Here is a 144,179-nt window from a genome sequence, read left to right on the forward strand (position 1 = left end):
TCACTTCCATATGAGTTGATTGTGTTGAGTTGATTTTAACAACTAGATACGAGATGAACCAGTTCAGAGCAGATGACTTAATTCCACAATCAATAAGTTTAGATATAAGGAATTTGTGATCAAAAGTGTCAAATGTTTTTTTAAATCAATGAAGATGGCAGCAGTTGCTTTACCTACATTTAAGTTATTTAGGATATAATCTGACACACCTGTTAGGTTTGTTGAGTGGTTTTTCCTAAAGCCAGATTGTAATTCATTCAAAATATTTTGTTTACAGTACTGTAGTCATATAATTACTGGTATACAGCACGTTTGATAATTTTAGTTACTGATGGTAGGACTCATATTGGTCTGTAATTATTGGGGTCAGCTTTGTCACCATCTTTGTATATAGGTTTGGTTTGTTTCCATTCTAGAATTTATAGAATATTCTTTTATATTTCAAAGGCTCTGGCAAGATGTTCGATCTGTTGTTGTTCAATACTCATTGTTCTCATGTTAAAGGCAGTATGGGCGTGCCATACGTACATTCCGCCCTCTGGTGATAAGTGATGTACCGATGTTTTGACTGTTGCCAATTCAAAAATTAAATCATGATGTACTGATGGAATATTAGTTTCAATAAAAAAGAAACTTTGTTATCCAACACATAACATTAATCATTCTGAAATACTCTCTCTAAACTTATTAATAAAACCATCAAAAAGACATTTTTATGAAAAGCAATTTAATAATCATATGGAAAATAATATATAAAATAATTCAACCATTTAGAAAAACCAGAACCAAAGTCACAATTTCTATACCGGGTCCAGGTCTGATTTGATCTGAACTTACATATGCAAAGCAGGAATAATTTCAAGGTTTTATTTCTCAACAAATAAGCAAGCAGTATGCATCACAGTACTGTATTATTACTTTATTCTGATTAAATATTTCAGCTTTACTGTCCTGTATATACAGGATTTATACATTGCACATAGAGGTACTTTCTTTCACAACTCAATCGGGTTGATACAGAAAGGGGAAACCCAGGGACTTTTAATATGTTGTTTAAGACAATATTAAGGACTTATCATGAAAAATTCAGCTTTAGCAAATTTATTTCTATCGTTGGCCCTTTTTTGTCTAATTGACTTTTCATTACAAAGTATATCTTTAAAAAAAACAAAACACACTCATACTATTACAAATCAATTCAAATTAACTTGAAGTACATTAATGAAAAGAAATGTACACATTTTAATGTTAAGAATATCTGAAAAAGGCAATACAAAATGACAAATGTCACTGTCAGTATCTTTGACTATCTTTGATCACATAATATAGGAAATATACTCATCAAGGAGCATCAAGTGGAACTAAGTTGGTATTATGTTTTTCAATTCTACTTATTAGCTGTGTTGCTACAGGATAGAAATCAGTCAACCAGTAATACTTCATAACATCAATTGTGTCCTCATACCAATCAGCTGCTTCTGTCACTTCAAGGGGTGCTTCTTCATCTGTAAAAAATAATGTTGTGTTAATGTTGTCAATGTGCTAAACATTACATAATAAAAAATATAAATGGTACAACTTCAAATGTTTGTAATAGTGTGTGTATGATAGTTATATATATATATATACTGTAGTTGGCAAATGGTAGAGTAGGTCAAGGATCATCGATCCATACAAATTTTTGGACAAAAATAAATAGGTCAATAGTGGGATTCTTTAGCTTTAAAAAAAGGGTCGATACTTGGGTTAGAAGCATGAAATTTGATATGGTAACTCGAAAATTTGCAACTTTTATGTTTTGAGGCCATTTAAAATTTGACCTTTGACCTCAGATAATGTCCGATTCCTCAGAATAAAAACTCAAAAATCAAAAGGCCGTGCTCAGTTTAGTCAGTGCAAAAGTGAAACAATTTTAACAACTGAAGAAAGGTGTAAAAAAGTAAATGACAAACAATGCCATATGCCTATATCATTTCCAAACTTGTTGTGTTTTTGGTCAAGTATAAGTGGTGATACCCATTAATACTTTTTAGTTTTCGTTTAGTAAAGTTATTTGTAGAAGCTTGCCATCCTTATTTGACCAGAGAAGAAAATAACACATAAATGTTTTTATACTACAGTATAACATTTTCAATGCAGTGCTGCATTGTGCAAGCTAACTGCTCAAACCATTCTAGATATCATAATTTTAATTACATTTAATTTTACAGTTTTTTTTTTGGTAGCTGCAAAAATTACTACATGGTAACTTTGACTTAAAAACACTTGCACCAACCATGACACTCTGTATTACCATCAGCATAGATCTGTTTAAAACTGCCGAGAGCTCTCCAGTGGAAGCCCTTAGCAATTTTAGGTTATTTCAATCGGTTTAAAAGAACATCAATATAATCATGTCGAAGAATTTAATTGATAGGAGTTTCAATTTATCATGTGATCCTGAAATGCTTGACTTTTTCACAACTTGTTATTTCGTCTTTAATTTAAAGTTATAAACATATTAATTCCAAGTAATTTGAGACCAAAACTATCACTTTGTGACCTGGTTGCTAAATATTTGTATGGCCATTTTCGTGACCAGTGGTCTTTTGGCACTTGTTCATTAGGGTGATATCAATACTAGTGTATTTTGATATTAAGCAAGCCAATTATTATTCGCTATAGTTATTAAAAATGTATATATATTCATGTATTTTTCACAATTTTCTTAGCACCACCTAACCAACTATGGCAGGCTGGTCCTGTAGACTTATAATTTTGTTTCATTTATCAATAGGGGCCTATTTAAGTGCAATTTTCAGGGACCTATTTTAGGGATCCAGTTCTATTTTTCACAATGTTCGTAACAGTTCAGCCCTAATGGTAGGGCTGGTCCTGGAGACTATATATATAAATATATATATTTTGTTTCATATTTCGAAGTATAATCCAATTTCCAGGGACCTAGCAACTCTATTTTTCTAAATGTTCTTAGCTCCATCATAACCTTGGTGGGCTGGTTCTCGGGTAAACTTGTAATTTCGTTTCACACACCAATGTACAATTGCAATTTCTGGAGACCTAGGAGCTCTGTTTTTTAAAAATGTTCTTACAGATCAGCACATGTTCTGCCCGTGGGTACATTTTACGTTCATTTTTGATAGGCATATTGAAGGTCAGTTCATTTTTAAAATTGAAAGAATGGATTTACACAAAGTCATCGCATATCGGACCTTGTGCAATGTGTTTCACACAGTATTTTGTTTATGTACCATAAAAAATGGAAACAGTTGGCTACCCTAAATCTGATTAAAACGGCCTCAAATTACGGTAGAACGTGTTGCTTCAGGAGGCTTCCAGAAGCTCACCTCGCTCGCATAGCCACCCCCATCGGGGAATTTAGCCCCTGCGTCGGAAAGATCCTGGCGCCACTGCTCGAACTATGGAATGCTGCTATACTAATTTATCAAAATCAATCTACTTTGTCATGAAGTTATTGTACTCACCAAGATAATGTATAAGGAGTCCAATAAGATCACTAGTCTCCTCTTCACCAAGGCATTCTGGAGAACATGTAATATTCTCACTGTAATTGCACAATATCATACACACCATACCAGCAAGTTGCCAATCAAGCGGTCCAAAGTCATGCAATACATCAATCAACCTACAAAATGTACACATATGACAGACACTAATTTCTCATTTAAAAGATGGTTGAAACATGGTATGAAAATACTACATAGGAAATACTAGATAGGTAGACACAATGAGGGCTGTTCATCTGAATGGCTTGATTACTTCCTTTGGGTCTCTTTTTCTTCAATTTATTAATTACTGATTTTTGTTTTATTCCAACTTTTTATAATTTTTTAGTGTTTGCTGATGACATTAAACTCTTAAATCTTTATTTTTTCTATTAAAAACGTGTAATACAAGATTTGTTGTTTGTTTACTATTTGAAACGAAACAAAATTGGAAAAATGCTCAAGGTAAAAGAACCTTTAAATACAGATCAACAAAAGAATGGAATCTTTTACCAACTGAAACTAGAACAAAAGTAACTGGGAAAAATGATCAAATTATGGAACAAACTTTCAAATGACACAAAAACAAGTAGGCCAAGTAGCGAGCGTGAATTAATTTGAAAACAAACTTGGCCCATCTGTAATTTCACCTCACTCACGCTTACCTTTCCGAAGTTGTTACAATTTCGGCAGTAATAAAGAACGTGCAAAATCGATGATATTTATTAAGGTTTTAATTATTTTATTTTTAGGTTTTAAAACACATGATTTTAACTATAAAAATCTCATCTTGTTTGAAAATGGAGTAAGTATTTACACAAACAAACAGGACATTTTATCAAAGACCCTGACTTAAAGAACACATACTTGCGTATACCACCCTCTGATTTTAGCATTGGACGCCTTGATTTGTCCACCATTAGATTGATGAGCACACCACATGCGGTGTAAACAATCTCACGATTTCCAGAATCCAGTAGTGTCACCATCATTTCATCAACTACAAAATATAAATAAATTCTAAAGTATAGTTTTGAGGACAGCTATATGTTGTATCAATGTGTGTGATGAATTACACAAAAAACAAAAGGAATGTTGGTGGGAGGACTGGTGGCCAATATGTTAATCTTTTATTATACTGTACTACTTCAGCTTAGCACAATTAATAAAATACTACTAATAATATAATATTCACAGGTTTACGACATGGTTATTTTTGTTTTTATTTGTCTAGGTACTCACGTAACTAAGAATACCTAAGTTATGTATTACCCAGTCTGTGCACCTTAACTGTACTGGTAAATGGAATGCAGTTGAGCACTTTGGTGAATGTGCGCTTAACAAATCATATTATCGATTATTATTTTTCATCCCTAACACAATCGAAGCATAGTAGTGTCCATAAATCCACAGGATATGTACATGATTTATCAACCCAGTGAATATATAAATCCATCCATTTTCTGGACTATCCAAACACTAGTCTGTGTACTTGCATTTCAATCATTAACATTATTTTAAAATAGATTAGCTCTAACTTCAGTTGTAGAGTGCATGATTCACAACTTTCAGACACTATGCTGTGAAGATGTTGGTCTGTCTAGTTATGCAAAAATGTTTTGAAAGTTAGATTATCTCTATATGTGATGGCCAGGATTTGACTACCAGGATTGATTCCCGATTCCTCTTTCGAAAAAAGGCAGAGACATAATAATTTCTAGTGAACACTATCATTCATTCAATAAGCATTGTCTTTTTCTCGTTTGGTTTCAGTTTTTGTGGCTAAACTCATCGTTTTTAACATAAATTCGGACGATTTCTGCTATAAAAGTTGGGTTTTTATAATTAATTAACAATTATCTATTCTCGTTTGGTAGGTATTGCTTCCTGAGTCTCGTTTTTGTTTCCATTCAGTGTTTAGTAGGACTGCGCTCGCTCGGTGGGAAGGGGCCTTATGACATAATAATTATCCTAGGCGATTGGGGCGCTGCACGACCCTCCTCATGTTATTGAAGTCACCATGAGAATTAATGTTATTAACGATGGAAAGTAGGCTTTAAAAAAAAAACAAAACTTGTAGACCTGGAGACAACATTTTATTATTTTAACATCACCCACGTGTGTACTGACGTCGATGTAAACAGCCAACTTCCGTCTGGGCGCATTGCATTTTGGGTAATGATGACGTTTTGGGTCGACTACTACCCACTGATTTAACCGGTTATTTCGGACTACAAATTGAGCAGCAACACGTTCTTGTTATTTTTATTTTGTGTTATGCAGCAGAAACAGACCCAATGTGATTACAATTACCTTTATTTGTAGATATGTAATCTCTGACCTCAAATGATCTTGATAAATTACCAAACACACGAGTAGCTTCGACCATGCCCTCCTGATTATCCATCATCAAAAGTTTTGTTAACACTGAAAAAGAATAATAAATAATTAAAAAAAAATTAAATTAAAAACATCAATTAATCTATTATCAAAATATAATATTGGGTGGTAATTCGAAAAAGTGATGGAGCACAGACAACAAAAGTAACTATTACAATTAATCAATATACCAATAAATAAATAAAATACTATAATAATCATATTACACTTCTGTGATGAAATGGCAGAAAATGTGAAGATTTATAACCATACAACATTGCATTCATTGGATTGTTACCATATTACAAAAAAAATACCACCCTTGAATAGTGAACATCCCCCCACCCGCAATTTAAAAACATCCGGAACAATAAACACCGTGGTGGGATGTTTACTCAAATAAATACAGTATACATTATTATATAAGATGATAGAAAATGAATGAAGAAAAAAAAATAAAACCTACTTTCACAAACGTCTATCTGTTTTTCTACAACCATGCTACCTGGCATATTATAATAAGCTAGGTTGTTTATTGTTACTACAGTGTTCAGTACTAACTCCTCACTTTGATTTACATCTTTCAAATCTAGAAAAAAAAGATTAGCTTTATTAAAACAATATTAATATAACCACATTTCATTAAATTCAAGATTCTTTGGAACCAATACAATTGCCAATGGAAATGTGGAGTTGATCTAGAATTTTTGAGGTCATAAACATGGACTCCATTTAATTGTTGACAGGATTCGGATTGGATGCGTTTTCTGCAAGTGTTCACATAGGTGAATTGAAAGTGACATGAAGGCAAATTTTATTACGATTATCAAGGATCATAATCTCATACAGTATATCTATACACTATGCCTATATCATCATAAGAATGTTAAATGAAGCTCAACCGTAATTCTTAGGGTCTGTTTCTGCTGAAAAAATAAAAATGATATATTATTCTGAAGTACCACAAACCACAAAATTGTCCAACGTTAAACGCTTTTTAAAAATCATGTCATCACTAATGTAAGATTTGATATCAAACTTGTAATTGGTTAAGCAAATGTATAGCGCCACCAATGGTGTTAGGTACAGCCAAACCCTACCTGCCTATATTTACAGTTCCGGTAATTATCGAACGAGGAAGAGTACGTCCCACATACACCGGACTCTTGATCTTAGAGGGAAAGGTTTACTCTTTGCTATCTTGCTTAAATGTGGTGATATTTCTCCAAACCCGGAATCCATCTCAATATGGAGGAAGATGTTAGAAACAACTCTTGAAACTTTTAGCTTTACCCATCTGATAAAGGAACCAACTCGAATTACTAAGTATACAGTTTTAGATATTATCATATGTAACCATTCGCAAAAATATATCACAATCGGGTGTCATTCATGTAGGCATTAGTGACCACAGCCTAACGTTTTGTACTCGTAAATCTTTAAAATATAAATTAAACCAACATAAAACTATCAAAATTCATTCAATTAAGAACTACGATGTTAATAATTTTAATGAGAAATTAACACAATCTGATTGGTTGCCTGTTCTCGACTCATCAGATGTGGACTTTGCCTGGTGCTCTTTTAAAAAAATATTTTTGTCTCTTATATTATAAACAGATTGGCTCCTCTCAAACAGGTGCGCCTAGAACAAAAATCTGAAGAGTGGATGACACCGGAAATATTAAGTGCCATAAAAGAAAGAAACTCACTATTAAATAAGTTCAAGAATAACCCAAATAGGCCAGACCTTTATGATGCATTTTGTAAGTTGCATAATCGCATACAAAAGAACATAAATAAAGCAAAATCTGAATGTTTTTTAAATAAGGTAAAAGGTAAAAAAAATAATCCCAATAAACTCTGGAAATGCCTCAAAGATTTGGGATATAAAAATAAACCACAAAAGGGTAGCACTATTTCGTTAGATGTTAATGGGAATCTTTGCCATAATGAAAGAGAAGTTTCAAATTATTTTAATAAATACTTTATTTAATGAAGAAATTGCCTTCTCCCAGTAACCTTTTTAGTGTAGGTTGGAATGCCTTTAAAAACTACTATAATAGCAAAATCAAACACGTTTCTGGTTTTTCTCTCGAAGAAATTGACGAGAGCCTTATCGAAGAGGAATTGAGAAAACTCAACTCATCTAAAAGTGTAGGCCTTGATCAGATTCCTGCTAAATTCCTTAGAGACGGTGCTCCTAATATTAAAATACCAATAACACACATAATTAACCTTTCCATTAAATACGAACGTATTCCCTCGGATTTTAAACTCGAAAAAGTCACGTCCCTTCATAAAAAGAATTCTAGAACTGAGGCTAACAATTACAGACCTATAAGCATTCTCTCCTCAGTTTCGAAAATTCTGGAGAAGGTGGTATATATACAAGTTTCCGATTACCTTGAAAGGAATCAACTAATTTACGATCATCAATCCGGTTTTTCGTAGATCATTTTCTACCGATACATGTCTTATTCATCTTAGAGTTCAAATGTCAAATGGTTTATTTACGGGAATGGTTTTACTCGATGTCCAAAAGGCCTTTGACTCGGTCAATCATGATTTTTTGTGTAAAAAACTTAAGTATCTAGGATGCCGGTCTATCGGTTGGTTTCAAGCGTATCTACTTTAACTTTTATTGCCAAAAAAAGAAAAATATATATATATATATATATAAATATATCTGTCTGGGCGAAATCAGATTGTCGATATTGTACCAAATCGGACTCTATTGAGATTGGATGTGGGTTCCCCCAGGGTAGCCTTTTGGGTCCTCTCTTGTTTCTTTATTTTTTTGCTGTTCTCCCTTTCTGGTTCCAGTTTGTACGGTTCCTTTTTTTTTTCTGTTAAATTCTTTCAAAGGACCTCATTGGAAAAAAGTCCGTAGAGGACTTTTATGAGTTATCCTTTGGCATCCTTCTTGTTTTATTCAGTCTTATGTCTCATGGTTTTTTATATATGCTATTTTTAATTGTATGTCTGTGATTTTTTATGTCAAAAATCAAGTAGAGAATTGATCCTGCAACCCCCTGGGCAATACCCTCAATACAAGCCCACTGAGCCATCCAGCTCGTTGATCTAATTGGGTTTTTATGAATGAATAAAACATATATTATAGGTAAGCATTTTAACCGACCAATCAGCATATTCATTTTGAACTTTGTTTAGGTGATATTTCCGAACATCCCAATGCTTCCGAAGACGTTGCTTCCGAAGACATGCTGAAGATGACGTTTTTTGTGACGTCACAGGTATTTTAAATAAAATCATAAAATTCACTTTTTGGCTCAGATATATACAGTTTCGTATGTTTTTCAGCGTTTCCAACCCTCTTGAAACCATTCTAAGTTGTTCCATGTGATACAATGTCAAAACGTTGGCTACAACACACATATCTGGGCCATTTTAGGTGATTACCTGATTTTTTACTACGAAACTATAGAATGTGTCCTGTTAAAGCTTTAGTCGTGTACAGCGCCACCTACTGGTGGTTCTGGGGACATTGCGTCTAGCTCAAAATGTGGTCAATAATTCGTGTTGCATCTAAAAACGGCTAAAACATAATCGGTTAAAACATGCAATCGATTGAGTGTTTTTAATCAGTTATGTCATTTTGCACCGTTTCTGCTGGCCAAAAATAATCGCCTAAAAAAATAATCGGTTAATAAGAATAGGATTATTCTTGCTCAGCAGAAACAGGCCCTTAAAATAATAATGTTGCATAAATTGAAAGTTGTAGAACAGAAAGGAATTGAAGAATTGTTAAAATTCTTACAAAATAACTTACCTAGTATTTGCAACAAAAGGTCAATACAATTTAGGTTTGCCGCTATTAGTGGTCCAATATCTTGATTTATCGACAAGTTAGCAATCACACGAACTAATTTAATAAATATATCCTCATACTTTTGTCCTTTTAACAATTGAAGACTTTTTGTTTCATCAGATCTTTGATTCTAAAAAAAAAATATTGACAAGCAAATGTTACTTCAATCTGTCAATTTTTCCATAATTAAATGAAGGCGACCTTTCTATATCCATGTTGGATATGATACATCAATAGTGGCATTAAATTTCACATTTCCATTATTCAGATTGATTATTCTTTCTGGAAATGTATTTCTATGATTTGAGTGATTTATCCGGCCATATTTGGATAAGAAATTCATAGACTCTTTTCACCAATGGGGAACTTTTGACGAGTTCGGGTTATCCGCGCAAACGCAACAGGCACATAATTTTAAAATATATGAACGCCGACAATTATTATGCCATCCTATGACATGAATTAAATATGTTTACAGTGCTGAATTGTTCCTGTTTTGTGTCATACAGTATTTACGGAATACACTGTATATGTTAAATACAGTGTAGCATAGACCCATCTTTTAAATCCAATTTAATTTGATGACGTCATCAAATTGACATATAAAGATAACTATTTTAGAAGATAATTATCTAAATAATTACATTAATACAAATTTGAAGAAACCAGCCATCCTGAGAAGCTATAACTTATTAAAAATAGGTATGTTTTTCCACAAATTTGCATTAAATTACCTATTCTTTAGCACACGATTATTAAAGTTTAACGTACACGTGCGTCGTTATTTTGCATTAAAGTTCATCAAAATGAATGAAATCTGCTACAGAAGGTATGAAAAGCAAAAATCAATTTCAAAAACCATTTTTCTACTCTTTGTACAAGCTGTGCGCACAAGTGCGTGCGCAAAACGCAAACAAATTTGAAAATACTTAAAATTGCCTGAAATGTATGCAAAATTGCTAAGAAATTAATTTTGCGCATTTTAAAATTTCAAATACACGTACTCGCGTAATTTTTTGTGTAGCACGCCATTTTTATCATGTCAAAAGTTGCTCCATATTATGAAATACACTTTTGTAAAGTTTCATTGAAAAATAATTTGTTTTCCCGAATTTATGAGCAACTATAAGATTTCATAAAATCGCGCGTAACTTGTATTGCACGACTCTAACGTCATATAACGAAGTTTCTTGCACATCTACAGGTCACTCTTATGACAAAGTTATACAATATTATGATAACAAGAATTAGACAATAACAAAGGGTTATCCGCCAAGTGCGGATAACCAAAAAAAAAACCTACCACAATATCTAACTCCAAGTAGGTTCGAAACACAGACAGTAGTGTTTCCATGGCATTTTCTGTGTTAAATAAACAATAGCGACAGTCATTGTTCTTTGCTGTTAAGTTTCCCATAATAAAACAAAGCCGAACTATCAACTCCATGTTGGATAGATGCTTGTTCATTAGCATCAGAAATGAGGAGAATGTTGTTGGGTGATTTTTAAGAATAGTACAACATTCTTGATTTAGAGTTAATTTACTGCAAAAAAAAAAATGTTATTGTTAACCCACAGTACAAATACATATATACTGAAGTGAAAAGTGGTACAAATTCCTGTGGTACATCAAACAAATAAAAAACCATTGAATGCATTTCAGTTCAGCATTTCTAAAATATAATTATATTAAAAATGCAGTAAATCATTTTAAAAGTTTATTTTTATGTTTATTGCATACATAAGTATAAACATAATCTTAATCAACTGATGTGTTTTCCTAAAAAAGAGAGGTGTTAATCCTTTCACTGCGCAGCATTAGTCCCACATACTCTAGTAGCTAGATCAACTTTCGTATGCACTTTGAGATCCAGAGAATTTGACTTCAGAAATTGGTTTAGGGTGGTCAAACAATCATTTTTGGCTTGGTTACACATTTTGAAAATGTGGCAAAAGGTCAGAGTGAAAGGTTATAAGACCAAACACCAATAATAGGTCCTTAAATCTCGACAACTACTGGTCACAGCGAGGTAATTTTGGTCTCAAATTGATCAGAAAGTATACATTTATATTCAGTCTAATGGGACATTTTAGTCAAAAATGACCGGAAATGTCATTTCTGACCTTTGACACTCAACCCAGGGCATGTATGTATCTCCGTAATTACTGATCGTAGACACTTGAATTTGGTCTTAAATTGTTACATTTTGTTACACATTTTGAAAAGTGTTACAAAAGGTCAAATGGTCAAGGGTTATAAGAACAAATATAAATAGGTACTTGTATCTTCGGCAATCACTGGTAGCAGCAAGTCAATTTTGGTCTATAAATGTTCAGAAGGCATGCATTCATATTCAGTCTAATGGGGCATTTTAGTCAAAAATGATCAGAAATGCCATTTCTGACCTTTGACCCACATACCAGGGCATCCTCATATCTCTGTAAGTACTGGTCATAGAAACTTAAATTTGTTATCAAATTGTTGAAAATATACATATTTACATTCATTCTAATAGAAAATTTGGTTAAAAAGATGACCAGAAATACCATTAATTACTAACGTGATTGTTTCAAACATGAAATTTGGTATGGTAACTCGTATAAAAAATTCGCAACTTTTAAGATTTGAGGCCATTTCAAATTTGACCTTTGACCTCAGATAATGTCTGATTCCTCAGAACTCGTAAACCGTACATCCTAGAAACACTAAAATAATGGCAAATGATGCAGAAGTACTACTTTCTATTCATGTTTAATATAAACATATGCATTTAATCCAATACTGTGTGAATTATTGAAAAATAATAGATCTGGGCCTATCGAGCGAACATTCAAAATGGTAAAAAGATGCACTAATGTGACATTTGACCGTGTTGACACCGTATTGGTGATCATATAACTATAGAAATTATGTCATAGAATTATTAAAAAGGAAACTTTTTCATTAATATGTTGTCCAGCACAGAAGGAATATAAATTAAAATAGATACTGTATAACATTTGGTACATAAATCAAATACTGTATGTGTAACAAAAATCATGCTTCCATACATGTTTGATACGAAAAAATTACTGGGGTGATAATGTAAAGCTGTTAAACACATTGTGCAATAAGCGCTATATAAGAATGAATATTATTATTTATTATTAACTTTAAATTACAGCTACATGTTAATTACTGGTAGCTGGTCATAATCTATACCATGCATGGGCAACTGCATAGGCTACTACATGGTAACTTTGACTTAAAACACTTGCATCGACCATGACACTCAGTGTTACATCCACATTTTTTTAACTCTTTGCACATGGAAGCTATGAGTGAATGATCAGACCAATGTATGACACATTTACTGTCTACTTCTTTCCATCCCCATCCAGATGGACTTGGAATTGTTGGGCATTTGATTAGAGCGTTGGCCCAAAAACAACCAGCTTGATAGGCAGACCGTTTAACATGTTGTTCCAGGGCTGCTTTAGTTGGTGGTATGTTGTCGTATGATCGCTGTTTTTTTGTGAAGAGGTTATATCTAGCATCATCTACTAACTTAATATCGGTCGCTTTGTCATACACACAGCATATGAAATGTTCAATCTGGTTTAAGTCATGTTGCAGTACCATGTTACCCTTGCTCAGTCTTGAAAATGTATCAGAAATCTAAGGGTGGTCATTCCATGTGTTCCAAAATGTTTTTTTTCCCCTTTCCTTGGAAAGCGGATGTTGTGTCACACCCTGAAAATGTGTGAAAAAACATCAAACCAGCACACTTTAGTTTTCCTAGTTTATTAGCAATTTGGTGTACAGGAATGTACCTTGAATTTTTCCCATGACCAAACAACAACCATAGTTTATCAAGACCACCATAATTAAGTTGTTCAACCATTGAAATTGCAATAACTAAGATGTCTGTATCATTTGCTTTAATTACCACTTTCTTTAGCTCCTGAGATTAACATGTGCTGGACATGGACAAAATATCCTGGTATCTGCTTCTTCGTGAGTACATGGGGTAATTAAAGTAAGATCTACATCATCATTACGTCAGTTTGTCGTATCTGTCACATGTGTGAAGAAGACTAGATCGACCCAGGAGGTCACCATAGTCATAGATGGTTCAGCTCTCATAAACACTCTTCCCCCATGTAATGGAAAAACCTTTGGAGACTATGCCATGAAGGATGTTCTTCCACATGTGAACCGTGTCTGTCGCCAATATAGAAGAGCTGATATTGTCTTTGATGTGTACAAAGAAAATAGTTTAAAGTGTTTTGAAAGGGAGAAGAGAGAAAAGGGTGTGCGTCGAGGTTCACACGTATTTGTATTGTCATATGATGAAATATGACCTGACCTGACATCGATTCCTGGCCATAAGGAATATACTCTGAAAAATTGACGTAGCTAAATGAAATTGATCAAGATAATTGACAGACAAAGTAGTGCTAAGGAAGACATAAATAAAGATTCTGACAGAAAAAATAAACACAGACTTGGGGCATGTCTATCTTTTGTTATGCAACACAACAAAACAAATGGGGTCAATGCATAAAATTAAAGATATGATTTAAGTTTTAGGTATACCCAATTCCTTACCTGAGTATTCTTGAGATATTAAACATCAGATCTCCATCCAATGGGAATGTGTCAATAATTTTACAAAGTTCTGGAATGATTTGACATGATATAAATGTTGCATGTGTGGCTGGTTTGTCAGCTAAATTTCTCAATGTACCTGTGACTTGAAGTAGAAGGTTTGGCACTCCATGAGCAACAGGCAATCCTTCCATTGCCTACAAAATATTAAAAATTTATAATTTCACTGAAATTTAAATTTAAAAAACATGCACATACGTTAAAATATGATCCTAAAAAGTTGATGTATGCAATCCTTTGACCTGATGCATATAGTTCTATGCATATATAGCGGAGTTGAGTCTATTATGTGACATATATTCTAATTTGTTATATATATACATTCAAATATACAGTGTAGTTAAAATCACACGACCAATGTTATTCAACCTTTTAGGCATGATGACATCATCAAAATAAAAATGGTGGCAACTCATGAGAAAATATAATAATTGATAAGCAAGATGCGCAATGTTGAATATTATGGTCTAAGATAAAAGGGACAAAATCCAATTTTTAAAATTTAGGTGGCCATATGATGACGTCATAACATTTTGTACGTCAAATGTGTACATGAATTCATATCTACAACTCATTGGGTTACATAATAAGTTAAAAAGATTGGGGGTCATCATTCTTTCTGATGGGTATGTATTTACACAAATTTGCATTAAATTGCCCATTACAGAGTGCACAAATAAGTAAGTGTGTCGTTATTTGACATTTTGCAGTTCACAGAAATGAAAGCAATTTACAACATATGACATGAAGAGCAAAAACAAAAATGTGATAGCTGATATATGTATAGTGTAATTTGTGGAGTCTTTTACTTTCCTAAACTGGTCCAGGAACCTTTTCAATGCGACGGTGGTACATTAGGATGTTCCCACATGAGGGTGCGGATGTGGACTAGTCTATTATGGTACAAGGGTGCTCTAAAAACTTTTCACAGCAATTTTGGATTTAAAGCTTGTTAAGAAATTTATGTTTTATTATTTATACTTACAGCTGTATTGATATTAATAAGAAGTCTAGCCAATGATTCTGTACAGCCATAGTCAGCTAGGTCTTTAAGTACAGCATTATTTCCAGTGAGGAACTTGAGGGCTCCAATGCAGTAGATCAATGCATCTGAAACTTTCTGATAATTAGTTGAAGCTATCAACTTTACAATTAAATCTGTAAATGAATAATTCCGATATTAACAATAAATTGAAATTATGAAGCCTCCTACTACTAGTAATAAAACACTTGTGATCCTCTAGGGGTGCCGGTCAAGTCAGCCCTAAACCATCTCGGCTCACATCAAGTCAGCCTCACATCAACTAGGCCTGAAACTAATTGGTCAACTAAGCCTGAACCTAATTGGTCAACTTGGCCTCAAACTAATTGGTCATCTCAGCCCTAATAAAAGCATGAAACGCAACTAGTGGTAACTATTGAAATGGCAGAATTAGATAGGGTACACGTGGTAAAGGCAAACATTGATAGTAATTTTTTTAATATAGCCTCTATTATTTGTGATATACTAATAGTCTTGCTGCTTCAGATTATTTTAATTTTAACGCTAGAGTGTTCTTTGCTATATTTTGATACAAGAATTTATAGGCACGTCATTAACATTGTAAACATTAGTAATTACTTTTAATGTACTGTAGATGGCTAGTAATAAAGAAAGTTGGTAATATCATTCTTATTATTTTTTATAGATCAACTTTTGTATGCACTTTGAGGTCCATAGAATTTGACTTCAGAAATTGGTTTAGGTTGGTCTTAGAATGAATGTAAATATGTATATTTCTAACAATTTGATACCAAATTCAAGTTTCTACGACCAGTACTTGCATAGATATAAAGAGGCCCTAGTATGTGGGTCAATGGTCAGAAATGGCATTTCCAGTCATATTTGACTAAAATGTCCCATTAAACTGAATACAAATATATATCTTCTGATCAATTTGAGACCAGTGTTTGTCGAGATTTAAGGACCTATTGGTGTTTGGTCTTATAACCTTTCACCCTGACCTTTTGCCACATTTTCAAAATGTGTAACCAAGCCAAAATTGATTGTTTGACCACCCCAAACCAATTTCTGAAGTCAAATTCTCTGGACCTCAAAGTGCATACGAAAGTTGATCTATAGCTACTAGAGTACTACTTTATATTTGAATTTTATTCATTAAAAGTCTTTATGTGTAAAAGAAATATTTAATAGTTATTATCAGCCGAGTTGACTGGGCTTGAGAGGGTTTAAGGCAAAATTCCCGCTAGGACCAATAGCATAAATAAAGCAAAATACATTAAAAATAACACATGCTTACCTAAAATATTATTCTTTTGGAAAAGAATATCATTTTCTTTATTTTTACTAATCTTAAAGATTAGTTTGCACAATGATGTCAAATTTGAACCAGTTACTTCAAACTAAAAAGAACCAAAACAACAATTTAAAAATAGTATGATGTCTATGATGCCAGGAAATTGTTTCTGAATGAAATTTTCGTTTTTAAATATTTTACTTTGTTGAAGATAAGTATGGTTGTTCATCTTTCAACTTTTTAAAAATGCAACAAAATTGAAAATAATGTGAAAATGATAGATATTCAAATAAAAAAACATTGATGGATGAATACACACTGTACAGTAGACCTATAGAAAAAAAAACACAAAAAAAACAAACAAACAGATTACAAAGTTCAAGACTGTAAGGATTTCTTTACAAAATTCTGGCTTTTGGAGGGCTCTGTGTCATCAACAACAAATAACATGTCTTCTTCCCTTTGGATTTTCATGTTGGTTTACTCTGGTGAATCCAGCTTCGCATTTACCTATCTCCTTCTACGATAATTGTTTTTAATAGCTGAAATTGGTTAAACAAACGTATTGGTTGGCGATGAATGGAACATTCCAATCGCTCAGTCTTCCAGTATAATTATTTGGTATAACACAAATTTATGGGCCCTTGGGGGATAAACTTAAAAACTTTGACAATAAATACATTTAAAACCATATTTACTTACTGTGAGTGTGGGTACTGTTTAAACACATAATTATAATAAAAATAAACTTTATTACTGACGTTAATTGTATTAATTATTAATTACAAAAAATATAAACGTCGTAGTGGTGTATCGTTACATGTACTTTACTATTTCAATCAACTATATGACAGTGACAGTTTAATAATAGGTATATTTTTTCACAAATTTGCATTAAATTACCTATTCTTTAGCATTTTGCAACTAATTATTCATTATTTTGCAATTAAAATCACCTGAAATGTATGCGAAATTGATTAGAAATTAATTTTGCGCATTTTGAAATTTCAAATACGCGTACTTCTTTGCATAGCACGCCGTTTTTATCATGTCAAAAGTTGCTCCATATTATGAAATACACTTTCATAAAGTTTCATTGAAAAATATTTTTTTGCTCAGAATTTCACTAAAGAGATGAAAATGAACTGGCCATATGATGATGTCATGACATCAGATAAACAACATTTTTATATGAATTCATATCTACAATTCAATAGCTTCAATAATAATCATGCGGGTTACTTTTCATTCCGAGGAGCTATGACAGATTGAAATTGACTCTATATATATACTCTGAAATAATTTACTGCTTACCAAAAATTCACAAACCCGACTGGCCACTCAGACCAATTGTGGATAACATTAATTCTGTTTTCTATCACGTTTCCAAGTTCATCGCAAAGGAAATATTAAGTCCTTTGGTTGGTTTAAACGAATATCATGTTAATAACTTGAAAGAAATGGCAGACGATTTAAAACAGGTTACAATGATGGAGAATGAAGTGATTGTTTCATTTGAAGTTGTTTCCTTATTTACAAAAACTCCTAGAACCCAAGCTCTGGAAGTAGTGAGAACATACTTACACCAGAGAACGAAGCTCACAGTAGAAGATTTTATGGACCTCTTCCATCAACACATTGATGCGACATATTTCACATTTCAACAACAGATATATAAACAACATGAAGGAATTGCTAATAGCAAATATCTATCTAGAATGGTTAGAAGAGGAGCGCAGAGGAAAATATAAAACACTGATTTTGGAGACGCTATGTGGACGATATGTTTGCCATCGTACACAAAGATGCGCTCTCACTTATAAACCGACACTAAGATAACATCGACCCATCTAACAATATAAAGTTCACCACATAGATAATGTCATGTTTTTAGTCATCAGACATGTTAATAGAGTGTAGAAAACTAGAAATAACAAAAATAAGAGCAAAAAAAACCTTGACTGATTTAAAAAACAAATGTACTGTAACTATCATTCGTGTGAAGAAACCAACAAACAAGATAAAATTCTAAAGTTAGTTACATAGACATTTAAAGATATTTTCCAAATCATAAAGAGAAGCACGGCCAACTTTTGCAGTTTAAAGTACAAAAACTTATCAACCAATGTGAGTACTAAAGTAATAGTGCCATTTGTCGTCTCACAAGAATCAATCATAATTTTCTCATCAAAAACACGACCATTATCATTAAATCCTGCTAACATCACTGTCATTTCCTCAAAGACTGTAAAGGATCTGGATTTGGACTGTCACTAATAAATGCTCATCTGAAAACCATTGCCCGATTTGCATCTGCGTCATTAGATATATTGGCCAACTGTGAAAGTATCGATCAACAAATTACAGAGAAGCTTGTGCATGTATTTGTGGGATCCAGGCTTGACTACTGTAATGCAATGCTTGCAGATCTTCACTGGTTACCAGTGCAACAAAGAACACAGTATAAGGTCCTAATCCTTGCATACAAGGCAAAGCACAATTTGGCGTTTCACACTGTGAATGTCCAATTTAAACTCCTCGATTAAAACAGTCTTAAAATCCACTAGAAGACTCGAGCCGCATTAAGCTATTTTTAGTCGCGTGCAACACGACTCTACAGCTCACTATCTTGAGCATGCGACTGCAGCCATGCATATGGCCTTGTTTTGTTTAAATAAGACTGAATCCGCCGCTCAAATAATCATAGCACACAATTGCAAATTTTGCAATTTCTAGTTATTATTTTACACTATTATTGTATTGAAAATGGTGCTTTGCATCTTGTATCTTCTTCTTGTCTGCTTTGTTGGCAAATATGTAAAATTGACAGGGAATCTCTAAAAAATCATATTATTGTAGTTAACAACATTCATTTTGAAAAGAAGCCACCCTTAAAAAAATTTTACAATTCAAGGAATTATTAGTAAGATTTTAAATTGGTAGAAATATGACTCTATTACATTATTAAATAATTACTTACTGCCAAAACAATTCTTGAGGCCTTTAATGAAAGTTCTGCTGAGTCCAGGTCAATTAGTTTGTACACAATTTTAAGAGTTTCACTTCTTCTTATTGCTGTCCTTCCTAGCATGTTTAACTTTGATAACACACTGAACAACTGATCACATAATATGCACATCCTGTCTATTTCTTCAGTTTCTACAAATTAAAAATATTATTGATAATATAAAACAAACAAAAAAATATATTTGTTCATCTTCATTCCTGAAGATGAACAAATACAGTTCAAAATATTTAATAATAATTTTCAGAGTTTGTTTTATATTATGACTATGAGATATCAAAAATATTATTAGTTACAGAAACAATTCTTCTTACATTGTAACTAAAAATAACCCCTCTTATTGCTCAAATGATTTGAAAAAGCTGACCATGGATCAACCTTTGCATGATTTTATGGATGTTGTTCATTCTCCGTTCTTGAACCTCATGATTGGCCAATCGTTAAAACAAAATCGGTAGGTTTGCTGTATCAAGATATCTTTTGAATATCAGTCTGTTGCTAATGTCAAGTGTTTATATATGGGGCTAGTTAGCCACATCTGGTCTCCACAATATAGTAAAGATATCACTTTGTTGGAGAAGGTTTCGAGATGAGCTATAAAATACCTAAACGTATGAAGGAGTTAAGCTATGAGGAACGCTTGATTGTATTTGGTCTTTGGAGGAGAGAAGAACCAGAGGGGACCTTATTAAAATATATATTGGGTATATTTTTTCGTTAGCGGAAACATGACACCAATTTGGATTTGTTTTATTTTGTGTGTGTGTTTTTTTTGTTCATTTACATTTTTTTTTATTTCATGGTTTTTCATATTTTTTTGTGGGAGGTTTCGTATTTTTTTTGTAAGTTTTGTAATGACATTGTTGTCTAGTTTTGATTTTTAACTTTAAGCGGTGATACTCAATAATTACACCTGTCGAACTCAAACATACTAAGCATTGATATAAATGGCCACAACGTTTTACTCACTGATCCAAACCGTTTTATGAAGTCATTCTGTTCAAAGAATAGGTGTAGACCGCGTCATTTTTATTGCGCACCTTGAAAGATAATCAAATCGATTCCAGTCCATAATATACTCTGAAAAGTTTACTTAGCTAGATGAAATTGATCTCAAGATAATTAAATGACAAAATAGTGCTAAGGAAAGAAATAATAAAGATTCTGACAGAATCAATAAGGTTATAGGCATGATAATGCATATAACCTAATAAAAATGATTGTGTTAATTATGATTTTTAGTTTTGTGTTTTCAGCTTACATTCCAGTCATCATCTCAAATTCTCTGTTTACGCCGTCTGGAGAAAATGTACAAAGAAATCTTTTAAAAATTGGTACAAAAATACAAAGGAAAATGACTCACACAATTAATGAAGGCAATTTTTGCAAAACAAGGTATAATTGGATGCGAAGGCGAACATGACTTCCAAAAAATGTTGATGTTACTAAAGGAAAGAATCATTAAAGAAAATCCTTATTTTGTTAAAATACACTATTTTGACGCCGAAATCAAACACATGGTTGCTGTTTGATTGGAAGAAATATTCTGCCGAGAGCATTAACATTAACTGGAAAACATTAAAAGTACTTAGTCGACCTGATTGACAAGATAAAGGATCGTGAAACCAACAAGCAATTGATATTATATTTTATTTGTTTTATATATGTTATTTGTTATGTTATTGTTACTTTTGCCATACAAAACATGATAAAACAAAGACAAATGAAAGAAATCGTGCAATCGATTGGTGTTGTTTTTGTACCAATGTTTTGAAGATGTTTTCATACATTTTTCTCCAGATGGCGTAGACAGAAAATGTGAGATGAAAACACTTGACTAAAAATTACAATTAACACAATCATTTATAATTAATTTTGTTATTACATGACGGTAATAATTATTATTATTGTTGATTGCACATATAAAATACATGGTAATATCAAGTTAAAACTTTCTGTTCTTGCCACATCCCTATTCTATAATGATTTTTAACAAAAAGCATAACAAATTTTAAAATGATAATCGACTCGGAAGAATAATTATTAAACAAAATACCATCACTGACAGAGGGCCTGTCGGATTACTGGAATGACAGTAGCCAATTATATGGTTTTATTAAAAAAAATTTATAAAAAAAAATTTTTTTATATATGTCTAGCCTATTTGTTCATATTATAATGTATATTATTATAGAATCAATCGTAATAATACTGTAATAGCCATTTTTTAGATTTCGATTGGTTACTATTTGAATACTGATTATATTTTGCAGAGGATATATACATTGTAATGGAAGTGACTATATTTATAATCTTTATAACCTCAGCCAAGGATCTCACCACCAGAATTTGAATCCCTCTTAGCAGGCTTTTGAAACCCTGTGACCCACACAGATGAACCATACTTTAATATCAATGATTGTATGTACCTATGCACTTTGGTATGCTTGTTTTTTTCTTTTACCTTAAACACCAATGTATTCTTTATATTTGTCATACAAAATAAAAAATCATTATCACTATTAGTATTTGAACTGTTACTTGTTGAGTTTACAATTCTGCTGATCAAAGACAGCTCATGTCATGCATGTATCTTAAAAATTGGATTATACTTCGAAATATGAAACGAAATGTATAAGTATCCATGACCAGTTCTGTAGTTGGGGCTGAGCTAAGAGGCCTTTTATTTTGAGGGGAATGCGTCCGCAAGCGTAGACCATTTTCTGTCGGGGAAATCAGTTTATTTTCCAGATGTATGCATGCGTACCATCTGGACTTTCGATGTACGATGAGAAGTTCCGAGACACAACTGGTGCTCACCAGGGTTCAATTTAGACCGAATCCTGGTAACCGACAAGGGCGTATCTCCATACTTCGGTTTGGGTTAGTTTTTACTGTATGATCAGAGCGCTTAGCGAGTTTTCACAACATAAAGCGCTTTATTAATGCAGGATATTATAATATACACACTCTGCGTATTTGTTCTTAGACTCTAACAATGACATGCTATATCGATTTCTAGAAATGCATGTATGCATTTAATTTATCATGGTGCCTGTCCATTGGACGAGTACCTGCTAGTCAAATATATATATATATAATACTATAGCTAGTGATTTTTACATAGTAGAAAAACAATATGCCATACATCTTGTACTTTAATACTATTGACGCCATTATCACCAGTACATTTTACAGTATTGTACAGTATTGCATGGCTATGACTCAAAGTTTCTTTAAAATATATTATAGCAACTCATGTTGAATTGATATTCACTTATTAAATTTCTTTTATGTTGTGTGGAAATAAATATTACCTTGCCATAAAAAATAAACATGCTATATGCAACATAATATTTTTTGAATGGTGTTTAAAAAAAACCAATTTCATATCCTGTTATTAAAGTGGAGCTCCACCCAGAAAATTGCTATTTTTCATACATTTCAACTATTCTTTAAAAATATCATCCCTCATACTTCATATTTTTTTGAAATTTTTTTCAATGAGTATGATTTTCTTGAAAATCATGCCTTTTTGCGTTTTGGGGGGATACCTTGTAATTTCCTATTCTTTTACATGCAAAAGGGGGGTAAATTTGAATATTCCTAAAAAATTAATTTCTTCACTAAAAAAAAAAAGTAAAATGTTTTTATATGTAATTTTTCCAGATCTTTTTATTTCTGGTATTGTTATTGCGTATACATTGCGCAATTTCGCGTAAATATACACTTTCCCCCGTTGGGTCCAATTGGGTTTTTTACTTTGCTAGGGAGTATGATCACGTGACATTTCTCACGACATTTTTCACACTGCAGCTGGCGATCTGTTATTGTCGCGATGTTATTTTTGACGGGCGAAAAGTATATTAAAACATTCTGGATGTGACCCTATCATGTTTCACAGTGTAATAAGTGATTATGAGATTATTACTAAAATGTCAAATTTAACGAGATTTGAGAAAGACGTGGCTATATATTCAATAAAGCTAGGCCTAGGCCTACTAGAGTCTAGGTATGTAACGATGCTGCTTGGCCTCTAGCTGGCTGCCTGATAGCCTTACAGCAGTGAAGTTTGTTATGGCACCCAATCTCGGCCTACCCATGGGCCATGATAGGGTACCTGAATAGTTGCTTTTCAGTCAGACATAAGCTTCCACATCCGTTACTATTCTTTACTATTCTGAGCAATACCAGTCTTGTTTTGTAGAGAATTTTGTGTTTCACAATTCTTAATGTGCGAGAAAACCCAGGAACGATAAATGGGACGAAACGACCAAGCATTTTCGAACCCATGACTAAACAGTCCTACCTAGACATGAATTCAAGCCTAGCTAGCTAGGCTGAGCAGACGATTTAGCTAGGCCTAGCTTAAAATTAATAAGCAATTTGATTAAGATTATTATGCTGTTGTTGTACAGTGCAAGTCATGATGTTACATGTAAATTATGCTGACATTTTTATCGGAAATATTACTTGGGCCTAAACAAATCGTATTAATTGTGTGTATAAACAGGGAGTTGTAAAAATTATTTTACAACTCCCTTGTATAAAATTGATTCGCCATTTTCCAACACATAATTTACCAAAGGGGAGACATTTCACCAACGCGTTCACCGGCGACTAAAACGCGTCAGTTGCTAAGTGTAACGCGTTTTGCGACGTATTGTAAACTAATAACCCCTAAGTTACTGAAAAAGTGTAATGTAGTATAAAACACTATTTTCTGACCGATTTTTTAGAAATTAGTTTTTGGAAAATATTGCCATATCTTCCCTGTTTTTTGTATGTAATCACTTTCAATTAAACATACTTAAACATAATATAAGCTGAGAAAGTCTGAGTGTAGCTCCACTTTAAATGCAATATCAAACTAAAATTTATAAATTTTGTGATAATTATAACTTGTTATATAGTATTTATGTTACTAAGTCTTTAATAAATGTGATGAGTATAAATAAAGGTTGTCTATAGTAATTTACAATTATACTACAATACACTGACATTAATCATCTTTATGTTTCATAAAAAATGTTCATTTATTTATAATGTTTTGATACAAAATCAACACATTTCAATATAATATACAGTATTAATAGTAGTACTACTACCACTTTTTAGTATACTTTTCAGACCTACTAGTGTTAAAGGATAGGACAGAATTTTTCAAAAGCCGGCGAGCAGTCTTAAAGTAACAAGTAAACTGGAATTGCATTTTCTCGAGAACTAGGCTGTGTTTATACAACACCCTAAATTTGAACACGTCTTTAATTTTTGGCGTGTTGCACGGGCCGAGGTCAACCCCACAACAACCTTGCAGTTATACATTAAATCGTAATATCGTGTTATACCATAGTTCATAATCCTAAGTTGTATATATACTCGCATGCATTATGAATTAAAGGGGGGTTCCGGGTTTAAAATGAATAGTAAAAAATGTAAAATATATTTGTTTGTCTCTTGAACGGTAAAAGTTTCAATTTATATAAGCGCCCAGTGAAGCAGAACGAAGGCTGTGAAATGAGGCCAGATTACAAGTGCAGCTACGGCGATATGACACTGTGTTACAGAATAGGAAATTCGTGAAATGGTCAATCTTCCGACGACTCGTTATCATTAACCATATCAATTACTTTTGTAAAATTATACTTATCTGATGTAATTTTAGTCGGTCTTCCCATTTATGAAGTCAATTTTCTATGAAAATTTATCAAAACAGTGAAAACTTAGATATGTTTGCACTTTACGTTTGCCGATTTTCGCACTGACTTAGGGAAAGCCTTCAAAATCAATGAAGCGTAACGTATACATTCCTGCTGAGCGAGGAGAGCGAGACGATGATACACGTGCTCTCTCTGCCCATGCTTGGCATCGTCACGTGATAAGCAGATACAGTATACAATACCAAACTGGTCGGGTCGAGTATACCCCGTTTATAATCACAACATAAACGATGTACAGTATTTGATTGAAGGTCGACTCGACCTACCGGAATGGTATAGATAACATAGCTCGAATGAGAGAGTTGGAATATTTGTAAACATATTAGTATTGCTAATTTTAACAAGTGTAGCCTATAGTAAAAGGCCTGGTAGTATCAATTCGCATAGGGTCTACTACACTAGCTAGCTCAATTTTTAACTGGGCCGGATCGGCCAGGTCTCCTTCCTACTACCTGGTCTACTTGCTTGATGCAGTATCCGCTTTTTTGGAGAGTAAACTAGGCCTATTTTAGGCCTACTTAGACGATCGGGACACCATACGTGCGGACGGCGATCGGACCTTGTTTTGCCTCAATATTTACAGCCGATTTTGTAGAACGTTTTAGGTTTAGATTGTTTAGGAGTTTGGTTGATAGGATGGGTTTGGATCCACTGAGTTTTGTTATTTATGGGCCAATCGTTTAGTAATAGGCTAGCTAGGCCCATGATGGGCCCCAATGTTTTAAAACGTAGGGTAGCCATCGTGGCATGGAATCCCTAGTCAGAATGGCTCTCACCCATGACAAAAAATGATTTAGGCTAGGCCTAGCCTAGTACTTGAAGCCGATAATACGATCTGAACTATTCGAGGTATAAAAATAGTATAACTGTATACAATCTATATATAATCTGTACCATGGAGTAATCTGTACTAAATTTTGTATTTCATTAAATGTCAAATAAATATATGCTACTACTGTTATTATTACACTTTAGGCCTAGCTTAGAAAATCTACAAAAAATGTATTTCACAATGATCGGGTGGTCGTGGTTTGACAGGGGAGAGAGATGTAAATTAGTTGACAAACACAACGTACATGACGTCGCGAGTTTGGAATCCACTGATGACGTGATTTTGTGAATATCTCATGAATATTAATGAGCTTCCCTAAGCTGCTGAAAAACAGACTTTCCATGAATTTACCCTAAAATGTATATGAAATTTAATTTTTTAATTTCTCGTTATTACTTCTTCATTCTGACATGTCTATATTGTTATAATATTTTTTATTTAATAAATAAACGATATTTAAAAGCAATTTTAAACCCAGAATCCCCCTTTAATATTAGTTTATTAAGGATTTTAATAAAACGGATGATTTCGTTTAAAATTTAGTTTATTCAGTTATTGATTTTTTAAATCTGCTTTTGAAATTAAAAAAAAAATGTTTTAGAATTAGGATAAAACTATGCTACATTTTGCCAAATTATGCCAACATTAATTAGCGTTAATGTTAAGTGCTAAATCAGTTAAAATATGCAAAAAAAGCACAATCTACTAGATTTGGTCAACATTTTCACAGCACATACTTATATTTAACGAGAGGTCAAAACAATACCCTGAGGACACTTCCTACACGCCAACAGCAACCGGGAATCCACAAAATTTTAGGATTCAGCCAAGTAGCCTTTTTTGCAATTAAAATCTCATTACACGGAATCTCTTCGGTGTTATACAACACACTTTTCGTAGGCGTGTTGAATATGCGTGTAATAGCGTGTTGTATAAACGCGCCCCTACTTGTCCAAAAAACTTCATTTTTGTACAAGAGGCAAGAGTTATAATTGGTGATTTGTAATTTTATTTAAAAACATAATTTAATTTAATGTGCACGTTTTTTTTATGCGAGTAGTTTAAAAACACTATTTCTTTTCAAATTCACTCGTTTGATTTTCGCGTTGCTGTTCTATTGTTAGTCAACTGAAGCTATTGTTAATTGAAAGGCTTGTTACATAACCATTACACCAAACTCGCATACACATGCTTGTAGTGAAATTAGCCTAAATCACAAACAGCATTAAGTGGCTTTCTAGTTTAATTTGTAAAAATGCAAACATATTTTTTGTGTAATGCAAAAGAATAGGGATATTTAAATAATTTTGGCAAGAGAGCTCATGTTTTTAATTAATAATCCTAAAATCGATCTAATTAATTAATGTGCAACTTTTTTCACTGGCGAGTTGGGTTTTTATAATAAGATTCATATGTAGAACAATTCTACAAATGATAAGGTAGTTGCCAGAGGGGGACCACGAAACTAAAAAACTAAGCCATATTTCAGTGTTTGTCCCACGGCCAAGATAGGGAGCCTGTATTTAAAAGACGTTGCAAAGTCGTGATGCAAATAACAAATACCTCTTGGCCCGTGGGTACGTTTTACTTTTATTTGAATGTTAATTTTGTTAAAAAAAAAAATAGAAACATTGAAAACCTAAAAAAAAAAAGGAAAAAATGAATTTAAAATAAACTCTGGTATGCTTAAACAAAAAAGAGCATAGTTAACTGTCATTCATGATAAAATATACATTCTTCTGATATTTTATTCATAACAAGTTTACAAATTTATGAAATGTGGTGTCCTTTTTATTACTGTTTTTTTTACAGTGGGTATGCATATTCGACACCTGATAACATTTTATTCGTTTAGTATAAACAGAAAATAAATTTGTAGAATTTAAATCTAGAATGAATTGCCTGAATTAAAATGTATGTAAATTTCCATTATGGTAATTTTGAAATTTTGACATACAGTATGTCATACTTTATGACCCCACCCAAAATATCGTTTGTATTTAAAAATATTGTTTGTACTTTGTATTCAGTGCTGTTTTGTACATTTTATGTTTTTGTTTTTCTACAATATATACCTCAATATACCATGAAGAGATTAGTCATACCTTTGTTTTTAGGAACTAGCTGTTCAACTATTGGCAAAATGTTAGTGTTCCATAATAAACATTCTTCTGGGCTTTCTTTTTCTTTTCGGCTTCCAATACCTGTAAGCCAATTAAATAGAAGACCATCTTCATTGTATGTAGTGAACTTAATAATAATTTGCTAAATTATTTTATATAATAATAATAATAATGATGATAATGATAATAATAATGATGATAATAATGACGATAATTAGGCAGAAAAAAGCAAACACTTAAAAAAATACAGAGGGTCTGTTTCTACTAAACAGGAATAATCAATTATTCACCAATTATTTTTTTAATTGATTATTTTTGGGAAGCAGAAACGGCGCAAAATGATATTTAACCGATTAAAAACACTCAATCGATTGAATGTTTTAACAGATTATTACAGAGCAGTTTTTAGCTGCAACACAAATAGCACATGTTGACCTAGGTCAAAAGATTGACCCCCAACTGTAGATGTGCAGGAAACTTCATTATAGAGTCGCACAATGTAGGCCATAAGCAGTAGCTCAAAAAAGGCCTAGAAAATGGATTTCGTCCAACGTTCCGGGGTCTAGATTTTGAGAGTTGATATTTTGAAATAAACATATTTCCCACACTATTGTCAAAGGTTCTCCACAAAATATCCAGTCAATTTTGAGCAATTTTCCAGACCTCAAAAATAGCACTTTTTGAGGTCTGGACCAATTTTTAAGTAGTAATAACTTTACAAATACTTCACAAAGTGTTATTATATTTACAATGTGTGTGAACAAACATATGTAATTGAGAACTTCAAATAAATATAACTTTTGAACGGAAAATTAGAAATTAAAAGATTTTTTTTTAATGAATTGTCTCACGATAACTTTATAATTGAACAGCAAAGCAAAATAATTTCTACTATGCATGCTTAAAACACTTGTTCAAGAGAGGGCACATATTTATCGGAAAAGGACCCTCGGAACAAAAGACATAAAAATGGTTGATAGAACAAGGCTGGTCGTTGATTGGCTGTAGATCGGTTGATAAAATCGATGCCATTCCCTCTAATTACAACTCCCTGATTAATGAGTAATTTTGTAGCTATGTTGTATTTTTTAAATATTATTGTCTTTTTCTGTGTTACTAACCTTCAACTAATTTTGAGCAATTGTATTTCAACATGAATTTCCTTTTGGACAAATTAAATGAACTATGAACAATAATTTATATATAGATAATGGTGTAAATGGCCTTGTGCCTGTTTACATATGTGAACTAGACAGTAAATACAATTGTAGAAACATGTTCGAAACTTTTTGTTCCTCCTGTTCATCGATCAGCTTGGCCCGACTATTTGAAATAACCTTACAAAAACAATACAATAACTCATTGTTGGTGACAAAAGTTATCTTTTTAAAACACACCTTACTTTAAGTAATGTTCACCAGATGATCGGTTATTGTAAAGAGCTTTGAAATTGACATCATGTTTCCTCGTCTCAAAATAAATGACAATGTAAGGTAATATCGATCGATAATAGATTTTCTATAGCTGTATCATACATACTGTGAGTTCTGTATACTGTACTGTATGTTGAAAATTGTTTATGTTACCTGGTTTTGTGGTTCTGCCTGATGAGTACTTTCTCTCACTGGGTGTTAAACTAACATTACTGGTTCGCTGACTGGAAAAAAAATTATTTTAAGTTTATTAAAAAAATTCATAGGCATGGGTTGGAAAAGGTTTTTTTTGTAGAGGACGTCAACAAAGTCAACTAAAGAGTGACCAAAACTTAATGGATTCTTCATTAATGCTATCTACAGATATATTTGAAAACTTGTTTATACTTGTTAAACAAAAACTAAGTACACTACTAGGGTAGCTACAAGTATAAAGTATAAACTATAAATAAGTATTACTATACTTTAAAATAAACCTATCCATGTGCGACCCCAATTACTCTAGTAGCTTTAACTTTGAGGTCCAGAGAATTTGTCTTCAGAAATTGGTTTAGGGTGGTTAATCATTTTTTGCTTGGTTACACATTTTGAAAATGTAGCAAAAAGGTCAAAATTTCAGGGTGAAAGGTTATAAAGACCAAGACCAATATGTACATAAATCTCATAATCGAAAACATGACCGAAAAATGCCATTTCTGACCTATGATGTTTGTTTCTCCATAACTACTGGATGTAGAGACTTAGATTTGGTCTCAAATAGGTTGAAATATACATTTTATTTGAAACACATTTTCAACAATGTTACAAAAGGTTAGGGTCAAGGGTTATATGAACAAACACAAATAGGTACTTGTATCTCAGCAACCACTGGTAACAATTCTTATTTGGTCTCAAAATGTTCATAGGCCAAGAGCCTGTAACACATGATTTCACCCCATACCACACAGAAGGTTTGAGCCCAAATACCATTATCAGCGTGATCCACAGGGTTGGGTCTAATCTCCAGACCCCCTCAAAAACCACCCAAAAAACGCCATGGACCATAATTGGTACAAACTTAGAAGTGTGTCAGGACAAAACAAAAACACAAAAATAAAACGTGGTTCTGATTCGCTACTTTCGCACCTTCTTGCTACAAAACCAGGTAAAACGTATAGAATGATGTCATATTGTTCCAGAAGTTATTATCGTTCCAGAAGTTATTATCGTTCCAGAAGTTATTATCGTTTCAGAAGTTATTATCGTTCCAGAAGTTATTATCGTTCCAGAAGTTATTATCGTTCCAGAAGTTTATCGACTATGTCTTTAGCTAAATTTGGATTTACCTTGTCTAACAAACGGAAACGTAATGAAGAAAACCGACCACCAGCAACACCGGCTACCAAGAAATCTAAAGCCAACATTTATGTGCGGTAAAACTTGAACTGTTGGCCGAATCCAGTGACGACATTGGTAAAGTGATTCAACCAGAGGTTGCTAGCAATGCAATTACTTCTGCATTTAAATGCTTGTATTTTCTTGCCAAACGGAGAATTCCACATACAACAAACTTTGAACCTCTTCTTGACTTGTTAAAACAACTTGTGCATGCACTAAAACAACTGAAATGTTGGATGAAACAACCGATATTAGTGTGAGCAAACAATTGACTTTAAATTGCCGTTTTTTGGACGCATCTGGTAATCTCTGTGTTAGATTTTTTAAGCTAATTGAGCCACTAAAGCCAGTACTGGATAATAATACGGAAAACGTTACACTTAATGCCGAGACAATTACCAAGCACGTAACTGCGTATTTTGCTGCAAATGAACTGAATTTTGACAATATGTGCGGAATTGGGACAGATGGAGCAGCCGTGATGACCGGTAAACACAACGGAGTTGTAAAACGTCTCCAGAATCATGCAATTTCTGCAATTGGAATACACTGCTGCGGACATAGACTTCAATTGGCTACCTCTCAAGCAGCAGCCGCCGTTCCTTTTGTGAAAAAGTTTAACTCTATTTTATGTCAGTTGTATGACTTCTTTGACAATAGTGCTGTTCGTACCGCAGGTTTGCATTCTGTACAGGCAGCTCTGAACGAAAAGATCCTCAAACTAATTGAACCTTCTTCAACACGCTGGCTTAGTATTGAACATTCTGTGACGCGACTGAGGGACAGTTTCAAAAGTGTCTTAGTAAGCCTTGAGCGAGAAGGAGAAGAACGTGGTGACGCGAAAGCTGTTGGACTGTTTTATCTTAGCAGAACTTATCGTTTCATTGCTACGATGATGTTATTGTGCGACATTTTACCAATTGTAAGCAAATTATGCAAGGATTTTCAGGCACGGCAATTTGAATTTGGACTAATTAAGCCGCTGGTGAAATCTACGATTACAACAATTGAACAAATGAAGACTGTAAGCGGTGAAAATTTGAAAGCACTACAAAAGTTAATTGACAGTCTCAAAGCCGCTGACATCGATGTTAAAGAACGTTGTGACGACAAGGACTATTTTGAAAACCACATCTGTGCAAAATACATCGACACGCTAGTTTTGAACATTACCAATCGTTTTCACACTGCTGATGTTAGTATCCTGTCTAAATTTAGCATCTTTAATCCAGAACTTCTTGATTCAGCTGACCCAACCTACGGAAACGACAATATCACTGCTCTTAACGAACACTTTAAATCAACCGCCACTAATGCAGAAATTGTTAAAGAATGAACACTTTTCAAAAACTACGCACATGAAAGTCTCCTGAAGCAGCCAAATTTGAAAGTAGACGCTGTAGTGGAATACCTGTGCAAAACCAAACTGGCTCGGGAAATATTTCCAAATGTAGCAAAACTCGCAATGATTTACAGGACTTTACCTTGCCAGACAGCAGATTCAAAAAGAACATTCTCCCAATTGAAACTGATCAAAACTGTACATCGAAATAGACTTAGCCAAGCTAGCCTTGATGGATTAGTACGAATTGTAATTGACGGCCCTTCTGTGGAAGATTTTAACTACGAGGGCACTGTAAAACAATGGGCTCAAAAGAAACATAGAAGAATTCAAAACCGACTAGACTTTAATGAACTCCAAAAAAAAATGCCTTCAAGAAAAAAGGTTTTTGATTTCTCTAAAGTTAGTAATTTAAATAATAATGATGACTATTTTTGTATGTATATTGCAGTATATTGAATAAATTATTATTATATTGAAAATTGTTTCTCTGTTATTCAATCATTGTTTTTTATTTTTAGTTATTAAACAATGCGTCTCTCTGTGTTGATTGCGCGCTGAACTTTATTTAACCTTTAAGCCGATAGTCTCACACACTCTCATCAGCAGCGACCGGAGATGCGCATTTGTTTACACATGTAGCGATTATTCCGCGAAAACCATGTGTAACGTACGTTGCGTGTTATGATGATACGTGTACTGCTAGCCGTTTTGTAAACATTTCAAAAGTCCGCCGACAATACGATAGAAACGTTATCCTGTCTACATATATCTTCACTACACACTTAATGTTTTGTTTGGCACATCATTGATAATTAAGCCTGCTTTACTAAACTAAACAGTTGAGTACCGTACTACTAACTCTAGGCCAATACATACTAGTCTATTGAAACAAAACAAACATTTTTTAATCAATTTTATATTATGGGGGGGGGGGGGGGGAGGGAAGACTGAAGTCGTAACCCGCACTCCTGGCATGCTGGTGAGAACCCTGTCTTATTAAAAACAAAATCGACAACATGCTTGTTTCATTCAGGGACTTATGAATGAATACTCATATTTTTAGCGACCGCTTTTTTTTTAAATCTCATTCTCTGTTTAAAAAATGTCTTTAAATCATGATTGACTCCGCCCTGCACAAGTGGACTACTAGGCCTACTCTACAAAGAAATCAACAATCCCTTCCCAAGTGTGCACTAAACATGTGAGTTTGGCCTTTCATGCATCAGTGCACCTCATTAGCATACTTATATCACAATGTTAAATTCTATGTGAACGCTCTTCCTGCTAACGTGATATTCAATATCACAATACGAAAGCATGATACAATCTTATGTGAATGTGCCTATTGAGAAAAAGAACAAGTTTATAAAAAAATTAATTTAAAAAATAAATAAAATACTATAGCATCATAACACAATCTGATTTTACACCATTCTCTGAATTATGTGGTCAGTATACATCTTTTATGGGTAATAGTCTTCGCTCCAACTTAAAATTCCATATTTTCCTAGTCTCTGAATAAACCCAGACAGACAGGCAGACAGTGGGAAAGCCACTATGCGTTTTGACCGTTAATTCATGTAAAATCGACTTACTTCTGCATTGAAGATTTTGAAGTGCCCCCTATCATTGGAAACTGAAACCACGATTTTGTGTCGCCTAGCATAGCAAATAAGTGCTGCTTTATTTTAAGCTCTCAGACATTTAATTTTACATGACAATATATTAAAACCATTTATGAATATATTTAACTAATATTTTTCCGAAAGCTAAATTCAGAAACATTGTTTTTTTCTAACACCCTAAAATTAAGCAATTTTGAACTAAATTAGAAAAGTAGGGCGCCCTCTCCGAGTCAAAATTTGACACAATTTGTCGACTGGCTTTCCCACTGCAGAGATTTGGCGAATTATATTAAATGATTTTCTCTGAAATCGCCTAGGCCCCTATGTTATGTTTGTAACAAACAAAAATACTACTCTAAATACTCAGATAGTCATACCTTCTTTCTTGATTTATACAAGCCTCTGCAGAAAGAACCCTTATCTGTTCAGCTCCTTCCCCTTCACCTCGCTCTTCATAAAAGTTTTTGGTTCGTTCTTTTGGCCCACTATGCACCCTACGGGAATCAACTGGTGACTTGGTTGGTGGTGTGGGGTTTGAATTTCTTCTTTCCAGTGGTTGTGGAAGTAGTGGAACTAAAGTAATTTTTGTAAAATTATAAATATAAGTACAAAAAATCTACAATATGTGATTTCTATGACATGTGGTCTTTAAAAATCAAAACATCTAATGTCCCATTTTCGCTATTTGACGTGGATGTGTTTCGCGTTCGTTCACGATTTTTGGTAATGATGCAGCAGTTCAAAAGACCCATTCTACCACCATAACCATGGAGGATTGCACCACAAACCCATGTCGATATTATGGCAAGTGCGAGTCTAAAATAGTTATGTTACAGTAATACAGTTAGTACAGTATATTAGAAGTAACGTACTAACCATCTCTGTTAAATAATTTCAATCTTGACCTTGTGGTTGAAAGTTGTTCTCCAGGAGGTTTGGGTAATTTAGGTGGTGAAATCTGCAATATATCAGCTTGACTTGATGAACATATTTCCTGAAAGTAAATTTATGTAGTTTAATATTTGCTCAACAACAATTGTTTGGGGTTGTTTAGCAATTTATCCCTGTTTACACATTACAAGTTTATTTATTACCTACCTATTGCCAATTACTAGAAACTCATGATTACCTGATGTACCCCACATGATTGGCACTACATATTATGGTATTGTATTTCCCAATGACAACCCTGCTTCTGGGTGAATAAATGTGAGTCAAGCCCTATGAAATTAATTGACACACCAAAGTGTCTTATGTATCAAATCAGCATGACAGTGGTACTGTTAAGGCAATACTACTACTAGTACTAGTTGTTTATAGGATGGAAGTTAATAAAATAAATACAATTCTTATCTTACAGGAATATGGTTGATAGGTTGAAGCCTAGCACCACCTGAAGGCGGTCGACAACTTCTAGGTGGCAGTCTACTACTTCCAGAGGGAGCACGACTACTTCCAGATGGTCTACTACTTTCAGAATTTGGTTGTGAATCACTTCCAAGAAAATGAGCTGAATCCAAGCTATAATTACACACACACAAAAAATGGGTTTCTCATTTAAATTGGGGTACTAATACTAGGAAACTGTTCAAAAAAGGTTAGCAATGTTTACATGTTATGCACAAACTCAAAGGTGTATTGTCCCCTAAATCATGACAAATGAAGATTAATAAAATCAGATTTTGAATAGGGCATTTTGTAGTTTAATAAAGTTAATCACTTCTGTATAAAAAAACAAAGAAGAGAGATAACGTTTTCACTTATGACAAAATAAATGTTTAAATTCAAGCAAAGACATGTTGGCTAAGCCAATTTGACTATCTTTGCTTTAAATTACAGTTTTTTCAATAATTTTTTTTCCCTTTCAATTTCAAATTTTTAGTCAAACTATTATGAATATCAAAATGGCATATTCAACAAAAAAAGATCTCCAAATGTTTTTCGGAGCTATGGTTATAAGGGTGATTACTTTTTGTTTTGCTGTGTGAGGTAATTGCATGAGCGTAATTGATCTACAAAAAGTTATTAATAGAGCCAATAGAATATTGAATACTGTATTTATTCAAATAAACAGCCAGCCCTCTCTCCAACTCGAATAAATTCCCCTTTAGAACAGCATTTGGAATAAACGCCCCTTGATTTTTTCCTTAAATTAATGCCCCCACCATATGCATGTACACACAATATTGTATTTTAACATTTCTATTTTTGTACTGTATTGATATTAATTGTGTTGCATTTGTTTTTTATATTTAGAAGGAATTTATTTGATTATATATGTTGCCATATATTATTACACCCAAAAAACATGCCTTCCTCGAATAAACGCTTGCATCCTAAAAACCCTTGCTGAACAATCAACACCAATTATATAAGTTTTCTACAGTGATTCAGTACCGTAAGACAGTGTTTTTTTGTAACCATGAAAAGTTATAATACTGCAGAAATACCTAAACACAGAGGGAGGACGTTCATTTGATCTGCCGTATGTTGGAAAGAGTCTTCGATCATTATTTTGTGGTGTAAAAGGTCGTTCTGTATCTACAGGTCTCAGTGATACTCTGGCTTGTTTGATGATATCAGAGCTGGTTTCTTTGTCTGTCTGTTTCTCATAGAATGGACGTTCACCTTGTTTTTTTCCGGGTTTGCTACCCTTTGTTGATGTACTCATTTTGTTAGAACAGTTATTCCAATCTGTATTTGCTCACTGCAATAAAAGACAAAATGCCTAGAATATCAATATGGCCACATCAAGTTTTAATAATGGACGTTGGCCAATTTCACAATCACATTTCACAATTTTTCAAATATAACAAGTTGAACGAATTCATGCATGTGAATTAATAATAATCAATTATCAAAAATTTACAATGGCTGAAATGATGAAATCAACAGTTATCTAACAATAAGGCCAAAAAAAAATAAATTATTGTGTTAGCCACGCCCGACCGACCCTAAACTGACAAAAATGAAGGTTGGCTTTTTTTTTTTTTGGGAGCCAAACGGCAATGAAACGAAATGGTGAAAAATATTGTCTTATTTGCCAAATTGGCGAACATATTTCACCTCCGTCGGACGTGTGAAAAAGAAGCGTGCAACCAACCGTGAATCAATCACATGATAACCAGAATACGTGATTATCAATTTTGGGGGGATCCAAGTTTTAATTAAATAAACGCTTTGATTACACAGTGGTTGAGACAGGTTTTTAATAGCTATCACATTTTTAAACACCCTCTTAATTAATGAACTCTACCAATGTTGATCTGCAGCATGCAAAGAACAACAGATCGTACATCGCACGAGGTTGTTGATGCGGTGATTTTTGGTTTCACTGTACAGTACCCTGATCCGATTACGAACTTGTTAAATGATGTAAAAGGCATAGATTCGCCAAGCAAGTAGGCCTATATACGTTTAATAAAAATTTACCTAAGATTGTCGTAAGCTCTTTTGTTCAAGCTTGTTATTTATATAGCGATAATTCATCTGTTCCGGCATGTACATAGCCTAGGCCTCTAGCCGGCGGACCTCTAAGCCTATGCCTACTCCTCGATCGATCGATGTCTCTGGTTGGGGGAATTTCCCCACGATAAGAAATCGCCGAAATATATGGCTCATAACGGCCTACATTTTAATGTTATATTTAATGCCAGTGTAATTACGTATGGATAAAACAATATAAAACTCAATATTTTTCATCTAAAATAATATAAAAGGTAGGCTATGTTAACTTGCCGCTTGCGTATTAAATGCAGCATTAACACGGCAATAGTTTATTTCGACCTTGATTGTTTTTGTTGGAAATGGTAGCTAGAGCCTAGGGCTAGCCTAGGCCTTTTTGCCTAAAAAAGCTAGGCCTACGTTTATTTAATAAACATTTTAAAAACTTTTGTTGAAACAATTATATACTAGCGTAAGCCTATGGTGCTATGAAAAGTGTTTAAAAAGTCTTTTAGTATCATTTGTGTAAATTGTTTATTATTTTGGCCTAATATACTCATTTTCTATCTTAAGACCTAAAAAATGTTCAGTGTATTATATTCAATCAGGTTTAAAAAAAGCAGAAATGGAGTGTGACAAGTTTTAAGTGGCCCAAATCGCTGCCGGCTGTATTTAGTGGCGCACAAGGGCTATTTAATGTTACATGATACTATTGAGGTAATAACTTTGTTAAATTTAAAATTCGTCTGTTTCTTCCTGATATTTCTTCGGCGAAATTTAGCTTTAGGCTTTTAGGCCTATATATAACTTAACTTGTAGGCGCGGCCGAGTCTACGTCCGGCCCGGCGCCCGAAATGGAATCGAACACATAATAAGCACAGGCTTAATTCTTATTTTTGGCGGTTCGAAAATCAATTAAAATAATATATGATTATAATTATAAATACTAGAATTATAAAAAAAAATTATACTTACAAAAAATAATATTTAATGAAAAGAAACTATACCCACAGTTTTTTAACACAATATATATTTTATGTTGTATTTCAGAATTATCTACCTATCAATATAAATAACCTTACTAAAATACATATTACATTCTATGCAATGCAAAAAAAAAGAAGTCAATTCACACACTGGTTCAAAGTTATGAATCATTTAAAGATGGGAACTTTTTGGACATTTTTGAGACATTGGGAAAAATACGCGCAAAAAGCCCTCGGAGTTATTAATATAAAAGTTATAACCCTTTCAAAATGGTTCCAAATATAATTAGAAAAAATGCCATTTTCAAGCAAAAATCATTGTTTTTTGGGCACTTTAACAGACCATAACTTTTGAATTGATAATCCGATTTCAATCATTTAAATTGCAAAAGTTTATGTTCAGAAAGTTCCTTTTGATTAACATAAAGAAAAAATACCATCATTAAATTTAATTTTTACATTGGAATACCTATTTAAAGACGAAAAAAGTTATCGCAATAGTATTATTTTTACATTAAATATAGTTTGTGATCTTAAATTAGATCTAAAAAACGTAGGGAAGGGGTCTTTAAGAATAATAATACATAAAAATGTGTTTACCAATCGGACGAATTGTCGCGTCAATGACATAGCGTGCATGGTTACGTACGCGGAGTTGAATCGTGGCAATGACAATGGAGTCAACTCTTGGTATTAACCCTACCCAAATCGTACAGTCATTCGTTTTTTCTGAATAGGCAATCAGAGTTCGTAAATTCGTTCGCAAGTTGACCCTTTTAAACAGTGTAAGTAAGGGTCACACTTTTCTATTCCCTTGAAATATCTGCTGCCCTCTAGCGGTTTTGCTAATCGCTCCCGCAGCCCTAAAGCCTAGCTTAGTTAGGCCTCTAAAAAAAGTCTAGGCCTACCTAGTAGGCTAGGCCTAAGCTGGGCCCTGGCTGGGGGCCTAGGTATTATTTATTGGTCACAAATAATTTGCAAAGAATTTGAATACCAGGCCTACTAGTACTATAAAATAAGCCCACATAAACCAGTTAAAATATTCATTTATTTTACCTTTTCTGTAGTTGTGGGCTAGGCCTACTAGCCTAACTACAGCAACCTTGTCCCTTCTAATATTATTTGTGTGATGTCACCATGATGATGTGATGCTGCATGCTGGCATGGTGGCTACAAAGATTGTGTATAGCGCCGCTTCTTTAGCTACGATAGTAGCGGCGCTATACAATCTTTGCCTGAATTACGTTTGTGTGTTGTGATCGAGTGACGGTGATCCGGCCTTTCTAGGCTCTCTCTCCCCAAGGCGTGAAGTGTAACTTTTCGGTAGTGTCTAATCGGGCTCATCCGACACAAACGCTTTGTTTTTTTAAAAACAAAATTAAAGACTAATACAGAAAGATGCCACCAAAATTCGATCCGAATGAAATTAAAATTGGTTAGTGTCGTTTTTTAGTAAAATATTACATTTGATTTTGTACGTGTCGTGCTGAGTTTGTTTGGCAGCAGAATGATTCGGTCTGGTTTTTTTTAAGGAGATGATGACTTTTATAAATAAGCCTACTTCAACAATAAAAAGTTTACAAATGAAGCCTGCTTATCTATCACTACACTAGTGTAGGCATAGGCCTAGGTTATTCGATAGTGATTAATTTAAATGTTGGTTTTGTTTTGTTTCATACTTCTAGGAATTGTATTGTATTCACCCTTCCTATCTATAATCTAGTAGGCCTCTAGACTAGGGCCTACATACTCGCCCAGGGCCTATAATATCCATGGAGTAAAGATATATCTGGATACTTCTTTCCCACGTGGGGCAAATCAAATGTCTATAATAAAGAGTACTGCTTATAATAGCCGTCTATATATCACCACAGAAAATTCCATGGCTAATTAGTAATAAACTGTCCCAACCATCTGCGCATGTCCCAGACGTCCATACGTCGGATTAGGCCAAGTTGAGCCGCCGTCAACTTTCGCTGGTGCTCGTTTCGTTTTAATAGAAGTTCTATTTATATTATTATGGATAACAATGTATATTCATAAGTTAATATGACATAGATAAATTTACTAAAATGTTCTTACCATTATTTCAACAATGTTTTATTTTAGCTAAAAACCGATTCATTTGTCTAAATAAAAAAATTGTACTTCGGCCATTTTGGCTATAGATAAACTGATTTGACTAAAAAAAAATATTTTGACTTCCGCCAAATGGCTAAACAAAATGAAATGTTAGTGCTACCCCGGAATAGCCACCATATGTGATCTAGTATCACGGTTACAAGGACCAGTACCAGTTGTCGGCATTGTTTCTGGATCGGCTGAACGTTCGCTATATTATTTTTAGGCCTAGGCCTACATACTAGTTTACTGAGGTTCACCGTGTGGTGCCATCGTGCCTCAACTGTGTGAAATTTATATTTGCTGCTGAGTACGAAGATTATGATTAAGAACGAAGAAAACGATTACGATTAAAAAATAATAGCTATATACTTCTTGGTCAAAATTTACTCATTCATTTTGCACACTTTGTTACCTCACATCATAGGGTTTTTAAACGAACTGTATTTTTGCTGACCTTATGAAATCGTCGCTGACCACTACCCATGACAAGCTGGTGAGAACCCTGAATGGCAATGACAAAACGCCTATGCTTATACACTGTGGTGCTGTGGTGTTTTTTTCGATGGATGCGTAGTGGCCCTATACAATCTCTGGGGTAGCACTAACATTTAATTTTGTTTAGCCATTTGGAGAAAGCCAAAAATATTTTATCAGTTTATCTATAGTCAAAATCATAAATGGCTAAAGTCCAATATTTTATTTAGCCAAATGAATCGGTTTTTGCCAAAATTAAAAATTGTTGAAATAATGGTAAAACATTTTAGTCAATAAGTCTATTTATAATAAATTGTTCCCAGAACCTTTTTGTAAGGCATTTAGAAAGAGAGCCATGCCTAAATCACTATGATTAAAGAAAAATAATTTTCGTTGTATTTTGTAATAATGATCAAAACAATTGATTGATACAGTTATCAATTTAATAAATAAGAAACATTTTACAGTTTTCTGAAATCCCTTGAACGCTGTTAATTTTGTTTTTTTACGCTTGGCTGATCATGTTTGTCTGATGGCTTTTCTTGTTAATATTTCAAAAGTGATACCCCTCTGTCCGCTTTCATTGTGTTAAAAGCAAAAATATTTTTTTTTTTAGTGTGTTTGAGGGCTGTTGGAGGTGAAGTCGGTGCTACTTCAACCCTTGCACCAAAAATTGGACCTTTAGGTCTGGTAAGTAGCTATTCATGTGTATCGTAGGCATAGTTTCTAACAAAAATAATCTTATGTTCAGAAAATATTTTGTTTATACTATTGCTTTTGAAATACAACAGCGCCACCTATTTTGTGCTTTCGCCGAAAAAATTCTGTGTGTTAATTGGTATCGTAACGGACATACATTTTTGGTGAGATATAGGTATGAGGCAATTCGGTAATGGAAAGACAGTTTTAGTAGTAATACAACATTTTAAATGTGAGCATCGCAATAAATGCTATTAGTTAACAAAAATATTATCTTCAATTTCCAGATATTGTTTTTATATAACCAGGGGTGAGGGAATTTCAATTTCTTTCACTTGTCCCAGGACAAGTACCTGCACGGAATTTACTTGTCCGAGAAAAAATTTTACTTGTCCCTCTTTATTGCGCAATAGGCGTAAAAGTGTCAACAAATGTCACACAAGTGTTTATTGTCTATTTAAAATTCAGCAGTTTATAGGCCTAGCCTAGACTTTTTTAGCCTGCTCAATATTTTGATGAAAATAACGGTAATTTTTAGGTTTTATTTTATTAACAAAACAGTGTGTAGAGTACTGTAGGCCTAATTAATAAATAGTAGTTACTAAATAAAAGATAAAATAATTGAATTACCAAAAAAACTGTGGTGTCTATTATAATTATATACAAACGTATAATAGCCTAGGCCCTGACCTAGTCATAGTCATACATGTGAACTGATCTTTATGCCTACTGTAGCTATGCCGGCTAGCTAGGTATATTTAAATTATTTTTTAAAATAATTTCTATTTTGTCCAGGCATAATTAATTGACAAAATAATACCTAATTAATGTAGGGCTGGCTAGGCCCAATACTAATTAAAGCTTGCCACCCAGACACTAGGCCTAGACCGTCACCATGGGGAGAGAGAAAAATACCTCCAGGCCCCAGGCCATCCATACTCTAGAAGTTAGGCCTCCTCCTACTCTACAACTTCTGTACGAAGAGAGGATGTTTTTGTTATTATCTAATTCACTAAATAAAATAGCTTGTTGCATTTCACAGGTAAATTTATAAAAAACATTCTTTTCCCTATGAAACCACTTTATCAATTGTCCGTTCCATGCACGATGTACATAGAAAAATGAAAATACTGGGCCTACCACCTCCTCGCGTGTGTACAGCCTCCATGTTGATGCATGGTATTTTTGATCAACAATACCTGGTAGAGTCCATTAATTACGGGGGTTCTTTTTAACTGGGCATTTTTTAATTACCCAGTTAACCTATGTCTCAACCACTGCATGGTCCAAAAATGTTTTAATTACCTCCCCAAATAGAAAATCGTGCAATCTATAATGATGTGACTCAGGTCATTGACCAATCAGTGATGTATTAAATGCACTGGGTTTAATGTGCTTTGAAGAAGCTTGCTATTTTTATTAATGCACATGGCTAACTGTGTTGGCACATGGTTTTCTGTGCTCTTAGTTTTAATTTCCTGAATTTCAAAAGTGCTTGTCCTGGGACAAGAGGATACGTCAAATGTGGTTGTCCGACCGTAAAAAACACTTGTCCCGGGCGTCGGGCAAGTGGTTCGCTCAGCCCTGATAACTACCATTTGTTTATTAATGACGAATATTAATTGGTTCGGCAACAGAAAGACACTAAAACGGAAATTGATTTTTATCTTGGGATATGTTCAGATCCATGGAGTTATGCTTTCGTATCGCAAGCAATGTCATATTATAATTAGCGTTGTAACAGCAAAGTGTTCAGATTTGCTTAACTAACGTTCTCATTTCAAACTGAAGTGTCACCGATTTGGGCGAACATCTGGTATGCAGGAATAAATTTTATTGGTTAGAGATCAAAATCGTTAATGCATGACTTTCGTATTGTAAGCATCGTTCATTAATCTTGTACTTTGAGCTGTCGTAACGAACGAAAGATCAGTGTCGTACGAGGTGGCTTCCACTAATCTTTTCCTGGTTCAGACCTATGGAGTTGTACACAATACGAAAGCATAACTCTGTTGGTCTGAACAGGCCCTTAATGTGTCTTTTGTGTAATCCTATGAAGATTGATAACACAATGTTGTAAAGGTTAAAAATGTATTACTATGTTTCAAGTGTATAAAAACACATTTCATTTGAAATTAAGTGTTTAGTATAAGATTTGGTAACGGAACGACTGTAACGGAAAGACAAAATGTTTACTCAATATTTTCATGCAAAATTTGATTTTATTGTTCATAGAAAAATTTCTGAATGTATGCAATATGACATTTTTAACTGTACAGACTAAAAAAAAACATGCATGGTGAGCACATACATGTTCAGCATTCGGGCAACAAACTGCATGATGCATGATTAATATACACATGGTAATTTCTTATCAGAGGGGTATGTGTACATTCCTACCGTCCGGTTTGTCTAGGTTTCCAAACACCCAATGGCATAAAATCAACAAAATATTACAATTCCGACGGCCAACTAATAACAACATAATCAGATGTTTTGCCCTACTCTGACGTAATTTGTACTTTATACTAAGTACATTTGAGAATACTTGCGAAAAAATTCGCAAGTAGTTCTCGGGTGGAACTCTAACCCACAACCTCCAGATCACTAGCCTGGCGTTCATACCTTTAGACCACCGAGCTTGCGCTGATGGCTAGTGGTTAGATTCGAGCCCAAGTAAGCAGCGGGTACTGCACCAACAGGATTGTAATTGTAGTTTTGCGTCAGGGAGTTGAGTAATTAGATGTTTTGCCCTACTCTGACGTAATTTGTACTTTATACTAAGTACATTTGAGAATACTTGCGAAAAAATTCGCAAGTAGTTCTCGGGTGGGACTCGAACCCACAACCTCCAGATCACTAGCCTGGCGTTCATACCTCTAGACCACCGAGCTTGCGCTGATGGCTAGTGGTTAGATTCGAGCCCAAGTAAGCAGCGGGTACTGCACCAACAGGATTGTTGTTGTTTTCGTAGAAATTAATTTTGCGCATTTTTAAATTTTAAATGTTTGTGCGCCTGTAACATTGTTTAAATCATACCAATTATAATTCACAAAAAGTTGGTCCTTGATATGAATAAAACTTTTACCAAGTGTCAATAAAAAATGTTGGTTATATCATCAATTCATGAAAGAACATAGTGAGAACACTGTGCAAGCTAAGAAAATGCTATTTTCGAGATTAATTACTGTTTTAACAGCAGAAATGGCCCTTTTTTTAGTTATGTAAAAACAAATTTTCATTTGTTTCAATTATAGTCACCAAAAAAAGTCGGTGATGACATTGCTAAAGCCACTCAAGAATGGAAAGGCCTAAAGATTACAGTTCAACTTACTATCCAGAATCGTCAAGCTAAAGTGAGCGTTGTACCAAGTGCCTCTTCACTTATCATCAAAGCTCTTAAAGAACCACCACGTGATAGAAAGAAAGTGAAGAACAGTAAGTTATTAAATAATACTTTTACAATCTCCTGGTTATCAATTACAATACCTACGTTTACTTATAGTAAAAAAAAAAGTCTAAACAAAGTTAACACCTAAACTACAGCAGTACAGTAGCCTACAAAACCTACTACTGTCACTGTGGGAAAGAGTGTCGAAAAATTACAAAGCAGCGAGATATGCGAGGCACGCCAAATACTTGTGCAGGGCATCATTTCCAAAAGTGTGAGGCATATCTTAACATGCTATGATGATATTTTTGGTTTATAATCTATGACCAATCATTGAAATTCATAAAATTGCGCGTAACTAACGCTGCGCGACTCTAACGTCGTTTAACGAAATTTCTTGCAAATCTACAGCTACAGGTCAATCTTATGACAAAGTTATGTAATCTTATGTTGACCGAAATTAGAGATACGCTGCGAACAAAATTCCGGGAAAGAAAGAAGAATAACATAGAAGAAAAAAAGATCCTGACAATAACAAGGGTTATCTGCCAAGTGCGGATAACCAATAAAACTTTATTATCCCACTCTGGGAAATTCATTTGTTTGGGGGAGACAATGTATCAATAAAATATTAAATAAAAAATACAATATAAAAATATAAAAGAAATTGCAAAAATACAACAAATCCAAAAAACTACTGTAAAGCACAAATTTTTCGCGATTTTACATTTTTGCGCATAGCATTATATATGCTATATATTATAGCATTTTCGGTCGGTTGTAATTTATGTTAATGCTTTAATTACACCTGAACAAACAATATAAATAATTATCTGAGTTTGTAAATATTTCAAAGAATACACAATTAGAAGTTCATCGTAACTATTTTATATTCATATTTACCATACTTAGGCTAGGCCTAGCTAACTAATCCTTAGCTAGGCCTGATCGAATGTAAACAACATCTTTGGGAATTTCGCATGCCCTTTATTTTCGCGATCGTTGTTCAATTGCAAAAGTCGTGAAAATAAAGGGTGCATGAAAATTTTGGGCTTCACAGTATGTTTATACACAACGATTGGCAAATTGCACTAAAAATGTCAACTATTATGCAACTTTTTTTTTCAGGGGAAAAATATATCTTTAGGCTTATTTGACACAACTTACAAATTAAAATTTAATGATTGTTTACAGTTCAACACAGTGGTAACATTACACTTGAGCAGGTGATTGATATTGCCAGAATCATGAGAGAACGTTCTATGGCCAAGGAAATGAGTGGAACTGTGAAAGAAATTCTAGGAACTGCACAATCTGTAGGCTGTACTGTTGATGGTCAAGCACCTCATGATATTATTGAAGCCATTAACAGTGGGGAAGTTGATATTCCAGAGGTAATTTCTGCATAATTATTATCATGCTATAATTTAAATATAAACCTGCAATTTTCTGCTGTTTAAAATTTCATTATTTAAAACAAATATTCCAAGAAATTCCAACAAATTTTTAGACTAATTTCTTTTTTTTTTTTTAGAAATAACTGATGGCAGGGAGAATTGGTTAACATCAGCAGTCAGTGGGTTTAGCCATAATGCACTTTAATGGAAAATTCCAAATGATTCATTTGTAAATAAAAGATGCATTAATATGAAATTCTATTTTGTAATTATCTTTTTTGTAGTTTGTGTCAAACTAGTCTAGGGGAACAGTAGAAGGAAGCTGAGTCATGGTCGTCAATGTACAACCCTATTGATAAGTTCTCCATTGTTACAACATGATAAACAGTACACCCCCAAAATGTAGTTTTGCCTACCAATTCCAAAACAATCGTATACCTTAATCATTAACTCAGTTACCGTGTTTTGGGATTTATGGACTTGGTTTACTACTCAGCCTCACCATGGTTGGGACTTAATTACTGTACCGGACCGGACTATCTTCAGAATGTTTACTGTAAGGATGCGTGTTAACTAATAGTGTTACTGTGTTTAAGGATTGTTTCTTCTTCAACAAACTTTTGGAAAATAGACCTGGAAAATTCACTCATTTAATGATACCGGATTCAGATTCAGGATTAAAATTAGCTCCTTGTCAAGTAGACCGGAGTTCCCTTTTATTACACCCACTGTAGCCTACAAAGTTACGTGCCAAGGTAAGATTTACATTCCTACAATGTTAAACTCTGCACTATCTATAGGATTAATTGTTGCTATACAAAAGATTTAAAATTGTATAATTGAGGTCATTACAATGCCAACCTTGGTAAATTCACCCAATAATAATATTTGTTTTTAAAAATTTGAGAAAACTATGTCTCCAGATTGCTAGAAATTGCATTCGTAATCAATATACAGCAAATACATACTGTATAAAACATTATGGTGTTTTATATTGAAAATAAGGGTACCATCCCTCTCAAAAATATGTGTACCATCCCTCTCAAAAATATGTGTACCATCCCTCTCAAAAATATGTGTACCATCCCTCTCAAAAATATGTGTACCATCCCTCTTAAAAATATGTGTACCATCCCTCTCAAAAATATGTGTACCATCCCTCTCAAAAATATGTGTACCATCCCTCTCAAAAATATGTGTACCATCCCTCTCAAAAATATGTGTGGGGTTAGGAGGAGCTACTGTATTAGTGAATAATCGGAACAGAATGTATGACCCATTTATTGTTTAAATTGTTTAGGCAATTGATTAGAACATTGGCCCAAACACAACCAGCTTGATGATAGGTAGACCGTTTAACCAGGGAAGAGTAAATAAGGTTTATCATGTTGTTCAGGGCTTCTTTAGTTGGTGGTATGTTTTCATATGATCGCTGATTTTTGGAGAAAAGATTAAATCTAGCATCAAACATCTTATTTCTTTCACATATTAACAACAATACTAAATGCCATATACTGTACAGTCTATTATTTTTCAATAACTGTTGAGTTAAATGCATATGTTTCTATTAAACGTGAATAGAAAGTACTTCTGCATCATTTGCCCTTATTTTCATAAAAGTTCAAATTTTAAGTGGCCTCAAATCTTAAAAGTTGCGAATTTTGATACAAGTTGCCATACCAAGTTTTATGCTTCTAACTAAATTTGGAATATTTTGGGTCTATGGAGCCCCACTAATGCTCAAATAAATAATGCCATAAATAAACCCATTTCTATGCTTTATAAAATGTTCTTTTATATTTCAAAGGCCTTGGTGTGATGTTAAATCTGCTGTTGTTCAAATGTTCTGTTAGAGGCACTATGGGCGTGCCATACGTACATTCCGCCCTCTGGTGATAAGTGATGTGCCGATGTTTTGACGCGTAGCGACGATTGAAAAGTTCGATTTAATTTTAACTTGTTTCTGGAAAGAAAAATATACCAAAGTTAAATTTACCACTAAAGCGTCTGGTTTTAATTTACATCTACATTCATCAATTTACATAGAAAAAAATTGAATTCCTAACCGTTTTTTTTTTGTCAAAATCATTATTAGAGTTTAACATATGTGTCGGAATTGTATGTTCTTTCATAAGTATTATCTTAAGCAAACGCAAGTTATTAAAATCACTGATGTGGCTTGAAACTATTTTTTCTTTTGGTTTACGGATGGAGTAACCGATATTGAACATTATATACCAAGTTTGAAATATTTTTGAATTCCAGAAGTATTTTTTCTCAATGTTTTTGTATGTGACTATTTCCCTATGCTCCCATTGGTGCCAAATTGGGTCCACTTGAGCACAGTGTATTAACATACGAAAAGATATTAAAATTTAGTGACTTTTTTCTATCTTATATCACTGTGCTCACTGGCTCCAAATTGGGTCCACATGAGCACAATGTAATAACATATGAAAAGATATTAAAATTCAGTGACTTATTTCTATTTTGTATCACTGTGCTCCTCACTGGCGCCAAATTGTGTCCACTCGGGCACAGTGTATTAACATACGAAAAGATATTAAAATTAGTGACTTATTTCTATTTTATATCACTGTGCTCCACCGGTGCTAAATTTGGTCCACTGGACCAGTTACCGTAGTACTATTTCTATTTCGGAAGTAAATAAAGGCATAAATTGCGCTCCGTAGAAGTAGAGAATGCTCGATCGTCGAAATGACGCTCTGAATATACCTCTATATTCAGAGCGTCATTCTGACGACTGGAGCAGAGCCATATATATAAAGAGTTACGACATTGAAAATTAGAAGCCATTTTTGTGTCAAAGAATTCGCACGCTGAGGGCGCGCGCGTCTCTTTTGTTTAGCGTTTTCCTATAGTTCATGCATTATTTTTAGATTTTTTTGTCTATGAAATAACGCTTGTATTCCGTTTTTATTTCATTAATTAATTTTATTAATGGTATTAATTTGGTAACATATATATATTGTGTCTATAATAACAAAAGAATAAATGCTAGGGCCTACATGCAAGTCAGGATACATCAAAGCATGAACCAATACAAAAAACACACAAATTCACCCCTCTTTTTATACAGTATATGGCTCTCTGTGTGTTTTTGACACAAACTTTCAGAGACTCGTTCATCATTTCATTTGTAATAATTTGCCTTTATTATTTTAATATTGTTCATACCCTATTCAATATATTAACAAATATATCCATGACACTTTATTATTTTATTTAGTCATCAAAGCATGCATTATGAATTGAAAATATTACAAAATTGTTATTAATAGGACGTAGTTATGGGATGTTTCGTTCCAAAATCAATCAATCGAACTTTATAATTTACTAGCGCACGCGCGCGCAATATTCTTTGCCGCAAGTACTTCTGTACGCTGTGCACATCGATATTTCACCGTTAGATGTGCAATTACATTTTTTTAAATATAAGAAAAAGTTTAAAGTATTTTCTTGCTCCTATACTTTACATGCATTAACGGAGACAAGTTTGACACAAATTGATCTGCATATCACGTGACTATAATCCAATGTCGTAACTCTTTATATATATGGCTCTGGACTGGAGCATTCTCTACTTCCCTACGGAGCGCCATTTATGCCTTTATTAACTTCAATAATAGAAACTAGACATGAAACTCGTCACTTTGACGAGTTAGTTATCCGCACCACGACAAACGCCACGTGCACGTCATACGTTGGAATATTGCACACAGATAAAGATTATGGCATTATGACAAGAACTGAAGAATATGATATGCTGTTAGTGCTGAATTCTGTCAATTTTGTGTCATATAGTATATACATGCAAACAGTATAATCTGTATACATGTATTACATACAGTGTAGAATAGGTGAAATTACAGGACCCGCCAGTTATTCCAATTTTTAACATGGCGACGGTATCAAAATGAAACACTTAGATAGCAATTTCAGAAGGAAATTATCTCAGGAACAACATATTAACGTGTAGAAGAAATTTGAATACGTAAAATATAGATGCGCACCCTTTTAAATGTGATGAACTCATACGCAAAATATGAAAATACGACTTTTTTTATTCAACTGGCCATATGATGACGTCACAACATCCGATTGGCAAAATGTTTACATGAATTCGTATCTACAATCCAATAGCTTCCAGAAAACGTTTTAATCGTGATTATCACATTTTATTCTTACGAGCTATCACAGATTCAAATTTACTGTAAAGATGAAATTAATGACCCACGTAATTAAAATTTTTAGGCATGATGACGTCATAAAAATTAAAATATTTTTATCTCATGCTAAAGAAAGTTGATTGACCTACACAATATATAAATGTAGGAGAAAAAGGAATACTGTTAAGCGTGATGCGCTCCATTGAATGTGATGAGCAATAACGAAAGAGACAAAAATCCTATATTTTACATTCGTGTGGCCATACGATGACGTCAAAATGTTTTTTTAGCCTTATCGATGCATGATCCGATATCTACAACTCATCAACTTCTAGATTTTGTAATAAAAATAAACGGTTCACGGTTTACTTTAGAAACTATGACTGTTTAAAAAAAGACATTATTTTGACGATTTTTAAAGCTTTTTCATAAAAAACGCGCACGAATTGTCTAATTCAACGTGTTCGTGTGGCGTTATTTAAACTGGAAAAGGTCTAAATTGTTTTTAGAACTAGGACTAGGAAAGGCTTGAAAAATATAATTCAAGAGAAAAAAATATGTTTTTAACGCTACGTGCGCACCGCGTGCGTAAAAAATTGCGCGCCCGTGGGAATTTTTGACATGCTCAAAATGACAAGAAACGCATAAAAAGTTGATTAGAAATTAATTTTGCGCATTTTGAAATTTTAAATGCGCGTGCGCGCGTAACTTCTTGTGAAACATGCCATTTTTAATCCGTAGAAAGTTTGCCCCTGATATGACTTAAATTTTGTCAAAGTGTCAATACTAAATGACTTTTGGTTTTTAATCTATGATCAATCATTGAAATTCATAAAATTGCGCGTAAGTCACGTTGCGCAACTATGACGTCATTCAAAAATAGGAGGTGCACAACTTCACGTAAATGCCCATATGTTGTCAAAGTTATGAAATGTTATGTTTACACATTTTAGAGAAACGCGATCCACAAAAAGGAAGGATGGAAAGAAGCATAATACAGAAAAAAACTGATTGATCCAATACAATAACAAGGAGTTATCCGCTCTACCAAGCGGATAACTAATAATACTACGGTAACTGCTCAAGTGGACCCAATTTAGCACCAGGGTAGCACAGTGATATAAAATAAAAATAAAGTCACTTTATTTTCGTATTATTCCACTGTGCTCAAGGGGACCAAATTTGGCGCCAGTGGAGCACAGTGATATAAAATAGAAATAAGTCACTGAATTTTAATATCTTTTAGTACGTTAATACACTGTGCTCAAGTGGACCCAATTTGGCGCCAGGGGAGCACTGATATAAAATAGAAATAAAGTCACTTAAGTTTCAATATCTTTTCGTATGTTAATACACCGTGCTCAAGTGGACCTAATTTGAAGTCACTTAAGTTTCAATATCTTTTCGTATGTTAATACATTGTGCTCAAGTGGACACAATTTGGCACCAGTGGAGCACAGTGATATAAAATAGAAATAAGTCACTGAATGTTAATATCTTTTCGTATGTTAATACACTGTGCCCGAGTGGACCCAATTAAGTTTCAATATAATTATTTTCTTATGTTAATACATTGTGCTCCAGTGGATCCAATTTGGAGCCAGTGGTGGAGCACAGCGAAATAGTCACATACAAAAACATCCAGAAAAAATACTTCTGGAATTCAACAATATTTCAAACTTGGTATATATGTTCAATGTCGGTTACTCCATCCGTAATGCAAAAGAAAAATTAATTTCAAGCCATATCAGTGATTTTAATAACTTGCGTTTGTCTAAGATAAATACTTATTTAGTGTCCCCGGAAAGTGCACCTATTGATTAATTGAAATATGAAATTAAATATGAAGTCTCCAGTACTAGCCACCATGGTTGGGGCAGAGCTAATAATGAAAATAGAGCCCACAATTGCACTTATACTTATACTTATTACTACATAATCAGCTGCTGTTCAGTAATTTACTACTTTGTGGCGTAACGGGTAATGCTCAGGTTTGAGTGCTCTCAGCATTGGGTTCGAACCTTTACGGACATTTTTTTGTTTTTGTTTTTTGGAAGTGAAAATAAATATTGTTTTTGAAAGTGAGATATTTTTAGGGTTGTAAATGTCAGGCCTAAACAGGCCTTATTCAATTCAGAAACAAAGTTGCATGGCATTATTTTTCATTAAATAGACTGCCATAAAACCTCGAAAAGAAGCCCATGTGCTCTATTTTTAGCACTCTTGGGTGGGCTTCTTTTCCACATGGAGTTCTTTCTAGATTACTTTTGCAAACTAAAAGAGGAGAGCTTCTGGGTTCCCGCCCGGAAAATGTTTTATTTACATGATTTGAACAATCTTCTAATGTATAGATTAACAGCATCAAAATTTAACAGTGTGGCGTGTTGACCGCGAATGACTAACATACCATCTTCCCCATAATACACGTGCACAAACTCATTTGCATAACAACCACGGCAAACCAAACTGTTTAAAATAGAGCTGCAAGGTCCCCGAAAATGAAATCTATATTTTTTCAAACAACATGCATAAAAATCTTCAGTACCCCACCATGCTTGGGGCTGAGCAAAGACAATTTTTGAAAAATAGAGCTGCATGGACTTTACAATGATTTGAAATTATATGAAACAAACTATATAAGACTCACCAGGACAACAGAACTTGTCCCCGGAAAGTGCACCTATTCATTGAAATATGAAATTAAATATTAAGTCTCCAGTATACTAGCCCACCATGTTTGGGGCAGAGCTAATAATGAAAATAGAGCCAAGAATTGCACTTATACTTATACTTATTACTATACATAATCACCTATGATAATTATGATAATGTTAATTTCAACTATCCAGATCATATGCGACTTCAAAATTTTAGGTGGAGTTTTCTACTTTAAAAAGTCGACTTCGTATATGCCTAAGGCCTAGCCCGGCGGCGGAATTAGTCTAAGCTTCGAAATCGGTCTGGAAATCGGCATCTTTGCAAATGTTCTATATTTGATCTTATTTCACTCTCCATTAACCCCATACAAAAATCATCGGAGACAAACTATCTGTTTAAAACATGTTTATTCTGGGACGGTGCGGCCATGCACACCAACTACCATAAACGTTTATTCATAACATATTACAATACAATATCTTGCATGAATCTGACATTCCGCTACCAATGTAGCAACATTGATTAACAAAATCAAAATTCAACAGTGTGGCGTATTGACCGCGAATTACTAACAATACCATCTTTCCCACTACACCTGCACAAACTCATTTGCATAACAACGAACGGCATACCAAACTACGGTGAGACATACATTCTCTTCTAAACACGTAACGAAGATAATTAATTTCTTTTTTATATTAAAATTGAGGGCGCTAAACATAAAATTTACGAGATCAAATACATGTAGCGAAAGCCAAAAAAAAGAGTAAAAAATGTGCTCTCCCTGCCTCAGCACTAAGGCCCTGCCACAGCCTTGGGGTCGTTTCCACCACATCATCACCAGATGCATTGCTAGTGCCTTCTCGAGATGTGTGGTGGAAAGGGGGACGTATAATTCTGTGAACCCCAAACACAGTTGGTCGCATACCTTTAACTCTATTCCACCGACCAGCGTGGGAATCGAACCCACGACATACGTGTTGTCAACACGACGCTCAGTCGCCTGAGCTAACTGGTCATTTTGGTTTTAACAAGGTTAATATGATATTTATGACGTAATGATGAATTACGTAATACACGTATAAATAGACTATTATCAACTGTTCGGTCGTGTGCTACTTTATGGCGTAACGGGTAATACACAGGTTTGAGTGCTCTCAGTATTGAGTTCGAACCTCTATGGGTATTTTTTTTTTTTTTAATTGAAAATAAATATTGTTTTTGAAAGTGAGATATTTGAAGGGTTGTAAATGTCAGGCCTAAACAATGGACCTTTTTTAAAATCAGAAACAAAGTTGCATGGCATTATTTTTCATTGATTCATCATTCATTTCATATAAATAGACTATTATCAGCTCTTCAGTCATGTACTGATTTGTGGCATAACGGGTAATGCTCAGGTTTGAATGCTCTCAGCATTGGGTTCGAACCTCTACGGATATTTTTTATTTTATTTATTTATTTTTTGAATTGAAAATAAATATTGTTTTTGAAAGTGAGATATTTGGAGGGTTGTAAATCAATCAATCAATCGTTCGATTTATATAGCGCCATTCCAACATTCATTGCTCATGGCGTTGTAGAAAAAATCAGAAAAGGTGAGTTTTGAGTAGTGACTTAAAGTGACTCAATGATGATGTGTGTTTAATGTTCAAGGGTAGGTGGTTCCAGAGCCTAGGTCCAGCAACACTGAAAGTCCGATCTCCCTAACTATGTTTGCTCCTCGGAATGTCCAGTAGCACCTGATGACTAGATCTTAGTTCTCACTTTCCCTTCTTGACTGTCAACAATTCTGAGAGATATTTTGGAGCGCAACTATTTAGGCATCGGAACACTAGCAGCAGGATCTTAAATTTAACACGTGACTCCATGGGTACCCAATTTAAGAGCCATTGTCTGTAAGAATCAAAGAAATATAAAAAATAGTAGCAGACTCAAAAAAATGGATTTCTTTCAAATTTTGCACATGGCTATATATGTGTTGAGAGAAATCAAATATGAAGTATTTTTTATTTCATACATATATTTCCATGGCAACGGCCGAATTTGTGTTTTTGACAAATTTTGTCCTTTTTTAAGGTTTTTTAAAATGGATATTGGTACTACTTTCATGAACGATATTTTTGTTTTGTTCATTTAATTATAAAAAATAATTAGTGTATGCATAATAACAATGCATTGTGTACCTGTTTCATATTTTTTTTAAATTTTTGATTTCATACTTTGGGAGATACCATTTATTTAAAAAGGGGTGTTTTTCACTTTTTTTAAATTGTTAAATGCAACTAAACTTTACTTCACCATAACGCCCAAAGTGGTGTATTTTTTTAGCTGATTTATTACAAATAGGTAGTTCTAATGTTTAATAATTGACTTCTAAAATAAAATACTGGGGTAATTTAAAAATCTACAAGCAGTGTTGCGAGAAACATAGGCATTTTTATAAAAAAAAACCATGGTATATTAGTAAAAACATTTTATTTTCTTTGATTATCTGATTTGAAACTCATTGGTCAGAAAAATTCTTAATGTTTTATATACTTCTAGTTGTGTTGTGAGAAAAAAAAACAACATTTTCAACTATAGATTCTGTAATTCCCAGTTTTAATGTCATTTTATAGGTTATATCCTCTGGAAATTTGAATAAATTATCAGATCGTTGTGAATTTTAATTTTAACTCCTCTCTTATTTTGAAGCTCCTCTTTCATTTTTTTACTTCTTCTATTTGCTAACCTAAGCAGATCCCACATGCCCATCCACCACCACTTTCGACTACCACCCTGATGCCCTGATGTGAAATTTCATTTCATTTAAGGTCAGCATGTAAAATATCACACTTTATATTAGATATTGGTTTTAAATTCTATATTTTTTTACTGTGATGGTTGGATTCAGTATTAATTATTAAATTAATAATTATCTAATAATTATTTAATTTCCCTTAGTTATGCATAGCAACAGTTACTATGGTAACTAAAATTGAGATATTCTTTAGATTTTTCATACTTATCTTATACAAATTTAAATTTGTAGATTATTAGCAGGCATGCCTTATTTGCATTTTCAAATTACCGTTTTACAAGGTCATATTCATAAGGACTTTCTTCTGTGATTATTTTTATTCATGAAAACCCCATTATTTACAGCGGGCACCTCCCGTAAGCGGCCACCTCCCTTAACGGACGCACTTTGAAAAGCCTGTTTGTTCTTCCTATCTAATTAGTGCATTTGGTACCTACCGTAAGCGGCCACCTCCCGTAAGCAGCTGCGGGCACCTTTTTATACTAAAAATGAGATACTTATTGCATGGACCTCTAATTCGAGGTCCATGTTTCTTTATATATTAGCTTTATTTCAAAGCGGTTTTAAAAACATTACTGTGAAGAGATGAGAAAACTACACAGATTTTGACCGACCATTTTTCATATGATAAAAGCTTTTAAAATTTGTCTGAAAATGCTAAAAGATACTAAACCACCTGATTATAAATAATAATACAATTAGCTGGAAAATCGAGAGGCTCGTTTCGTTAAGAATATCGTGTATAGCCATAATACGTGATTTTGGCCCTTTATCGGCAGAACCTCCCGTATGGGGTCACCGCCCGTAAGCGGCTACTTTTTCAGGTCCCGAGGGTGGCCACTTACGGGAGGTTCAACTGTATTTAAAAAAAACAATTATCCTTAGTTACGCATAGGAACAGGTTCTAAGATAACATAAATAATACATTTCGACATAATTTGACCCAACAAATGACCCTTTCACAAGGTCAGACATTTTCTGGGATTCAGTAAATAAGTAAATTTGGGAAAAAGTAGTAAAGCTATGTAATCAATTGTTTATAGTCATGAAACCCCATATTAAAAATATTGTACTTAGTTACGTATAGAAACAGTTGCTACAATACACTATAGGTAAAATGTTGATGTCATTTGACCTCAATATGTAAAATATAATTTTTTTTTTTCATGAAAACTCCATATTTTATTTAAAAAAAATTATCCTTAGTTACGTAAACAGGTTTAAGATAACACTAAAGGTCAATTTTGTACCTTTATTCAGATTTGTCAAGACTTTCTTTCTGAGATTATTAGGATTCAGTATTTAAAGTAAATTTGGCAAAAAGTAGAAATGTAAAACTATGTGGAAAAAATGTTTTGTATTTACGAAAAACCCCTTATTTTCGCATAGAAACAGTTACTATGGTAAAATGTTGACCTCAAAATGAATGAATTTACAAGGTCAAGTTTGTCATCACTTTAAGATTATTAGAATGCAGTAGAAGTAAAATTGAGAAAAATTACAAATGCAATCAATTTTTTGTATTCATAAAAACGCCATTTTTTACGTTTTTTTTAAAAATTACTTTCCTTAGTTACACATAGAAATGGTTGCTATGGTAACACTATAGGTAAAAAATGAAAATTGTTGAGAATTTTTATGAACTATCTTGTAAATGTTGATCAAACATTAATAGTTGTAGTAAAGTGGGGACCAGTCCTGTTTTGCATTCTGACCCCTTTTGACCTCAAATGACCTATTTACAAGGTCAGATTTTTTGGGAGGTCTTTCTGTATCTCGTTACACAAAATAGATGTAAAAATTTATAAAAACCATTGACGCAATTATTTCAAAGTTTAACATTATTTTCCATCAACTAAATATTTCAATGCAAAATACTGTTTTTCTGGCAATTACTTGAAATAAACCTGGCAACACATTCTCCTATTTTATCTAAAACTATTCCTATGACTCTAGTAGCATTATGAAAAGCCACATATACATTTTATTATTGGATTAGCCATATTTAAATTGTGTTTCATGTGTTTTGTTTGTTGATATTTTGTTTGTATTTTTTTGTATTTTTCGTATTTTCCTGGCAACACAAAACCTATGTACGAAATTTACCCCAGTGTTTTTTTCGTGATTATTGTTGAAAAACCTATTGACTATCAAATTACAAAACCTCATTGATATAAAAACACCACTTTGGAAGTTATAGGTACGTTTATGAGGTATACTTTTATAAAAAAAATATTTTTTATAAACACCCCTTTTTAAAATAATGGTATCAACCAAACTCCATTTTGTAAATTTTTGTTTTCTACATTAAATGGAACTCAATACATGTTGTTTACACTGCTATAAACAAAAACTGTATACTGTAAGTACTTTTGGTTAAAATAAGTATACAAGTTTGTACTTTTTCACTATAGAAAATCTGTGAAAAATGGCAAAAACATCAAAATTTGGATAATTGACCGTTGTCATGGCAACGGAGGCTAAAAATTAAAATGAATGTTGTAGATATGCTTTTTATTGAAATGTCTATTCATGGTAAAAATTTGAGAGAAATCCATTTTTTTACATCTGCCACCAAATCTTTGATTTTTACAGACAATGGCTCTTAACTCTTTGAACAATGGTGTGACGTGATCATACTTTTTGGCACACATCACCAAGCGAGCTGCCCAATTTTGCACCTTCTGGAGAGTCCGCAACTGCTTCTTTGGCAGACCATACAGCAGGGAATTTCCCATATCAAGCCGACTGGTAACAAAAGCATGTACAATCTGCTCTGTTGCACACTGGTTCAAGTAACGTCTGATCTTTGCGATGTTACATAAATGGAAAATAGCAGATCGGCAGATTTTGTTGATATGTGATTCCATGGTCATTTTACAATCAAGTTGTACACCAAGGTTACAAACTTCTGTTGATGTCAGGCCTAAACAAGTGGACCTTTTTTAAAATCAGAAACAAAGTTGCATGGCATTATTTTTCATTAAATAGACTGCCATAAAGCCTCGAAAATAAGCCCATGTGCTCCTTCATTTTTAGTACTCATGGGTTGGCTTCTTTTCCACCTTGAGTTCTTTTCGAGAGCTGCTGGGTTCCCGCCCGGAAAATGTTTTATTTACATGATTTGAACAATCTTCTAATGTAAAGATTAACAGCATCAACATTTAACAGTGTGGCGTGTTGACCGCGAATGACTATAACATGTTATCTTCCCCATAATACACGTGCACAAACTCATTTGCATAACAACCACGACGGCATACCAAACTGTTTAAAATAGAGCTGCAAGGTTCCCGAAAATGACATCTATTATTTTTTCAAACAACATGTATAAGAATCTTCAGTACCCCACCATGCTTGGGGCTGAGCAAAGACAATTTTGGAAGATAGAGCTGCATAGATTCCCGCCCGAAAAATGGCACTTTACATGATTTGAAATTATATGAAACAAACTATATAAGACTCACCAGGACAATATAGAGCTTGTCCCCGGAAAGTGCACCTATTCATTGAAATATGAAATTAAATATTAAGTCTCCAGTAGGCCTACTAGCCCACGATGTTTGGGGCAGAGTTAATAATGAAAATAGAGCCCAGAATTGCACTTACACTTATACTTATTACTATACATAATCACCTGTGATATTTATGATATTTGTTAAAAATTCAACTATCTAGATGCGACTTCAAAATTTTAGGTGGAGTTTTCTACTTTAAAAAGTCGACTTCGTATATGCCTAAGGCCTAGCCCGGCGGCGGAATTAGTCTAAGCTTCGAAATCGGTCTGGAAATCGGCATCTTTGCAAATGTTCTATATTTGATCTTATTTCACTCTCCATTAACCCCATACAAAAATCATCGGAGACAAACTATCTGTTTAAAACATGTTTATTCTGGGACGGTGCGGCCATGCACACCAACTACCATAAACGTTTATTCATAACATATTACAATACAATATCTTGCATGAATCGGACATTTCGCTACCAATGTAGCAACATTGATTAACAAAATCAAAATTCAACAGTGTGGCGTGTTGACCGCGAATTACTAACAATACCATCTTTCCCACTACACCTGCACAAACTCATTTGCATAACAACGAACGGCATACCAAACTACGGTGAGACATACATTCTCTTCTAAACACGTAACGAAGATAATTAATTTCTTTTTTACATTAAAATTGAGGGCGCTAAACATATAATTTACGAGATCAAATACATGTAGCGAAAGCCAAAAAAAAGAGTAAAAAATGTGCTCTCCCTGCCTCAGCACTAAGGCCCTGCCACAGCCTTGGGGTCGTTTCCACCACATCATCACCAGATGCATTGCTAGTGCCTTCTCAAGATGTGTGGTGGAAAGGGGGACGTATAATTCTGTGAACCCCAAACACAGTTGGTCGCATACCTTTAACTCTATTCCACCGACCAGCGTGGGAATCGAACCCACGACATACGTGTTGTCAACACGACGCTCAGTCGCCTGAGCTAACTGGTCATTTTGGTTTTAAGAAGGTTAATATGATATTTATGACGTAATGATGAATTACGTAACACACGTATAAATAGACTATTATCAACTGTTCGGTCGTGTACTACTTTATGGCGTAAAACGGGTAATGCTCAGGTTTGAGTGCTCTCAGTACGGATATATATATTTTTTTTAATTGAAAATAAATATTGTTTTTGAAACTGAGATATTTTGAGGGTTGTAAATGTCAGGCCTAAACAAGTGGACCTTTTTAAAAATAAGAAATAAAGTTGCATGGCATTATTTTTCATTGATTCATCATTCATTTCATATAAATAGACTATTATCAGCTCTTCAGTCATGTACTGATTTGTGGCGTAACGGGTAATGCTCAGGTTTGAGTTCTCTCAGCATTGGGTTCGAACCTCTACGGATATTGTTTATTTTATTTATTTTTTTTTTAATTGAAAGCCTCGAAAAGAAGCCCATGTGCTCCTTCATTTTTAGTACTCATGGGTGGGCTTCTTCTTCTAACCACATCATAAATATTTCAAACTTGGTATATATGTTCAATATCGGTTACTCCATCCGTCGGAATTGTATGTTCTTTCATAAGTATTATCTTAAACAAACGCAAGTTATTAAAATCACTGATGTGGTTTGAAATATTTTTGAATTCGATAAATATTTTTTCAAGAAGTTTTTGCATGTGACAATTTCCCTGTGCTCCAAATTGGATCCACTGGAGCACAGTGTATTAACATACGAACATTTCTTTTGTAAAAAAAAAATACTCCTCGCTTTCAATATATATTTCTTGGTATATTTAAATTTAAGTTGCTCAATTTACAGGAAAAATTCCTAACCGTGTTTTTTTGTCAAAATCATTATTAGAGTGAATGTGTCGGAATTGTATGTTCTTTTATAAGTATTATCTTAAGCAAACGCAAGTTATTAAAATCACTGATGTGGCTAGGCTTGAAACTATTTTTTCTTTTGCATTACGGATGGAGTAACCGATTTTGAACATATATACCAAGTTTGAAATATTAATTCCAGAAGTATTTTTAGTCGCATGCAACGCGACTCTACAGCTCACTATGTCGGTCGGTTGGTCAGTCTGTCGGAAAACACTAACTTGAGCACGCAACTGCAGTCATGTATATGGCCTTGTTTCTCGATGTTTTTGTGCTCCCATTGGTGCCAAATTGGGTCCACTTGAGCACAGTGTATTAACATACGAAAAGATGTTAAACTTTAGTGACTTTTCTCTATTTTATATTACTGTGCTCACAGGCGCGCGCGCCCAATTGGGTCCACGTGAGCACGGTGTATTAACATACGAAAATATATTAACATTCAATGACTTATTTCTATTTTATATCACTGTGCTCCCTTGGCGCCAAATTGGGTCAACTTGAGCACAGTGTATTAACATACGAAAAGATATTAAAATTCAGTTAATTTTTTCTATTTTAGTATCACTGTGCTCCACTGGATCCAAATTGGGTCCACTTGAGCACAGTGTATTAACATACGAAAAGATATTAAAATTCTGTGACTTTTTTCTATTTTGTATCACTGTGCTCCACTGGATCCAAATTGGGTCCACTTGAGCACAGTGTATTAACATACGAAAAGATATTAAAAATTCTGTGACTTTTTTCTATTTTATATCACTGTGCTCCACTGGCTCCAAATTGGGTCCACTTGAGCACAGTGTATTAAAATACGAAATGATATTACAATTCAGTGACTTGTTTCTGTTTTATATCACTGTGCTTCACTGGATCCAAATTGGGTCCACATGAGCACACGGTATTAACATACGAAAAGATATTAAAATTCATTGACTTATTTCTTTTTTATAGCACTGTGTTCCACTGGTTCCAAATTGGGTCCACTTGAGCACAGTGTATTAACATACGAAAAGATATTAAAATTCAGTGACTTATTTCTATTTTATATCACCGTGCTCCACTGGCTCCAAATTGGGTCCACTTGAGCACAGTGTATGAACATACGAAAATATATTAAAATTAGTGACTTATTTCTATTTTATATCACTGTGCTCCACCCCACCGGTGCTAAATTTGGTCCACTGGGCCAGTTACCGTAGTACTATTTCTATTTCGGAAGTAAATAAAGCCATAAATGGCGCTCCGTAGAAGTAGAGAATGCTCGATCGTCGAAAATGACACTCTGAATATACCTCGAAACGTCACAACTCCTCCAGCCAGCCGGCCACACAGCAGCAGACAGTTAGCTAGCCATAATGTTGTTGGAAAGATACAACTTTGAAATCTAAAATGGCTGAAAAGTTGAATCAGCAACCTAAAAAAAGTATTTTAAAACCTCCTGGTCATTTTGAAAATCCAGACAATAAAGCTGAGTACGTACGTAGGCTTAGTCTAGGCCTAGCCTAGAATAGGCCTACTACTAGGCTAGGCGTAGGCCCAGGCCAACTTATATTCGTGATTTTATAGCTAGGTGGGGGTGGGGGCGGTGTGGAGGGAGTATAAACATGGCCATGATGGACGATTGGGAGGGAGTATAAACATGGCCATGGACGATTGGGCCCATAATAGAGACGATCGGGCCCATTTCTTTATACATTAGTCCTGATTGTCTCTTATTAATAGGGACTTTACGAAACACGTCTGTTAGAGGGGTCCTTCTAATGGTCACAGTGCATTTCGGCCACCAATCATTTCGGCCGCCGGTTATGGAACGACCAAATTCATGAAACTCCAAAAAGGACTAAATAATTATGGCATGATGATTTCGGCCGCCAGGTATGGCGCGCCAAATTGAAATAGCCAGAAATAACTGTACAGTATTACAGTGAAAAAAATAACTTTACCAAGTCTATGGAACGCCACAGAGAACTATGGTCATTTAAACCAGAGATCAGTTGTGCAATGGGCTAAATACATTTTGTTTTTGCCGTAGATTTAAAGTTATATTACGGTATTTTACCGTCTGAATATTTTGGTCAAAATGAATATTAATTTTTTATTTTACAGGTCTCGAAGATGCGTGTGCTTTGTAAAAATGTGTTTCTTTATGAATATAATAAATGTAAAACATACGAATAAAAGTGTTTTTGACTGGCACATAAAAAAGGTACGGTAAAATTGTATTACGTCATAATCGGCCAATGGGGTGCTGGTGCATGTGTGACGTCATCGTCGTATAAGCCTAAGGACTTTGGATTTGTTTTATCGCGAAAACATTGATCAACAGCTGAACATTTTTTTTATGCTTCATTTATCACTATAATAAATAATAATAAATAATAAAACAATAATACGTCTGTTATTATTGAAAATCCAAAACATGTTGATTTTAATTCTAGAATACAGAAATCCGTTTCAAAAGAGGCCTATTACGTACTATAACCTATAGCCTCATTATATGAGTTTGTTTGTGTAGGGAAAGCGGTGCCAGGCTGTGGCCAGCTGCATGTGTGCGCTGATTTCTGTGACTCAGCCCTGGGGCTACTGTGTAAATCATAGTGTTTGAGGGCCCCTTTATTGTCCGCATTTGCTTGTTGTTTATGGTCACCATTTGTAAACAAAGTTTAATAAAAAATATAGGCCGAAATAAGTCATTTGGAATAAAAATAAAACCCTCATATATAGTAACTATGGACGAATGAACTAGACGCAACACAATTTTCAACATTGAATTATAATGCCTTTACTTCTAATTTGGCTATCAACATATCAGATTATAATACTACTACTATATGTTGTATAATGAAATAATATTTGAGTGCATGTTTTAAACGCTTTATGTAATGTCCATCAACCACATGAACTTGCTGTATTACTACAGCATCGACGTTGTCGCCCGTTATTAACTTCTGGATTCAACATTGCTAGGTCTAGCCCCGGGGCTGAGTCACAGAATCAGCGCACACATCCATGCAGCCTGGCGCCGCTGATAGGCATTCTCTACAGACGCGATATGAAAAAAAAATCCAAAGTCCTTATACGATGACGTCACACACGTACCAGCACCCCATTGGCTGATTATGACGTAATGCAATTTTACCGTACCTTTAGCAAACGGAAGTTAGGATATGGTACCATATCTTTAGCCACGGCATATTTTAATAATATTTTAAAAGTGATAACACAAAGTTTGACCCAAAAAATGTGTGGTATAAAGAAAAATTACATTCAAACGTTCGTAATTTTTCAAAATTATTCAGTTGAATAAAATAGTTACTTATATATATATATATATATATATATATATATATATATATTTAAATAATCTAAATGATATGTAAATGAATTAATAATAAGCAAAAAATAGATTAAAATAGTTTTATCCTAATTTTAGTGCGACAAATATTTACGATTTGATATAGCGCCTATACACAATAACAACATGGTGTCGTTTACGGAACACACGTTTTTTCCGAGGGTTCCAATGAAATATTGTTTCCTCCATGAAAGCAGTATTTAGGAACCACATGAAATATTAACGGATGTTAGATTTAATAAGGTTGTTACTTGTACCAGATTGTGGATGGTATCTGCCAAAATATGAAGACTAAACTACAAGATTTCACCCCACTTGAATTGATTGTTGCAGTGAATAGAAATACACTTCCCCTGGCGCGGCGCAACAACGTTAAAACATTGGTAAGTTAACACATTCACTAGGCCTAGGCCTTATAAACAAAATTATATTTTGTGCAAGCTATGTGCTGCACTGAAATTGGTTAAATATTGATATCAATAAATGACTTGTATTTTTATAGTAAAGACAATTTTGCCAGGAAAAAATTACATTTGGCCTACGACAAAATACTTAATAATATAAATAATAATATTTGAATAAACAATAAATTACCATCTCATCTATATTAAGTATTATTAATATTGGATTATATAATTACTCTATTTTAGAACATGTATTTGGGCTAACTTAGTAATACTGTAGTAGGCCTAGTATAATACAGTGAGCGGCTAGCTCAGTGTAGTAGTAGTAGGCCTGTTCCCTGTTTGTTTAAAAGAACAAAACAAAAATGTTTAAAGACTAAAATAGTATGTTTTTATTTATGTATTAATAATATTAATTATTAATTTATTGTCGCCAATAACTTTTTTCCATTTACAGTAGTATGGAATATAAATGAGACACCTTTTATGGGATATAGATTCATTTTGCTGAAGTATCAACTAGTAAGTGCATTATATGTATGTAGCTTAGTGTAGTAAGTGTATATTCTTTTGTACACAAATGTAGAGGCATTTTAAATAGAGAGGCATTTTAAAAAACTGAAAAATAAATGTTGTGGGAAAAAAATGTTAGATGACTAAATATATACAATATAACTTGAATTTTTATTCAACTTCAGAGTTTTATTTTCATGCTATAGCAAAAATTATCCACCGTATATGCTCCATCTTTTTTCACCTTCTAGGGAGTCACCTGAAAAAAAAGTCTTCCTGGTTTTTATAGCAAAATTTTGTATTTGTCCATTTTAAGGGAAATTCATGTTTTTTGTCTTTATTTATGTTACAAATATTTGATTTATGTACAATTAACCAGATTTTATATTCAAATACATGCATGTACCTGAGCTTTAAAGTATATATATTGAATCAAATTATACTATTAATATTATAGTGAATTTTGACATTTTTATTTATCTTTACAGGCTTAATTCCAAAGAAAGCTACTCATTTCATCAGAACCAAAAATCTGTATGGCCTCCACGAGCAAGTGAATTGTATTTAAATTAATAAATGTAATACCTTAGCAAAGTACCAATACAATGCAGGAGCACATGAATTGATCTATCAATGACCAATGTTCCAGAAGATATTCAAAAGCATGTCCCAAGCATGTGACCTCTACTTAATAAAGATAGTATATTAAATCATTTTGGACATTGTAGACTTTCTCCAGACAACATTTCATTTTCATAATGTTTTGATTGTTAACAAAAAGGTTATTTCAGATGGCTTAATTGGTAAAACTATCTCATAGAATAACCTCAATATAAATATAAAGATGTCATTTGACTAAGACTAGTTGTTATTTTAAAGAAATTAAGAAATGAATACACTTTATAGACCGTCATTTTTAATTTAACTTTTTACGCAACATGAGATTTACAACGGCTTTAAAATTGTTTAATATAACGTTCTTAAATTGAGCTCTTAATCATTTTTTAAGATATTTACTTCAATAATTTGCAATAATCTGCAATACGCCTAGTCTTTCCTCAACACAATACATTAGTTTTAGTTTAAGTTATGTGTGCTCTTTTATATTTTTGTTGTAACAAGTTTTATGTGAATGATGTACAGTAAAACTCTATATAATTTTATAATTGTTATGTATGTAGTGTATCAAACGACACATTTCCAATTGTATGTATTGTGTATGAAATTGGACAATAAAAGTGTTTTGAATTTTGAATTTTTTGAATTTATACTAAAAAAGGGTAAACCAATCTATGCATCTCTGTATCATCAATCAGTTTGATATTTAACATTTTTGGTGTCTATATCGCTCTAAAATTGAGGTTTTATTGTTGAAAATGCTATTAGAAGTCTATATATATCATATTTCGTTAAATTAACACTTTAAATTGGTAGTTCTTCGGTTGGTCTTGGTATTTAGGAGGACCCGGTTAGAGGATGACTAATATCCTGTGTTCGCTAGAGCGTAAAATCATATAGTTACAGTCAACATAGCCGTTTTATTAGTTACGCACCTTTGCGCGAAGACCGGCAGTATCTCTTCCTCCCGCTGTCTCGTGGCACGGAGGCCTTCTGAATCGCTTGGATCTGGTGATACCGCATAGGCCTTTCTAGCTTGGGGCCTCGCATTCAAACACCACCACCATTAGACAATTCGCGCGGGTTTTTTTATGAAAAAGTAAAAATATTCGTCAAAATTATATCTTTTTTTACATAGTCATAGTTTCTAAAAAAATAAATTTATTTTTATTACATATTCTGGAAGATGATGAGTTATAGATATCGGCATCAATATGGCTAACCGGACATTGTGATGTCATCGTATGGTCACCCGAATATAAAATATAGGATTTTTGTATCTTTCTTCATAGCTCATCACATTGAATAGAGCGCATTTATTGTCTATTATCTTTCGGATGATTTTTCATTTTTTTTATGTTCATAAGCGTGAATAACTTGGGTCACTTATTTCATCATTACAGTAAATTTCAATATATTATAGCTCCTCAGAATGAAAAGTGATACTCATCATTCATTTTGATGACGTCATCATGTTAACAAGGCCATATACATGGCTGCAGTCGCGTGCTCAAGTTAGTGTTTACCGACCGACCGACATAGTGAGCTGTAGAGTCGCGTTGCATGTGACTAAAAATTGTAATTGCTACACTGTACGTATGTATACAGTATAATATTGTATACAGTATATAGTGTATACTGTATATACTTAGACACAAAATACCACTGTACGCAATATTTTAACGTATGACGTGCGTGAAAGAAAAAGTTGAATGTCAATGATTGCCAAAATTTCACAATATTTTTCAAATAATTTAACTTAATCCTAATAAGCTTTTCAGCGTGATCACTCCTCTGTGACGTCATTTATATGCCATTTTGTGAAATCACATTATCAATCATATCTCCATTACTCATTATCACATATTATTCAAATTCACTATGTACATAAAATTCAAGTCAAGAGTAAAAATATTAGCAAATAAATGCAATGCATGTGAAATTGCGCATTAACAATTTAAAAAGCTTAAAATTATGTTTTGATCAATTGAGAGCATTTATTAGGCCATTTGCATTTTTTAAAAAATTGCATGATACTTAAAAAGCATAAAAATATGTATTTTTTGTACAAATCACATTCTATTCACCATCCTTAGTACATTTACCGAATTTAAGTCCATTCCGACTTAAAATAATGCTATACGAGCAGGTTAAAAATGACAAAATGCGCCCATTAATTGCACAAAAGTGATAAAAATTGTAAAAAACAAGGCATTTTTAAAATGAAAATAACTCTCCAAAATGCACGGTGACCCCCAATGTTTTTGAAATATTCTGAAAGCCATTATTTTTATCTTTTTTTGTAGGTTATCACATTCAAGAGCGCATCTCCATTATTTGAGCCTGATTTTTGCTCAAATTTCAGAATGTGCTTGCTCAATTAATTATCTTTCTCATGAGATGCCAGAATTTTCATTTTAATGATCTAATCACGCCAAAAAACTTGAATAACGTAGATCATGTAATGTATGTATTCTATGTGACACATAAATAGACACAACTCAGCAGCACTATAAGCTTATGCATCAGGTGATAGGATGATATTCATAAACATTTTGTGCTCATAATTTAACTTAAAAAAAAAATTAAATGTCAGTAAAATTATCTTTTATCACAATGATCACCTATAATTCGTCGATAAGTGACGAATTGAGTTCTAGTTATGGCTAAGTTTCATTATGATAAAAGTATGGTGACAATTTAAAAGCCATTGAGATTAAAGTTTTTCAGATAATCAATACACAAAATCTCTACAGAAAGAATTAAGAAGAAAGATGTATACAGTAACAATATTCTAAATTATCACCTAAAAATACTTACAGAGATGGAATTAAATGGGATGAGATGAACATATTAGCAACAAACCATCCTGCTGATAAAGACTATGGACATATGAAGATAGATGAACCAGACACACCTTACAATAAGTATAATGCAGCTGATGATGATGGTGAACCCTTGAGTGAAAATGAAGATGAACAGGGTGGTATATCATCAGATTTACTTTGTCAAAAGTAGGTCGGAGAAATATTTTTGTTTTAAAATGCCAACATTACTAAGTAATATGTTTTTGATATGATTTGATATTTTATAAATTAAATCTGTCTTTTGCATTAAAAAGTATGTACGTTCATTCCAAATTAATAGATGTACAGTATGTTGAGCTGACAGGAAGTTAAATTTTCTATAGGCTCATATTTTATCAGAGCTGGCCAGTTTATAATACATTTAATAATTACAGGGCAATTTTGTCTTGATTAATTGATTAAACCAAGTACATTAATAATATAAACAGTAATTTCATCGGATAACTTCCGCTGCAGAAACTCAACTTTAGATTGTAGATTCAGCCAAATTGTTATCCCAAAATCTGTGTGTTTGTTCCAATTAAGGAGTTCAGAAAGTTTCTCCAAACATCCTGTTAAAAATAGAATTATTTTAATATGGCGATTGACAAAATCTAAAACAACTTTTGTTTTTATTTTTATACAGATTGTTTAATGACAGTTCAGTGAAGAAAAGATGGTGGGAGAAGGAACCTGGAGAAGAAACTTCAAGTGAAGAAGAAGAGGAATCTTTAACAGAAGAGGAACAAGGTATAAATCAGTTTATGCTCAGAAATGAATATAATCGTTTTGATACTTTTGAGCTGATCCTAGTTTTATATGTACAGTATTCATTTTCACAAAGATCAGGCGGCAGTATTATAATATCAAACAAATGTAGATTTTGATCTATTTATAACTACTGTTGGTTTCAATCAATATGGTTAGATTTCAATGTGATTCGAACATAATTATTCAAAGTTAAAATGAAGTGAATTTGACTCTTTTATACTTATTTTGCACAATAGGCCAAGAAAGTCACTTGTAATTTAAATTTGTTATACTGTAGTTAACTGCAAAACAGATTTTTCACTAAAGTGCAACCCTATAAAGAAGAAACCCTTACGACCCTCAAAATGTTGAATAGGGGTTGGCCATGTTAAAAATGTCCCCTTTATATGGTGTCCTAGATTCTAACTGTAGCAAAAATGTTTGTGACATATTCATTTTCCCTTCCTTTGTGACAAATCTCTTTTGCTACAGAATTATCATTAGATAAATAATAAATTTAATTAATTCAATTTATTTTGAGCTGTGTTTTTGAGTGCTGGTAATGCCTACTATTATCATATGTTGCACTGTTGTTTATACTATCGTCAACTGCTCGTTTTACTGGATTTTAATGCTTTGATTTTTTTTGTCATGGTTAAATTGCTTTTTATTTTTATTGATTTAGAAAAAAAAAATCAGTTCAAAATGAAACGCAAGCAGCACTATGATGAAGCATATTACATACGGAAAGCCAAACAACTTATGGAGAAAGAAGATGTGGATGGTGAAGAAAATAAGAGTAACAATGAAATACCAGATAATGTTGTTATTACACAATGATACCACCTTCATAACAACAGCAGATGTTAAGATAAGCCAAACAACTTATGGAGAAAGAACGTGGTTGGTGTGCAATTTGTGTTCTCCCATTATGCTTGCTTGGTTTTGTAATATTGTTTTCAGAAATGTGATTGAAGCTTTTAAGAACCCAAAATGTTTGCAGTAAATATACCTTACTCTGCCTTGCTATAAATCTGTGTCCAGATGAATTTCCATTTTACCGATTTGGTAAACCAAGAATTACACCAGTTAATTTGGCTTTTAACTGGTGCAAAAGATTTTCTTAATCTTGGCCAAGGCTGTTATTTTTACAAAGTAAAATTCTTCACACTAGAAGCTTTTGAAGTCTATGTGAACAGCATTTAAATTAAACTACAGAGTGACTTGCACTTATGAAAACTTGGAAGCAGAACTGGACTACATCAGAGTACTCTTTGCAGTTGATTTCAGGACTCTGTGTTAGTTTGGGAGGTTAGTTTTAAAAAAGGTTGATGAGAAAGAGACTCAACGTTTTACTGTGAATGCTTTGACATGAATAATTATTGTACAGTACTCTATTCAAACAGAATCCAATCAAATTGTCATAGCATTAGATATACATATATAAAATTTCAATTTTGGTAAAAATATAATCTTAAAGTTAAAATTTTGGTTTATTCAAGTTCAGTTTAGGCAAAAGGGTATGGAAAATGAATCAATTGTTACTTTTTCCAAAAGTGGAACAATCGTGTAGTGTCCTTATCCTGAGAAACATTTGATATGTGATTAATATCAACAATAGTATTTTTATTTTATCAATCCATATTACAGTATGTAGTGTGTGAAAGAAATGAATTTTGCATGCTGTATAGGGTTATTAGTATTACTGTAAACATGAAGGCCATGCTCTAGATTATTTGTGTATGATGATTATTTATTAATTGATGTGTAGACATCTGGCTACTCAAGCATTGCAGTGAATAAAATAGAAAATAAATATGACAAATTTGATTTTTCAAGTTTGGTTTTATTATCAAACTCTTCATTGCAATTGAATTTTACATTCTATTTCATAAAATAAAATAATAACATTCTGTCCCAAGTTTCCAACATTTCTTTTTTTGTGTGTCTTTTATGGGCTCATCCCACTTTCATTTCATTTTAATGTACACATTAAAATTATCAAAGGCACAGAATATATTCTCTTGTATTATCAAAATTAAAAACAATATTTAGAAACGGCATGTTCTCCATCACATGCAAGTGACACGTGCATATTTGTGATCCTATAATAACATTGTACGCCGCTAGCTTTAGGCCTAGCCTGACATTGTATAGTTGCTGCATTAATTATCTTTCTGTTTTTTGGGAAACCCAGTGTTTTCGATGAAAAGTTAGGAGTCTTATATTTTTTTGTATTACTTTCAAATGTTTTAATTTTGATGACGTCACAATGTTGGAAATGTAAATAATGTGGGTAACATTAGAAATTTCTAACCAACTTCAAGGAATCAAGCCTAGTTTGTTTTACGGAAACTTGGTTATCTTCAACGATTAATGATAACTCTGTAAAGTATTGATGGCTTTAATTTGTTACGACTTGATCGAGATGCTACAGCGACTGGGAAAAGCAAAGGAGGAGGAATTAGTATGTTTGTGAATAATCATTGGTGCAGTAACGTCAACATAAAGAAGACCTTATGTGATGTGAACATCGAACTTATGTGCGTAGCTTTTCGACCGTTTTACTTGCCTAGGGAGTTTAATGAACTTTATGTTATTCTGGCATATATTCCCCCAGTTGCGGACGCAAATTAAATAAAGCAGCTAAGATCGTTACCGAAACGGTACTTGAAGTTTCAGATAAATCTCCTGATTCGCCTAAACTTATTATGGGTGATTTTAACCATTGTGATAAAGAACTGTCGAATTCTCTTCATAACTTCGTAAAATGCGTCAACAAACCAACCAGAGGAGATAACATTCTTGACCAGTGCTATAGTTCTGTAGCTAATTCTTATAAGTGCTACATTGCTCCTGGAATCGGCAACTCTGATCATAATGTTATCCACCTTTTACCATCTTACAAGCAAAGGTTTATTAGTAAAAAACTAATTCGGTGAAGATATGGGACGATGATGCTGTTCATGGACTTCGAGCATGTTTTGAGACACAGACTGGTCCACTCTTATTGACTCTGAAAGTTTGGACGCTTCTGTTGATACTGTCAACGCATATATTACATTTTGTGAAGAACAATTTGTTAAGACAAGGACTATTAAATTGTTTGGTAATGATAAACCTTGGGCTACTAAGAAATTAAAGAGTTTGCTAAGAGATAGATGTAAAGCCCATAAAGAAGGGGAATTAGTAAAGTTAGGCATTCTAAAAGACGAAATTAAATTATAAATAAATGACGCTAGAAAATGCGTTTAAATCTAATAACCCACGTGACGCTTGGAAATGTTTGTACAACATGACTGGTATGGATAAGAAAACTAGTAATAATTTCGGTTTTTGTGAACATCCTAATTGCCAATGATTTAAATAAGTTATATTCACGATTTGAGAATGATAATGAGAATCAGTCCTTTAATGAGTTAATTGATTGTAATATAGAAGACCGCATTGTTATAGATATACAGGATGTTTACCAACAATTCCGGAAAGTGAACAAAAGAAAAGCAGGCGGACCTGATAACGTTAGCGCCCGGGTACTTCGTATGTGTGCTGAACAATTAGCGGTCCCTTTTACCCTATTGTTTCAAGAATCCCTGGATCTACACCATGTGCCTATCTGCTGGAAATCGTCAACAATTATCCCTGTCCCTAAAAGAGCCCGCCCTAATCTAATGACTTTCGTCCGGTAGCACTTACCCCTATTGTTATAAAATGCTTTGAAAAGATTATTAGTAAACATCTTATTTCCCCTTTATCTCCTCTTCTTTGCAATTTGCTTTCCAACCACACAAGTTTTTTTTTTTTTTTTTTTTTTTTTTTTAACCATATTTATTGAGGGTGATCCATCCAGCAATTGCTGATAATTAGGGACCCTCCCAGGTTCACAAGACAAACATATACACAAGATGCTCTACATAAAGAAAGTCTTATTACAAGTCTTTGGGAGTGGAGTTGTAATTTTGTCCTTAGAAAAAATCCTGACATATGACCGGACTTGAACCCAGGACCCTTGGAGTGGTAGCCAAGCATCATAACCACCAAGCCACAACTCCACTTCCCCAAGCCACAACTCCACTTCAAGTGTGTAGATGATGCTGTTCTTACACTTGTCCATTTGATTCAGAGTCATGTTGATAATTTGAAATGTTATGTTAGAGCAACTTTTGTGGATTTCTCCTCTGCATTCAATACATTGTAACCTAGCATTCTAATTAGGAAACTTAGTGATATGAACGTAAATCCTTATCTTTAAGATTTTAAGTAATAGAGTACAACGTGTGTCAGTATCGGGGACTCTTTCGGATAAACAGATAACTAATGTTGGATCCCCACAAGGTTGTGTTCTCTCGCCGTTATTATATGTTTTGTATACGAATGATTGTAAATCTATTCATCCGAATAATTATTTTTTTAAGTACGCCGACGATACCGTCTTAATAGGTTTAATTGATAAGAATGATGAGAAACTCAGTGAATTCATTTATTACATGGTGTGTAGATAATCGTTTAGTTATTAACGAAATTAAAACTATCGAAATTGCACCTTTACATCGGTGGCGCACACACAGTAAGTGGTGCATTCATATTAAACACAATTAACATAAAATGACGGATACGGATACTTAAGCTAATTTACAAAGTTAAAAGATTAAAAAAAAAAAATTAAAAATTAGTACTATATACTGTGGCAATATTTTTGAAGAAAAAAATAAGAGATAGATGTAAAGCCCATAAAGAAGGGGAATTAGTAAAGTTAGGTATTCTAAAAGACGAAATTAAATTAGAAATAAATGACGCTAAGTTTAAGTACAAAATAAAATTAGAAAATGCGTTGTAAAAGGGACCGCTAATTGTTCAGCACACTACGAAGTGTATATTTTTCAATTTAAAAAATAAAAGTTCAAAGAAAATTTAGAAAAATAGAGTTGGAGGTCCCGGAAATTGGACTTATTATACTTCAAAACATGAAACAAAATATATAAGTCCCTATCATGGTTGTGACTGAGCTAAGAAATGTTTGAAAAATATAGATGTTAGGTCCCGGAAAATGCACTTCTTGTACTTCGAAATATGACCAGCTTTATTGTTGGGGCTGAGCTAAGAAAATGTTTAAAACTAGTTGAGCTGCAGGTCTTCAAAAAATTGCATTTTATACTGAAACATCAGGCATAGAGGCTTAAAAAACGCAAGCGTAGACCTTTTTCAGTCGGGGAAATAAGTTTATTCCTCCCAAGTGTATGCGTGCGTACCATCTGGACTTTCGAGTGGTGAGAAATTCATGACATACAGGACATTGAAAATTTAATAACTTAGCTATAATAAGATGTTGGCTAAGCGAAAATGGCATGTTTTTTTGTTTAGTAATGGATGAAATATTTATTTTAGGTGCCCCACGGTACAGAAGGTTACTTGTAAATTAAAATTAGGCTCCCCGACGAGGGGGCTAGAGCCCCCGTAGCCCCACTGTCAGGTCCGCCTGAAGTTTTCTTTTGTTCACTTTCCGGAATTGTTGGTAAACATCCTGTATATCTATAACAATGCGGTCTTCTATATTAAAGAAATGATTTTTGACTTCCGAAATCGTTCTAATCAACCGGATTATGTTCAGGTTAAAATCAATGATGTTGATATTGATATTGTGTCCAAATATAAATATCTTGGAATGGTAATCGACAACAAGCTTAATTGGGGTGAACATTGTAAAACGATAATGTCTAAGGGTAACTCTAGATTGTACTTTTTAAGAAAATTAAACTCAAATGTTGACAACACAATATTAGGTGTATTTTATAAGTCGGTAATGGAAGTGTCTTAGTTTATGGTTGTCTGATATGGTTCAGTAGTTTTAGAAAATCAGACCTAAGGAATGTTCAATGTTTAGTAAATAAGGCGTGCAGCAGAATAACTAAACAGATCATTAGATTTGATGATGTTTGTAACGTCAAAATTTATGATAAGGTCATTGCCATAATGAAAGATGAGAGTCATCCGCTCTATAGTGATTTTAAATGGTTGAGATCTGGAAGGCGTTTGAGGGCTACACGTTTTAGAACAAAACGCTTCCTTAATTCTTTTATTCCATACTCAGTAGATATTTTAATAACCGTAGTTGAGTCGTTGAATTTTGTTGCTATGTAATTTTATTGTATCAACCTTTTAACTTTGAGCAATATTGTATGTCACATGAATTTCCGTATGGACAAATAAAATGAACTATGAACTATGAACATGATTTCATCTTTTCAATTTATTTTATTTCTTGATAGCTACTTTTGATTTAAAATGATTATTATGAATTCTGGTGGTCATGATTAAAACTTATTATGGAAGCTGTAAAATTGTAGATACAGGATGCTGTGACGTCATCATATAGCCAGTTGAATCAGAGGAATTTTATTGTATTAACCTTTTAACTTTGAGCAATATTGTATGTCACATGAATTTCCGTATGGACAAATAAAATGAACTATGAACTATGAACATGATTTCATCTTTTCAATTTATTTTATTTCTTGATAGTTACTTTTGATTTAAAATGATTATTATGAATTCTGGTGGTCATGATTAAAACTTATTATGGAAGCTGTAAAATTGTAGATATACAGGATGCTGTGACGTCATCATATAGCCAGTTGAATCAGAGGAATGAAAATAAATCCTCCATAGATGAATTAAATAGTTTTATCGTTTGTCGTCACAACATTTGAGTGCACATTTTACGTACGTATTCTTTATTCTTTATTCCAGGTTGAAAATAAAATAACTAAACTATAAAATATAAGCCAATATAAATATATACAAAAATGTAAAAATTAATTAATATCTTAATTTAATTATTTGTCTATAATAGATCCAATATAATAGTACTATTAGTTGTATTATCATCTCCTTTGTTTTAGATTTAGTATATTACAAGCTGTCTTCTATACTTGTAGTGGAACCTATTTTGCTTCACCACAGACATGTGTTATGAAATAATGCATTATATAACTATCATCTGCATAGAAAGGAAAATAAGATATTACAGTATATATTAAAAAAATTTGACAGTATGATTTATATATAATGTACACTGTGCTACGCAACACAATTGATTTATATATACAAAATATTATTTTTTCAGAATTTATTCTGACTAGTTAGGCCTAAACTGATTGTGAGGGCGTTTGTTGTATGAGAGAATGTATCTGGTGGGTAAAAATCTGTGATAATACCATATAATGGCTCTGTGGTCTAGTGGTATGATACTCGCTAGAGACATTTTTTCATACAACTAAAGAGGAACTTTCGCCGATGAGCTATGCTCGACGCGATTATAAGATCGTGACTCTACCTTCGAATGATTTCATGGCTTATAGGAAACCCTGCAGAATGTTCTTTCGGACTTATAACGAGATTCGGAGCAACACATCTGATTCAGTTGTCGAAGGACAGAAAAAAGGAAGGAGAGAAAAAACTTCTTTCCCGAGAACTTAAATTCTGCCCAAAACCAAGGCAGGTCGGCGCACAACAACTTTCTTTGGATATGGAGTCTTTCTCCAGAAGATTACGATTACATGAATTTTTTGCTGATTCAGACAGCAACACCACGCAAAACGATGGCAACGTTAATAACTTTAAAACAAAAAGTTCCTGGAATCCACCTAAAAATCGTTGTCCAGCTTTAGAAACATTTATTCAGGCTACTGAGGAGGATGTACAAAACTACATCCCTGGTCCAGTTCAACGTGACAATCTCTCGAAACAAGAGAGGCAGGCCATTGCAAAATTGCGTCAGCGTAATGATGTCATCATTAAACCCGCTGATAAAGGTCTGCCACTGTCGCTATGGACATCAAATTTTACGAAAAAGAGTCCTTAAGACAGCTAAACAATCCTCTTCATTATCGTAATTGCGGATAAGGTGGCAAAATCTGTTTCTGTGATGAGAAAAAAACTCATTTGGCACAGGTTAATCCAGTTCCAGACAGATTTTACTTCTTACCTTGAGCACTTTAGTGGATATGTGCGCTCTGTATAAATCTTATTATTATTGTTATTACCTAAAATCCACAAAGCAGGACCCATTATTTAGGGCAATGGCTACAGAGAAAATTTCTGAATATGTGGATGATTTACTTAGACAGTATGTGACTGATCTCCCTTCATACATCAGGACTCCACGGACTTTATCCGCAAAATAAACCAAATTCAAAATTTACCTAATAATTCTGTTCTGGCTACATTAGATGTTTCATCGTTTTATACTATATCCCTCACGAAGAAGGAGCCGACGCATGCATTTTAAGTTACAAACAAATTCCAGGCAAAACGCCTACTAAAGCTCATTTACGAGAACTGGTCATGTTGATTTGAACCAAAATCAATTTTATTTTTGGCAATGACCATTACCGCTAAATTCATGGTACAGCGATGGGCACAAAAATGGCGCCATCTTTTGCAAATTTATTTATGGGACAATTAGAGACCAATTTTCTGTCCCTTCAACCTAATAAACCACTTGTTTGGTTTAGATACATTGATGACATCTTCATGATCTGGACCCATGGTGGATTCATTTATTCTGAATATTAATTCAGCCCACCCAACTATCTAACCAAATTTACAGCTACTAAATCCACTAGTAGCGTTGAATTTTTGGACACTATAGTGACCATAGAAAATGGTACACTCAAAACTGACCTATTCCGTAAACCCACGGATAAAAATATGTACCTGCTACCTAGCAGTTGTCATCCCTTTCTATAACAGCATTAATAACATTTTCTTTAACTTAAAATAAAACGGTTTAAAATATTTGACTTTGATTCTTTTTTCCAAGATTAACAACAATTCAAAGTCAAGACTAACACATGGTACAAACAGAGTTGACTATCATTCTGCTATACCCATTGAAAAGAGAAGCCTATTAGTTTATTTATTTAATAATCTCATTCAACAGCGGGAAACCCGCCCCTTACAGAATGGAATAATATATATATATATATATATATAAGCAAATCAGGCAAAGAACATTAATTCTAAACCGCCCGGTGATATACTGAAATTTAATTAATTAATTTGAAACGATAAAGATGAGGAAATCTGTGAGAATGAGAAAAAGTCGCCCCAACCGAGACTCGAACTCGGACCGCCTGCTTGATATGCAGATGTCCTAACCATTAGACCACTGGGGCTTTCATGGTATTGTTCGAACTCGATTGGATAGCGACTCTTTAACATTCTCGGCGTGGTACGGCGGAACAGCACTAGTCCTCAGTTGTACGCACGCGCACCAGAGATCAAATTGATACGCCCTCATCTTACAGTATTTTTATTCACGAGGCGGGATCTCCGAAGAGATACTTTTATATATATAAACAAATCAGGCAAAGAACATTAATTCTAAACCGCCCGGTGATATACTGAAATTTAATTAATTAATTTGTATATATATATATCTTAAGACCTAAACAATACAAAGTTATTCAATCTTACTAATTTTATTACAAAAACAATTATAACGGTCAAAAAAGAGATCAATAGAATTATCTTTAACAACACAATTATTTATTAAAAAAAAGAAGATTACATTTAGAATTACGAGTACGACAACCAACAGCTTTAACATGGAAGGAAAACAAGGAGATAAAATTACAATTGAAACGGGAATTCATACATTTATACAAAAACTGAAGATCGAACATGGAACGACGAGAGACAAGAGGAGGGAGAGAGGCAGATAAAGGAGGGCATTGACAAGTAGAATACACAAAACGTACAAAACGATCTTGGACTCTTTGAAGACGGGTACTATGAGCAGACGAAAACGAATTATACACAACACTACATTATTCAAGATGGGGACGGACAAGTGAAACATATAAATGAATTAAAGTATTAGAATTTTTAAAACACCAGCAATTACGACGAATCATGCCCAATATTCTATTTGCTTTACTAACAGCAGCATCAACTTGAGGAATAAAATTTAAGTTACAGTCGATAATAATACCAAGATCTTTATGACGGTCAATTCTTTCCAAAACATGATTATTTATGCTGTAATCATATTGGATATATTGTCTTTTCTTTGTAATCGTCATAATTTTGCATTTTGGTAAGTTTAAACTCAGCTTCCAGGTGGTGGTCCACCTGAAGAGAGTACAAAGATAATCTTGAAGGGAAACAGTATCATTAGGGCCAATTTACGGTGCAAAAAGCGAAATTGAAAGTCTATAGCAGTACGAAATGGTGTCTCAAATATGTTTTCCTAATTTTCTGGCGTGGTATGTTTAAGTCCCATTTTTCATATACTATTGGAGGTTTAATAATATCGGTAATTAACAAAGGGTAAATTAAACGTGACATCTTAATTGTATGGGCTACATGAAAGAAGATATGATCGGAATCATTAAAAGGAATATTCTGATCAAATTGCTTCCAATGTTTGGGTAAAGGTAAAGGTGAGTTCCGTGTTCATTCTGAACGTAGGGGAATGAGCTGTTAGGAGCTCATTGTACTAAGCCTCGGCATTATGTGGTAGGGTGGCCAGTTCCTTTCCACGCCGCCTTTTTCTCCCTAGCATTTTCAACCAGGTACTCATTTACAGCTGAGTGAACTGGGAGTTGTCGGGAATTGAACCCGGCTACCCAACTCCTACTGGTAATGGTTGGGTATAGCAGCTAATATTCCATATAATGTGATAAAAGGAAAATTAATAAGATTATATCTATTCCAAAAGCATGTCATATGGTAATACTTCTCCATTAGGAAGAAAAAGATCTTTAATATAAGTAATTCCCTCTTCGTATAACCTGTGATGATAAACAGGTACATTGTCTATTATAATATTTGTATTGTTCCAGATAATTTGGTTACCGAAGTTATCTTGTGGTTCAGCATAAGTAGCCTTACTCCAAGCAATAATAAACTTGTTATCAACATTTGTGACATCTTTGTTATGTAAATTACACCGAAAGATGAGTTCTTTTCCAAATGGAGAAAGAACTTGATCAAAGAACATTTTCCAATAGCCAATGTTATTCATATGTTTTCACGCTGCTGCTTTAGCCCGCTACGTCCCAGGAGGATGATTCATTAATAAACCGGAAGTAAGCAGAAGTTATCTATCTACGGATGACAGGAATGCGAAAATGCAAACTCGACTATAATTTATAGGTAACAGCTGATGGGCCCACAAAACGTCTGGGAAAAGAGTCTGAACACAAATCCCAAAGCATTTCTGGTATTTATGAGTCCCATGATACTTCACACTGCACTTCACACGCTGATGAAGTGACCCCCAGACTTGACCTTAGCAATAAAATAAACTAAGTGACTGATATTAAATACAGATTATACAAATACAATTTATATTTGTTCACATATAAAAGAGAAAGGAAACGTTTAATTATAACTCAAAAACCATTGTCTGACAGACAATTTAAGTATTTTTTGCTTTAAATTACATTTTTTCAGGTAAAATAACTATTATGTGACAATAAAATGACACATTCAAAAACAAATTTGAAATAAAAAATATTTTTCAGAGGAACAATATATCTTTAAAACTGTTAAGTCAATAAGCGATCAGCGTTTTTTGTAAGAAATATTTCTTGTTATTATTTAATCCAGGTAGTTGTTAAACTGCAAAACTAAACTGAATATGCATAACCTTTAGTCCCCCTTGTTAATGTAGCGTACATTGTATTCCTTCTGACTTTATCCGGTTTGCCATTCCAGATCAAATAAAAAATTGCATTCTGGACTTTTTGAATAAATGTTTCCGGAGCATTGGGGAGAACTTGAAATAAGAAAACAAGCTGGCTAATATAAATTTTTTAACAATAATATTTTTACCTATCGGTGAGAGATCTCTCCCACTCCAAACTGATTCTTTAGTCTAGATCGTTTCTTCAGATAATTAAGGCGGAATAGATCATTACCATCGTGTGTAAAATTGATACCAAACATTTAACTGGACCGTCAGTAACCGCGATACCTGTATCATTTATTTAAGGTGGATGATCTGCCACATATGGACCCAATGGAAAGAACTGCGATTTACTGTTGTTCATTTTAAGGCCGGATGATAAGTTGAAATCGTTCAGTAGAGCAATTAATCTGGTCGTCGAATTGCGAATTCCATCTAAAAAGAACGTGGTATCGTCCGCCGCATTGTAAGATTTTAATTTATCGCCTAAGACCTCTTACATCGTTATTATTAATAATTCTTCTGTCCAAAAGTTCGGCTGCGAGCAGAAAAAGATAGGGACTGAGAGGACAACCCTGCCTAACTCCTCTTTCGATTGAGAAAAATCCCGTTGAGTGACCATTATTTAACACGCAGGCCGTGCTACCGTTATAATGCGTTTTAATCCAAGAACTGAAACCGTTTCTAAAGTTAAAATAATTTAGACTACTGCTAAGAAAGCCACAGTTTTCTATTCGCCTATGATATAACTGATTACTTTTTTCAAAGCGATTAGCTAGTGATTTGGCGCAGATTTTGTAGTCAGTATTCAACAGGCTAATCGGTTTGTAAGGGGGTCGTGGTATTTATCCGGGGTTTACGAATAAGTGAGATGATACCTCTGGATTGTTTTGGGGCTAAAAAGTGGCGTTCGTGTGTAAAAAAGGAGTCTATCATAATCTGTAAAAATCTGTCGAAAAACCATCGGTACTAGGTGATTTCCCACTCGGCATGGAAAAAATAGCTTTAAGGCATTCATCTAAGGTTAGAGGGCCTTCACATAAATTATAATCAATAAATAAAAAAAAAAAATCCTCTCTGTCAAATTCGGGAAATAGTGTAGGCTGGTATGTCGTTTATATGAATGTCGTGTATATTTTTTTGTTAAAAGCAAACTTTGACTTTATTTCATATCTTGATAATATAAGGAATGAAAAAAAATATGTTGCCATTTTTTCAAAAGACATTTAAAGGACCAAATTCAAATTGGCCGCCAACATTCAAATAACCCTATTAAAAATCAGAATATCACCAATAATACAAATTATAAATGTGGAACAAGTCCGTTTTGATGGTATTACTGTACCCATTATACAATCTTAAGTATGTAAAGCGATTATCTGTCGGCCATCTTGGATTTCAAAATGGCCGCCACTAAAAATTAAATTCTTTAAATAATTTTTTTTAAATATGTGTGCATAAATTGTTGTTTGTACACAATGTTCAAAATTTGTCACTTCTCACAGGATTGTCTAAATATAAGGCTGTCTAAAGTTGTCAATGTTCTCTATATAACAGATATATAATACCCAACTATGACTCTTAAATTAAATAATCGTTCAAAGTTGGAGTTGCAAAAGTATGGAACAACTTACCAATTTATATCAAATATTCAACAACAATTACGTCTAACTAGAGGGTGAGCTCGCTTCGCTCGCTCCCCTCTAGGAAGTGTAAACGATGGTTCTCGGAATGATAATGACTCGGGTAAAAAGGTTTTAGAAGGACGTTCTCGTTGTACGTTTTATGTCGGTTACCATTATTGAAAATGCTTGACATTCGAAAAACTAAACCTACTCTGTTTCACAGTGTCTTAGATGATTAATAACATTTTAAAGTATAGTGTTTATTGTTTGGAAGGGCCCTTATATGGCGGAGGTCGGGAGGCAGATATCATTTGAGGGAGATGCTTATTCGAGGGATTTTTTAGTTTTAATAATATCGTAACATTTATAATCAAATAAAATCCTCTAATAGATATGAAAAGTGGTAAAAAATAATAACAAATGCTTGTTAAATTGTAGTTAACCGTGTGATGAATTCTATTACAAATAGTATAATTGTTATATTATAAATATAATACAATATTGTGTGTATAAATGTGGATGGGCGTTTACCTGAAACCAGGTAGTTTCAAGGTGAACCTGTGAACTCATCGTGAACCTGGAAATTACTTTGACCGCGTACAATTGAAATTGAGTTGAAAATCTACCGATGAAATCAGAAATTTTGTTTTAAAACTCTTTATAATATATTCCTAAGATATGGAACAATATCGTAAAAGTGAAAACTGTTTTACATTTCGCGGTACATCTGAGATAGGCCTAGTTCAGGTAGGTATCCAAGGCAGAGATTTGTTCTAAAGTTTTTCCATTGTGCTTGCCTATGTCAGAATTAACCATAATTTATATAGATTCTAAATTACAGATTTCATTTCTTTTCATGAAACTGAAACTTGACAGGAAACGGGACCACAATATAAAACAAGTGCATTTATACCTTATTGTGAAATCCTGTATAAATATGATGTTAAATAATAAATGCGTTATTGCTATGTAATTCAATGTCTGAACCTTCAGGGCCATAGTCACCAGTATCATGGTTGGTAAGTTTTTAACCTGTCAACTTTTGGCAGAAGCTTGAAGGCAATACAGATACAGCTCATTCACAAGATTATTCATAGGCAGCATTAACTCCTACTTCTCATCTTCTACAATCTCAACCGATTTCATTAGATATGTACCCCCTACAGATGGACCACCATTATACACTGGTTTGATGAGTGCACATGGTTGTGGTTTAAAAACTCATGTACTAGGGAAAGACAAGAATGCCTGGTGATGACTCTTGCCCGAGATGAGTGGAGGTGGACAGAGATGACATCAAGAAGCAATTATTATGTCGACCCGGTGAACTATATGGCTTTTGGACATGTAGCATTGTGAAAATAGTGTTGAGGCCAGTGCTTTTGTTGAAACTGAACTTGTATTACCTATACAACCAGTGACACAAATATCTTAAATGGAAAACATCTCTAAAGGACAGAAGCACACTAATTCTGCTTTCTCTCTACAACTTGCTTCTACAAATGCAGACAGAGAGAGAGATTCTAAGTGAAGTCATTTTGTTTGAAAGAGGCTGATCATAAAGATATTAACTTGAATACAGAGAGTCGACGAAATCTAAATGATGTGGTTAAACTATATCCCTATATATGTCCGAGACACAAGAAAACGATATCTGCACACATGGAAAGTACACATGCTTTTATCAAATATTTCTTGACCACCTGAACAACGACCGGTTACTTCCGCTGTATCAATTTTAACAGATTACTGAAACAAATTACAGATATTGGAGTTTATGAGAGGACATGTATGTGTGGGACTTGCTGGATTTACATTGATCAGGGTCATTAAGCGTGGTATCATTGGAATAACACAAATTAATGATTTCATCAGAGCTGGCAAATCTAGTTGATGAGTTTGAAATCCAACATTTAAAGAGAGATGATATCCCGATTAATGAAGAATGCTGCAAATTCGCACAAAGGTGTTTGTTGGCCATGGCATGATGAAATTGGACAGAAAATGTTTGAGGCATTGGTAAAAGTCTTGTGGAAGGCAAACTGTCTATATGGGATCCTAAGAAAAAGACGAACATTGGCAAAAAATATATATGACGGTGAATACAGGTGACAAACTTATCAAAGTAAAAGAGGACTCCGATCCTATAATAGAGATTATTTGGCAGTGAAATGAGGTATTGCAGTACTTTTGCCAATTTGTTTCTGAACAAGCTTGTTGGGATCGCAGATCAGTCTGTGGAAGTTTGATGGATACAGTAGTAGAAAACGAAGGAAGGTCAACTTACTGTATCGCATTCAAGATTAGAAATATTTCATTGAAGGACTTTGGCAGAGTTAGTTGTCATTTAACTGAAGAAGTGTATGAGATGTTTTAATATGAAGAAGTGTACTGTCAGTACTATAGACCTCCGACCTGATGGTCAACATTTTGTGTTTGTGTTAATCACCATGTTGTTGTCATAGGAATAATTTTGTGTATTTCAATCTAATTTTATTTATCTTACACACGTTTTAATAAGAAATTTAACCTATTTGTGTTAATCACAAATGTTGTTGTCATAGGCCTATCATTTTATGTGATTTCAATCAACGTCATAACTTGCACATGTTTTAATAAGAAATGTAATCCATTTTAAAAAATGGCGGCCATTTTGAAATTCAAAATGTCAGAATACTAATAAATATAGGTTTATAATAATTCTTATATAGCAGAGAACCCAAATATTATTCAAAATGGGTGTTACTTTGTCCAATATGGTACATTTATTGGATATTTTACGTATTGGCGGCCATCTTGGATTTGACACGATTTGACAAGCTTTTTTAAAAAAATGGCAACATACTTTTTTCATTACTTTACATCCTAAAGACACTAAATCAGCTGGAATTTTGCTTTTAACAAAAAAATGACACGAAATTACATAGTGGCCTACATTAAAACGCAGATATGAAATTGAGTGGTATACAAGTCGAGTCACGATTATAATAGTGTATAGTAGAAATCTCTAATTTCCTTTAGGATACTTTCATTATTGGGCACCAAATTATTTGTCTTAGTAGTCACAGGTTAAAAGATGTCATAAAGTCCCGTGTGAAATTTGTGGTGAAAGTTGGCAACTTGTCTAAATATCTTTAGTGGGTTAAAATAAACCAGAAAAACGTTGTTGCCCAATCTGTAACACAGTGGGGGTTTTTTATGGGCCTTTTCAAGATCGGCCAAATATTCAAATAGCTTATATCTTTGTAATGACTGGTGTGTTACAGCATGGAGAAATAATAACTTATTTCTCCATGGTTACAGGTTTCATTTTAGTGTCAAATAATTCACAAAATATATATTTATATTCACCCTAATACAAAATGTTGTCCAAAAATGACTGCAACTACCATTTCTGGCATTTTGACCTTTGACTTTGTCTTCTTATATCTCTGTAACCAATAATCTTAGAGAAAAAAAGTTTAATGCAAATTGCTCAGGACCAATATATTTATATTTGATCTAATGAACTTTTTGTCGAAAAGTGAACGGAATGATTTGTATTGACCTTTGACCTTGACCTTCTTCTATCTCGATAACTGCTGGTCATAGAGACATGTATTTGGTCTTAAATTGTTCAGAACATATAAGTTTATATTCATTCTAATGAAACATTTTATATGTATGTGGCCAGAAATGGCTTCATTTACCTTTGACCTCGGTTTTCTTTAAAAATTATATTGGTCACAGAAAAATAACATTTGACTTAAAATGGTCAGAATATATATATTTATTTATTTTTATTTTTCATTTTAACATTTTGTCCGATATGGGCTAGAATTGGCTTGGTAGACCGGTATTTTTTCAGACTCATGTTCATACCAGTATTGTCCATCTACAAAATTGCATTGCAAACATACTTCAATACTACTTCATACATCAATCATTAGACTCTTTCAATCCCCATATTTAATCAGTTTTTAAAACTCACCTCTTCGACAAACACTTCCATTCTTTATAGTGAATTACATGGAAAACCCGCGAACCTTACATCAAACGTAAAAACGTGTAATTTCATTCTTCCATGATTTACTTAGTTAGTTAGATGGTCACATAACTGAAAACACCTGTAAGTTATGGCGCCAGTCTATATATACATGAAAATGCTTGTAAACCGAATATAGTTATGTGGGTTTGGCAAGATGTTGGTACTATAGTTTCTGTTTTATTTTATTGAAAACGTGTTATTTTTTTGTGAAGCGCATAGATGCTTTATGCATTATGAGCCCTAATTTTCCAAATCCAAATTTATTTTTATTATTAAAATTTCCGTACCTACTGTATGGTCGCAAACATGTCCCACCCAATACAACACCCCACCCAAAACATATACAGTATTTAAATAAATGCCTTATTTTGCAATAATTATTTCGACGGTTTATCATACCAACCACTATACTATTTAGTTTTCAGAGGTCTCCAATTTTTATTTAGTGTTATTATAGCCTACAATTTAATGTAAATGAATGTGTTCATCGATAAAACCTGGTCATCATTATTTTCTATCATCAATTTATAGATTAGTAGTATATCATCATATAAAAATCGGAAAATGTCTTCAGTATTTTGACTGTCCAACTTTCCCACAATAAGGGGCTAATTGACATCTGAAAGATTTGTATTACATTAGAGGAAATACAGTATAAACATATACCTTGCGAGTAATTTGAGACCAAATTATCACTTTATTCATATGGCCAATTCGCCAATATGGGTAGTCTGGATAATTGTTCACAAAAATTATTCCAATATATGTAGTTACCAAGTTACGCAATGTCTTTGTATTGCTATAAGGAAGCAAAAAAACCTTGTGAATATAGTTTGCTAGAGGGTGGAGTCGGAGGTTTGGGGGTTTAGCAATACATGCAGATTGTGTATCAACTAATAATGATGTAAATTACCAAGTTGCACTTTGGTACATCTACAGCACATCTTGTAATATGACATATGATTTCAACTGTTTAGTACGCTAATCTTATCACACGGTTCATTCTTTATTTTAAATGGCTGCTTTTATCCAAATTCTTTACCCCACATAATAATACTGTAATATAGTTCATTCTTATATAGCGCACATAAGCTGCACAATATTACCCCGGTCATTTTTTGGATCAAACACATATGGAAACATACTCTCATAATAATGCAGCTAGTAATCAGCGCAAAGTTGTGTCTTGATCTAAGCGGTACACATTCTATACACCTGGGTGGAGATAGGCAAATGTAAGTAAAGTGTCTTGCCTAAGGATAAAAGCAATGAGACGAGAGTTGGATTCGAACCACGGACAGTAATCCTCACACCCTCACTCACATACAAAAAAAACAATAAAACATGAAAACCTATTAGTATGATAGAACATTTCCAATTTGTAGGTTTTACTTCATCATCATGAAATAAAACAACAAACCAAATAATGGTTCATTCTCAAAAGCTTTAGCGAATGTCTTCAGAATTCAATTTAGAAAATAATGATTACATGATTATCTAAAATGTGTGTTTTATCTCATGTTACATAATAAAAACAATTTATTATTATTTTTTCTAGATTAAATGTTAAGAACCAATAAAAAAGCCAATATGTTCTCATACAATCTTATACTAAATTAGAAAATGTTCAGAGAAATTGAAATGTTCATTAATTATTTAACCTGAAGTTTCAAATAATGATGTATAAAGCCTGGTTTCCATAAAATCGCTACACGACAGAGTGTAGCGATTCTATGGAAACGCTATAATTTATCGGGGATCTAGTACGCGAGCGCTAATATTCTTTGGTACGTGTATACGATTCATCGCCGACAAAATCGCCAAAGTTGAACATGGTTGAACTTTGCCGATTTAACTTCGATTGCGTCGGCAACATCTGCGCGTGTAGCAATTTTATGGAAACCAGGCTTTACTGATACAGATTAAACATCACAGAACATCATTTTAAACGGAAGCTGACAAGCAATGTGCCAGTTCTAAAATTTCAGTAAAATGAAATCTATTTGTTTAATTCTATTCCTAAATAACATGCATACCAATTATATTTAACTTCAGTTACAGGCAAAATGTCTAACAGCATTCATTAATGCAACAAAGTGACATAGGAATGTTAATATGACTTATAAAACCCATTCTCAAAGAAATATATTGAGACCAGTTAGAAGCATCACAATTCACATTATGAAACAGTGTCCTTTAATATCTTAAAAAAAAAAATGTAACATTTCAGTGTAAATGTTTATTTCTCATGTAGTTTTCCAAGGAACCTCAATTGTAAAATCTTGAGATCAGCTTGGTCCATCTTTACTATACCATCTTCTCCATCAATGTTAATAAGTGTTCCAGTGCTTTCACGATCATCGCCAAGAATAACTTTCACCTAATAATAAACAATAAAATTAAAATGTGCATAAAGGGTTTCTGTACATAAATGTACTAAGAATGGATGCTATGCTTCAGGCTTTAAGTAAATATTTTGAATTATTTCACAATTTTAAACATAAATACGAGGTTTTGCTAACTTTTTCTAGGATTTCATTCGGATTCTGGCCTCAAAACCATGTACTGTAGAAGCATCTAAAGCATACATGTTCCATTGTTTTTGAGAACGAATTTTATGTATAAAAATCATGATTAAATTGATTAAATAATGTTACCCTATCAGTCTTTGTTGGGACAACTGGTTCCAGGTGATGAGCGTGAATGTTGACAACTTTATCATCCTCTGGTAGAAACACGGAACACATAGCACCCTACAATAATAGATCAAAACATTACATTTGTAGACAGTGAGTACTACAATAAACAAGTGTATTTGAAGTATTTAACTTGACTGTATGACATGATGATGGCCGAGAATTGAGGCATTTGTATATTGCAAAAATAAATAGTTGTCTAAAAGACTTTTTTTGTTCACTTAGAAGGTAACCAGCATAAACTTGCCAACTCTTGACCATGGTTTTGGAATGTGATAAGAGTACAATAAACACAAGAATGTGTTGCTCACCGAAACACTCCGTATGACACCAGTCTTAAATACCAATTCCTGATCATCGTGTGTATCACGTATCTTAACTTCAATATCTGTTGTCTGCCACTCAGCTTGAGATGGATCAATGGTACCTCCTGGAGTGTGCGGGTTGTACCCCATGGGTGATGGTGCTCCAGGAGTCATTGGAAAACCAACCGGACTAGGTGTAGCTTGGTAGCTGCCTGGTGATGTAAGGTGATAACTCTGTGGTGATGGGGTTCCTTGATATGTGCCAGGACTTGGGGCTTGGTTGAAACTTCCTGATGGGCTAGCTATAATTTTTAAAAAATGATAATCTTAAAGGTTATTCTTACAAGTTGGTGAAGCCTCTCAATAAAATGTCAAAAAATTAATGTATCATAAATATGTTTTAATAAGGAAAATGGATTAAAACCAGAAAGTAGATATAGGTTTAGAATAAAATTAATTGTGCACTTACGTTGGTAACTACCTGGTGATGGAGTAGGTTGGTATGGAGAGTATGTAGACTCACTGCCATAGATACCTGAAGCACTACCTGGTGTGGCTGGAGTGTAGGGTCCAGTGTTGGTAGGCGATTCAGAAGCATATCCTGGTGTAGCTGGGTTTGAACTGTAAGCTTGAGGCGATGGTGAGTTTTCATCAAATGTATAGTCATAGTCACTTTGTCTTTAAAACAAATATTAAAAATGTAATCATTTTATTGAAACATATCACTTGTCACAACCATATGGCATAGGAAACTAAAGTTTGCTCCTAAATATGTCAATGGATATTAACATTTTACATATTGTGTCTACTGTGTCAGAACTAGTGTATTTTATGTCATACCACTGCGAGAAGACATTGTAGGCTTATCAGTATACAAATTCTAGGAGATAAAGGCAAGGAACTCGTTATGGTGGAAAAGACAACTATACTTGATATACATTATGGTGAACATTGCGGTGGACACTATACACATAGTAAGTAAGAAATTATTATGGAGAAGGTTTAGTAATTTGAGAGTTAAAAGCTGCAGCTCTCTGACTAGCGACCAACCCATATTGGACTGATGAAAGTATGAAACTTATATATTGACCATTATTGAACTCTGATGATAATTAAATGCATATTTCAATGGTAAACTATACATACAAACTGCAATTTGAAGACTTTATAAAAAAAAGTAAACAAATACATTACAAAAATTAAATGTAATTATAGATTTAATTAATGGAAATTTGACATCATACAATATAAATTAACAAATGTGTTTTTAAACTTTAAAAAGATGCACATGCAAATTAATACACACTAATGCATAAGGAAGAATTGGGACTGCATGATTATTCAACATACACAACAAGGACATAGCCATTTATATGGCTTATATAAGTATAATTTACCTACTGAGAAAAAGTAAGGCTATAGCTACTTGGAAGGGTTGGTACTAAATAATCATTTCCATCATTCACAAAAGTGTAATTATCTGTATCAATCTCACCTTGATGGTGTATTTGGATTGTTTGGATCCCAAGCTCCAGATCTACCCGGAGTTTGACTACCATCATGCAATGGGGTTTGAGATGAATCATAATGAGGCGTTCTACTTCCTGTAGAGAAAAGAAAGCAACAAATGTTATAATGTGCCTGTATTTTAGACAGAGCCTAGTTATACATTGTGCATTTTACACACAATTAACTATAGTGCAAGAGTAACATTTTGTAGTCTTCTGCCATTTACTATTGTGTAAACCTTATTGATGTTTCTAGTATTTTAGCTTGTCAATATCTACCCATTTGTGCTGACAACTCTATGAAAAGAGTAAGTAAGTTCACCTATTTTAAAATCTCTGGATATAAATAAATTAAACTGTAATCTAATATAAATAATAAACATAATACATGCTAGGATGTGATTAGACCATATTAAGCAAACCTTTGAGATGCTTTTGTTATTGGCGTGTACATATAATAGTTAATTCTTCCTTTTGTTGTAATATAATAGATTTTTTAACATATACTTAAATGACAGATAAATATTGATCTACCTCTTTTAAAAAAAATATTACACAGGATATTTATAGGAATATTAGAAAATAAAAATTACAATACACATACAAATATTAATTAATTGAATTATTAAAAGTAAACAAAGTTAAGCAATAACATTAAATATTCTTTCATATAAAGCTTTAAACAAACCTTCATGTACTGGTGTTTGTGAGCCATACATAGGAGTTCTTGAACCAGACCCATACATTGGTGTTTGTGATCCGTACATAGGTGTTCTTGCATAAAATGTACTTGCTCCACCGCTTCTTTTCTGCCCCCTAAAAATAGTATTATGAATTTATCATAAAAACATAGAAAAGAGCCATTATCATGAAAGTGGGCTATAATTGTGCAATTTGTTACATAAAATTCCAGATTATTAATGTTCCAAGTTTAAAGCTTAGCAGGAATTTACACTCAAGTAAGCAGTTGGTTGAGTTGGGACAGCAAACGTGTCTTTATTATTTCCACCAAATTCTGAAAATTTAAAAAGTGAACTTACTCATGTAATTTTGTGTCTATTATTAAGGTTTTAGGCCTAATTAAAATGTGTACAAGCAATTTTCACTGTAAACCAAGAATAACATTTGAATGTTGGAAATAGAGATTATCAATAGTTTAATGATTCTTGTATTTACCCTACTGGGTTCAAGCGATTTCGGTCAACAGTAATTGTCTTGAACATGGAATGTAATTCTACACGTGCTGTAGTTTCAGTAGCATCTTTCACTATACCAATATAACCTAGAAAATAACAATACAGTTTAAACACAAGTACCTGTTACAGTTGGATAATTGGTATTTTCTATTCAGGGGACATCCACATTCAGGGGACATCCACATTCAGGGGACATCCACATTCAGGGGACATCCACATTCAGGGGACATCCACATTCAGGGGACATCCACATTCAGGGGACATCCACATTAAGGAGACACTTTGTTGGATGCCCTTATGACTCTACTGTATTATATCAGTGATGATTGGAGCTGCAGACTTTCCTACCATATATATTTTTTTACATTTGTGCTCAGTTGAGGCAATTCGGAAGTGGATTAATTAGCATAAATTCAAAATGGCTGCCATTTACCATTTGAAGCTCAGTATCTCCTAAACGGCTGGTTTTAGACAACCTAAGTGAATTACGAGTAGATATAAATGACCGTATGATGTATCTATGACATAATAAGATAGTATGATGTCATATTATATCACAATAATGCTCAATTGGCATTATTGCAAGGGAAAAATATAGAAACATTTAACACATACATGTTAAAGGAAAGGAACACCCTGGGCTAAATGTGCCACTGTGCTTATAGATAAATGTAATAAAAACATGATTACAATGGTTCAAGGTACAATAGTAATCAATTTAGTTAAAAAATAGACTTTTAAACGACAACATATCGGAAATTGAACAGCGCCATTTTGACAGGTTAAGACCAATTATGTGACGTCAGATTAGGTGGACGCATTCAAGCAAATCCAAGCGTCCATCGTCTTAGTACAGTATTTCAATATGAAAGTGCGGGATATAACCATAAATAAAATCAATTAAACAGCCTAGCATACCTAATATTTTCGGAATATGGCTTGGAGTTTTTATAATTCAGAAATTTGGAACCAGAATATACAGAAAGAGAGTTAGTTTTGCGTCGTGCTGATGAGGAAAAAAGAAGAGAAGAAGAACATTCTCGAGCATAACAAGCCGTCCAAGAATAGTGTACTTGCGGCCAGTGTATCTGTACTGTATGCCTTACTAGGCCTAGAACTCGTGTTGAACGAAAATAAAGTAGACACTGCATCGTCAACCAACAGCCTCCGTTTGGAAGGTTTGCCAGTTAATTCCCCTACCAAATCCCGTTTGAAACAGCTAGGCAATAAAAGTAACAATATATTAACAATAGCTGAAAGATTTAGGAATTGGCTTGCAGATGAAGAAAAGATCGATCGAAGGTTTGTTTACCAAGCCAGCGCATGCTCATACCGTGTCATCGCCGTCCTGCATGACCGCATGTCGCGTTATTAGCCAATCATATTAGCGGATTCGCTTAGCCAATAGAAGCGCCGAATGCAACCGCGAATCTTAAAATTTTCGTCGGCCGTATCTGACGTCACAAACAGGCTGCCATGAGCACAAGATGGCGATTTTCAAATGTCTTGAAAACAACTTTAAAATCCTGTTTACTAGAAAACTACAAATCCGATTTAAACATAAATTGTTCTGAATATTAAGTTGGTAGGGTTACTTTTATAATAGTTAGGTAAAATATTAGGTTGTTCCTTTCCTTTAAGATCATCAACTGGGTTTCAGAACTTATATATTTCGGCCACCCTTCACATCATGCACTAGAACATTCAGGCCCGTAGCCAGGGGGGTTTTTATGGTTTGGGCGAACCCCCTTTACAGCGAACCCCCTTAACCGACTGCGAACTCCCATCCCAGACATGCCCAATACCCTCACCTCATCTCTGAAAATCCTCCAAATACGTGCTCCACAGTACAAAAGGTTATTCGTAAACTCGTTCCTAAAATAACTCTAACTCTAACTAACTTGTTCCCTGTACGATAAGTGTCTGTCAATTTCAAAGAGCATTTTTGGTCCCTGGTTATTGACGCGAATACCGCACTACAGCGGAGGGGAGTGACCCAAATACTTAATGTCTGAATCCCCCCTTGACATATCCTGGTTACAGCCCTGACATTGATGTTCATTTTCTGCAACTGTTACAGCTTCCCATCCAAAGTACATATACATAAAAAAATGTAATATAAGGCTAGGCAATCTATCATTTTGAGTGAAACAAATTGCAAACAGAGATTTTTCTTTTTTACATGGTCACATATGATGAGGAGATCAAAATTTTAGCATCACACTAACTAACTAGAAAAGTATATGCAGGCTGTGCGATGTTTAAATCAAGTAAAAAAATCAATGTTCTTGTATTTTCTATCAATAAAATAACAGTCGTTGCTGTAGGTGGAATGCATGCATGTGGCTTGTCTCACAAGTTATGGATTTGTTGTTGTTAAATAGTGCCCTCAATGTAAGAAAATAACACTATGTAATAAAATACTGAAAAATGATGACGTCATCGGTCATTTTATGCGTATGTAAAATCCAGGGAACGTAAAACAAAGGTTCTACTGTATTATGTTCTTAAATAGTGAACACCACCATAATAAATGGACTGTACCAAATTATTTTTGTCTCTACAATGAATGGATCTAGAAATGAACGTCTCTCCACACACAAGGTGAGGCCAAAGACATTTTGGCTATGTGGAATATATTACAAAGGACAAATGATTCGTCAAGCAATTTCAGTATACGTTGAATAAAAATTTATGTAAGAATGTCTTTATTTTCCAGTTCAAATTATATTTTTATTGATCCATTTATTTAAATGTTTTAAAGACCCCTTCCCTTCAATTTTGGACGTTTTTTGGAAAATAATACATATATATCACTTTAAAAACATTAAACCATGTCATTCCTTGTCTTAAATGTACGTTTTATGGTAAATTATGATAAAAAGTGAGAAATAATGCACTACCTAAGTAGCTTGCGGCGATCGACCTCTCATGGACGGTCTTAGGCCTAGCCTAGCTAGGCTTAGTTTTGTAGGCCTAGCTGGTAAACATCGGTAACGTACGAACATCGTACGCTAGCTATATACCTAGCCTGACGTTGTATAGTTGCTGCATTAATTGTCTTTCTATTTTTTCCAGACTCCGTTGATACAAATTGGGGAAAACCCGGTATTTTCGCTGAAAAGTTAGGAGTCTTCCATTTGTTTTGGCCTCACGATCGATCGAAAAGTGGGCGAATTACAGGTGAAAAACAAAAATATCAATCCGTGCGCAATGCATTTTGGGATTTATAGCGGGACGCTATAATTATTAGAATCGACTTATTTTTCACATTTTTAACCGTTTAAAGACGAAAAAAGTTATCGCAATAGGACCATATAGTATTATTTTTACATTAAATATAGTTTGTGATCTTAAATTAGATCTAAAAAACGTAGGGAAGGGGGCTTTTAGTCCAGTCAATCTAATGATATACCCACCACAAATTGCAATAGTAACAAAGCTAGTATTTTTGAATTCTATATAATGTGTAGAACGACATACTAAAAGTCACCGAAAATCCAAGCATTGGGTCAAGGGGTCAGAGGTCAATAAAGGTCATTTTAAGTCAAAATTAATATGCCCCATTAATTACATATATTTAACCATTTAAAATACATTATATACAAGTGGGATTTATGTCATCCGAAAGCTTATTAAATTTCCTATTCAGTGATATCAAACTTATAGTCATAACATTTTATTTAGAATGTCATTTTTGCGGAAAAACACAACATAATGTGTCAATTTTGGCTAAAAATGTTGTTTTCGCTGTAAACAACAATGGTATACACACAGGGATACCCTGGGGTGAACATTTCAGTCCAACGCGATACACATGACCAGTTCAAGATGCAGATGAGTGACATCTCCGTTCCTGTTGCTTCTGGATGATCTACATACCATTTTTTCCAGATGGCATTTGTGTTGCCATGGTTACAGTATTTATATTGGGATGTATAAGTATTTTAACGATTTTTTAACCAGTAGAAATACAAAGATGTTCAACAGCAGTTTGACAATGACCTCCATGTTGTATGACGTTCGGACCATCTGGGCTGGATTGTCAACAGACCTGGTGATTGAAAAAGTTTCTATGAGAAGCCTCAAAGAAAACCAGAGGTTTGACAAGAGAATATAGGAATGCGTACATCCAGACCAAATCTGCGCTGAAATGTATGTAATGCCTTGTAATAGTATCAGGGCGTTACTCCAGCAGCGGCCAACATAAGACCTTATGGCCACACGTCAGGAACACAATGGCAATTGAAAAATCCATTTGGTTACGACTCAGAGACTTCATACCATTGACACAGGAGTTACTGCAGGTGACTCGGAATATTAGCAATGTGGTATTAGCATTGAATATTTTGGGCAGGAAGTCTTGCAATGTATTCAAGATCCTGGCAATAAAGTCATATGTGTGCATCAATCCTACAGTTCCAGAGGAGACTCGAGGTGACTTTGTTATCCACCAACACTTTTTGAAACTACCAACTTACAATACTTTCAGCTAATAAACCAACATGATGCCACGTGGAAACAACTTCTTCTGAATAATCTAATACATCCAACTCACTGAATGATGTCCAGTAGGCCTACATTTTAGATGGTAGTGCTCTACTGCACAGCATTCCATGGAATAGTGTAGAGATCTGTAAAAAATATTGCTCTGCATAGTCTTTGATAATTATGAAAGCGGCTCATCCACCAAAGACGGCGCACATGGTAAGGCGGGTAAGGTGGTAGTGTCCCTGTATATTTTACCAGTGACATGTTCCACAAAATAGGATCACTTTCTGTAACAAACAACAATTTATAAATCTTCGTAACTAGTATTTGAACAACATGGCAATGAGTGAATGCAGCTGCTGATGCAGATGTTCTTTCGGATAGTAAAAAAACCATTGAATCAGCAAACAGGAAAACATCTGTCATTATCCGATGACACGGATCTACTAGTGCTCATCTGCAGTCAAGCATTTAAAACATCTTGTGATATTCTTTAGACTGGAGCTGAGATGCTGGACTATCAAACTGGTTCAAACAGTACATTTGAGAGACATCTGTGATAACCTTCTGTTTGCTCATGCGATACTGGTGACAAAACATCCAGAGTTTTCGGAATTGGAAAACAAGTGGCTCTAAAAAAAGCTTGTCATTGCACTTATTTCTGACATTATGCTGTTAGTCTTCAGATGCAAACAAGCTACAAAGGATGACATTGTGGTTGCTAGAGAAAATGGTTTAGTGTGTCTGTACAATGGACTACCTGGACAACGTGGAATGCCTTTGACTCCATCCCATCTACAAGTACAACCTCGCATATCGCCAACTTCATAATCGTACCACAACCAAGGTACTTAACATCATGTTCAAGTTCAATCTTTTAGCAATGGAGTGGGGTTGATATGTGTACCGAGGATTGGGGATGGAATATCAGATGATGGAAACATGGTTCCTCTACACACAAACTTAAAGCCAGAACCTGAGTATCTCCTTGAAGCATTCAGGGGTAACTAGAACTACATGTGGTGAATGCAATGGCATTGCACTGTACTAATACCCGAACAAGAAAGTGATACTGATGACATATAAGTTGTGAGTCCTTTTCTATTTGAAGGATTAAACAATATCATCCCACACGGAGCAATTCAAATAAAAAGGTCTGGATTAAAATGATCTTACAAAATATACAAAAATATCACAATATACAGTACAATATAACAAGAGTCAAAGTTCAAGAATTTAAGAGTCGGATGGTAACTGGCAAAAACGAATTTCTTTTCCAGTTTGTTCTACATGCCGGGCCATTGAAAGCGACGCCCATGAGGCATGAGCTCGAACAAGACATTTTTTAGAATAGCTCTACTTTTTTCTAGAGTTTGCATGTCACAGAAGGAAGATAAGCTACGAAGTTGACAACCTATTAATTTAGAACTTAAGTTAACAATTCTTTGTAGTGAGTTTCTCTCTCTGACCCTAAGACTAAAAAACCAGCATATAAAGGAAAAAAGTTAAAACGTTCTCAATAAAGGAATTATAAAAAACCATGAGAATTACTTTATCGACATTAAAATGGTTCAGCTTCCTTAACAGATAAAGTCTCTGGTGTCCTTTCTTTACTATTGCCTCTGTATTTAATTCCCAGCTGAGATTGTCCTCAAATATAGTACCTAGGTATTTAAAGGAATGGACAATATCGCTGGTTCGTCATTTGTGGGGGATACCAGAGGGCTGCGTCCTTTCTCCTTCCTAAAATCTACAATTATCTCCTTGGTTTTGGTCACATTGAGTTCCAAGTAGGAGTTTCCACAAAATTGGATAAAACCATCTAATGCGGAACCATGACCGTCCTGTGAATTTTGAAGGAGAGACAGCAAGACAGTGTCGTCAGCAAATTTGAAAAGATGACTATTGTCCTGTTTGCTCCGACAGTCATCCGTGTATATAATATACAGGAGAGGAGAGAAGACGCAACCCTGCGAAGATCAAATACTTGTCATTACGTACATTCGTTGATACTAAAATTATTAAAAATCTATCTATAGTAAATCATGAGTTGATTCCAAATTATCAAGACTCATTAATTAATCAACAATAGTACATACCGCTAATGAATTTCAATTTTCTTCTAGCTAGCATCATTTTTCCTATTTCATGACGATACAATAGGTACAGGAAAAACATTATTTGCACCAAATACTTCCAAAATATAATATAATATATATAAACATAATTTAGTTTTACGCTATTTTAAGAAAATTTGAGTTTTTGTAAAAGGTCAATGACCTTTTGACCTCTAGTTACGTATAACTGTTGTATTAATTGTTTTTTTAATGTATATTATTAGTAGGATATATATACTCTACACATTGGTACTAAAGCTATTTAGATATGATTATAAAACAATGGATTATAGGCATAAACGCTACCCCCTACCCCAAAATTGTTTACATTACATTTGATCAAGAATCAATTTCAATTAAGAATAGTACATCATTACTTTTAAAATTCTTCTAGTTAACATCATGTTTCCTATTTTATATATCGATAGGTACAGATAAAACACAATTTTGATTAAATGCATATACAATTATGGCACAATATTACAGTTAATCATTTTTTTAAGGAAAAAAATGAGTTTTTGTAAAAGGTCAATAACCTTTTGACCTCTAGTTATATAAATAAATGTTGTATTTTGTTTTTTTAAATTGCATATTAGAAAGAAATATATATTCTACACATTGATATCAAGATTATTGAGATTGGATTGTAAAACCACAAGTTATGGGCATAAATGTTACCCCCTACCCCAAAATATTTATGGAATAAAATCACTATATAGTTGTTGAGATTACGTAAAAAATAATGTGTTCCAATGCTTCAATTTTCGGTGACTTTTAATATGTCATTATAAACTACATTTGGAATGAAAAAATTAATGTTTCGTTACTATTGCAATTTGTGGTGGGTTTACCTCTAAATATCACTAGATTGACTGGACTATTTAATTACTGAATAAACAATATAAATAATCGGTGATCGAAAGTGTTTCAAAGAATAATTCTTTTATTTACATTTTCGTTCATATCAATTTTCAACAAGCAGACAATTGACCTAGGCTAACTAGGTCAAGCATAGGCCGCCTGACTGTGTAAACAACTCAATATCTAAAATAACATCTTTTAAGGCCTTTTTGGGGTTTTTAGTATTTCAAATGGCAACTCTTACCTTTAAATGGTCCTTGACAGATACGAACTGTCTGTCCGATCATATCACGATCCCTGCCTACACGTCCACGCCCACGTCCTCCCATCTGCTGTGTGGCTAAAAATAACAATTTAGCAATTACTGAATACTGTATCTATTTCATTTTAAGATTATAGTAAGATTCAAAATAATGACAATTTTTAAATGTATGTTATCAATAGCTCAAAAAATGTCACAGCATACTGATACATGAATGAGAGCATTCGCTATCTCGATCGGGAAACGGTATGCCAGGAAAAAACTTGATTCAATCCTGTTCTCTGGCCCTATAAATCAAACGCTGTTTCTCGTCAGGTGAATCATGAATGAAATATAGTTTGTCTGGTGTAATTACTGTCAAATATTTTAGTAATTTCAATCAATACTTGCATTATTATTGTATTTTGTGGGATTTGTTACATTATTGAAAACTTTGCAGGCCTACTTCAGTGAGTGTTGTATGCCAATACTTGCAGTAGCCTAGGCTGCTAGGTCTGCTACCTATAGCTTTTGTGGTTCTCCCATCAAGAATTTACGAAATCTACAAAATTGGGAGCAGCATCCAGGGTTACGATGAGGAATGCAGAATTTGGCTAACGGGAAAAATGAAAAAAATAGACGGAAGGCGAATACTGATACAGTGGGCTGGATACAGTAACTCATCATGGGTAGCTCATCAAGTCCAATACGCAGACGAATCATATCTGCAGCGCACGTAACTTTGAGAACGCTTCAATGTGGAGATAAATTTAGAAAAACCATCCCAAGTGGAGGATTATCACCGCCATTAGTTGTGGAAAACAACGATCCGTTTCTTTGTGAGGTAAGACGTTATTCTTGTTATTTACTTTCTTGTTATTAAATTGATTATCCATTTTTGAAACGGACAAGCATTTTTTTATTTTTTCCTTACATTTTAATTTTAACATTTACAAACTACATGTATTATTCCATAGTTTGTGGCTACTGCTACACCAATAAATAACGTTAATATCATTCCTGTTGTTTTTAATGTTTTTTATATTACATACAGATTTAGCTTTCTTCCATAGACCCACCACTATTTGTTTGCAGTATTTACTAGAATTAATCACATTGTTTATTGCATCCAATTGTGGTTTTCCACAATTCATCGTAAAATTCATCTTATGCTTGCGCGCTAAATTACATTATTGGTTTTTGTTTCATAATGTTCTATGTATTATTTTCTTTTCTTTACAGGCTGCATGTATTCGTGAAATTGTTACTGACGTTGTAAGGACCGAAAACGCTGGGGATGATTGGCAATATGACGTGTGCCCTTTAAACACCGCTGATGACCAAATGAGTACAATGATAGCCAGATATGAACAGGACACAGAAAAAGACATCACTTTATCAGCCACTGCATGGAGGGACAGCGACGACTCGAACACTGATGCCATCACCATAGCCACTAGCCGTACACAGAGCATAGTTGCTTGCTTGGCATAACAGGGTATTCCCCTACACAGGTCTCACGCTGTGCCCAGCCAGCTTGATAGAAAGCATGCAGCTCACACACAACATGATGTAATGGTTGAGTGAATTCAGGGATCATCTTAATTCCATGGTTTGTTAACTAAACACAACATGGTGGTGAATATGCCTGTTAAAATTTCAATGATACGATCCCTTAAAGTACCATGTTGTTGCTAGGAGGCTTGAAAGGAGGGATCTAGCCTAGTTTCTAGGTCGGCAATCTCTTGCCGTCCTCTGACAATTTAAGGTCGGCAATAAGGTCGGCAATTTCCGATTGCCGACGTGAAATTCGTGGGCTGGTTAATGTAGAAATCCGTCCTAATGATTCCGTCGAATATAACAATCAGCATAGAACCGGTTCTGGAAATTCCAGACCAAACATGAACTTTCACAGGATGTTTGGGTCTTGCCTTCAGCTTTGGTTGTTCATCTAGTTTTCGGAATGATATTCTTGCATGATGATCCAATTCGATTATGCATTCATCGGTGAATATAACATTATGAAAGTTCTCCTTGTTTTTAATACACGTTAATACATAGTGAAAGCGACCCACTTTATTTGGCTGCCTAATGAGCTGACAGTCATTTCATCGTTGTCGGCCATAGCTTCGTCAATGATGTCAAGGTGTTCATTCGTTACGATGTTAGGACGTCCGGATTGTAGACGGTCACTAATTTGTTTAAATTTAGTAAATCGATTTATAATTCTTGATACTGACGATTTATGAACTTCATAACCTTCAGTGTGTAAGATTTCCAATATCTTTGTTAGTTTGTACCCCATATGATGGTAACAAACGATCCTTGATCGGATATGTGATGGCGTTTTTGACATTAGGGAGGTTTCGCAACCTTACGAATACGATAGCGAAAACGGATACGTCATACATTTGTGAAACTTTTGAGCTGATCCCCATTTCATATTCGTAAAGCGTATTCGTGTTGACGAATATCGCCAGTCATATTCGTAACTACAAAACGAGTATAGTTTTTGATCTATTTTGCACATTTTGCATTTGAATTAGGAATGATTCATGATTATAATATAATTATAGATTTATTGAAAGTAATTTACTAAAGTAATTTACTAAAATGCCAGGTCAATTTTGATAAATAGCAGTTTTTAAAGTCCTCACTCGCTTTGATGTTACGCTAGGCCTAGGCAGCCAAGCACCAAGCAACACGTACCTGCGCTTCGCTCAAATTTACCGCAGTCCTATTTTGGACGCGCCTCAATATTTCGTTGCCATGCGAAACAGATTTTTTTATGGCTTACGAAAACGAATACGTGTGCGTGACGTATCCGTTTTCGTTATCGTATTCGTAAGATTGCGAAACCTCTCTATTATAAATGAAATTAACGTATGCTTACTACTGACCAGAAATGATAAATGACAGCAACTACAGTGCATTATTAGGGAATTAACCAACATGATTGTACCGCGCATTTCAATAGATATTAACAATGACTGTAATGACTAATACTATACATTGATTTATCCTTACATATTTGGCATAAACGTAACATTTTCAATTTTCACACGGGCCCGGCTGCGCGTGACCGGCTTTGGCTTTGCAAAACTTTACGTCCATGTGTCCCCAGCAACGTCGAAAGAACCAAGAAACCATTAACGATTGAGTAAAAAATGTGTAAAAATTTGCGGTCCGGCTCGATCATCGTTATCGTTATTTATTTTTAACTTCCGATTTAAAAATTTAACACAACTAGTCGTAACGTTTCGTCGACGGGAAAACAGGCTTTAGGCTATTGGCGAAAAAAAAAAAAAACAGTTCCATAGGCCTATATTAAATATAGTCTATAAAACCCACTATATTCAGATAATTACATTACAAGAATCGACTGGCCAAAACGCCTCAGATGCTATCTCCGAGCGTCTAGAAAAAAAATGTTGTTTAGGACTTCCTAGACGATTATTTTCCTATATCAGCCCCATCAAAGAAACTTTCTGCCAAGTTTCATGCTTTGGTAATAAAATGCACAATTTTTATGGTGATACCTGCTCTATAAATGAATAAATAATTTGGTTTTAATTAGTAGGAAAAAATAAGATAAAAGTTACTTACAATTTCCACTTGGATGAGCAGGACTTGAAATTCTTGGAGACATTGGAGAATATCCACTTGTTATTAGACTGCTATCCATAGGCTAAGCAAAATAGTATAAGCGAAAAACATTTAAATTACACTTTTTAACTTTAATGGTTACAATGTAATCCACCCTTTGCAAAGCTGTATACAAACATATACGATTTACATATGTTTTGTGTATGTGTGCGAAGGGGATGTCGTATACGAAACGTATACGTTAATTCTGAAGTTCCTGTCCACATAATCAGCATATACGAACCGTATACGACAGCATATTTGATCATTTATAAACAAGTTCCTGCATATACGATCTGTATACGACGCGTATATGATCCGAACTTCTGCATCATCATTGCCTTTAAATCTGCCTTGAAAACTCATCTTTTTCTTTCAAATTGAGCTCTCTCATACACCGCGCCTTTGATCACTTACTGCTGGAATTAGCGCATTACAAATTCATATTATTATTATCATACCAAAGATCGTGATATACGAGAACAAACGCAAAAAGGGACTGTCCCACTTTTTGCAAACATCACATGACAATAGCTACGTTGGTAGCTAAACTTTGTTACTTAAATTTTACTGTTTTATAAAATAATATTCAATTTACTATAATTTGTAACAAAAAATCACAAAATTGTACCTGCATGCAAATCTGTACCAAATAGTTTACGTAATAAATTAATAGCACAACAGGGATTGTGAAACTGTTGATATGGCAATGGAATTCGACTAGAGAGTAAAACACACGTGGTAAAGCCAGGCGTAAGTTGAGTGTTGTTTAATTGTTGTCAACAAAATCGCCGCTGAGGTAGCTACTAGCTACTATACTGTTGATGATGAAAAATGTTAATTAATCCGATTTGCCAAACATTATTTCCGATTTTTGGAAATTCTATTTTGTGGATTTTTTTTCTTACACCAGAGAGGTGCGTGTACATCAAATGGCATTGTTTTTCGCATGAACAACCGTGGTAATTTTTTACCAGAGGGGTGCTTGTACGTAAATGGAATTGTTTTTTCAATTCGCGATGTGGCAACTCGCATCATAACACACCTGGTAATTTCTTACAAGAAGGGTGCGTGTATGTCAAATGGAATGTCTACAACAATCGTTCGGCTTGCAGGAACACACATGGTAATTTTCTTACTAGTGGTGTGGTGTACGTCAAATGGAATTGTTTTTTCTAACATTTCAGTTTGCATGAACAATCTACTGTAGACTACATGAAACAAACAGTACAATAAATATACTGTATTCCATGTCCATCATTTTACGTTGGGCTTTAAGTTTTAGACAACGTATCAAGTCATTATTGATTAGGTTTAGTTTAGTAATAATATTGTTATAAATATAAGATTATTTTGATAAATTATTTTATATACTGTAATTAATGAAATGTAAAACAATTCAGTACAGTTTTTATGTGTTTTCCTGTTTATTGGTTGTTCCAATTTTATCCAATTGTTCTTTTTTTATGCTGGTAGACATTGTTTATTAATACAGTATAAATCAATTTCTTGTCTACATACTAATTCATATGCTAATTAAATGTTCATGGGGAATGGTTGTTGATTGAATTGGTTCAATTGTGGGCGATTATTTGTAACCTGAATTTTGCATTTAATTTTTGTATAGTTCAGTTTACTTCATATTGAATATACGCCTATTTTTAATTTTTATAGTAATTGCGTGGGAATTGCCTGATTAATACTATACAATAGATTACATGTAAATTCATGCACAGTAAATCGCATAAATAGACGTCAAGGAAACTAAACCCCCCTCTATTAACAATCAAGCCTCGGACTTGTCATTTGTTTGGTAGACGTATTGTTGCTCAACGATGTAAACAGACTTGAATTGGGAAAGAGATTCTCCTGATACAGCAAAACATTTATTTTTTAGACAATGACTATTTACTTTAATACTTTTTAACTTTAAAACAATGTGGATACTATTTTCTGACATTGAAATCATTGTACTATTGTTGTAAATGTAAGCGATTGTGTGAAAAATCACGAAAATACAAGTTAAATAAAGGGGAAAATGAATACTGAAATTGTTAATGAAATAAAATTGCAAACAGTATAAAAGTATATTGGGCAGTACAAATCTGTCACTAGGCTTTTACTACAACCATTGTGGCTGCAACTAGAAAGTTAAAATTGGTAATCTGAATACTGTATGTAACGCTCGCTTGTATGTAATGTAGTCAGAGACTGTAGTTATAAGAACAAGGCCTACAATCAACTCTGTGATCAAATAGATTATTATTTTATTAGACATTATTTGCAGGATCTCTTTGAAGTATAACAACCCTGTTAATTTTCAAGACTGAGTGACAAACTGAGCTGTGGGAACATTTCTCATTGTTTATAATATGGACCGGTTTTAACATCAGACATCAACCATACACATTTTACGCCATTCACACTGTATTTCTTAGTTAGAGCACACGTTAACATTTTAGCAGAAATGAGTAAACCCCAAAAACCCCACTTCGGTAACGATCTGACTCACACAACACACTTCGCGGATTAATATCACTTAACATAAACGATGTAATATGACCGCCCAAAGCCCGCACGTTGTGTTTGACAAGAGCTGCATGAGAATGCGAGATCCGAGCGACATCAACAAGGCGTGTGAAATTCCCTTTTGGGACTCCCTGCAAATTAATATACAAGATGGCGATTGCGCATTTTTAATTTCGTAAACATAATTATTCATATTATATATAAAGTATTTAATTGCCTATTAAACCATTTAAATAGATATAATACTTTGTAATGTACACAGTTAGTATTTTGTAAAACATTAGCCACACTGTTTGTAGGTCTACACTGTGCGGTGAGAGAAAACCATGTGCTTGTTGCATGACGTCATATCGCCCAAAGTTTCTCCTCGGTTATTTTGTTTTCAACATATAAATCGAGGTCCGCGATTGCGATAGGATGATTGTGCCTTGATTCTGGGTTACCTTGGCATGGACATTTTGCTGTGTTACTAAATAATTCAGTATGGACTTTACTATTATTCCACAAATAATATGATTTTATTTTATGTAAGCCATAATTATTGGTTTATAAATATATGAGATATTGTTTGTATATTTTTTATGACGCACTGTATAAACATTTGGGGAGCGCTATTTTAAGTCTTCAGGGAGCGTCAGCACCAATTTATAAATAGGATATAGTTCGTATACGATTCGTATACTATGTCCCGTATACAGTATTTTTATCATGAGTAAACAACGTATACATCCATATGATAAACGTATACGACGCCAACTCTTTGTGAAGCAACAGAGTGGAAATAATGTAAACAGTGAAATCGTATATGATCCGTAGACCTCGTATACGTTTTGAACGTATATGGATCGTATACTGCTTTTTTGCAAAGGGCAGTGTAATCCAATTGGTTTCTGTTTGATATAATCATCATTTAATTTGTAATTAACTAAGTAAGTACTATATCAATACTATATATATATACTAAATTCAATCATGCTATCAAAATTTAAAGCCAATGTCAAAAAGAAGCGTAGCGTACCATCATAGGCAGATAAAATGAGCTAGTGGACTCTTGTCGCAAATTTATTTTCAGTACGTAGGCAAGAAAAAATCGCCATGAATTATTCATAAATGTTTTTTCCTTGCCTACAGAAAAAAGGTTCTAAGATGGTTTCTGCCTAGAATATTCCCCACTCCATAACATTAAAATGACTAAAAATTAAAATTAAAGGAAAATAATCAGATTAATTATTTTATTCTTACCCGAGAACCACCAGCTAGTACAATATGCCGGTTTCTACAAACAAAAATTCCACCATTTTCTGTCATCAATCGGGAATGAAGAAATGCAAAGCTTCTGTAAATGTGCCGTATCTCACCTTGAAGACCCTTAAAAACAGAACAATGAAATATTGCTGATATTCACTGCTTTTTTATCATTAGTACATACTAGCACAAAGAAATGAAAAAAAAATAAGACAAAGGCAATCTCTGCCAAGGCTAAAAAGTACAAATGGATCCAGAATCTTGATCGGAAACCGGTAAAAAATATTGACTCTAAGGCGACGTACCATGCAAAGTGCACGCTTATATGGGTGGTTTTATTTAAATGTGGTCTAATTAGTAAAAAAATTACTTTTGTCCATGTTAAAATTGCAAACAGACAAGTTTTATGTGCTAAGCATTTATTTCAATGTTTGTAATATTATGTTTGATTGAAATTTATGAGCACTAAATATGGGGTATTTAGGATGAATAATGGATAACAATAGTAATGTAGTAATTTTCTTTCTTACAGAATGAGGTCCATCAATAACTTTGACAATGTCTTTGATTTGTATGTTGTTTTGTTCAGCATCCAATGCGATAGCACTTCTGGATTCTTTCTTTCGGGTTACACCTTGTGGTTTTACATGAGAGACCTGTAAAGTAAATAAAATACCACAGCAATTACAAAAGTACAATTTTAAAGATTGACACCAAGTAATACCAACCACCAATTATATCATGGAGTGACATAGATTGTCATTAAATATGACTTAAGTGCACATACCTTGTTATGCATACTCAACACCTGTAGGCCCTCTCTTTCAAGTCGAACAATGACAGCCACGGTGTGGGCACTGTTTATTAAAAATAGAGTAGCAAAGATTCAATAAGACAATTCTGTCAGGCTTGGGAAATAGGTTTTTTGACGCACCCATGCATCAATAATTATTTGTAAATGACGCACCTATGTCTCACCTCTCCCGGGGGTCTTATAGTGGATAAGCGTCCATCGGTGGTATGTCAACTTCTATAAGTGAACATTTCTTGTAAGCAAAAATCTTGGTGACCCAACATTAATCTTCTTTGTTATTTGTGTTATATACAAACCTATTAAACTATTCTAGATTTTGTTGTGTCATTCTATAAAGCATGAACTTAAGACAAGTTTTAAATATTAACACTTACTCCAATTGAACAAGGTCGCCAAGTTGGAACTGTCCCATTGAATCAACACCTGAGCTCATCTCATTACACAATTGAAGATCCCGGGGTAACACTTTAAGCTAAATAACAAAAAAACATTGTTCACACTTTAAAATAGAATGGTATTGAGCAAATATTGACATTAAAAAATCAGTTCATAGTAATTGTGTTGTAATTAAAGGACAACTTGACTAAGTACCATATTTTTACAACGTATTAGGGATGTACATATGATTTCAGAACAATCGCGAGATTAAGGATATTGCCACACGTGCTCGCTGTACAGCCGTCGCCGTAAATTGTTGTGACGTCACAGGTGTATCGCAAAATCTACTTAATTAATATAATGAGTCCAGATAAGCAAAAGAAACAATAAAAAAAAATCAACAGTTATATTTTTTACGATTTATTTACAAAGTGCGTGTACTAGAAATTTTCGCGGTTTGCCAGACTTTGCCAGAAAACTCATGACGTAAATTTTGCGATGCACCTGTGACGTCAAAGCAATTTACGACGACGGCTGTACGACGATATTCTTAATCACGAGATGGTTCTGAAATCATATGTACATCCCTAATACATTGTTAAAATATGGTCCTCGGTCAATTTGTCCTTTAAGATAAATTTTAATCTTGCCATGGGTCATTTTAACATTTTTATGTAATATTTCATTGTTAAATTTTAATATCTTGTAGTGTCATTTGAACTAATATTCAGATTTACTATTGGCACTTGACTATTTGGTCATTTTAAACCAAATTTTGGATAAATCTGTTACAACTTTTTCCATCAAAACTATTTATTAAAATTCAAATTTCCAAAACATGTAACAAAATTACAGGATTTATTGGGTATACCTCGTGCATTGTAAGGTCAGAGAATAAAATTGCCATATTTTCTTCCACTCTCACAATAAGTCCTGTATCACCTTCATAGCGTCCAGCCACAACCTTCACATGGTCCCCAACCTTGAAATGTTTGCTTAACTCATGTGCTGGGAACTCAAGCAAGTCCTGGGAAAAAACAAATAAAATTGTAGAGAAGTGTTCCTAAATTGCACATTTATCGATATAATGTATCTATTAACATTGTAAAGGTATTTATTATCGTCCTCAATATTAACAGGAAACTGAGGAAATTCGGATTATGTCAAGCAATGCAGCGCCAACCAGATCAGCACATCAGGAGATGATCCCCTGCTCTTTTTAGAAGAACGAGGCAATGAGAGTAAAGCATCTTGCCGAAGGATACAATATGGCACAGACAGACTAGAACCCATACACATGACAGGCCAATTCCATTAAAGACCCATTCCCTACAATTTGTGACGTTTTGTAAAAATAATGCCTATATATTACTCTAAAAACATTAAACCAGGTCATTCCTTGTCTTAAAGGTACGTTTTATGGTAAATTATGATAAAAAGAGAGAAACAATGCACTACCTAAGTAGCTCACATTGAATGTCCGCTCGTTGGCTGTCTTTAGGCCTAGTCTAGCTAGGCTTAGTTTTGTAGGCCTAGCTGGTAAACATTGGTTACGTACAAACATTGTACTAGCCTGACGTAGTATAGTTGCTGCATTCTTTCTGTTTTTTGCCAGACTCCGTTGATACAAATTTTAGCAAAAGTTAGGAGTCTTTCATTTGTTTTGGCCTCATGATCGATCAAAAAGTGGGTGAATTACAGAAGAAAAACAAAACTAGATTTGAACTCGTCACTATGGATGAGTTAGGTTATCCGCCGCGCAAAAGCCATGTGCACGTCATATGTTAGAATATTGCGCACAGAAAAATGATTATGCCATTTTAACCTGAAGAAAATAAATTGTTAGTGTGCCCTCTATCTTGTGTCTACGTATAATACAGTATACACTATATACATACTATATACAGTGCAGAATAGGTGAAAATAACGGGACCCATCTTATATTCCAATTTTTAACATGATGACATCATCGAAATGAAACATGTAGATAGCAATTTCGGAAGGGAATTATATTAACGTGTTGAAGAAATTTAGATAGAATAGAAGATATAGAATATAGATGCACACTCTTTTAAATGTCATGAACTAACTATATGACGCAAAATATGAAAATACGACTTTTATAATTCAACTGGCCATATGATAATGTCACAACATCCGATGCGCAAAATTTGTACATGAATTCGTATCTACAGTTCAACAGCTTCCAGAAAACTTTTTAATCATAAGTACCACTTTTTATTCTGAGGAGCTATAACATATTGAAATTTACTGTAATGATGAAAATAAGTGACCCAAGTAATTCACTCGTTTGAACATGATGACGTCATCACAATTTTAAAAATGGTAAATCATGGGACCTAGACAATATCAAAATTTTGGGGAAAATGGAATGAGTGGAGATGCGCTCTATTAAATGCGATGAGCTATGATGATCTAGACAAAAGTCCTTTATTTTATATTCGAGTGGCCATACGATGACGTCACAATTTTCGGTTAGCCATATTAATGCATGATCCGATATCTACAACTCATCAAGTTCCAGAATATGTAATAAAAATAAACTTCACTGTTTAGTTTAGAAACTGTTTAAATAAAGGAATAATTTTGCTGATTTTTTTAACTTTTTCACCAATTCGATGTGCTCGTATGACATGATTTTAAGTCTTAATTGTTTAAAAGTTGGAAAAATTACTAGGAAAGGCTGGACAATCGCAATTCAAGAGGAAAAAACATGATTTTCACACGTAAAATTGTTCGCGCGCGGGGGAATTTTTTACATGTCCAAAATGTCATGAATCGCGTAACAAGTTGATTATAAATTAATTTTGCGCATTTTGAAATTTTAAATGCACGTGCACGTAACTTCTTGTAAAACATGCCATTTTTAATCAACAGAAAGTTTGCTTTTCCCAAAAAAAAAAAAAAGATTGAAAAAAAAAAGGGTCATTTTGAAGTATCATAATAGTTACTAACTTTGACCAAAAATTAGTCATTTAACTGAAATACAGACGTTTTTTTGTTCAAAAAATAACTTTGACTTCCAGTCAAAGTTTTCGATCAAAACATATCTCATAATGCAACGGTACTCTGTATGCATAATCATAAAACTTCCTTGTGATCTGTGTGAAAACACCTTCTCTACCGTGACGAGTTGTAAACAATCCTAATTAGCATATGCATAATGCATACTCGTGGTTTGAAATCTTTGTTTACTTTCGCTCGCGACGATTTTCCAGACGAAATGTAATCAAACTAATTTACCTGTTAATTACGTAAACTTATTGTTTTTGGCTCGAATTTTCGACCTAAAGTGAATAACTTTAATATTACTTTGATAATTTAAATTTAGAATATTTTGCCCTTCATTTTTTGTGTTTCAAGGGACAATACATCTTTACATTTTCACAAAGTGTCAAAACAAAATTACGCTTACGGTTTTTAATCTATGATCCATCATAACAAATCATAAAATCGTGCGTAAGTCACGTTGTGCAACTCTGAATTCTTTAAAAAATAGGAGGTGCACAACTTCACGTAAATGTCCATATATTGGCAAAGTTATGAAATGTTAGGGGCCCGTGTCAAAATTATATTACTCCGTGTAACGCAGTAAACACAAAGTTTACCGCGGTTAACGCACTAACGCTCCTAACGGATGTTCGTTTATGCATAAACTTGTGGATTTCATTAATTGCGTCAGCAAATTGGTTATTTATAAGTAAGCAAATGAATATTCATGAGTAGTACAGCAGAAACAGGAGATACGCTCTGTTGATTTTTTAAATTAATACAAGCGTTTAAACAATAAATATCCTGCCTAATTTGATTACATTCTACTGTTACTATTATTTATACCATTAGACGTTAAAATCGTACTCTATACTGTACTACATTATACCGCGTGTTGTCGCTGAAAAAAATAAATAATTCGGGCTCAAAAAATGGGAATTCCCCTGAATTGAAAACAGTGGAAACAACACATAACGTATTACAAAATGTTCAAACCGTTTACCGCATTTACTGTTTTTTTATTATTCAGTAAAGGAAGCAAACGAATCCGTAATTACCTCATGAATATGAATGAGGCAAAACGTTAGTAGTTAACGCTTCAATAAACCATATTAACGAATTGTAATACACAGAATAACGTTAGGCGCGGTGCACCGCGTTACACGGAGTAATATAATTTTGACACGGCCCCTTATTATATGTTTACCCATTTATAAAGATACATGATGCACAAAAAATGGGGAAGACAGAAGAATAATATAAAGAAAAAGAAACAGGACGATTACAAGGAGTTATCCGCTGAATGCGGATAACTAATGATGATGATCTTTGACAATCACAAGGGTTATCCTGCAACTTCGTTGCGGATAACTAAATATCAATCCGTGTGCAATGCATGTTGGGATTTATAGCAGACCGCTAAAATTATTAGAATCACTTATTTTTCACATTTTTAATCATTTAAAGATGAAAAAAGTCATCTCAATAGGACCATTAGTATTTATTTTTAAATTAAATGTAGTTTGTGACCTTAAATTAGATCTACAAAACATAGGGAATGGGACTTTAATTTAACACTATAACTCTCTGGTCTACCACCGGATATTCTCAGACGTCTCCCATCCTGCTGTAAATACAAATAAATCAAATGTACAGCACTTGCATTCAAATTGAAAAATAATTAGTTATTTTTCAGTGGTTATGTTCTAAAATTATTTCTTCTTTTGAAAGATTAGATTCATATAGTGCAACTAGGGTGTTACCTTTGTGGTATTAAAGATGCCATCCTCATCGCCAATGTGATGTTTAATGATTGGACATACTACACAATCAATAAACATGTGTATCAACGGTAGCCATTAGGCCAAAAGATTTTTTTATTGTGTTGGCCACGCTCGACCGACCCTAATCGAAGTGAAGGGATCGAAGTTTTAACTAAATAAACGCTAAACGAGACACATTTTTAATAGTTATCACATTTTTAAACACCCTCATAATTAATGGACTCTACCAATGTTGATCTGCAAAGAACAACAGATCGTACATCGCACGAGGTTGTTGAGGCGGTGTTTTTTGGTTTTACTGTACAGAGAGTACTACGATCCAATTACGAACTTGTTAAATGATTTAAAAGGCATGGAGTCGCAAAGCAAGTAGGCCTATACATTTAATAAAAATTTACCTAAGATTGTCGTAAGCTCTTTTGTTCAAACTTGTTATTTATATAGCGATAATCCACCCGTTGTGGCATGCATGTTAGGCCTCTAGCCTAGGCCTACTCCTCGCGATCAATTGATGTCTCTCCTGGTGGGGAATTTCCCCGCGATAAGAAATCGGCGAAATATGGCTCATATTAACGGCCTGCATTTTAATGTTATATCTTTAATGCCAGTGTAATTACGTATGGATAAAACAATATAAAACTCAATATTTTTCATCTGGAAAAATGTTAAGTCGCGTAATGTAGCATATAACATGAAAATAGTTTATTTCGATCTTGATTGTTTTTGGCTTTGAAAATGGTAGCTAGAGCCTAGAGCCTTAAAAAAAAAGAAAAAAAAAAACTTTTCCTACCGACCTACCCATTTTTGGGATTTACCCAAAATGTGGCCAACACAATAATTTTTTTTTTTTGGCCTTATCACTGCTCTGCTTTGAATACAACATTACATAGGGGATTCCCCAATATAGCTAAATTTGCCATGATATTTTGGCATCTCCATCATCATGAATATTATATTTAACTTTTTTATATTTATATATAAAAATTACCTTTAAATCTTCATGCTTGGGCATTACAAATACAGTATTGCCTTCAACAGACTGTATTTTACCCTGAAGGTGAATCAATTCACCATCTATGACCTCAACATTGTCTCCTGGAGCAAATGTGTGTGTCACATCCCCACTGCTTTTACTGGTTACCACTTTTATTTAGTCAAGGACAGTAACTGATTGAATGCCAGTACTGTACTGCATAACAAAGAGATACTAAATATTTTGAGATTTTAGTTTTATTGAAAGTTTATCTAAAATTCCTAGGTAAATATGTAACACATGTACATGAATGAATGAATGAATTCCATGTTGTTCGTTGGGTCAAATTATCCTATAACAGTTGAGATATTTTCTCCTAAATTAAATGCATACAAATCTGACCCAGGTTCTAGACTAATGCATGTCATTAATGAATGTAACTCATTTGACCTTGCACCATGATGATGTATTTCTACATGTGATATTTATTCATGGTGTAGTAGTGCACAAGATAAAATGAGGAAATATATATACATATAATATTATGGTGGATACATTTTACCTTAAAATCTATAATGATTTAATTTGAAAAAAAAGGATACATTCAACATCTATATTTTCTGGTTTGTCTTCAAACTTCTCCAGCTCAGAGAGGGTTGGTTTCACACCTTCTGTCATCTATATAAATAATAAAATGTGATTTATGCAAATTATATTTTACCTCATATTACATGATCAGATACAAATTGTTGAGATATGACTACAAACATTTTGAGATGGTAGATGTTAATATGAATGGTGTGCCAGTCACAAGCAATGATAACATCATTTTTTTTTTTTACTTTTGAGCTGACAACCTGTTCCATATTCATCAAAGGATGATTCAAGCTATTCGTAATATATTTTGATGAAAAGTAGGTAACTAGCAGCTTTAAAGTTCTCATTTTGATTTCACCATCTTAAAGTCTTATTTTGCACAGCACCATCTATATTACACTAAGTAAAGTTTTACTTACTCTGTGGGGACATCATGTTACCCTGGGGGTGTTGTTGGAGGCTGTATGGAATTCAATTTTGTTTTGCAATTTTTTAGGTTCAATGCATTAATATTTGTTTTTATTGGGTGGTGTGTCAATGGAAATTTCCCACGATTAATTAGAGAGGCACAATGTACCAAAATGGATTGGAAAACTTCTAATTATTACTTTAGTGGATGTCCAGTCGATCACAGAAGATTGAAGCTCTTTGTTCTATCACCATTTAGGCGATCGCAAGAATAAAGTGATGCCGAAAAGAGATTGTTAACCTTGCCTTGCACGTAACCGAGTGGGCAACGTTCAGTCAGTCGCAAAAATGCTGCCGACACAGATGAGGGTATTACATGCAGTACCTTTTTGGTCACATAGCATGAAACATGATACTCCGCGAGTTAATTCCCCACCACACCACCGCCGCTGCCAAGCCTCTGCGCGTAGGCTGCTGTTTGTTTTCATTTTCTTAAATAAAAGCTGAACCGGCGAGCATTTATCATAGACAGCTGTAATTAATTCATTATGGACAGGATTTAGGCCTAATAATAAAATATACCGTAGGCCTAGTCGTTTAGGCTACTGTACCATACACTTAGGTGGTAGTTAGGCCCACAGTGTCCAGTAGTAGGCACGTACTTGGGGGCGGCTACATAATTTTTAACATGGCTGTATTTATAATATACAGTCACCGACTTAACATTTTAAATACCGTACAGTTGCCAATTGATCCAATCTATTTTAAAACTACAATTTATGCATTGTTAATTGACATTTTAATGGTGTTTATCATCCTCTGATCCACCCTTCCGGAGACGTGTAGGCCTAGCCAGGATAATTATCATAACAATACTTTGTTTGCTGTTCTTACTCTTGTCTTTGACAATGATAATGAGGTTAGCTTGTCTATTGATTATGATTTGCTAAAGTTAAATACTTTGTTACAATTCCTAACAATCTATTATTTAAATAGTGGTGGTCGGCAGCCTGTAAATCATGGTTGGAAATGTTGAGTGCTGGACACCGACGACCAGCGTGGTGACATCAATATACAAGGTTGTGAAATTTCACTAATATCATCCTTCTCAATTTTAAGTTTTTAAATAAATCATTCTTATGTACAATGTTATACTCGACACTTCATAAAGACCTCAAATAATATGCTCTTGACACTCATAAATTCTAATGTTACACATCTTTGTTGTAATGATACAGAAAGATGACCATTGATATAAAATAACTTCTTATTGGGCAATAAGCTTAATATACAATCAACATACTTACAATGGCACTCATTACAAAAGTTTTGAATAAAAATCCCTTCCTACTGTAGCGATTTCCTTCAAACATATAATAGTCACCATCAGTGCTAACTTCACCTCCAATGCCACTATTAAGAAATCAGTAAAAAATATGTTAAACATGATTTTCACTTTGCAAGCCTACTGAAAAGGTCAATATTATCCCAAAACTTTTGAAAGGTTAGGGACCAGTCCAAGTAACCTAATCTACGGCATCAGCTGTGGGAACGAGAATGTAGTGTTCATTAATTTTAAAAACTCATAATTTGTAGTCTATTTAGTTTTGATACAATGATCTTTATGTATAAAAAACTTTCTAAATACCGAATTGCTTCAAGATCAAACAGCTTTGTAATCGGTCGACGCCTTTTCTTTCTTTTGTCACCTGCATCCCCCGAGCTTCTTGATATTCCACGAGGACGCGAGTAGTCAATTCGAGGCATCAGTTTGAGAGTTACTTGATTCTGTGCCAAGTCCACATAATCGACCTGTGCTAGATCATCCTTATATACACCACGTCTAAATAATTTTAAAAGCAAATTGTTATACAAATAATTAATTTTTATGAATTGAATGGGGAGAATATTTTAATTTGTCATTGAAAAATGAAAATACATTGTGTGTTAGGATTTGACCGTGAGAGTTAAGATGTGGCGCATTCTACAATTGGGTTTACGGACTCAAAATGTTTGCATTTCAAAATTAAAATGTGTTCAAATAGGATGATTTCAAATTATGAGACATACTTCATGCGAACCCAGGCTCGTGTTTTTAAAACAGACTTCTCTTTGACAACACGCAGCACGTCAGTCATCTCTTTCACCGGGACCATCTGTTGAGTATAGTAACCCATACGAAGATTGCTAACACCATTAATGGCATGCTTTACATGTGTCTGCTTAAATGCCTCAACATAGAGATAACCTTTAATTCCTTCTACACAGATGACAGACTTGATTTGCAGAGGCTATAATAAAAATAAATAAATAAAATTAAATTTTAAACATTCTGACGTCATTCAAAATAGGAGGTGCACAACTTCACGACGTAAATGTCCATATGTTGATATAGTGATGTTTACACGTTTTTGAGATATGAGAGCCACAAAAAATGACAGAAAGAAAGAAGAACTAGATATGAACTCGTCACTTTGACGAGTTAGTTATCTGCACAACAAACGCCACATGCGTCCGGGAAGTAAAAATGTTGCATGCATTCATACCTACTTTATCTGCTTGCATATTGAGTTAAAAAAAATTGGGGATCACTGTTGATCCTGAAGATCTAAAATAGATTCAAAATAGGCATCATTTTGACAATAGATAAAGTATATACTGTATACATACTACATACAGTGCAGCATAGGTTAAATTATGGGACCCGCCTTTTATTCCAATTTTTAACATGATGTAATCAAAATGAAACACGAAAATAGGAATTTCAGAAGAGAATAATCTGAGCAACAACATAACATGTTGAAGAGATTCGAATACGTAGAATATAGATACGCGCATTTTAAATGTGATGAACTATGACGGAAAAGATGAAAATCTGACTGTTTTTATTCAACTAGCCATATGATGTGCTCTATTAAATGTGATCAGCTATGACGAAAGAGACAAAAATCCTATATTTTATATTTAGGTGGCCATACGATGACGTCATAACATCCAAGAGGTAACAATTTTGCATAAAATCATATCTACAACTTATCTACTTGCAAGTTAAAAAAAGTTGGGGGTCACGGTTGATCTCGAGTAGCTATAATAGATTAAAAATAGGCATGATTTTGACAATTTTAAAAAATTACTAAAAAAAGCTGTAAAAATATAATTCAAGTGAAAAAAAACCATGTTTTTTATACTCCAAGCACACCGTACACATAAAAAAAAGTTCGTGCGTGGGAATTTTTGGCATGCACAAAATGTCATGATTCGCATAGAAAGTTGATTAGAAACTAGATTTGAACTCGTCACTTCGGACGAATTAGTTATCTGCACGACAAACGCCACGTACAAATCATACGTAACTTACGTTAGAATATTGCGCACGGAAAAAGATTATGCCATTATAACCTGAATCAAATAATATGTTAGTGATGAATTCTGTCTATATTGTGTCAAATTAATTTTGCGTATTTTGAAATTTTAAATGCGCGTAACTTTGTGTAAAACACGCAATTTTTATTCCACAGAAAGTTAGCACATGATATAAATTAAACTTTTGCAAAGTTTCAATTTAAAATGTTATTTTGTTTTCAAGATATAATTAATACGCGAAATACATAAAATTGCGCGTAAGTCACGTTGCGCAATTGCAAACTTTATGAAAATGTTAGCACGTCTAAGTTACGTAAATGTCAATATGTTGAGAAAGTTACGAAATGTTATGTTTGCAAGTTTTAGAGATTTGCAAGACACAAAATTGACAGAAAGAAAGAATACGAAAAAAAAAAGAAGAAGAAGATGATCGCGAACAATCACAAGGAGTTATCAGCAACTTCGTTGCGGATAACTAATTCATTTTGAGCATTTTAAAATTGTAAATGCATGTGTACATGTAACTTTGTGTGCCGACTCTTGTAGTTATAGTAATCTTATTTACTTTAGCAGTCCCTAACCAATTCATCTCTGTATATTTAGGTTGTAGTCATGTGTTTGTCGGTCAAAAATAAAATGTTGCCAAGTTTAGTACTGTATTTGTTACTTGGCAAAATAAAAGTTTAGTACTTTATTTGTTTGTATGTTTGTTAGCACGATAGCGCCTACAATTTTAAAGTTTATCATTTTTTTTCAAACTTCATTTTTGTACAAGAGGCAAGAGTTATAATTTTTGATTTGTAATTTTAAAACATAATTTGATGGATTGTCCCCCCTGAAAAAAATAATTCTTAACAACAATTTTGTTGAATATGCCATTTTAATGTAAAATAATAGTTATCCACTTTGACCAAAAATTGGATGGAAAAAAAATGTATTTACCTGAAAAAACTGTAATTTAAAGCAAAAAATGGTCAAACTGGCTACCAGCCAGTGGATTTTTGGTTGAATCTAACCATTTATTTTGTCAATTTATAAGTGAAAACATATTTTTTTTCATTTTTTTTTCTATGGAAGTGATTTATTAAAAATACAAAATAACATATTCAAAGTCTGATTTAATTAATCTTCATTTTTCATGTTTTTTGGGGACAATACATCTTTATGTACAGGTTTTTTGATACAAGTAGTTTTAAAAAACCTATTTCTTTTCAAATTTTGTTTTTGACGTTGCTGTTCTATTGTTAGTCAACTGAAACAATTGTTTGCTTTGTTTGTATCATGTATGTTTGTTTGTTTAGCACGATAGCGCCTACAATTTTAAAGTTATCATTCTGAATTTTTCGGTGTAGATATATACTTTGAGACCATGCCTATTGAAATTCAAGGAAATTGGTTTATTAATAACTTCACAAATAACAAGAACTAGACATGAAACTCGTCACTTTGACGAGTTAGTTATCCGCACAACGACAAACGCCACGTGCACGTCATACGTTGGAATATTGCACACAGATAAAGATTATGGCATTATGACAAGAACTGAAGAATATGATATGCTGTTAGTGCTGAATTCTGTCAATTTGTGTCATATAGTATATACATGCAAAGAGTATAATCTGTATACATATTACATACAGTGTAGAATAGGTGAAATTACGGGACCCGCCATTTATTCCAATTTTTAACATGGCGACGGTATCAAAATGAAACACTTAAATAGCAATTTCTGGAGGAAATTATCTCAGGAACAACATATTAACGTGTAGAAGAAATTTGAATACGTAAAATATAATGATGTGATGAACTACTACGCAAAATATGAAAATATGACTTTTTTTATTCAACTGGCCATATGATGACGTCACAACATCCGATTGGCAAAATGTTTACATGAATTCGTATCTACAATCCAATAGCTTCCAGAAAACGTTTTAATCGTGATTATCACATTTTATTCTTACGAGCTATTACAGATTAAAATTTACTGTAAAGATGAAATTAATGACCCACGTAATTAAAATTTTTAGGCATGATGACGTCATAAAAATTAAAATATTTTTATCTCATGCTAAAGAAAGTTGATTGACCTACACAATATATAAATTTAGGAGAAAAAGGAATACAGATAAGCGTGATGCGCTCCATTGAATGTGATGAGCAATAACGAAAGAGACAAAAATCCTATATTTTACATTCGTGTGGCCATACGATGACGTCACAATGTTTTTTTAGCCTTATCGATGCATGATCCGATATCTACAACTCATCAACTTCTAGATTTTGTAATAAAAATAAACGGTTCACGGTTTACTTTAGAAACTATGACTGTTTAAAAAAAGACATAATTTTGACGATTTTTTAAGCTTTTTCATAAAAAACGCGCACGAATTGTCTAATTCAACGTGTTCGTATGGCGTTATTTAAACTGGAAAAGGTCTAAATTGTTTTCAAAATTACTAGGAAAGACTTGAAAAATATAATTCAAGAGAAAAAAATATGTTTTTAACGCTACGTGCGCACCGCGTGCGTAAAAAATTGCGCGCCCGTGGGAATTTTTGACATGCTCAAAATGACAAGAAACGCATAAAAAGTTGATTAGAAATAAATTTTGCGCATTTTGAAATTTTAAATGCGCGTGCGCGCGTAACTTCTTGTGAAACATGCCATTTTTAATCCGTAGAAAGTTTGCCCCTGATATGACTTAAATTTTGTCAAAGTTTCAATACTAAATGACTTTTGGTTTTTAATCTATAATCAATCATTGAAATTCATAAAATTGCGCGTAAGTCACATTGCGCAACTATGACGTCATTCAAAAATAGGAGGTGCACAACTTCACGTAAATGCCAATATGTTGTCAAAGTTATGAAATGTTATGTTTACACATTTTAGAGAAACGCGACTCACAAAAAGGAAGGAAGGATCCAAGAATAATACAGAAAAACTAGATTTGAACTCGTCACTTTGACGAGTTCGGGTTATCCGCGCAAACGCAACATGCACATACTTAACTATATGAACCTCGACAATTATTATGCCATCCTATGACATGAAATAAATATGTTTACAGTGCTGAATTGTACCTATTATGTAGCATACACCATATTACAGTATTTTACAGAATAAACTGTATATGTTATATACAGTGATCTGTATATGTTATATACAGTGATCATAGACAAAATTACGAGACCCATCTTTTAAATCCAATTATTAACACGATGACGTCATCAAATTGACATATAAAGATAACAATTTTAGAAGATAATTATCTAAATAATTACATTAAAACAAATTTGAAGAATTTTGGGTACGTAAAAGTGAGATGCGCTCTTGTTTAAATGCAATGAACTTTTACGCAAGAGATGAAAATATGACTTTTTGAATTCAACTGGCCATATGATGACGTCACAACATCTGATTGGTAAAATATTTACATCAATTCGTATCTACAATCCAATAGCTTCCAGAAAACGTTTTAATCATGATTATCACTTTTTAATCTGACGAGTTATAACAGATTGAAATTTACTGTAAAGATGAATATAAGTGACCCGCGTTATTTACGTTTTTAGACATGATGACATCATAAAAATTAAAATATTTTTAATTCATGCGAAAGATAGTTGATTGACGTAGACAATATTACAATTTCGGGGGAAATGGAATACGTATAAGCGAGATGCGGTTTGTTGAATGTGATGAGCAATAACGAAAGAGTAAAAAATCATATATTTTACATTCGTGTGGCCATACGATGACGTCATAACATTTGAGTGGTAAAGGTTCGGCATGAATTCATATCTACAACATATCTGCTTACATATTAAATTAAAAAAATTGGGGTTCGTGGATGATCCTGAGGAGCTATAATAGATTAAAAATAGGCTTAATTTTGACAATATGTTGTCACTTTTGCAACTAAAACGCACGCAAATGGTGTAAATCAACTTGTTCGTATGACGTCATTTTAATTTGAAATGATGTCAATCTTTTTTAAAATGACTAGAAAAGGCTGTAAAATCATGATTCAAGAGAAAAAAACATGATTTACATGCTCCGCGCGCACCTTACGCGTAAATTTTTTCGTGCGCGTGGGAATTTTTGACATGCTTAAAATGTCATGATCAGCGTAAAAAGTTGATTAGAAATTAATTTTGCGCATTTTGAAATTTTAAATGCGCGTGCGTGCGTAACTTCTTGTGAAACGTGCCATTTTTAATCCATAGAAAGTTTGCCCTTGATATGACTTACATTTTCACCAAGTGTCAATAAAAAATGACTTTCGGTTTATAATCTATAACCAATCATTGAAATTCATAAAATCGCGCGTAACTTGCGCTGCGCGACTCTAAATTCATATAACGAAGTTTCTTGCACATCTACAGCTACAGGTCAATCTTTTGACAAAGTTATACTATCTTATGTTGACAAGGATGAGAGATATGCGACGCACAAAAATCCGGGAAAGAAATAAGAATAAAGATGAACTAGATTTGAACTCGTCACTACGGACGAGTTAGGTTATCCGCACCGCAAACGCCACGTGCACGTCATACGTTAGAATATTGCGAAGAGAAAAACGCTTAAGCCATTGAAAAAATGTTAGTGTGCTCTCTATTTTGTGTCACGTCTAAGTATAAACAGTTTACACTATATATTGTATACGTACTACATACAGTGAAGAATAGGTGAAAATAAGTGACCAAAGTTATTGACGCCTTTGGACAGGATGACGTCACAACAAATTTAAAAATGGTAAATCATGCGAAAGGTAATTGATTGACCTAGACAATATAAAAAAATGGAGGGAAATGGAATACGGATAAGTGGAGATGCGCTCTATTAAATGTGATGAGCTATGAAGAAAGAGACAAAAATCCAATATTTTATATTCGAGTGGCCCTACGATGACGTCACAATGTCCGGTTAGCCATATTAATTCATGATCCGATATCTACAACTCATCAACTTCCAGAATATGTAAAAAAAAGAAAAGTTTATCATGTAGTTTAGAATCTATGACTGTTTAAAAAAAGGCATAATTTTTACGACTTTTTGAACTTTTTCATCAATAACGCGCGCAAATTATCCAATTCGACGTGCTCGTATGACGTGATTGTAAGTTGAAATTGTTTAAAAAGTTGGTAAAATTACTGGAAAAGGCTGGAAAAACATAAATCACGCATAAAAATATAATTTTAGTGCTACGTGCGCACCGCGCGCGCAAAAATGCGCGCGAGCGTGGGAATTTTTGAAATGCTCAAAATGACATGAAACGCGTAGAAAATTGATTAGAAATTGATTTTACGCATTTTGAAATTTTAAACGCGCGTGCGCACGTTACTTTATGTGAAACATGCCATTTTGAATCCATAGAAAGTTTGCGCTTGATATAACTTAAATTTTCACCAAGTTTCAATAAAAAATGATATTTGGTTTTTTATCTATGATCAATCATTGAAATTCATAAAATCGCGCGTAAGTCACGTTGCGCAACTCTAAAATCATAAAACGAAGTTTCTTGCACATCTACAGTTAGAGGTCAATCTTCTGACAAAGTTATATAATCTTATGTTGACAAGTATTAGAGATACGCTGCGAACAAAATTCCGGGAAAGAAAGAAGAATAAAGAAAAAAAAAAAAAAAAAAAAAAAAAAGATCCTGACAATAACAAGGGGTTATCCGCCAAGTGCGGATAACCAAAAAAAAAGATATTTACAATCACATGGGTTATCCGCAACTAAAAAAGATATTTACAATAACAAGGGTTATCCGCAACTTACTAGTTGCGGATAACCAACTAGATTTGAACTCGTCACTTTGACGAGTTCGGGTTATCCGCGCAAACGCAACATGCACATACTTAACTATATGAACCTCGACAATTATTATGCCATCCTATGACATGAAATAAATATGTTTACAGTGCTGAATTGTACCTATTATGTAGCATACACCATTACAGTATTTTACAGAATAAACTGTATATGTTATATACAGTGTAGCATAGACAAAATTACGAGACCCATCTTTTAAATCCAATTATTAACACGATGACATCATCAAATTGACATATAAAGATAACAATTTTAGAAGATAACTAGATTTGAACTCGTCACTTTGACGAATTCGGGTTATCCGCCACGCAAACTGCACGTGCACGTCATACGTTAGAATATTGAGCACAGAAAAACGATTATGCCATTGGAACAATTTTAGTGTGCTCTCTATTTTGTGTCACGTCTACAGAATACAGAAATATTAAGCATAACACTATATTGTATACGTACTACATTCAGTGCAGAATAGATGAAAAAAAGTGACCAAAGTTATTGACGCTTTTGAACATGATGAGGTCATCAAAATTTTAAAAATGGTAAATCATGCGAAAGGTAATTGATTGACCTAGACAATATAAAAAAATAACGGAAAATGGAATACCGATAAGTGGAGATGCGCTCTATTAAATGTGATGAGCTATGACGTAAGAGACAAAAATCCTCTATTTTATATTCGAGTGGCCATATAATGACGTCAAAATGTCGGGTTAGCCATATCGATGCATGATTCGATATCTACAACTCATCTACTTTCAGAATATGTAATAAAAAATAAAATTAACCATGTAGTTTAGAATCTATGACTGTTTAAAAAAAGGCATAATTTTGACGAATTTTTGAACTTTTTCATCAAAAACGCGCGTAAATTATCTAATTCCACATGCTCGTATGACGTGATTTTAAGTCGAAATTGTTTAAAAGTTGGTAAAATTATTAGAAATGGCTGGAAAAACATAAATCACGCGAAAAAAGCATGTTTTAACGCTACGTGCGCACCGCACGCGTAAACATTTGCGCGCGCGTTGGAATTTTTTACATGCTCAAAATGACATGAAACGCATAGAAAGTTGATTAGAAATTGATTTTTCGCATTTTTAAATTTTAAACGTGCGTGCGCGCGTAACTTTCTGTGAAACATGCCATTTTCTCTCCATAGAAAGTTAGCGCATGATATAAATTAAACTTTGGCCAAGTTTCAATTTAAATGGTTTAATGGTTTTTGATATAAATTAAATACGCGAAATTCATAAAATCGCGCGTAACTTACGCTGCGTAACTCGGACGGGACCGAAAACCTTATTACGACATCTTCAGATAGAGGTCAATCTTCTGATTAAGTTATACAATGTTATGTTGAGAAGATTTAGAGATACACGCGCAACAAAATTCTGGGAAAGAAAGAAGAATAAGAAAGAAAAAAAAAAAAAAAAAAGATCCTGACAATAACAAGGGGTTATCCGCCAAGTGCGGATAACCAATTATCTAAATAATTAAATTAAAACAAATTTGAAGAATTTTGGGCACGAAAAAGTGAGATGCGCTCTCGTTTAAACGCAATGAACTTTTACGCAAGAGATGAAAATATGACTTTTTGAATTCAACTGGCCATATGATGACGTCACAGCATCTGATTGGCAAAATATTCACATCAATTTGTATCTACAATCCAATAGCTTCCAGAAAACGTTTTAATCATGATTATCACTTTTTATTCTGACGAGCTATAACAGATTGAACTTTTACTGTAAAGATGAAAATAAGTGACCACCGTTATTTACGTTTTTAGACATGATGACGTTATAAAAATTAAAATATTTTTAATTCATGCGAAAGATAGTTGATTGACGTAGACAATTTTAAAATTTCGGGAGAAATGGAATACGTATAAGCGAGATGCGCTCTATTTAATGTAATGAGCAATAACGAAACAGTAAAAAATCCAATATTTTACATTCGTGTGGCCATACGATGACGTCATAACATCCGAGGGGTAAAGATTCTGCATGAATTCATATCTACAACATATCTGCTTCTATATTAAATTAAAAAAATTGGGGGTAACGGTTGATCCTGAGGAGCTATAATAGATTCAAAATAGGCATAATTTTGACAAAATTTTGTCACTTTTGCAACTAAAACGCGCGCAAATGGTCTAAATCAACGTGTTCGTATGACATCATTTTAATTTGAAATTATGTCAATCTTTTTTCAAATGACTAGGAAAGGCTGTAAAATCATAATTCAAGAGAAAAACACATGATTTTCATGCTCCGTGCGCACCTTACGCGTACATTTTTTCGCGCGCGTGGGAATTTTTGACATGCTCAAAATGTCATGATCAGCGTAGAAAGTTGATTAGAAATTAATTTTGCGCATTTTGAAATTTTAAATGCGCGTGCGCGCGTAACTTCTTGTAAAACATGCCATTTTTAATCCATAGAAAGTTTGCGCTTGATATGACTTAAATTTTCAGTAAGTGTCAATACAAAATGACTTTTGGTTTATAATCTATGACCTATCATTGAAATTCATAAAATTGCGCGTAACTTACGCTGCGCGACTCTAACGTCATTAAAAATATGGAGGTGCACAACTTCAGGTAAATGTCCATATAATGACAAAGTTATACAAAAGATATATTCACAAGCAATAGGGGATATGCTGTAGACAAAAATCCGGGAAAGAAAGAAGAATAACAAAGAAGATGAAAAAGATATTTACAATCACAAGGGTTATCCTGCAACTAAGTTGCGGATAACCAAAAATATTGATCCCATACAATAACAAGGAGTTATCCGCTCTACCAAGCGGATAACTAATTATATTATTTTCAGACCGGCTAGTGTTAAAAGATAGGAGACAATTTTCAAAAGCCGGCGAGCAGTCTTAAAGAAACAATTTCTCGAGAACCACTTGTCCAAAAAACGTCATTTGAGAAGCAAGAGTTGTGATTTGTAATTTTAACACATAATTTGATTTAATGTACAGGTTTTTTGATGCGAGAAGTAGTTTTAAAAAACATTTCTTTTCAAGTTCACCCACTTGGTTTTGGCGTTGCTGTTCTATTGTTATTCAAATTAAACTATTGTTAGTTGATAGTTAGTTTATAGTACCAGCATATGTGTCATTTGTTATTTCATTCTGCACATAGGTACTGTATATATAATATGCCTATTGATTTTTAGGAAAATTGATATTATTGGTCATGTCACAAAAGCTTATCTTTCATACGATATATTAAATAGCATGCCTCCTATATTTTAAACTTATATTCTTTGACATGGACCAAAGTATTAGACTACTGGCTGATCGGTTAAGCTTACTCCATGGGTTACAAATCAGCACAGCTTTAAGACACTCCTTGACCATTGTTCTGGTCAACCTTGTTTTCAGAAAGGTCATTATTATAAACCCCAGCAGGATATAATAATACATTTGAATTGAATCATGTAGGTAAAGCTAATACCTAAAGCAAAAAAATGTATCTTTCAACATGTTCCCTATCAGTGGATATATTTTGCCAAGTACGTCACTCAGTTTCTGAGGGCTTTCATTTGTTTGTAGCAGGATTACTCAAAAAGTTCACCAAATTTAAAACACAGATACATATGTGGTCAAGGACCACTCCATTAAATCCGGACTAGGAACCCAATTCTGGACCACTTTTTATTTTTATTTTCAGACCTGCTAGTGTAAAAAGATAGGAGAAAATGTTCAAAAGTTGATGATCTGGTACTGAGCAGTGTTAATGTAACAAGCAAACTGAAATTGCATTTTCTCAAGAATTACTTTTACAAAAAACTTCATTTTTGTACAAGAGGCAAGAGCTATAATTTGAAGACTAGCCTAGAGGGCTAGGCCAACAGCATGCTTAGTAAAATTTCAATTTTTAGAAATTTCTGAGACAGACCAGTAAACACCGGTGTATGTGGGAGTAAATAAAAAAAAAATTAAAAACTGCCCTCCCTCATCAGTTTTGAGCTGGGGATAGGGTGATAATGAGGCCTAATGAGTTGCTACAAACACAATTTAAAATAGAAACATACAGTTTACATACTAATTAACTTGCCTTCTCCATTATTAGCTATTGTATAACACCTAAATAAATTCCTGTCATTTAATTGGACGATTGCGGGTCAAGAAATTACTGCTTCGTATCTACGCGTAACCTTTTGTAGCCTACGCGTAGGTAGATCGTAGGTCATTGTTCTTTGAATGTAGCCTACGAAGTATTGTTCGTAGCCTACGATGTATTGTTGATATTTATCTACGCGTTGATCGTAGGGTTTGTAAACATCGCCTTTAGAAGCATGGACAATGCAAACAAACAATATATTGTTCACTAATTAAAATCCTATCTAAAGCTAGAAGACATCAGTTTTTGTAGCTGCCCTCCGCATCGGTTCATTTAAATAAAAAATCTTTTTGCGTTTGCTTTTGAAATACAACAGCATTACATATTTTGTACTTCCGCTGAGGAGATTGAATGTCATGACTGGTTTCGCGATGGAAGTACATTTTTGGAGAGATGTATGAACTAATTTTAACGAAAAAACGCTTTAGATTGATTTTGGTTAATTAATGTACGTTTCTACAAGATGTGGAATCATGAAAAAATTAAAAATTAACCTAGATGAGTTCCAGTTGCCTGTCGAAGTTTTGTAATGGTATCGCTGCCTTTCTGGCCTAGGATTGTTTAGTCGTTTGTTGACATATTAACACTACAGTAGGTGTGTTTATAAAATCCAAATAAATATAATATTTAATATAATTAAAAACCAAATGTTACTGTTCCAATCAATGTGAATCAAATGTAAGCCTATAGTTAGTTATTTCATCATTCACCTTAATTGTACCATTACACTAATAAAAATTCATTATTTGTTTAATAATGGAAATTTTACTTACCTCATCCTTATACTGGAAAGCCATATACTTTCTCATCATCTGAATGGCTGTAGCTTTCTCCTCTCCAATACGACATTTCACCATCCATAAATTTGGGTCTCTATAATAGTGAACAAAATACAAATATGCCACCACCTTGACATGCTGGCAAGGACCCTGCAAATATCTATCCTGGGGCGAATTGCTATAAAACAGTCTTAATTGATGGTGTTAACTCCCCGATTAAAGCCGGCTTTATCAGATAGACGATCTTACTAAAGCCACTCCTGTTAGACCATTGCTATAAAACAGTCTTAGCTAAGACCGCATAAAGTAACAAATTGAGGGCATACTTTACGCGTAGAATACCAAATAAGTTCAAATCAAAACAGTACGTACATTTTCTACGCGAGAAAATCTATTCTATGCCTATATAAGAATAAAATCACCGTTATTATTTGATTTAACACTTAAAACTTGTTCAATCTTTCACGATAAATAATATGTAAAAGCAACAAAAAGAGAGGTTTAAGACTGTTTTAAAACTCCTTCGAGTAGGCTTTAATTTTAAAGACCGCTTACAAGTTAGACCGCGGTATAGCAATGGCCTATAATAAAGACTACTTGTTACGTCACAAATTATAGCCGGCTAAGCGCTAAGATTGTTTATAGACCGCTTATAGCAATCCGCCCCTGATATGTTAAGGTTTTCAGAATAGAAGGTAAGAAACATGGACATGATGGAGAGCAAAATAGAGACTTGTATCTGAATGTAAAGCCCCATATATTACACTGCTCATGTGCACAACTTGGTACATTACTGGAAAAGATTAGTGGGTGTGCTGATTATAGTACTGTACATTGGGCTACTACTGAAGAGGTCACCTAGTACAAGTAAGAAATAAATAGAGAACAACTTACTTGACACCTGGTTGCAGTCCCTGTTGAGTAATTTCATCTGGCAACTCATCCTCATCAACGTACTGTCTGCTGCTAAATGAGGTTTGATACCGGTTCCTATAGTATTCTTCAAGATTTTCCTCATCTTCTTGGCTATAATTTAAAACAATAGGGACTTTACGAAATAGGACAGGAAGCCACAGGACGGTGCTCATGAATAATTTATGAATGAATTAACAAAGTTGACGGAGCTTAGCATGAAATTATGTCGTCTTAACTTTTTGAGGACGATACAATTGCCATTTTCCCGTTTATGGAAAACGACTAGAAATAAGGTACATATAACCTTAAATATACAGTTCAAATTAAACTTAAAAAAGTAGAATTTTCGAAACTCTACCGTATATTTCGGTTTACAAGCCCTAATATTTGCTAGTAGTAGCTACAGTAGCACTGTAGTAAGCATGTTGTCGTCCTCGCGAGGGGTGTGCGTAACTAATACAACGGCTATGTCGACTGTTTATGATTTTACTCTCTAGCGAACATAGGATATTTGTAATCCTCCCCTAACCGTTCTGTTTCGTTAAGTCCCTAATATCAACAGTAAACAGTAGTTAAATCTTATTCTCATCTGTAGAAAGGAAATAAAAACTGTTGACACAGTTTTGGACAACTCTGTTGGGCCTCCAACACCAGGTATATAAAAGCATTTTTTAAAAAACAGTATGCAGTGGAAGCAATAACTAAAATTTGGAAAATAAAAACTATGAAATGCTGAGATTGCAACAGTGATTGATCAACAGGCCTATAGAAAATAACTTACAACAACCACAGATTTACAAATAATTTATACAAATATGCACATCCAATATACACTGTTAGTGCTATAATGGCCATCAGCAATATGCAAATGAAAGCTATTTTCATGGTAAAAGAACTAGTATTAAATCAAAATGTTGTTATGGAAATGATATAAATCCAACCAAATACAATGCAATGGGGGGGGGGGGGGGGGGGGCATTGAATTTAGTTGGAGTTAATATCATTTCCATATTAAAGACAGTTTTTTTTGTTAGTACTTGAACAATTGATGTAGCCTTTGAGCACCATGTCTTTCTGAATCATTTTCAATGAAATTCTTATCAATATAGTCTTCAGCTCCAGCTTCCCATTCCAGTTCATCCTCTTCTCCTCTGTCATCTTTGTCAACATCTTAAAAAAAATAATAAATACATAATACAGTACATTAAGGTAGATCGTAGGTCATTGTTCTCTGAACGTAGCCTACAAAGTATTGTTCGTAGCCTACGATGTATTGTTATAATTATCTACGCGTCGATCGTAGGGTGGTTCGTAGGGTTAGTAAACACCATTGTCATCGCCTTTAGCATGCATGGACAATGCAAACAAACAATGTAAAATCCTATCTAGAGATAGTAGACGTCAATTTTTATAGCCGCCCTACGCATCGGTTATCCTAATTGGACGGAAATCCGCAGACAAGACACCATCGGCCCGCGAGTCGAGGCTAGTCTAGTTTCGGCGGCCTACACTATCAATTATTTAATCCTACCTTGGGTTAGCGAATTATAAAAACGACGACACCTAGGCTAGGACACCGTTGAGTAGGTAAACACGCATGAAGGAAACGATTACGAAAAAATCATGTAGGTTACATTGTTTTGGCTTCATAACTTCAATAAAAAACTTTCAATGAGCTACGTTCTGAAGTTCATACAGAGTTCGTAACCTTAATAAACAACCCTACGATGTTCTTAGTGAAGTAACAAGGTGTGAAATTGAATGTGTTAATTTTGACTGGCGGAGGACTAAGTTGTAAATTACTCAAAAATATATATTTTTTAATCATAAACGTTTCCTTTGTGCATGTTTACCAACTCGACGGTGAACCTCAATGAACTAGGCCAACTTATAAAAACAATACAGCAAACGTCTAGTCGATCCAGAAACGATGCCGACAAAAAAGATCGTAAACAATTCATTCTAAATATAGTATCAGAACGTTCAAGCGGTTGCTCAAAAAGACTGCCGACAGAAGACCGTAATTAATACAGATTTTTTGGTCACATAGCATGAAACTCAATACTCTCTGTTTTAACCACAACCTCTCACATGTGTTTTTTTAAAACTCAGTACGGCCGTCCGTGAGGGTGGCTGCTCTCCGACACGATAATACAGATTATTTATTTATTACAGATAATTAAGATTGTGTACCTGGATTTTGTGTCACGTGACATGAAACGTAATACTGTACTCCCTAAACTGTTCCCACGACTCGCATGTTTTTTTCACTCCAAATTCTGGTCGTGCCATTTTCTTTACACATGTCGAAATAATAACTGAATATAGGCCTATGTTAAATCTTTATGGAATATGATTTTTCATATATTTTTTGGAGTCCTAGCCTAGGTGTCGGTGTTTTTATAATTCGCTAAACCAGAGTAGAATTAAATAATTTATAGTGTAGGCCGCCAAAACTAGGCTAGCCTCAACTTTGCGTGAGCTGAGTCCCACTTACCACGAGCACGATGGTGTCTCGTCGGCAGACGTCCAGAAAAATTAGGAACCGATGCGTAGGGCGGCTACAAAAACTTCTAACCTTAGATAGGATTTTAATTAGTGAAAAATACATTGTTTGTGTGCATTGTCCATGCTTCTAAAGGCGATGACAATGGTGTTTATTAACTCTGCGACACGTAGAAAATTATCATAACAATACATCGTAGGCTATGAACAATACTTCTAGTCTAGTCGTAATACTTGAATATACTTATGATATTAACATGGAGTATATTGGTTTTGCATTTATTTTGTGTTGCCTAGATGTTGGTGTATCACTAACCCAAGGTGGGATTAAATTTTTAACAGTGTAAGCCCTATTTAGACTAGGCTACTGAAGGATGAGTATTTTCTTTCTGTACCTGCTTCTTCTATAATGAATTTAGATGCTCCAGTTTTTGGTCGTTTGTGCTTTCCTTCATCATCGTCATCTGAATCATAATCATCTTCATCACTTCCAAAATCTCCCTAAAATAAAAATTGGTTATGTTAAAAAATACTTAATAATAATAATAATATACTCTATTTTCTCACAGAAAACACTTAATTTGTAATGGTGTTTTTCATATATTGTCCCCCTGAAAAATAATTAATAATTTTTGTTGTTGCATATGCCATTTTAATTTCACATAATAATTATCCACTTTGACCAAAAATTAGATCGAAATTTATTTACCTGAAAAAACTATAATTTAAAGCAAAAAATAGTCAAATTGGCTGCCAGCCAATGGATTTTTGGTTGAATTTAACCATTTATTTTGTCATTTTATACGCTCACATACCCTCTAGTAGTAGTACGTGCCCACGGATGGTTCTCGAATATATAAAGCTTTGATGATACAAAAATTGTCAAAGTGAATGCAAGGCACTCCACACACAATACAAAGATGATAGAATGTTATGTAGCTGAATATAATTGTGCCCAGGAATGTATGAACACACTTTCTAAACCATTGAGAAAAAGGTTACGCACGATTTAATGCAATTTGTCCTTAATACGAATAAAACTTTACGTCCTACAGTACTATAAAACCAAAAATGCTAGCTCAATATCCATAAAAAAAACTGGTACTGGTTTTTGTTGGGCACTGCAGATTGGATAATATATATTTCAGATTCAGCATGTTAAAAAAACACAAAATGCCTAAAAATACTAGTAAGTTGACAAACCTCTAATTGATCTTCCTCTGGCGCACTTTGGTCGCCTTCAACATCTGAGAACGCACTACCTTCACTGTCCGACATACTTGACTCCTAAAGGTAAAATAAAGGTGAAAGTTTGGGTGTTGTAAGTTACAAGACAACTTTACTGGTATAGTTTAGGAATGTAAACAATTGCGAGATTTCTGGTTTTTTTTGTGCACAGGAAAATCTACCTATTGTATCAGTTTTCACTGTTTTTAACATATTAAAGTATTATAGGCATCCGTCTCTTCAATTCTAATTTGTCCTGTATGTACTGTAGGCTTACTTGAAGAAACTATGAGTCAGATACCTGTAGATAGATGACAGAAACAATACAGAAACAAAATTGAAATTTATATTTTTAAAATAGAAATCGAATCGAACACATAATAAGCACGGGCTTAATTCTTATTTTTAGCGGTTCGAAAATCAATTAAAATAATATTTATGATTATAATTAAAACTTTTTATTCTAGCCTACGGTAGGTGTTGTTTTTATACAGGTAATTCGCTAACCCAAGGTAGGATTAAATCATTTATAGTGTGGGCCGCCGAAACTCTTTCTGCGTGAGCTGAGGCCCACGGGCCCGATGTCGTCTCGTCGGCAGATGTCGGGCCAAATTAGGATAACCGAAGCGTAGCGCGGCTACAAAAACGTCTTCTAGCTTTAGATAGGATTTTAATTAGCGAACAATACATTGACTTTCAAAAGAAATTTACACAATCTTACAAGTTTTCATGTGTTCGTATGTTACCGATGTTTACCAGCTTGACCTACAAAATTAAGCCTAGCTAGGCCTAAAGACGGCCAACAAGAGGACATTCACCATGAGCTACTTAGGTAGTGCATTGTTTCTCTCTTTTTATCATAATTTACCATAAAACGTACATTTAAGACAAGGAATGACCTGGTTTTAAATATAATGTTTTTAAAGTAATAAATATGCATTATTTTTACAAAATGTCACAAATTGTAGGGAATGGGTCTTTAATGTTGACTACTTCCTAGGTGGTCTGAAAATGCTCCCATCATGTTTATTTTTTCGTATTAATTTAGATGAAGCTTCAACCTTTCAATCGATACCAATTTTTATGAAATTTCATTTTTCAAAAGAAATTCACACAATTGTACAAGTCACATTTTCAGATAAAATGTGAGAAATGTGTGCTCTAGAATTCATTAAAAAACAATTTTCCTCCAATTTGCTAGGCGTAAGAGGTTAGAGGCTTAGATAGGCCAAATACTATCTAGGCTAGCCAGGCCTACCTACCCCCTTCTGTAGCCACTGCCAGGCTAAGTTATAGCCAAATAGGCTTAGTTGGCCACTGAAACAAGCCTAGCCAGGCCATGAAAAATAAAAACATGTTGGCCTGATTTCTTCCAAAAATCGTATGACCCCAGAGTTGGTGAGTTAGACGCCCCCCCCCCCATCATACAATTTTTTTTAAAGAAACATTAAATATTTTATTTTGTCAACAAATGTTTTTCTGTTTTTTTTTGCCTCAATGTTACAAATTTGGAGCTTGTTTGGATGTGCACTGCAATAACATGTCCATTGGCGGCTGCTGCTGCAAATTCTGAAAAACGGTATTAAAAAAGAACAATTGGGGGGCCACTAGATTTTGATAAGGAAGACTAACATTTATTTGTTGGTAGCCCTGCTGGCTCCTGAGGTTTAGTGGTTAATTTCTAACCCTGTCTCTGTATGTTGTATAATGAAATAACATTTGATTTGAGATTGAGTGCATGTTTTATGTAACGTCCACCAACAACATGAACTTGCTCTATTACTACAGCATCGACATTGTCGCCCGTTATTAAACTTCTGGATTCAACATTGCTAGGTCTAGCCCCAGGGCCACACATCCATGCAGCCTGGCTCCGCCGATAGACATTCTCTACAGACACAATATGAAAAAAAATCCACAAAGTCCTTTTACGATGATGTCACACACGTACCAGTGTATCCATTGGCTGATTATGATGTAATGTAATGCAATTTTACCGTACCTTTAGCAAACGGAAGTTAGGATATGGTACCGTATCTTTAGCCACGGCGCTAATATTTTATACCTCCATCCATGGCATGTATGGGCCTACACTACTACTAGGCTAGACTTGCCCCAAGTCTGTATTTATTGTCTTTTTTTAAATTTATTTGTTTTTATTTCGACCGCGATTTTTGTCTGAAAATACAGACTTGTGAAACACGTATAGAAATCGATTTGCAGACCGCAAACATACGATAAGAATGACGTAGGTTATCATACCGTATTTGGCTATATGGGGCGGGCGGTATGTAAATATGGATTTCGAATCAACCAATGATCATTTTGTTTCAAAATGAAAAAGATCGAGTACGTACGTACGTACAGTGCTGAATGTACGATCGAGACTGAACAACTGTTGAAATATAAAATCGTGTTGCCAAGTTGTTTTGTTTATTAATTGTTTAGTCCTGGCCTAGGCCTCCTTCGTAGGGCTACTCAACTCGTACGTATGACCTGCCAAATAAAACGCCAATAAGGTACATACCACCACCGACCGGCACACAACAGCAGGGCTACACCACCACACAGAACAGGACAGGGTCTGGGTGGGAATTAAATCAAATTTTCTCCGCATAATAAATGATCCATTCAATGTTTGATTTGGCGGAGAAGCTAGCCAATCATTTCTAGCCTTCAGAAACTTTCATCAATGTACCCAAGTACACATTGTCTAAACGTAACATAGCGCATGCGCATCGTCTTAGATGTTGAGTCTTTGAAATTCTGAAATATGAATATTAAAACGACGTACGATTGAGTAGCCAATGGCATGCGGCTGAAACTAGTCAACTGGATAATTTATGCACCAAGAATTCTTGGTGTCAAACCACGTGACTTATGCGTGTTTCCCCAGACGGAGTATCCAAACTCAAGTAATACACGTATGAAACGCCATATGTGCAAAAATATTTATATTTTTACAAAACTCCGTCTGGAGCCCAGACTACTACTAGGCCTACAGTATCTATAAAAAAAAAATGGGCCGAATTGTCCCGGATCGAAACGTCTCTGGGCCGAATCATCCTGCTACCTAGGCCAGCTAGAATCCGGGACGATTCGGCCCACTCTCCTCCGCGCCCTCCTAGCTAGCCTAGGCCTACTATTTAGGAGGCCTAGGCCTATATATATAGCTTAGGCTACCTCTTATCACAACATATACACAAGCCAGCCCAGCAGCCAGGATCGGAGTGAAGCTTCTTGATTTCAAATTAACATGCCGTATTAATACAAAACCAATCCAACATTTTAACCAGTAATTACTTACAATTATGGATTTATAGCATTGAAATCCTTAACAGTCAAAAAAAGAAAAATTCTCGCTGATTTCTAGAACATAAACAGGTATTTATCCTTGTTTTTGGATGATCGCGGCCGCCGAGAAGATCAGAATCAGATCGTTGGGGGCCGGGTCGCATGCATGATGATGGATGTCGTCGCGCGCCGTGGCTACTGTGTTTAGCAAGACGATTCCATTCGTTGCTTAGAGAAACAAATTGTCATGGCAAGTTAATACATCGTAACATTTTGCTTTGTTTTTAAATCATTATATTATTACGAAATGTATAAATCAAAATTTCAAATAACTTAGATGAAATAATATGAGAAGAAACATGTTAAACTATTTTAAAACATTAACAAATTTCTCAAATAGAATCAGTGTTACTTCCAAACCACCGTAGAAAATAGCTTAGGTTTTGAGCATGCGTAGTTATCATTTGTATTTCCGCCATTTTGCTATTGAAACGATTACGAGGCGTTACAAATTGTTCTTAAAATTCCCTCAACTCAACGTTATTATTTGTAGCCGAAAGAGGATAATGTGAACATCTTATACGTATCAGTTCAGAGAATTTATTTATTGATATATCATTGGGAAACACAACGTTTTTAAACTGTAATGGCGTTAGAAACCCCGTCTGATGATATTCCCCCAATGAACAGTCATCAAAATGATGATCCTTCTTGTGGTTCGGGAAAGGAAGAAAAAGAAAGGTCAAGTAATTCTATCATAATGCTGTATATAATTCAATATTGATTGTTATGTATGTTGTAAGAATGATGGTGTTTGTCCTGTACGTGAGAAATTCTTTAATTGTCGCACTTTTTACACTTAAATTCCAGCATATATTCTTGGAGCTGTGTGTGTGGCGTTATATTATGCAAATTTTAAGGGGATGAGGGAAATAATATGGGTGACGTCATGTGAAATGACGTAATTCACCTTCAGATTGATCAAAGTAGTTTATACCATTATAGGCAGAGGTAAGATTAAATGGGAATCTTAATGCATGGGGTGGAAACACAATAGCTAGTGAAACCGGTATATTCTATCTATTGTATCAAACTCAAATCGCCCAATTTCACCACCAAATTTTTTGTTTTTATTTTGAATCCCCCTAGCCTATGTTTGCACCTACTTAAAAACTACTACTTAAACTTAGTACTGTAAATAGTACTACTATACAAATTAAGTACTAGGCCTAGGCCTATGTTATTTCTCTTTTATACATTTCATTTTTTGATGGATAAAATCAAATTCAAAAAGGATGAAAACAATAAGGACACCTACCTATTTAATAATGTGTTTTAAATAGTGTAATGTCTTTGTTTAAATACAATAATTGTGTGATGGAAAAATATTAGTACAGTATGGAAAAAACATCTTCATTCAGTTATGCCATCCAACAAAAACCAAACCATGAATGAAATGAATAAAAATAACAACATACACTTTCAACCATTTAAATCGAAGCATTAAGTTTAGTGATATATAACAACATTCTTTGTTACCCAATTTACTATATTTCATTTTTATATACAATTAATTTTTTTTTTTTCATCAAAACCTTGATACCTATTTATTAAGTCCCTTTATATTTCAGAATGTGTACCCCTTTCCCTACAAGATCCTAAAGCAAAGCAATATTATTTAACACAGCCAATAAGAAATGTGACATTAACCATAACAAATAAGGAAAAATTATACATTATTATTTATAATCACAATTTCTGAAGTTTTTTCACATCAGTAGTGAATGCAAAGCTAGGCCTAATTACAATATTGTAATATGAAGTGCTAAATGGCCAATATTTGGAGGGATGTGGGGACGTTAATTCATATGTAGATGTCAGGAGAGATTTCTATGACACAGTTCCACCTCCCCTTCTAGTTGGGAAATACTGCTTTCCCCTCTTCCCCTCAATAACCACTATTAGATATTGAGTAATTGTAAATATTGTATACTGAAAACTCCCCTGTTTCAACAAAAGGTAAAATGATAACATTAAAATGGCCATTTCAACAATTATTCTATTTACAGTACTTGGTGTACAGTACTACTACAAACAACAAGATGTTAATATGTGGGAAAATAAATAAAAAATGTATTGAATGAATGGCAAAATTGATACAAATTGACCATCAACTCATGTGACCCAGTTCAATTGTTATCTACAGTTATAATATATTTCCTAAATATAATTGCAAATTGATTACACCAATATTGTAATGAAAAAAGATAATATTATCAATCATTAACCCTTGAAGACGATGTGCAGTAGCTCAGAATGCAGTGCTGTAGCTCAGGAAAAAGTACATTTTTTCCAGAAGCCCCAGCCTGTGGCACTTCCCAACTTTTTTAGGCCTTGATCTGCCTCGCCCTCTGGTTGTTAAATTAAGACAGCTTGAATAATAATGAATGAATTATTCATATGGGATCTACAAAAAGATTACAAGTCGGCATATCAATAAAGCCTATGTTATACAGTGAGTAGAACACCTCCTTTGGGAAACTTTCGCTTTATGAACCAGAACTATATTTTTACACTGGCCAACCCCTATTTAGAGGATACCAAACCTGTAGCCAGGATTTTTATAGATTGTGGTAGGAGTATTGTCCTACAGAGGATAAGGCGGTGTGGAAAAGAACTGGAGCTCATTCTACTACGTTCAGAATAAAAATAGGACTTGCATTTACCTCCACCTAATTTTATGCTATAGAGCAGTCAATCTTTTTATATCCACAACCCAGGAATGACACGGGTTGCTTGTGTTTACACTGGCAAATGCCAACCTGTGTTACATGATATTCTCGATTGATCAAAATAAAGAGATAAACAATTTGTTTAATGCGAATAAGAAAAACTTACTCATGAAGAGTAATGTTTATTGAAATAAAATTTAAATACTGTAGTGAGCGAGGATAGCAACCAACTGGGAAACATAGATGGGACTGTTTACATTACGAACATGAAGTACATGATACGACTTGACACTGAATATATATCCGTGTCCCGGGTATGACCCAATTTACATAATTCCAGGTCAACTACAGACTTTTGCAGGGAGTGTAAATGAATAATATGCTCGGTCATCTATCAACACTTCATAGGTTTAAATTAAAAATTTAATTAATATTGTATTAAAGCCGAATTTTGATTTTGAAATCTTGTACATTGCTAGATAATTGTGTGTAATGTGCAAATAATGTACAGTATTATAACACTTAGATCATGTGTCATTTGAAATTAGCCCTACCTAATGGAAAAGTGATATCTAATGGTGATGCTTTCTATTGTGAGAATGTTTGCCATGCAACGTTGACTAATCGCGTTCAGAAATACACTTATTGTGCGCACCGTCTAGTTAAAGTGCCCTATCAATCGCTCCACATAACACTCCGATTTTTACCGGGTGAAGCACAGAAAGCGCATTCCCTTAATGACTGCATAACAACAATGCTTTGCACATGCTCCAGCGGCTTTGTGCATGATCCACCGACAGCATGGTGAATTTCTATCAACTGGTTGAAGACCGGAACTACAACCCCATAACAACAAGAAGAGGCGATCGATCTCCGATTGAAATTTTGCTCTGTCGCGAGAGACTATGAATATACCAAATATGCGGTCAGTAGATCAGAAAGATGAAATGTTGTATTTCATCTTTCTGATTTCTGACCTGAAATATAGTCTTTCACACTCATAAACATTCATTATTTGTATACTATAAACTTACAGCAATGTATTACAGTATTTTGTTGAAATGAAAGAAAATGTAGATAGAAGGAAAGTTACTTGACCTGGTCCATCCTGAGCTTAAAGATCTATTGTCCCCCAAAATCATGAAAAAATAAAGATTTGTAAAATCTGACTTTGAATAAAACCATTTTGCAATTTTTATGAAAAAACAGTAAAATTTAACCAAAAATTCATTTTCAGGCAGACAATTTGACAATTTTTTGCTTTAAATTACAGTTTTTTAAGGTAAATATTTTTTTCCCAATCCAATTGTTGGTCAAAGTAAATTATTAGGTGACATTAAAATGGTACATTCAACAAAAAAATATTTTAAACAATATTTTTTTAGGGGGACAATATACTGTATCTTTAAATAAAAAAAAACTATATACATTAGATTGAGTTCAGAACATTTCTTTTGTATGCTACAGTAGATCAGGCAGCTATCCGAATACACTCCTCCAGCCAACTATTTTGGTCTATATAATTGATATGCTTGCAGAAAATCGCATAAATCAAATTTAAAATAACTGTAATTCTCATTTTGGTATAAGCAGAGTTGACGCCATGGAAGATGGTGAGATCCTGGAGGACGGTGAGATTGTTGATTCTGGAGATGACGAAATGCCATCTGATGCCCACCACATGTTTCGTGGAAGCCAAAATCCATGGGCTGGTATGATAGAACAGATGAATAATGATCCAGTAGAAGATGTGTCTAAAAAAAAGAAGAAGAAAAAGAAACGAAAAAGAAAAAAGGACAAGAAATCTGATAGTGAAGATGAAAAGGGTGAAATGAATGTGAGTATTGACTACCAAGATAAAGCTTGGTTCCCACTGGGACGCAATGCAAGGACGTAAGCGCAACACAAGCGTGTTGACCAATGACAAGCGACAGTCGAATAAATCAATCGCTTGTGATTGGTCAAATCCCTTATGTTGCGTTACGTCCTTGCGTTGCGTCTCTAGTGAAAACCATGCTTAAGTTTCAACTCGCACTCACAGTAGAGGTTTTACTTTGTAATACAACAGTACCATTATTATTTAACAATTCGGGAAAAACTAATCTATATATAAATTTATGTAAGGGCAAAATTCGGTAAATCGCGCCTTACTTCTAGAATTTTTACTCGATGGTATATAAAGTTGGTTCATACTTTCGGTACTGATTTTAACCACCTGATGTAATGTAACACTGTTTACTAATTAAATTGAGTTAGATAATTAGTTATTGACAATTAAAACGAATTTAGGTTCAACGATTTGACCCAAATAGGGGTGTTTTCCGATCGTGATATACACTGTCTAATGGATGTCCATCTTGAAAAATACCCGCACAAAATAATACGAGGATGCTTCGCATTTTCCTTTCTCCTCCTACGAAAATTGTTTTTAATAGCTGAAAACCGGTTGAACAGCTCGAGTACAGAATGTTGAAGACAGGCCGATTTTCTTTTAAAAATACTATTTTGATAGATTTAGTATACGATACAAACTAGATGATACGCTTGCTTCGCTCGCTTACCATCTAGGTCATGCCCACATTGGATGTTCTCGAATACACATTAATTTCAGCGCAAAAAAACTGGCGATTTCAAATACAGTACGTACCGCAGGACTATTACTACATTGTCGTTTACAGAAACGAATAAGACACAATGATTTATGTAGTCAACTAAAATTAGCACCCTGGGAATTACTTCCGAAAGAGAAAGTTGTCACAAAATGAGTCCACATTTTTGATTTTGACTCATTTAAACAAACCCAATGTGTGTTTTGTATGTAACATTAAGGTTGACGGAAGGCACAAAGAGGAACAATTTTTGAATATATTCTTTATCCACTCAGCAACGAAATATTTTTTTAATGTTTTATAGGCCTATAAATAATATACCACTAAATACAGTAAAAAACATTTGCGATTTAATACTTGTTAAAACTGTCACTGTCAAGTCGATTGAAATAGTATAGTACATGTGACGATACACCACTTCGACTTTTATATTTTT

At 33.9% G+C, this 144,179-nt stretch overlaps 5 protein-coding genes across 7 annotated transcripts in view; 3 read left to right on the top strand and 2 right to left on the bottom strand.

Moving 5' to 3' along the window:
* Positions 1–710: 710 nt before the first annotated feature.
* LOC144849183 (armadillo repeat-containing protein 2-like) lies at positions 711–39,779 on the bottom strand. The gene is made up of 18 exons (XM_078706217.1): positions 39,632–39,779; positions 36,596–36,852; positions 35,504–35,666; positions 35,022–35,139; positions 34,523–34,718; positions 29,952–30,022; positions 28,348–28,446; positions 19,646–19,824; positions 16,669–16,771; positions 15,354–15,526; positions 14,309–14,505; positions 11,021–11,261; positions 9,679–9,847; positions 6,352–6,474; positions 5,820–5,933; positions 4,374–4,506; positions 3,486–3,646; positions 711–1,505 (listed from the first exon to the last, which is right to left on the bottom strand). Exons 2-18 carry the CDS (start codon positions 36,814–36,816, stop codon positions 1,342–1,344), a joined length of 2,625 nt encoding a protein of 874 aa, XP_078562343.1. The 5' UTR covers positions 36,817–36,852; positions 39,632–39,779; the 3' UTR covers positions 711–1,341.
* Positions 39,780–39,833: 54 nt separating this feature from the next.
* LOC144849223 (large ribosomal subunit protein uL11-like) lies at positions 39,834–46,916 on the top strand. 2 transcript variants are annotated; one of them, XM_078706285.1, is made up of 5 exons: positions 39,834–40,010; positions 41,790–41,863; positions 45,130–45,310; positions 46,458–46,657; positions 46,798–46,916. In XM_078706285.1, exons 1-5 carry the CDS (start codon positions 39,974–39,976, stop codon positions 46,801–46,803), a joined length of 498 nt encoding a protein of 165 aa, XP_078562411.1. In that variant the 5' UTR covers positions 39,834–39,973; the 3' UTR covers positions 46,804–46,916. The 2 variants fall into 2 exon arrangements, with proteins under 2 accessions (XP_078562411.1, XP_078562412.1); XM_078706286.1 differs by lacking the exon at positions 41,790–41,863 and having other exon boundaries at positions 39,836–40,010.
* A 16,108-nt stretch (positions 46,917–63,024) lies between these two features.
* Positions 63,025–72,105, top strand: LOC144849221 (protein phosphatase inhibitor 2-like). The gene is made up of 4 exons (XM_078706283.1): positions 63,025–63,176; positions 69,417–69,608; positions 70,087–70,190; positions 70,876–72,105. Exons 1-4 carry the CDS (start codon positions 63,094–63,096, stop codon positions 71,028–71,030), a joined length of 534 nt encoding a protein of 177 aa, XP_078562409.1. The 5' UTR covers positions 63,025–63,093; the 3' UTR covers positions 71,031–72,105.
* A 15,816-nt stretch (positions 72,106–87,921) lies between these two features.
* LOC144849175 (transcription elongation factor SPT5-like) lies at positions 87,922–138,536 on the bottom strand. 2 transcript variants are annotated; one of them, XM_078706205.1, is made up of 25 exons: positions 138,416–138,535; positions 135,085–135,168; positions 134,277–134,382; positions 132,414–132,546; positions 131,356–131,487; positions 130,456–130,555; positions 118,408–118,628; positions 117,986–118,180; positions 117,645–117,750; positions 115,935–116,010; positions 115,348–115,502; positions 110,435–110,590; positions 109,560–109,657; positions 109,159–109,228; positions 108,902–109,027; positions 108,369–108,494; positions 104,559–104,640; positions 100,956–101,051; positions 93,223–93,328; positions 92,735–92,862; positions 92,034–92,142; positions 91,008–91,216; positions 90,545–90,840; positions 90,195–90,290; positions 87,922–89,917 (listed from the first exon to the last, which is right to left on the bottom strand). In XM_078706205.1, the coding sequence occupies exons 2-25, from the start codon at positions 135,157–135,159 to the stop codon at positions 89,777–89,779; spliced, it is 3,138 nt and encodes a 1,045-aa protein (XP_078562331.1). In that variant the 5' UTR covers positions 135,160–135,168; positions 138,416–138,535; the 3' UTR covers positions 87,922–89,776. The 2 variants fall into 2 exon arrangements, with proteins under 2 accessions (XP_078562331.1, XP_078562329.1); XM_078706203.1 differs by having other exon boundaries at positions 87,923–89,917; positions 135,085–135,177; positions 138,416–138,536.
* A 351-nt stretch (positions 138,537–138,887) lies between these two features.
* LOC144849173 (uncharacterized) overlaps positions 138,888–144,179 on the top strand; it is a 28,228-nt gene continuing 22,936 nt past the window's right edge. Inside the window, exons 1-2 of the mRNA XM_078706201.1 lie at positions 138,888–139,143; positions 142,728–142,971. Coding sequence (XP_078562327.1) covers positions 139,049–139,143; positions 142,728–142,971 — 339 coding nt within the window. The 5' untranslated portion in view covers positions 138,888–139,048. The remainder of the gene's footprint in view (positions 139,144–142,727; positions 142,972–144,179) is intronic.

The sequence above is a fragment of the Antedon bifida genome, chromosome 7 (assembly GCF_963402885.1).
Source record: "Antedon bifida chromosome 7, ecAntBifi1.1, whole genome shotgun sequence".
Taxonomy (NCBI): Eukaryota; Metazoa; Echinodermata; class Crinoidea; order Comatulida; family Antedonidae; genus Antedon; species Antedon bifida.

Bases quoted from the DNA above. Each gene is read 5' to 3' on its own strand.
- LOC144849183 (XM_078706217.1), bottom strand. From the start codon at position 36,816: ATGAGTACATCAACAAAGGGTAGCAAACCCGGAAAAAAACAAGGTGAA. The intron at 14,506-15,353 runs GTAAGTATAAAT...AATATTTTGTAG, and splicing joins TTATTAATATCAATACAGCT to GCAATGGAAGGATTGCCTGT. The intron at 9,848-11,020 runs GTAGGTTTTTTT...TTTTTTTTTTAG, and splicing joins ACTTGGAGTTAGATATTGTG to AATCAAAGATCTGATGAAAC.
- LOC144849223 (XM_078706285.1), top strand. From the start codon at position 39,974: ATGCCACCAAAATTCGATCCGAATGAAATTAAAATTG. The intron at 40,011-41,789 runs GTTAGTGTCGTT...TTTTTTTTTTAG, and splicing joins TCCGAATGAAATTAAAATTG to TGTGTTTGAGGGCTGTTGGA. The intron at 41,864-45,129 runs GTAAGTAGCTAT...TTTCAATTATAG, and splicing joins AAATTGGACCTTTAGGTCTG to TCACCAAAAAAAGTCGGTGA.
- LOC144849221 (XM_078706283.1), top strand. From the start codon at position 63,094: ATGGCTGAAAAGTTGAATCAGCAACCTAAAAAAAGTATTTTAAAACCT. The intron at 69,609-70,086 runs GTAGGTCGGAGA...ATTTTTATACAG, and splicing joins TCAGATTTACTTTGTCAAAA to ATTGTTTAATGACAGTTCAG. The intron at 70,191-70,875 runs GTATAAATCAGT...TTATTGATTTAG, and splicing joins TTTAACAGAAGAGGAACAAG to AAAAAAAAAATCAGTTCAAA.
- LOC144849175 (XM_078706205.1), bottom strand. From the start codon at position 135,159: ATGTCGGACAGTGAAGGTAGTGCGTTCTCAGATGTTGAAGGCGACCAA. The intron at 118,181-118,407 runs GTATGTCTCATA...AAAATTATTTAG, and splicing joins CGAGCCTGGGTTCGCATGAA to ACGTGGTGTATATAAGGATG. The intron at 93,329-100,955 runs GTAAGAGTTGCC...GTTATTTTCTAG, and splicing joins CTGTCAAGGACCATTTAAAG to GTTATATTGGTATAGTGAAA.